The following is a 110,027-nucleotide window of genomic DNA, read 5'->3' on the forward strand; positions in this document are numbered from 1 at the left end:
TGTTACGGATCCGGGTGGTGGAACCTCTGTGCGGCGGTGCAAGGAGGGACCCAGAGGGTTGTGACTAAGTATCAACTCAGCCCGACCCTGGTCGTACGGCAGCTAACGACTCCGTGACCAGGGAGGGACCGAGCAGAGGGACCAGGTGCTACTCTGGGGACGACCTTGAGAGAGAGCAGGTGGCTACCACGGGTCAGAAGACTGGGACTGACCGGTATAGCGGATGGGCACAACAAGCAGGCAGAAGTCTCTGGGTTAGTTGACGGGTGGTCACGGCACGTGACGGCAGAGCAGGCAGAAGTCTCTAGGTTAGTTGACGGGTGGTCACGGCACGTGACGGCAGAGCAGGCAGTAGTCTCTAGGTTAGCAGACGGGTGGTCACGGCATGTGGCGGCAGAGCAGGCAGGAGCCTCCAGGTAGGCTAACAGGTGGTCACAGCAAGTGACGGCCAAGCAGGCTGAAGTCTCTAGGTTAGCAGGTAACAGGCAGGTAACAGGTGAGCGGGCTAGCAGGCACGGCAGGTAGCCGGCAGGTAACTGGCAGGTTCTTCCTGGTAAGCGGGCGGACTTGCCCATAGACAGACTGGCGGGTGAACGGAAGACAGACTGTCGGGCTGGAGAGTAGTCAGGCAGGCGGACTGGAACAGTAGTCAGGCTGGCGACTGGACCTGAGGGCTGAAGCAGAGGTAAGTATACTGTGCAACAACTTTTGCTCGGGCACCTCCATTTTGGAGGAGGTGTCTTATATATGGGAGGTCCTCCGGCTATTGGCCAGGGGACTCCTTAGGACGGCGCGCGGCCCCTATAAGAGAGAGGGAGCGCGCGCACCCTAAGCACAGTGCCCGGGAAGCTGGGCGCGCCAGCAGCAGCAGGAAGAGGAGCGCAGGAGGACGCTGCGTGGGGAGCAGGGAGGTGAGAGGGACGGCATCTCTGCCTGTCAGGGGGCAGACATGCCGATGCTACAGTACCCCCCCCTTTATGCCCCCTCTTTTTTAGGCCAGAAAGAAATTTTTCAAGGAGAAGCGGGGCATGGATGTTCTCCCTGGGTTCCCAAGTTCTCTCCTCTGGGCCAAACCCCTTCCAATCCACCAGAAAAAGGTTTTTCCTCTTACCCTTTTGGTGGCCAGAATATTCTCTACCTCAAAAACCTCCTCAGCGGAAACCGGAGCAGGGGAAGAACCTGGATTGTTGGAAAAAGAATTAAGCACAACTGGTTTGAGGAGAGATACGTGGACGGAGTTGGGAATCCGTAAGGTGGCTGGGAGTTTCAACTTGTAGGCCACTGGATTGATTTGTTTAAGGACTTCTAATGGACCGATGAACCGAGGGCCCAACTTGTAGGAGGGTATTTTGAGCCGAACGTGTTTGGAGGAGAGCCAAACCTTATCTCCCGGACGGAATTGAGGCGGATCCAGACGTCTCTTGTCAGCATGTCTCTTCATCCGCTCGGAGGACTGAAGAAGTGCGGACCTAGTATTCTCCCTAATGGTGGAAAATTCGCTGACCAGAGACTCCGCGGCAGGGTTGTCCACAGAAGCGGAGACGGGAAACGGAATCCGGGGATGTCGACCATAGACTATAAAGAACGGAGACTTGGAAGACGACTCGCTCTCATGGTTGTTGTAGGAGAATTCGGCCCATGGCAGGAGATCCACCCAATCAGAATGGTGAGCGTTAACAAAGTGCCGGAGGTAGCTGGTAAGGATCTGGTTGATCCACTCCACTTGACCATTGGACTGTGGATGGTAAGCGGAGGAGAAATCCAGGGTGACATCCAGCAGCTTACACGTAGCTCTCCAGAAATGTGAGGTGAACTGAACCCCTCGATCCGACACGATGTGGAGGGGTAGGCCATGGAGACGGAAGATGTGAAGGAAGAATTCCTTAGCTAGCTTTGATGCGGACGGGAGACCAGGCAGAGGGATGAAGTGAGCCATTTTAGAGAAGCGGTCGGCGACCACCCAAATGACTGTACAACCGGCAGAGACAGGGAGGTCTGTTATAAAGTCCATAGCAATGAGTTGCCACGGGGCATCAGGTACGGGAAGAGGCAGGAGATGACCGGCTGGTAGATGTCTGGGAACTTTGTTGCGGGCACTGGACAAACTGGCTGAGACGAAGTCTACCACATCCTTGCGCAGGGTAGGCCACCAGTAATGCCAGGTGATGAGCAGGAAGGTCTTCTTTTGGCCAGCATAGCCGGCTAGTTTCGAAGAATGACCCCAGCGAAGAACCTTCTCACGATCTGGTACTGCTACAAACGTCTTACCAGGGGGAAGACGAGTCAGATCCAAGGGAGCCACCTTCAACACCTTGGAGGGGTCGATGATGTGCATAGGCTCCTCCTCTTGATCGGAGGACAGGAAGGATGGGGACAAGGCGTCGGCTTTGACATTCTTGTCCACCGGGCGGAAATGTAGGACGAAGACGAAGCGGGCGAAGAACAAAGACCACCGGGCCTGACGCGGATTGAGTCTTTGGGCATTTTGGAGATATGCCAGATTTTTGTGATCCGTATAGATGATCACCGGGTAAAGAGCCCCTTCAAGCTGGTAGCGCCACTCCTCCAGCGCCAATTTAACGGCTAACAATTCTCGGTCTCCAATGGAGTAGTTGCGCTCAGACGAGGAGAAGAGTTTGGAGAAGAAGCCGCAGGTTACCATTCTCCTGGAAGAAGACTTTTGGGTGAGTACTGCTCCGGCTCTGGAGGAGGAAACATCAACCTCCAGGTAGAATTGTTTGTTGCAGTCCGGACAGTGCAGTACCGGGGCAGAGGAGAAGGCCTCCTCAGCTTTGGACGACCATACCTTTGGATTTGCTCCCTTACGGGTGAGCGCGGATATGAGAGCAGTCCGGGAAGAGCAGTGCGGAATGAAGAGACGATAGTAGTTGGCGAAGCCCAGGAATTGCTGAATCGCCTTCAACCCCTCCGGACGGGGCCATTTTAGGACAGCAGAGAGCTTCTCGGGATCCATTCGTAAGCTTGTCTGGGAGATGACGTAGCCCAGGAATGGAAGAGAGGTCTGCTCGAAGAGGCACTTCTCGTATTTTGCATAGAGGTGGTTCTGCCTGAGCCTAAGCAGGACCTGACGAACATCCCTCCAGTGTGTGGGATGATCCGGAGAGAAGACCAAGATATCGTCCAGGTATACCACCACGCAGGAGTAAAGAAGATCACGGAAGATGTCGTTGACCAATTCTTGGAAGACAGTGGGAGCATTGCAGAGACCGAAGGGCATCACAAGGTATTCATACTGACCGTCCCAGGTATTGAATGCCGCCTTCCACTCGTCTCCTTGACGGATTCGGACCAGGTTATACGCTCCACGTAGATCCAGCTTGGAAAAGATCTTGGCGCCCTTAAGGCGATCAAACAACTCGGAGATGAGCGGCAGGGGATATTTTATCATTACCGTGATCTGATTGAGTCCTCTATAATCAATACAGGGGCGTAGCGAGCCATCCTTCTTCTTGATAAAGAAGAATCCGGCTCCAGCCGGGGAGGTAGATTTCCGGATGAATCCCCTAGCCAGATTCTCCTCAATGTACTCAGAAATGGCCCGGGTTTCGGCCACCGACAACGGGTAAATACGCCCACGGGGTGGAGTGGCGCCAGGTACCAGGTTGATCGGGCAATCATATGGCCTATGAGGTGGCAGTGTCTCTGCTTCCTTTTTACCGAAGACATCCACGTAGGACCAGTAAGGAGCCGGTAGACCGGGTAAATTAGCTGGGGTAGGTGGTGGACGAGTCAGGCGAACCGGAACCAGGCAGGTCCTATGGCAGTCCTGCCCCCACCGGAGTACTTCACCGGATTGCCAGTTCAGCACGGGTTCATGTATCTGGAGCCAGGGTAGACCTAGCAATAGGGAGTGAGAGAGTCCGGACAGCACATGGAAGGAGATTTTCTCAGAGTGCAGCATTCCCACCTGCAGGGTTAGGGGCTCAGTGACGAGCAGGATGGTCACCGGAAGGAGTCTTCCATCCACGGAGGCGACGGACAATGGTTCAGCCAGAGGTTTGGTGGGAATTCGGTATCTCTCTACCAGTGACTGGGAAATGAGGTTTCCAGCAGCTCCAGAATCCAGATGAGCAATTTCAAAGAGACGGTTCTCTCCCCAGGAGATAGAGACAGACAAAGTCAGGGATGGAGAGGGCTTACTTTTGCCTAGGATGACCTCTCCGAGCAGTCCTAGACACTGCAGTTTCCCGGCCTCTCCGGGCAGGAACGGATTTGGTGCTCTTTACTGCCACAATAGAAACAGCTCCCCTCGGCTCGACATGACTCTTGGCGAGATTTGACCATCTTGGTCTGGTCGATCTGCACGGTTTCGGGCGAGTGCGCCCGGGGAGTGACTGGTTGAGAGGCAGGTCTCTGGGAAGTAGGAGCAAAGCGGAGGAGCTTTCTCTCCCGGGTGGTCTCTTTAGTGCGTTCTTGGAACCGGATGTCAATCCGGGCAGCGAGTGACACCAGGTCATCCAGGGTGGTAGGAATGTCCCGACCGGCTAGCTCATCCTTAATCCGACCGGAAAGACCCTCCCAGAAGATGGACACCAGAGCCTCTTTTTCCCAGGCAAGCTCAGAAGCGAGGGTACGGAACCGTATGGCATATTGGCCCACGGTGAGACTCCCTTGGCAGAGACGTAGCAGAGAGGAGGCTGAAGAGGTTTTTCGCCCTGGTTCATCGAAGTCTTTCCGGAAAGCAGCGAGGAAAGATGACAGGTCGGACACCAGGGGATTCCCTCTGTCCCACAGGGGATTTAGCCATGCCAGTGCTTCCCCAGTGAGATGGGACATGATGAATGCTACTTTGGCCCGGTCAGAGATGAACTGATGTGCGAAGAGTTCAAAGTGCAGGGTGCACTGGTTTATGAAACCTCGAGCTAAGGCAGGGTTGCCAGCAAAACGTGGAGGTGCCGAGAGCCGGGGTCCATAGCCGGACGCCATAATAGGACTAGGTTGTGGTGACGCGGAAGCAGGATCTGCCTGACCAGAGATGGACACAGACGGATTGGACAATGCCCCTAGGCGAGAGTTGACAGACCGCAGGAAGGACAGGACCGACTCCTGTTGAGCCCTCTGACGCAAGACCTTCTGGTGCTGGTCGGAGATTGCGGGGGTCTGGGGGCCACCGGGTTCCATGGCCCGAGCAAACTGTTACAGATCCAGGTGGTGGAACCTCTGGGCCGCGGTGCAAGGAGGGACCCAGAGGGTCGTGACTAAGTATCAACTCAGCCCGACCCTGGTCGTACGGCAACTAACGACTCCGTGACCAGGGAGGGACCGAGCAGAGGGACCAGGTGCTACTCTGGGGATGACCTTGAGAGAGAGCAGGTGGCTCCCACGGGTCAGAAGACTGGGACTGATCGGTATAGCAGATGGGCACAACAAGCAGGCAGAAGTCTCTGGGTTAGTTGACGGGTGGTCACGGCATGTGACGGCAGAGCAGGCAGAAGTCTCTAGGTTAGTTGACGGGTGGTCACGGCACGTGACGGCAGAGCAGGCAGTAGTCTCTAGGTTAGCACACGGGTGGTCACAGCACGTGACGGCAGAGCAGGCAGGAGCCTCCAGGTAGGCTAACAGGTGGTCACGGCAAGTGACGGCCAAGCCGGCTGAAGTCTCTAGGTTAGCAGACGGGTGGTCACGGCAAGTGACGGCAGAGCAGGCAGGAGCCTCCAGGTAGGCTAACAGGTGGTCAAGGCAAGTGATGGCCAAGCAGGCTGAAGTCTCTAGGTTAGCAGGTAACAGGCAGGTAACAGGCGAGTGTTCCCAGGTGAGCGGGCTAGCAGGCACAGCAGGTAGCAGGCAGGTAACTGGCAGGTAACTGGCAGGTGCTTCCTGGTAAGCGGGCGGACTTGCCCATAGACAGACTGGCGGGTGAACAGAAGACAGACTGTCGGGCTGGAGAGTAGTCAGGCAAGCGGACTGGAACAGTTGTCAGGCTGGCGACTGGACCTGAGGGCTGAAGCAGAGGTAAGTATACTGTGCAACAACTTTTGCTCGGGCTCCTCCATTTTGGAGGAGGTGCCTTATATATGGGAGGTCCTCCGGCTATTGGCCGGGGACTCCTTAGAACGGCGCGCGGCCCCTATAAGAGAGAGGGAGCGCGCGCGCGTACCCTGAGCACAGTGCCCGGGAAGCTGCGCGTGCCGGCAGCAGCAGGAAGAGGAGCGCAGGAGGACGCCGCGCGGGGAGCGGGGAGGTGAGAGGGACGGCGTCTCTGCCTGTCAGGGGCAGAGATGCCGATGCTACACATACATTTCATTAGTATTTGGTACAGTTGCCCTTAAACTGAATTACTTGGGTCAAACGTTTGAGATATCCTTCCACAAGCTTCTCACAATAATTGGTCGGAATTTGGGCCCATTCCTCCTGACAAAACTGGTGTAATTGATCCAGGTTCGTAGCTTGTCTTGCTCGCACCTGTCTTTTCAGCTTTGCCCATAAATTTTCAGTAGGATTGAGATCAGGGCTTTGTGATGGCCACTCCAAAACGTTGACTTTGTTATACTTATGCCACTTTGTTACCATTTTGGCGGTATGCTTCTGGTCATTGTTCATTTGGAAGACCCATTTCCGCCCAAGCTTTAGCCTCCTGACTGATGTCTTGAGATGTTGCTTCAGTATTGCCACATAATCTTCTCTTCTCATGATGCCGTCTATTTTGTGAAATGCACAAGTCCCTCCTGCAGCAAAACAACCCCATAACAACTGCCACCCCCGTGTTTCACAGTTGGGATGGTGTTCTTAGGCTTCCAAGTTTCTCCCTTTTTCCTCCAAATGTAACGATGGTCATTATGCCCAAAAAGTTCAATTTTAGTTTCATCAGACCACAGGACATGTTTCCAAAAATTAAGGTCTTTGTACCTGTGTACATTTGCAAACATTAATCTGGCTTTTTTATGTTTCATTTGGAGTAATGGCTTCTTCCTGGCATAGTGGCCTTTCAGCCCATGTTCATACAGTACTCGTTTCACTGTGGTTATTGACACAATCTTACCAGCTTTCGCCATCTTCTTCACAAGGTCTTTTGCTTTTATCCTTGGGTTGATATGCACATGTCGGACCAAAACACGTTCACCTCTGGGACACTGAACTTGTCTCTTTCCTGAGCGGTATGATGGCTGGACATTCCCATCTTGTTTGTACTTGCGTATAATTGTACAGATGAGTGAGGCACCTTCAGGTATCTTGAAATTGTACGCAAGGATGAGCCTGACTTGTGTAAGTGCAAAATTCTCTTCCTGATATCTTGGCTGATTTCTTTAGACTTTCCCATGATGCTACACAAAGCAGCAGTGTGTTTCAAGTGTGCATTTAAACACATCCACAGATGTGTCTCTAATTAACTCAGATGTTGCCAAAAAAAATAGAAGCTTGCAAACACATGACATCATCACATGGGCAGTCCAGAATTGTTTAAAGGCATAGTAATCTTAGTGTATGTAAATTTTTGACTTTGCAGTAAGTAATAAAAATGCCTTAAAACATTCTCTCTCTCTCATTATTCTGGCATTTGGCAAATATTAAAAATTATGGTAATCCTAATTGACCTAAAACTGGAAAGGTTTATTCTGATTTCATGTCAGATATTGAGAAAAACATTATGTGTCTTTTTATATAGTGTATTTAAACTTCTGATTTCAACTGTATTTATGTATTTTATAGTGTGTGTATGTATACAGTTTATAGTGAGTATATAGTGTGTGTATTGCACAGTATATACAGTGGGTACAGAAAGTATTCAGACCCCTTTAAATTTTTCACTCTTTGTTTCATTGCAGCCACTTTGTAAATTTTAAAAAGTTCTTTATTTTTTTCTCATTAAAGTACACTCTGCACCCCATCTTGACTGAGAAAAACAGAAATGTATAATTTTTTGTAAATTTATTAAAGAAAAACTGAAATATCACATGGTCATATGTATTCAGACCCTTTGCTCAGTATTGAGTAGAAGCACCCTTTTGAGCTAGTACAGCCATGAGTCTTCTTGGGAATGATGCAACAAGTTTTTCACATGTGGATATGGGGATCCTCTGCCATTCTTTCTTGCAGATCCTCTCCAGTTCCGTCAGGTTGGATGGTGAACATTAGTGGACAGCCATTTTCAGGTCTCTCCAGAGATGCTCAATTGGGTTTAGGTCAGGGCTCTGGCTGGGCCAGTCAAGAATGGTCACAGAGTTGTTCTGAAGCCACTCCTTTGTTATTTTAGCTGTGTGCTTAGGGTCATTGTCTTGTTGGAAGGTGAACCTTCAGCCAAGTCTGAGGTCCAGAGTACTCTGGAAGAGGTTTTTGTTAGAACCCTTCTGTTTGTTTTTTCCATCTTGTGTTTTGCGATCACGTGACCATCTGCCTTTAGATTCCAACTCCGCCCTTTTGGCTGTGCTGGACTTCAGTGTTGTTTGACTGTTTTGCTAGCCAGGTGCTTCTGTGCCTTTCTCTGTAAGCATCTAACTGATCTCACCAGGAAAGGTGCGAATAGGGTCCAGTGGACTACTGAGGCCATTGAAGCGTTTAAGTATCTCAAAGAGAGGTTCAGTTCTGCCCCTATCCTTATACAGCCTGATGAGACCAAGCCTATTTTGGTCGAGGTCGATGCTTCATCGGTGGGGGTCGTAGTAGTTTTGTCTCAGGAGAACAGGGATGGAGTACATCCTTGTGCCTTCTTTTCTAAATTAATTTCGGAAACCGAACTGAATTATGATGTTGGAAATCGGGAGTTGCTAGTCAAGCTAGGTGTGCACTTTTTTTTCTCGGTTTCATTTCTCTGTTACCTATATCCCTGGTACTAAGAATGTTAAAGCCGATGCTTTATCTCGCAGCTTCTCTCCTGTGGTCGGTGCCGAGGAGGAAGAGAGCATTTTACAGAAAGGAGTTGTGGTGGTGGCATTGGACTCCGTTTTGGAGAATGGGATCCTGAAAGCGCAAGATGATGCTCCATCTAACACTCCCCATGGGAGGTTGCTCTTGCCTAGAACCTTTAGGAGAGATTTGTTTGTGGAGTGTCATGAGTCTCAGTTGGCAGGTCATCCAGGAATTTCTGAGGCTAAGAGACTAATCAGTCGCAGTTTTTGGTGGCCTGGATGGCAGTAAGAAGTCATCAAGTGGGTGTACGGTGTGTGCTAGGTCAAAGGCTTCACATACTCCTACTGCGGGGTTGCTTTGCCCTCTGGAGGTTCCTAGTGCGCCTTGGACGCATCTCACAATGGATTTTATTACTGATCTGCCTGTGTCCGAGGGTTTTACTGTCATCTGGGTGGTCGTGGAGCGTTTTAGTAAGATGTGTCATTTGGTTCCATTCATTAAGTTGCCCTGCGCCAAGACATTCGCTAAGGCGTTTGTTAAGGAGATTGTCATGGCTTTCCCACCGATATTGTTTCTGATAGAGGACCTCAATTTGTGGTTCGCTTTTGGCGTGCTTTTTGTGACAGGTTTGGAGTCCATTTGTCATTTTCGTCTGGGTATCATTCTGAGTCTAATGGATAGACTGAAAGAAAGAACCAGGATGTTGAACAGTTTTTGCATTGTTTTGTGGTGGACAATCAAGAGGTGTGGTCTGAGTTTCTGCCTCTCGCAGAATTTGCTCTTAACAATCATACATCCTCCCCTGCTGGGTGTTCTTCTTTTTTTGTTGTACTTGGAGACATCTGTCTTTTCGTTCGTTCTCCAAATTGGGGTCGGCAGTGCCGGAGGAGGAGAGTTTTTCCGGTGATTTGGAGAGAGTTTGGATTAATGTATGTGACGCGCCCCCTGAGCCGTGGGGATACCCGGAGCCGGGCCTTGTAGATGCTGGGGGTTGTAGTCACCGTGGCGGCGACCCCGTCCGTGACCCAGGGCGGTCAAACCAAGGGGGTAGTCTATGTGTACAAATGTTAATGTCCGACTACGCCACCTGTGGAATACGGTTATTGGTAACCGCCGCTGCGGAGCAGTCCGCTGAAGCTGGTGGTAGGTGCAGCAAGGTGATGTGACTCCCCACAGGAGGAGTGTAGCTTCAGGGCAGTGTGACTGGATGATGGTAGTGATTAATCCTGTGTTTCATGTTTCCTTGTTGAAAAAGGCTGATGTATCAGATAGGGAGGCCACTGTCACAGTTCCTCCGGTGGTGGAAGACTGCGAATATGAAATTTCTCGTATCTTGAATTCTAGATGGCATAGAGGGAGATTACAGTATCTCGTCTCCTGGAAGGGTTTCGGTCCCGAAGATAACTCCTGGGTAAGGGCGGATGATGTCTCTGCTCCTAGGCTTGTTAGAGCTTTCCACAAGAGGTTTCCGGATAGACCTGGGCCTGGAGGATCCGGAGGAGCCTCATAAAAAACCCTCCTGTTTGTTTTTTCCATCTTGTGTTTTGCGGTCACGTGACCATCTGCCTTTATATTCCAGCTCCACCCTTTTGGCTGTGCTGGACTTCAGTGTTGTTTGACTGTTTTGCTAGCCAGGTGCTTCTGTGCCTTTCTCTGTCAGTTCGCTTGGTCCTTCTTTGACCTCTAGTACCTTTTTGGCAATTTGTCTTTTTATGTTCAGCAACAACTTCTCTGTTTAGGAAGTGTCCCATTTTTGTTCCAGTCCTTAGTTCTTTTAGGGACCCCTCCACTTATGTTATAGGTCTTCGTTCAGATTAGCCGAGGACTAAGGAGGGTCTGTTCAATAGGAACAGGCAGCCCGCTGCATTGTAGAGATTCAGCTTAGTCTTACTGTAGGGACAGCTTTCCCCTTTCTTTCCTTAGTACATATTGCATGTCATAACAGTTTTCATCCAGGATTTCTCTGTACTTGGCCGCATTCATGTTTTCTTTAATTGCAACCAGTCGTTCTGTCCCTGCAGCTGAAAAACACCCCCATAGCATGATGCTGCCACCACCATGTTTCCCTGTTGGGATTGTATTGGGCAGGTGATGAGCAGTGCCTGGTTTTCTCCACAAATACCTCTTATAATTATCACCAAAAAGTTCTCTCTTCGTCTCATCAGACCAGAGAATCTTATTTCTCATAGTCTGGGAGTCCTTCATGTGTTTTTTTGAGCAAACTCTATGTGGGCTTTCATACGTCTTGCACTGAGGAGAGGCTTCCGTTGGGCCACTCTGCCATAAAGGCCCGACTGGTGGAGGGCTGCAGTGATAGTTGACTTTGTGGAACTTTCTCCCATCTCCCTACTGCATCTCTGGAGCTCAGCCACAGTGATCTTGGGGTTCTTCTTTACCTCTCTCACCAAGGCTCTTCTCCCACGATTTCTGAGTTTGGCTGGATGGCCAGGTCTAGGAAGACTTCTGGTGGTCCCAAACTTCTTCCATTTAAGGATTATGGAGGCCACTGTGCTCTTAGGAACCTTGAGTAATGCAGAAATTCTTTTGTAACCTTGGCCAGATCTGTGCATTGCCACAATTCTGTCTCTGAGCTTCTTGGGCAGTTACTTTGAGCTCATGATTCTCATTTGGTCTGACATGCACTGTGAGCTATGAGATCTTGTATAGACAGGTGTGTGCCTTTCCAAATCAAGTCCTATCAGTTTAATTAAACACAGCTGGACTCCAATGAAGGAGTAGAACTATCTCAAGGAGGATCACAAGGAAATGGACAGCATGTGACTTAAATATGAGAAAAGGGTCTGAATACTTATGACAATGTGATATTTCAGTTTTTCTTTTTTAATAAATTTGCAAAAATTTCTACATTTCTGTTTTTTTTTTCAGTCAAGATGGGGTGCAGAGTGTACTTTAATGAGAAAAAAATTAACTTTTTAGAATTTACGAAATGGCTGCCATGAAACAAAGAGTGAAACATTTAAAGGGGTCTGAATACTTTTCGTACCCACTGTAGTTAAAATCAATCATTCGTGTTATGAAAAGTCTCAGTGAAGCCCTCACCTAAGATATAGGATGATCTCGGTTTCATGTACTATAGGGAGGAGACAGCCAAACAGATAGACGAGGATGAGACCATGAATGATAACATCGTTTTCATGTAAGTTCAGATATTTACTGTTAATATAATAAGATATAGACGTGCTCCTATAAGAGAAATGCCAACATCATTTATTCTCATCCCTTCCATAACCCATACCACTAACATTTGTGGTTTTCCAATATAAAACAATGTGGCCAAAGATGGGAAATAGCAAGCACAAGGACAGTGATTAGCTGCAGCGGTCCCATGGGTTGTCGTTAACTTCATTGATGCAGTACAGGATTTATCATGTGACAATGGATCTTTTTATTTTCTCAATTTTGGTCCAATTATACAAATCCTACTGATAATGTCACTGTCCCACAGTCTTGTGTTTGCTTATGGGGTGGTCAGGTTTGGGCGGTCAGTGATCGCGGTCAGTACTCGGACCGCGCTTCACATCTAAACCAGGCATTAATGTATTCTAATGAATTGTAGACCCTGCTTACCCCGATCTGCATGGCCGCTACTAGGTAACAGTCAGGGTCAGCTAATCAGTGGGGTCTCCATCTGGATCCAGACGTCTGCTTCCCTGGTATTGGGGGCAGATCCTAACAATTGGTCATCAGTATTCTAATCCTGGGAGACCCCTTTATCTTTGTGATGGAGGAATAGAGAAATTTTGCTTAGAAAGTATTTGGGTTGGAGTAAGAAACTGGGGAATTTCCTCTGTCTGTCGCGCTCTTGCGAACAAACCTTTACAGATCCAAATCCCCCGTTACTGCACATTTACATGAGATAATATATGTTTCATGTATTGTAGGGACAAGACCACCAAGGAAGAAGAAGAAGGTGAAGACCATCAGGAGCAGGTAAGAGCAGAGATTACTGAGCAAACCTTCTAGATCATGTAACGGACTGGATGGTGGAACCACTGTGCCGTGATCTGAGGAGAGCCTCGGGGGGGGTGACCAGGTGCCTCACCAAGTCCCACCTCAAATGCACAGGCACGGCCGCTGACGGAACCGAGATCCAAGGAGAAACGAGGGAGGCTGGACCAGGTGCTACACCAGCACTGACATTGGGTAGATGGCAGCTTAGCCCCAAGGGACAGGAGGCAGGAATGGTAGACTTGGCAAAGACTGTCTGGCACAGCTGGTAGACAGGCAGGCAGGTGGACACGGCTGATGGGCAGGCAGGTGGATACGGCTGATAAACAGGCAGGCATGGCTGATAGGCAGGCAGGTGTATACGGCTGATAGGCAGGCAGGTGGATACGGGTTATAGGAAGGCTGGTGGATACAGCTGATAGGCAGGCTGGTGGGCACAGCCCCTAAACTAACCAACCACAACAATGTTAAATATAAGAAAGCTTTATTTGAATCAGGGTTCACATAAGATAAATAGTAATAGAGTAAAAAAGAGCCGCACACTGTGAGGGACAACAAGAAAGGAAAGAGATCAGCTAAAGATGCAGACTCAGTCTCTGTAGGGAATATTACATATAAACACAAATAAAGTGCATAAGCTTATAAATAAGACATTAGCCAACAGTATGTATATGCATGAATACAATACCTCCAGGAGACGGGCACATGTGGAACCTGATGCATATGACGCGCCCCCTGGGCCATGTTCAAGGGGATACCCGGAGCCGGATCTGTATGGGGGTAGTAGTCCTTGTGGCGGTGACCCGGTCCGTGCCCAGGGTGTCAAACTAAGTGGCAGTCTATGGCAGTAGATGTTGTTAAGTGTCGACTACGCCACCCGTTGAGTGCGGCTTTGAAGCCGCCGCTGCAGAGCAGTCCGCTGAGGCCGGTGGTATATGTGCAGCAGTGATGGTATAACCCCCAACGGGAGGGGTATGGCCTCAGGGCAGCAGGTGTGGATGATGGGGGTTGTGATGGTGCAGTAAGAAGACTCAGAGTCGGGAGATGCAGTTCAGGGTTTTTACTTACTGGTGTCCTTTTAGTCACTCTGGCCTTGAGTGACCACCCGAGCCGTGCTGCGTCCACCAGGTCCTGGACTCGGCCAACCCCCAGGCAATTCCGGAGCGTGGTCCTGAGCTCCTTTCTGACTCTCCCTTCTTCTGGCCGTTCCCACCAGGGATCCACTTTTGGCCGGCTCCCTCGGGTCTCTTGGTGGTCAAGCCTCCTCTGGGCTCCCTGACCCTATACTTGGTATGCCTTTCTAGTGGATTTGGTGAGGGTCGTGGCAGATCCTGACCACGACCTCCGGTTCCTGGCTAAGGTTTGTTTTGGCCTCTGCCAGCTTGGGATCCGGTACCCTTGTCCGCCAACCCTTCACCCTTCTGTCCTTATTCTGGGATCTTGGGGTTCTCTTCTTGTTTCCTCTCTGGGTCCTTCTTACTCCTCTCTCTCTGCAGGCCTTGCTCTGGAGCTGGGCCCAGCCGGAGCCACAGCTCCCTGTCAGCCCTCCTGGCTGAGCTCCTCTGCTCTGCTTCTCAGGCTCTCTGACTGACTGACCTAAGATGGTGCCCCCCTTATATACTCCCTCTATGTGTGAGCCCAGGTGACCAGCACCCAATGAGCTCCTAGCTTTACCCAGACTGCTCCCCCTATCTGCCCCTACACTACTGGGATGTTCCACCCCCCTCCCACTCCAGCCAGGGACAGACGCTGTCGTACCTGCACATATACTGGTGGGAGTACCGTAGTTCTGTCCCCCGGAAATGGGATGTATGTAGTGCATGCAGCCTACTAGCTCAGTTCCACACTCCATCCTTACCCGGGAGTGGAATACCACACCTCTGGGTTGAGGTGCAATACCCCTGTAGCAGCCGAATCCTCAGGGTGCTACATTCCCCCCTGGTAAATCACAGCACGTCCTCGGGCTGTAAAAGAATAAAAACATCCACAAACATACAAATTTTCTTTCAAAAACATCATAAACATATAAAACACTATATATATCATCAGCATAAAACTTTTCATATAAAACTTTTCATAGTAAACATTCTTGTTCCTCCGGCCACGGTGCAACTTGTGACCGGGTAAAGTGCAACAGTCTCTTCTGGAAAAAACACAGTTTCCTATAAAACCAGTAGGGGGCGCCTTAAAAAGCGCAACTATATACAAGGGGAGGTATGGCCGCTCTCAGTCCTCGACCAGTGGGATTAAGGAAAGAATGACCGCTCTCAGTCCTCGGTCAGTGGGAAGAAGGAACATACGGGTAATTATGCACAGTTCTTTTTACCGTACTCTAGTAGCGGCGTCCTCCTAATACTTCCTCCGTGTACCCTTCAGACCCGTCCGGGTCCTCTTGCTCCTCCTGACACCTCAGCTCTTTCTCTGTCAGCCGGTGTACATGAAGGGCATAGGGTCCTTTGGCACATTGGTGCCGGGTAAAGGTGACCTCATCACCCAGGTAAAGGTCACGACCTCTGTGTCCCTCCGGTAGGTGGGACTCGACATCTCTTCTGGTCACGAAGACGTCGCCGGGGGTGTGATGGTCTCTGATGAAGCCCCAACCGTGCTGCAACTGGAATTTAATTACAGTCCCGGTGGCACGGGGACCGTGGGCTGCACGGGGGTTCCTTCGGGTCCGGCTCTTTTGTTCTGCACTTTTTATTTGCAGCCGCTGCTCGCGGACCCGCCTCTCTCTTCGTTCTCGGTCAAAGACGTCCAACTGCTGGCGGCAGCACTCCGCACGCTCAGCTGCGGCCGCCCGGGTCTCCTGAGTGAACCCGATGAGGTCTCCTCCTGCGGGGTCCCACTCGAACTGCGCCTCCTCCAACGAGAGTGGGGTGATCTTGGCGGGCGCCGGAGCCGGGTTCAGGGGTTCGCACAGGGGTCTTTCTTTCCGGAGTCGGGGATGGTGGTACTCCGGTGGCCACACAAAGGGCTGCCCATCCGGGCAAGTGTGCTGGGCAAATAGGTCTTCACCCAGGTGTGGCGCTGTGGACGTTGAGGGCGCGGTGGTGGTAGCGGCGCCCAGGTTTACCAGGCCTTGCGACCAGGCTTGGGGTACCCTGAACGTGAAGGGCACCGTGAAGACGGCGGCGCCCGGGTGTTCCTGACTTTGCGACCAGGCCGGTGGCTCGGCAGAGGTAGAGGGCGCTGTTGGTACTGCGGCGCCCTGGGGCACTCGGCCTTGCGTCCAGGCCGGTGGCGTCTCCTGCTTGGCCGCGCTCAGGATTGAGGCGCGTGACGTCACAAGAGGCGTGGCCGCGGCTCCTGCTTGAGGCCTAGTCTGGAGCGGTAGCGGAGCGGCAACGGGCACGATCGGTGGGATTTCGGGCTCTGCGACGGGGAGCGGGGGTAGGCTTACGGTGGCCGGGCTTGGGGTAGTGACGTCCCCTTTACTTGCCTCCGTATCTTCAGCTCCCTCTGTGGCGTCGTCTCCGGCCTCAGTCCCTTCTGCATCCTCTTCAGGGGCAGGCGTGCTCCTCGTTGCGGGTGGTGTGCTTCGCTGGCGGGCTCCAGCCTGCTGGGCCATCTCTCTGCTCCATGCGGCCAGTACGTCTCGCTGCACTCGGGCCATCCTCTGAGCCAAGCCCTCCAGTGCGGTCCGTGCAAGCTCCCGATCTCTGGGGAGCTGCGCCAGGATCTCCACCAGGCCTTCTGGGGTTGTCGCTTGCAACAGGCTCCTGATCACTGGGTCGGTGCTGCCTGACTCTCCCTCCATCTCCGGGTACGGCTCCTCCAGACTCCTCCAAGCTGCTCCCATCTTCACTCTTTTGTTCTTGGTCCGCCCACACTGAGGGTGGTCCCGGGGCAACTTGGTGATTGTCAGTCCCAGGGGCAGTCCCCTCACGCTGATGGACATCTCAAGCATCACAGTCTCTGCTGGTGGGGGCGGTCTTCGTTTTTGGCGCCATTCTTGGTCCTGGCCCACGATGGGAGGTGGCCTCTTGCCACCCTCTGGCACGCCCATAATGGCGTCCGCTCTGCCAGGGCGGGAAATCTTTTCTGATGGCGGGAATCGTCTCCCAGTGGCGGGAAACTCTGCAGATGGCGGGAAAAGGCTGCAGATGACGGGCAAATGGCGGGAACCGATCCTAGATGGCGTCCGATGGCGGGGACCCTCCGGAATCGGCGGGAGACTTCTTTTTGAGGTAAATGCGAACTTCTTCAGGCACGCAGTACCCGGTGGTTGCGGGCACGTAATCCTGCCGACTACGCCAAAAGTTGACGCGCCCCCTGGGCCATGTTCAAGGGGATACCCGGAGCCGGATCTGTATGAGGGTAGTAGTCCTTGTGGCGGTGACCCGGTCCGTGCCCAGGGTGTCAAACTAAGTGGCAGTCTATGGCAGTAGATGTTGTTAAGTGTCGACTACGCCACCCGTTGAGTGCGGCTTTGAAGCCGCCGCTGCAGAGCAGTCCGCTGAGGCCGGTGGTATATGTGCAGCAGTGATGGTATAACCCCCAACGGGAGGGGTATGGCCTCAGGGCAGCAGGTGTGGATGATAGGGGTTGTGATGGTGCAGTAAGAAGACTCAGAGTCGGGAGATGCAGTTCAGGGTTTTTACTTACTGGTGTCCTTTTAGTCACTCTGGCCTTGAGTGACCACCCGAGCCGTGCTGCGTCCACCAGGTCCTGGACTCGGCCAACCCCCAGGCAATTCCGGAGCGTGGTCCTGAGCTCCTTTCTGACTCTCCCTTCTTCTGGCCGTTCCCACCAGGGATCCACTTTTGGCCGGCTCCCTCGGGTCTCTTGGTGGTCAAGCCTCCTCTGGGCTCCCTGACCCTATTCTTGGTATGCCTTTCTAGTGGATTTGGTGAGGGTCGTGGCAGATCCTGACCACGACCTCCGGTTCCTGGCTAAGGTTTGTTTTGGCCTCTGCCAGCTTGGGATCCGGTACCCTTGTCCGCCAACCCTTCACCCTTCTGTCCTTATTCTGGGATCTTGGGGTTCTCTTCTTGTTTCCTCTCTGGGTCCTTCTTACTCCTCTCTCTCTGCAGGCCTTGCTCTGGAGCTGGGCCCAGCCGGAGCCACAGCTCCCTGTCAGCCCTCCTGGCTGAGCTCCTCTGCTCTGCTTCTCAGGCTCTCTGACTGACTGACCTAAGATGGTGCCCACCTTATATACTCCCTCTATGTGTGAGCCCAGGTGACCAGCACCCAATGAGCTCCTAGCTTTACCCAGACTGCTCCCCCTATCTTCCCCTACACTACAGGGATGTTCCACCCCCCTCCCACTCCAGCCAGGGACAGACGCTGTCATACCTGCACATATACTGGTGGGAGTACCGTAGTTCTGTCCGCCGGAAATGGGATGTATGTAGTGCATGCAGCCTACTAGCTCAGTTCCACACTCCATCCTTACCCGGGAGTGGAATACCACACCTCTGGGTTGAGGTGCAATACCCCTGTAGCAGCCGAATCCTCAGGGTGCTACACATACACCCGCTATCAACTTGCGCCGTACAAGTATAATGAATGTCCGTAAAGAGGTAATCGATGGCGGCTTTATTATCTTGAATGGTGCGAGCTGCAGTACCGGGCACTAACATTCATTCAGATGGTGACCAGGACAGAGTATAAGCTATGCTACTTCCTGTGTCAGAAGATCAGGAGATCTGCTCACATTTCATGAGTCTTCTGGACGTGTTTGTAGATTAAGCGACTGCATTCAATATCATGGGATCTCTGAGACTGGAGGATGTAGAGTAAGTGAGTGCACTCAATATCATGGGATCTCTGAGAATGGAGGATGTAGAGTAAGCGAGTCCACTCAATATCATGGGATCTCTGGGATTGGAGGATGTAGACTAAGCGAGTGCACTCAATATCATGGGATCTCTGGAAATGGAGGATGTAGAGTAAGCGAGTGCACTCAATATCATGGGATCTCTGGGAATAGAGGAAGTAGAGTAAGTGAGTGCACTCAATATCATGGGATCTCTGGAAATGAAGGATGCAGAGTAAGCGAGTGCACTCAATATCATGGGATCTCTGGGAATGGAGGATGCAGAGTAAGCGAGTGCACTCAATATCATGGGATCTCTGGGAATGGAGGATGCAGAGTAAGTGAGTGCACTCAATATCATGGGATCTCTGGGAATGGAGGATACAGAGTAAGCGAGTGCACTCAATATCATGGGATCTCTGAGAATGGAGGATGTAGAGTAAGCAAGTCCACTCAATATCATGGGATCTCTGGGAATGGAGGATGTAGACTAAGCGAGTGCACTCAATATCATGGGATCTCTGGGAATGGAGGATGTAGACTAAGCGAGTGCACTCAATATCATGGGATCTCTGGAGATGGAGGATGTAGAGTAAGCGAGTGCACTCAATATCATGGGATCTCTGGGAATAGAGGAAGTAGAGTAAGTGAGTGCACTCAATATCATGGGATCTCTGGGAATGAAGGATGCAGAGTAAGCGAGTGCACTCAATATCATGGGATCTCTGGGAATGGAGGATGTAGAGTAAGTGAGTGCACTCAATATCATGGGATCTCTGGGAATGGAGGATGCAGAGTAAGCGAGTGCACTCAATATCATGGGATCTCTGGGAATTAAGGATGCAGAGTAAGCGAGTGCACTTAATATCATGGGATCTCTGAGAATGGAGGATGTAGAGTAAGTAACTGTACTCAATATCATGGGATCTCTGGGAATGGAGGATGTAGAGTAAGCAACTGCACTCAATATCATGGGATCTCTGGGAATGGAGGATGTAGAGTAAGCGAGTGCACTCAATATCATGGGATCTCTGGGAATGGAGGATGTAGACTAAGCGAGTCCACTCAATATCATGGGATCTCTGGGAATGGAGGATGTAGACTAAGCGAGTGCACTCAATATCATGGGATCTCTGGGAATGGAGGATATAGAGTAAGCGAGTGTACTCAATATCATGGGATCTCTGGGAATGGAGGATGTAGACTAAGCGAGTGCACTCAATATCATGCGATCTCTGGAGATGGAGGATGTAGAGTAAGCGAGTGCACTCAATATCATGGGATCTCTGGGAATGGAGGATGTAGAGTAAGTGAGTGCACTCAATATCATGGGATCTCTGGGAATGGAGGATGCAGAGTAAGCGAGTGCACTCAATATCATGGGATCTCTGGGAATTAAGGATGCAGAGTAAGCGAGTGCACTTAATATCATGGGATCTCTGAGAATGGAGGATGTAGAGTAAGTAACTGTACTCAATATCATGGGATCTCTGGGAATGGAGGATGTAGAGTAAGCAACTGCACTCAATATCATGGGATCTCTGGGAATGGAGGATGTAGAGTAAGCGAGTGCACTCAATATCATGGGATCTCTGGGAATGGAGGATGTAGACTAAGCGAGTGCACTCAATATCATGGGATCTCTGGGAATGGAGGATGTAGACTAAGCGAGTGCACTCAATATCATGAGATCTCTGGGAATGGAGGATGTAGAGTAAGTGAGTGCACTCAATATCATGGGATCTCTGGGAATGGAGGATGTAAAGTAAGTGAGTGCACTCAATATCATGGGATCTCTGGGAATGGAGGATGCTTTTCTTAACACTCATGTTACATTGTTTCTATCTTTCTTTTTGGCTTCGATCCTTCTTCTATTTCTGCTGCAGAATGTAAAGCAGTGAGTATACAAGATCCTTTCTTACATGTCACCCCCAGGTCTCACCGTCATTCTGTAATATGTTGCCTCCAGCTTTAAGATTGACATTTCTAGTACCCTAAACTTTTACTAACTTATAACTAGCTGGTATAATTCATGGTTGTCAATGTGCATCTGAAACAGTTTTCTATGTCTGCTGTTCTTTGTCTGCATTTGGGCTTTAACACATCATTCCCCCAATGACAATGTTTTACACAAAGATCCAGATCTGTATAGTTATTGTTAATATACAGAAAGGCCCAACAGGAGATTTCTTTTTTGCATCTTTTGTGAGTTTTTTTATTCTCCCTCAGTCCCTCCGTGTATCCAGCTTAACAGGGCTGAGCGGACCGTCGTATTCTTCCCACATTTATTTCCCAGCAGCACACGGCTTCTCCTTGGTGCTTCAGGCCAGCTCACCATTTATACTCGGCCAAACAGTCTATGGAGAATTTTAGAGACAGCAGGGCGTATGCTCGACTGACAGCATTGGAGCCATGGGATGGAACATGAGGGGGATTTGCTATGAGGGGGAGATTTTATTATGAGTTGAATTGGCATACACAAATAAATATGGTCTTAATTTTTTTCATACATAATTATGATTTTGGGCCCTTTTAAGTGAACAGTTATTATAACAAACATTTTTACAGTGTATGCAGTTTCCAATGACCACATAATTTTACAGGCATTTACTTAATTTTTTTTCTGCAAAATCGTGACGTCCTTGTAGTTCTAGCAAACTATGTAGTTAATAATTTATTCATTATTAATCAGGATGGTTAAATATTAAGAAACGTAAAAATATTGTTTGTCTGTTACTTAAAGGGGTTGTCCTGTCACATCGCAAGATATTGATTACCTATGCTTAATATATGTCATCAATATCAGATTAGTGGGGGTCCAACACTCGGCACCCCACTGATCAGCTATTATAAGCTCCAGCCTAATATAAACACATTGAATAGAGTTACAATAAGGGGTCCCAGTCAATGTAAAGCGATCATCACCAGACAATGCAGATCAGGTCCTAGAACAGCTTAGAACAGCTGATCTTTGGGGATACAGTATATCACAAAAGTAAGTACACCCCTCACATTTTTGTAAATATTTTATTATATCTTTTCATGGGACAACACTGAAGATGTGACACTTTGATATAATGTAAAGTAGTCAGTGTAGAGCTTGTATAACAGTGTAAATTTGGTGTGCCCTCTAAATATCTCACACAGCCACTAATGTATAAACCGCTGGCATCAAAAGGGAGTACATCCCTAAGTGAGAATGGCCAAATTGTGCCCAAAGTGTCAATATTTTGTGTGGCCACCATTATTTTCAAGCACTTAACTCTCTTGGGCATGGAGGTCACCAGAGCTTCACAGGTGGCCACTGGAATCCCCTTCCACTCCACCATGACGACATCACGGAGCTGGTGGATGATAGAGACCTTGCTCCTCCACCTTCTGTTTCAGCATGCCTCACAGGGTTTAGGTCTGGAGACATTCTTGGCCAGTCCAGCACCTTTACCCTCAGTTTCTTTAGAAAGGTAGCGGTCGTCTTGGAGATGTGTTTGAGGTCATTATGTTGGAATACTGCCCTGCGGTTCGGCTTCCGGAGGGAGGGGATCATGCTCTGTCAATGAACTGTTGCTCCCCACAGCCAGCAGCACTCATGCAGCACCAAACTATGACACTCCCACCACCATGCTTGACTGTAGGCAGGACACACTTGTCTTTATACTTATCACCTGTTAGCCACCACACACGGTTGACAACATCTGAGCCAAATAAGTTTTTCTTGGTCTCACCAGAACACAGGACTTGGTTACAGCAATCCATGTCCTTAGTCTGCTTGTTTTCAGAAAAGTGTTTGCGGGCTTTCTTGTGCATCATCTTTAGAAGAGGCTTCCTTCTGGGACGACAGCCATGCAGAAATCTTTGATGCAGTGTATGATCTGAGCACTGACAGGCTTGACATCTTGTGACTGAAATGCGTTTCAACATTATTGTGTTTTATCTCCACTATATAGGCAGAATACCGCTGCCATTCTCCATCTGGCGGCAGAACACCCCTGCCACTCTCCACCTGGCAGCCGACCACCACCGCCACTCTCCACCTGGCAGACGATCACCACCGCCATTCTCCACCTGGCAACCAACCACCACCGCCACTCTCCACCTGGCAGCCGACCACCACCGCCAATCTCCACCTGGCAGCCGACCACCACCACCACCCTCCACTTGGCAGCCGACCGCCACCCTCCACCTGGCAGCCGACCGCCACTCTCCACCTGGCAGCCGATCGCCACTCTCCACCTGGCAGCCGACCGCCACTCTCCATCTGGCAGCCGACCACCACTATCCACCTGGCAGCCGACTACCACTGCCACTCTCGACCTGGCAGCCGACCACCACCGCCACTCTCCAGCTGACAGCCAACCACCACCGCCACACTCCACCTGGCAGTCGATCACCACCACCACTCTCCACCTGGCAGCCGACCACCACCGTCACTCTCCACCTGGCAGCCGACCACCACTGCCACTCTCCACCTGGCAGCCGAGCACCACTGCCACTCTCCACCTGGCAGCCAACCACCACTCTCCACCTGGAAGCCGACCACCACTGCCACTCTCCACCTGGCAGCCGACCACCACTGCCCATCTCCACCTGCAAGCCAACCATCACCGCCACTCTCCACCTGGCATCCGACCACCACCGCCACTCTCCATCTGGCAGCTGACCACCACCGCCGCTCTCCACCTGGCAGCCGACCACCACTGACGCTCTCCACCTGGCAGCCGACCACTACCGACGCTCTCCACCTGGCAGCCGACCACCACCGACGCTCTCCACCTGGCAGCAGACCACCACCGCCGCTCTCCACCTGGCAGCCGACCACCGCCGACACTCTCCACCTGGCAGCAAACCACCACCGACGCTCTCCACCTGGCAGCCGACCACCACCGACGCTCTCCACCTGGCAGCAGACCACCACCGACGCTCTCCACCTGGCAGCAGACCACCACCGCCGCTCTCCACCTGGCAGCCGACCACCACCGACACTCTCCACCTGACAGCCGACCACCACCACTACTCTCCACCTGGCAGCCAACCACCACCGCCACTCTTCACCTGGCAACCGACCACCACCGCCACTCTCCACCTGGCAACCGACCACCACCGCCACTCTCCACCTGGCAGCCGACCACCACCGCCACACTCACCTGGCAGCAGACCACCACCGCCGCTCTCTACCTGGCAGCCGACCACCACCGACGCTCTCCACCTGACAGCCGACCACCACCGCTACTCTCCACCTAGCAGCCGACCACCACCGCCACTCTCACCTGGCAGCTGACCACCACCGCCACTCTCCACCTGGCAGCCGACAGCCACTCTCCACCAGGCAGCCGACCACCACCGCCACTCTCCACCTGGCAGCCAACCACCACTGCCACTCTCCAACTGGCAGCCAACCACCACTCTCCAACTGGCAGCTGACCACCACCGCCACTCTCTACCTGGCAGCCGACCACCACCGCCAATCTCTACCTGGAAGCCGACTGCCACTCTCCACCTGGCAGCCGACCACCATTGCCACTCTCCACCTGGCAATCGACCACCACCGCCACTCTCCACCTGGCAACCGACCACCACCGCCACTCTCCACCTGGCAACAGACCACCACCGCCACTCTCCACCTGGCAGCCGACAGCCACTCTCTACCTGGCAGCCGACCACCACCGCCACTCTCTACCTGGCAGCCGACCACCACCGCCATTCTCCACCTGGCAGCCGACCACCACCGCCACTTTCCACCTGGCAGCTGAACACCACCGCCACTCTCTACCTGGCAGCCGACCACCACCGCCATTCTCCACCTGGCAGCCGACCACCACCGCCACTCTCCACCTGGCAGCCGACAGCCACTCTCCACCAGGCAGCCGACCACCACCGCCACTCTCCACCTGGCAGCCAACCACCACTGCCACTCTCCAACTGGCAGCCAACCGCCACTCTCCAACTGGCAGCTGACCACCACCGCCACTCTCTACCTGGCAGCCGACCACCACCGCCAATCTCTACCTGGAAGCCGACTGCCACTCTCCACCTGGCAGCCGACCACCATTGCCACTCTCCACCTGGCAATCGACCACCACCGCCACTCTCCACCTGGCAACCGACCACCACCGCCACTCTCCACCTGGCAACAGACCACCACCGCCACTCTCCACCTGGCAGCCGACCACCACCACCACCCTCCACTTGGCAGCCGACCGCCACCCTCCACCTGGCAGCCGACCGCCACTCTCCACCTGGCAGCCGATCGCCACTCTCCACCTGGCAGCCGACCGCCACTCTCCATCTGGCAGCCGACCACCACTATCCACCTGGCAGCCGACTACCACTGGCACTCTCGACCTGGCAGCCGACCACCACCGCCACTCTCCAGCTGACAGCCAACCACCACCGCCACACTCCACCTGGCAGTCGATCACCACCACCACTCTCCACCTGGCAGCCGACCACCACCGTCACTCTCCACCTGGCAGCCGACCACCACTGCCACTCTCCACCTGGCAGCCGAGCACCACTGCCACTCTCCACCTGGCAGCCAACCACCACTCTCCACCTGGAAGCCGACCACCACTGCCACTCTCCACCTGGCAGCCGACCACCACTGCCCATCTCCACCTGCAAGCCAACCATCACCGCCACTCTCCACCTGGCATCCGACCACCACCGCCACTCTCCATCTGGCAGCTGACCACCACCGCCGCTCTCCACCTGGCAGCCGACCACCACTGACGCTCTCCACCTGGCAGCCGACCACTACCGACGCTCTCCACCTGGCAGCCGACCACCACCGACGCTCTCCACCTGGCAGCAGACCACCACCGCCGCTCTCCACCTGGCAGCCGACCACCGCCGACACTCTCCACCTGGCAGCAGACCACCACCGACGCTCTCCACCTGGCAGCCGACCACCACCGACGCTGTCCACCTGGCAGCAGACCACCACCGACGCTCTCCACCTGGCAGCAGACCACCACCGCCGCTCTCCACCTGGCAGCCGACCACCACCGACACTCTCCACCTGACAGCCGACCACCACCACTACTCTCCACCTGGCAGCCAACCACCACCGCCACTCTTCACCTGGCAACCGACCACCACCGCCACTCTCCACCTGGCAACCGACCACCACCGCCACTCTCCACCTGGCAGCCGACCACCACCGCCACACTCACCTGGCAGCAGACCACCACCGCCGCTCTCTACCTGGCAGCCGACCACCACCGACGCTCTCCACCTGACAGCCGACCACCACCGCTACTCTCCACCTAGCAGCCGACCACCACCGCCACTCTCACCTGGCAGCTGACCACCACCGCCACTCTCCACCTGGCAGCCGACAGCCACTCTCCACCAGGCAGCCGACCACCACCGCCACTCTCCACCTGGCAGCCAACCACCACTGCCACTCTCCAACTGGCAGCCAACCACCACTCTCCAACTGGCAGCTGACCACCACCGCCACTCTCTACCTGGCAGCCGACCACCACCGCCAATCTCTACCTGGAAGCCGACTGCCACTCTCCACCTGGCAGCCGACCACCATTGCCACTCTCCACCTGGCAATCGACCACCACCGCCACTCTCCACCTGGCAACCGACCACCACCGCCACTCTCCACCTGGCAACAGACCACCACCGCCACTCTCCACCTGGCAGCCGACAGCCACTCTCTACCTGGCAGCCGACCACCACCGCCACTCTCTACCTGGCAGCCGACCACCACCGCCATTCTCCACCTGGCAGCCGACCACCACCGCCACTTTCCACCTGGCAGCTGAACACCACCGCCACTCTCTACCTGGCAGCCGACCACCACCGCCATTCTCCACCTGGCAGCCGACCACCACCGCCACTCTCCACCTGGCAGCCGACAGCCACTCTCCACCAGGCAGCCGACCACCACCGCCACTCTCCACCTGGCAGCCAACCACCACTGCCACTCTCCAACTGGCAGCCAACCGCCACTCTCCAACTGGCAGCTGACCACCACCGCCACTCTCTACCTGGCAGCCGACCACCACCGCCAATCTCTACCTGGAAGCCGACTGCCACTCTCCACCTGGCAGCCGACCACCATTGCCACTCTCCACCTGGCAATCGACCACCACCGCCACTCTCCACCTGGCAACCGACCACCACCGCCACTCTCCACCTGGCAACAGACCACCACCGCCACTCTCCACCTGGCAGCCGACAGCCACTCTCTACCTGGCAGCCGACCACCACCGCCACTCTCTACCTGGCAGCCGACCACCACCGCCATTCTCCACCTGGCAGCCGACCACCACCGCCACTTTCCACCTGGCAGCTGAACACCACCGCCACTCTCTACCTGGCAGCCGACCACCACCGCCATTCTCCACCTGGCAGCCGACCACCACCGCCACTCTCCACCTGGCAGCCGACAGCCACTCTCCACCAGGCAGCCGACCACCACCGCCACTCTCCACCTGGCAGCCAACCACCACTGCCACTCTCCAACTGGCAGCCAACCGCCACTCTCCAACTGGCAGCTGACCACCACCGCCACTCTCTACCTGGCAGCCGACCACCACCGCCAATCTCTACCTGGAAGCCGACTGCCACTCTCCACCTGGCAGCCGACCACCATTGCCACTCTCCACCTGGCAATCGACCACCACCGCCACTCTCCACCTGGCAACCGACCACCACCGCCACTCTCCACCTGGCAACAGACCACCACCGCCACTCTCCACCTGGCAGCCGACCACCACCACCACCCTCCACTTGGCAGCCGACCGCCACCCTCCACCTGGCAGCCGACCGCCACTCTCCACCTGGCAGCCGATCGCCACTCTCCACCTGGCAGCCGACCGCCACTCTCCATCTGGCAGCCGACCACCACTATCCACCTGGCAGCCGACTACCACTGCCACTCTCGACCTGGCAGCCGACCACCACCGCCACACTCCACCTGGCAGTCGATCACCACCACCACTCTCCACCTGGCAGCCGACCACCACCGTCACTCTCCACCTGGCAGCCGACCACCACTGCCACTCTCCACCTGGCAGCCGAGCACCACTGCCACTCTCCACCTGGCAGCCAACCACCACTCTCCACCTGGAAGCCGACCACCACTGCCACTCTCCACCTGGCAGCCGACCACCACTGCCCATCTCCACCTGCAAGCCAACCATCACCGCCACTCTCCACCTGGCATCCGACCACCACCGCCACTCTCCATCTGGCAGCTGACCACCACCGCCGCTCTCCACCTGGCAGCCGACCACCACTGACGCTCTCCACCTGGCAGCCGACCACTACCGACGCTCTCCACCTGGCAGCCGACCACCACCGACGCTCTCCACCTGGCAGCAGACCACCACCGCCGCTCTCCACCTGGCAGCCGACCACCGCCGACACTCTCCACCTGGCAGCAGACCACCACCGACGCTCTCCACCTGGCAGCCGACCACCACCGACGCTCTCCACCTGGCAGCAGACCACCACCGACGCTCTCCACCTGGCAGCAGACCACCACCGCCGCTCTCCACCTGGCAGCCGACCACCACCGACACTCTCCACCTGGCAGCCGACCACCACCGCCACACTCACCTGGCAGCAGACCACCACCGCCGCTCTCTACCTGGCAGCCGACCACCACCGACGCTCTCCACCTGACAGCCAACCACCACCGCTACTCTCCACCTGGCAGCCGACCACCACCGCCATTCTCCACCTGGCAGCCGACCACCACCGCCACTCTCCACCTGGCAGCCGACAGCCACTCTCCACCAGGCAGCCGACCACCACCGCCACTCTCCACCTGGCAGCCAACCACCACTGCCACTCTCCAACTGGCAGCCAACCGCCACTCTCCAACTGGCAGCTGACCACCACCGCCACTCTCTACCTGGCAGCCGACCACCACCGCCAATCTCTACCTGGAAGCCGACTGCCACTCTCCACCTGGCAGCCGACCACCATTGCCACTCTCCACCTGGCAATCGACCACCACCGCCACTCTCCACCTGGCAACCGACCACCACCGCCACTCTCCACCTGGCAACAGACCACCACCGCCACTCTCCACCTGGCAGCCGACAGCCACTCTCTACCTGGCAGCCGACCACCACCGCCACTCTCTACCTGGCAGCCGACCACCACCGCCATTCTCCACCTGGCAGCCGACCACCACCGCCACTCTCCACCTGGCAGCTGAACACCACTGCCACTCTCCACCTGGTAGCCAACCACCACAGCCACTCTCCACGTGACAGCTGAAAACCACCGCTACTCACCACCTGGCAAATAAAAAATGTTTTGGTCTCTACCTTTCGTTCCTACCTATTTCATTTCATTTCATTTTCTTTACCCTTTTTGTTTATATGCTGCTCTCCAAACTGGGCAACTCCCTGTGCTTTCTTTTCTAAACTCACAACCAGAGCTGGCACTGCCTGGCTCCATTGTGCAGCGCTGCCTTCTGCCCGCCCAATACACAGCATTGGCTGTTAGTAACCTGCCCCAGCACTGACCTCATTCATTCCAGCTTTGGCATTGACTGCGCAGTGATCCAGAAAGGGGCTGGAGATTGTACAAGTTAAGGGAAAGCTCCTCATGACTGGAATTGGCTGGGAGGGATAATTTGGAACAATGCAGAGAAACTGGTGGGAGGAAGGTAGGAGAGTATTTAAGAAAAAAAGTGTTGGAAAAGTGGCCATATTAGACTGCTGGGTGTGGAAAGTTAACATGTGTCCCCCTCCCTCACCATTAACCTACCTCATGGAGAACGTGGAGGCCATGCTACAACAGCTGCGGACAGAGGCAGGACTGAGGTGCGATGCATGGCTGCAGGAGCAGCATTCCACCATGTGTGTCGGAGCCCCAGCCCGTGATGAGAAGGCCAAGAGGCAGGCCAGGAGAGCGAGGTTCCTGGAGAGGCTAATCCTCGAATTCATGCCATGGAGCAGGCGATGGCTGAGGAGTCCCACCAGGGACCCTGAGGGCTATGAATACAAGAGCTTAGCTTCCGCTCGTCGCTCATGGCCCTGCAGGAATCCTCACAGCAGGCCCGCTGAGGCGGGAGTGGGAAGGCCGCAGCCTGTACCGGAGCCACGGCCTTCCACTTCTAGACCCTCAGGACCCGGATCATCAGCAGTGGGCGCACCTAGCGATGCTCCCGATGCCCGAAGGAGCAGCAGACAGCGACGGCAACCAGGGGAAAGTACCTGAGCAGGCGAGTGGCTTGGCTCTACCCAACGCCGAAGGCCTACAGAAGCGGCAGGCACCAGTGTGGATGGGCCTGGCAGGGGGCCTGCAGGTGCCAGCAGAGGCCACCTTCAGGTCCACGTGTGCCAGTGTTTGTTGCCAATCCTTCTGGTGGCATGGAATCCAACCAGGGGGAGCTGATGGAAGAGGAAACGGATCGTCAGGATGCTGAAAGTACGGCTGGTGGGATCATAGCGCCCAGGCAGCCTTGTGAGTATAATTCTCTGTCTTGTCTGTTTCAACATGCTGTTAGGTTTGGTCATGGGGTGTGCGGGAGGGAGTTAAGTCCAGGTGTAGAAAGGAAGGGGGGCTGGATACAGCAGAGGGTCCAGTGGTCAGGGACCTGCTGAACAGAATGCCGCAGATTTTGGAAGGTGGTTCTGGTGGGGGTTGGACTTATCTCCGGAGGGGGCATGGCTATCGTCGCCGACAGTGTCAGGTATCACTGGTGGTGAGATAGGTGGGGCGGTGGCAAGTAGTGGTGGCACGTATGCGAGTGGGTCATTTCACAATCAAACTGAAAAGGAAAAAGCGAATGCTATTAATGTCGATGATAGAGCAAAGGGGGAGGTATAGGTATGCTTCGAGGGGCCATTGGGGTGACACTTAAAGAAGGAGGTAAAAGAGAAAATTTGTAAAGACGAATATGTTAAAAAAAAATTTCACTTTTGCATCTTGAAAAATTTAACCTCAACAATGCCAGAAAGGACGACAGTAAGAAGGAGGAGGAGGAAAAGCGGAGGTGGCGGGTTATACCACAAACTTTTGCTAACTGGTTACAGGCGTTTGCAACCTTAGCTAGTGTCATTGGAGAGAAGGCGCCTGATAACTGCTCGGGTTTGTTTTGTTATATGGACGTGATTGGGGAGGCACATCGAATTTATGGAGGGCAGGCTCGGCTGAGATATGATGAGCAGTTCAGACAAAGAAAAGCGGTGCGGCCGTGCATTAGGAGGGATCAGAAGGACATAGGACTATGGTTAAAAGTAATGGCTCCTTCTAGATACGGACAATCCTTAGTCCTTTCCTGGGAATAACAGCAGTGGGAGCCACGCAGGTTCATCAGGGGTGTCGTGATACGGAGAGCAAGGAGCAAAAGACAAAATGGGAGCGTGCTGGCAGTTTAACCACGGGCAGTGCAAATACGGGACCAACTGCAAGTTTAGGCACGTGTGCTCGCACTGTAGTGGAACGTCACATGGGGCAGTTAAATGTTTTAAGAAAGGAAAGGGCAGGGGTGCGGCTGGGGCTAATCAAGGGGGAGACTCCAGTGAACCATCTCGCGATAGCCCCCTTTCTAAATAGATACCCTTATAGGGAAAAAGCTGAGACGCTTTATAAGGGTTTTTTGGAGGGTTTTAGAATTCCTCCTCCAGAACATCAAGTCCCCTTTTCTTTAAATAATTTGCGCTCGGCTTTAGAATATTTGTGGGTGGTTTCTGAGAAATTGAAGAAGGAAGTGGGGTTAGGTCGCATGGCCGGCCCCTTTAATTGTTTGCCAATTGTTGATGCAGTTGTTTCTCCATTAGGTGCAGTTCCAAAAAACGAACCAAATAAGTTTATACTTATTCAGCATCTGTCTTATCCAAAAGGGCTGTCAGTAAACGATGACATTGCTCCGGAGTTATGTTCAGTGGTTTATGCGCCATTTGATGACGCAGTAAAATGGGTCGCAGGTGTGGGCCGGGGGCTTTAATGGCTAAAACGGACATTGAATCTGTGTTTAGATTGTTGCCAGTGCACTCGGATAGTATCAAGTTGTTTGGTTGTCATTGGGATGGAAAGTTTTATAAATCACTGCAATAAAGAAGTTTTTATTGGTACTATGAAATCCAGAGACTCACAGATATTGTACTTTATTAATCCCATCTAAAATTTAACTTTTAATGTGTATCTTAAAATATTACTCTAATTATTAAACAATAAACCACATTATCAGTGAAGGGGGATGTGCCTTACCGTGTTACGGCACTGCCTGACCCTACCTTGCCGCGAGGTTGGCATCCTATATCCTGCGCAATGGGGCCCTCGCTCACCGACGACTCGCCCTCCTCACCCTATATCACCCTAAAGTGACAAAAAATTCCAAAGTTAGGGTCAAAAAAGTGCAAAGTGCAGAAATTGAGGTAAAGACATAATTTACCAGTAGCATATAGTAGATAAATATATCTGCAGCTCTAATCAGTCAAATTTAGCTCCAGATACAACAGTAAAAAAGAGAAAAGAACAAAAATCTATGTCTAGGGTCTGACAATGGTCTTGTGTCCAATTCAATAGCATAGAAAGTAAAATACACACTACTAACATGATTGTAAAATTCATGATTCTAGTTTATAGTGCATGTCATTTCATGTCCATTATCAATGATAGTCTTATAGGTAACTCAATAGCATAGAGTATTAGATATACAGTACAATACCGACATGATTATAAATGTCATGATTGTAGTAAACATAATATCATATTCAGTCCCATAGACTCAATCATAAGCGTAGCCTAACCAACCCACATAAAACTCGACGCGTTTCTCCTTTAACAAGGTTCATCAGGAGTAGTTAATGAGGCAAAGTTATTGCGGATATCAAAAAGCTACTTATCTGGATCCTTTACTTGTTATGACACAGAACCAGAGAGACCCAGCCTCATGATAGGGCATTTAGGGGGTAATCCGAGGAGAGTCCCCCGCAATCCCTGTGTTCCGATAATGGGAGCCTTTCTCACTGTCAGCCCTTCTTTTATAAGCCCCTTTTAGTACCGGCGTGCGATCCACCAGTAACCCGAATTGTGTTACTCACACAGCCGAAAATACAAGACCGGAACGAAGGTGCGCCCCTCTAACACCGGCGTGCGTTTTATATAGATTCGCTCAGCTTTCCACAAGTAACCGGAAGTAACATCACTCATATTGCTGGAAGCACATGACCGGAACTAAGGTGCGTTCCACCATATGCATTCCAGGCATAGTCCCCTCCTGTATCAGTCCGATGGCCGGAAGTACATGACCATGTGCGTTCCCCCATATGCATTCCAGATGCCACCACGATTTGTAGTATCCTAAGGCTTCCATGCATTTCCCAGTATATTCAGAAATCAGAGCGGGCGATATCTATGTCTCTGGTGTCTAAATGCAATCTATGTCAGTATAATCACAATAATTTAATTCTCAATTTTTATGAATAATAGAAGGGGGTCTTCTTTCTGTATAAAAGCATATTTGATATATTCTACAAAGCATGCAGAATCACACATAGTGCATTGAAAAGTGCTACCGTGTATTATCAGATAAACCAGCCCATGATTAAGGCATCAGAAGCACATCACCCATTAGGGACAATGATGCAGAGCAGATTTTACCGTCATGTCTTACACATAGCAGCATTCAGATATAACAACCAAAATTCATCTGTTTGTTCAACCCATTTGGTGGAAAAGACTTGAACCTGTAGATCCATTTCAGTTCTTTTTGCGGAATATTTTCATCCCGGTTTCCCTTCCTGATTGCAGGTGTTACAATCTCAATAACCAAGAAAGAAAGCACATTTAAATCACCCAGATGCTTCTCCATGACGTGAAGAGATTGACGTGTCCCTGGCATGCTTTATGTCTCCTATGTGATCCCCTATTCTCCTTCTAAGCTCCCTTTTCATCTTACCGATATAATTTACCATCATATATACGTGATACGTCTGATCTGATACAAATATGCATCACAAAGTGCCCATAAGCTGCAAAAACCTAAGGCATAGACTTGAATCAACATCCAAACTCAATAATTACCTTGGGAAATGGAGACCCGATATCGCTGACCACAGGACCCTCTCACCCCGATGCTGTTTCGCCTCGCTTCTTCCGGGGGAGAAACGGCGCTCTGTGATGCATATTTGTAGAAGTTTACTAGCATCTAGTAGCCTTCCTGATAGAAGCTGCATATAAGGGATTATCATAAACTATGTGCATATCACATTGAGAAGCAACTATTGGATATTATGATAAGGATTTAACTCATTATTTTGGCTGTAATTGGAGAAAGCTATATATATATATATACAGTATATAGTCATTTGACTCTGATATGGATAATATTGAATTTACATTGCGTTTTTTGGGGATATATGTGACCACAGTGCCCTCTTGAGGCATCTTTGCTTTTTTATTTGAATACATTGCTTTTATTGAACATTAATAAAGATTCTTGTTTTTACAAATTTATATGGCATACTTCTTTTTCTTGAAGACTTTAAAGAGCCTTTAGGAAGGGTAATTGATTATTGGATTTTAAGTGCCATAGTGATGTTGGAATTTGGACATTCACTTTGGAATATCTAATGCTGTAGAATGACCCTGAATAGAGGCAGAAACCCCCTTTTTATAGATCACAATTGTCCTTGCAGCCATCATTCACAGGTCAATGGTCAGGGATGAAGGTGGAAAGAGCTCATGACTCATTGTTTGAGCATTTATTCAATTTACATAGTTGGTAAAAGCAGAGGGGGACTCTTTAAATAAACTAGCTAGCTTAGTATAATATACAATTAGCATAGTATCAAACCATATTGCTCCATGAACCTATCTTTCAAGATTTGCATACAATAAGTTGCAGTACATCTCAACTCAAGTGTCAGGATTATTCAAACAATAGCCTGTGTTAATCAACCAAACAAGAACACAGTTTAAAAAAGTCAACATAAAAATATAGCTCTTGCCTATCAGAAAGTATGTCTGGCATAATTAAGAAGAAAAGCTGTGTTGTCACAATAATACTCACCCGTCCGACATACTGTCCCACACCGTAATCCATCATTAGAATGTCACTTATAGAACAGCCACGTCGTTAGATGTGACTGCTCTATCCAGCAACTGGTGATACACTGACAGGAGAATAATCGCTCTCGGCAGTGTATCCTTTCTCAAGCAGATACCCTGAGCTCCATCCCATGGATTTCTGGGTCAACAAATTGGACCAAGCTAGAAATGGCCCAGTTTACTATGGGTGTACTGTCGATTCCAGCTACAGTGTAATATCAAAGATAGTGTTCAGCATGGCCCTTGGATTTTTCACACTAAAACGTACCAGGTTATCCGTTTTAAATGTGAAAAAACGAATATTTGTGAAAATGAATCAGGCATGTATCAGTGCAGACTTTCATGCACCGTTGGCTGATGCATCAACTATTCAACTATTCCATCTGTCTGCCGGCCAGTCCGTTGACTGACTTCCAGACCATTCTGCTGCCACCAAGAGAAATGGACCACACACTGCCAGAAATCGCCTCCCTGTCCATCATGTCTTGGCCTTTAACTTCCAAGCATTTTATGGTCTGACATCTTATCTTTCTACCATGCTGCTTCTGCTGCAGCCACTGCACAAATCACTATATTATGGGATTTGTCCTAATTCCTGGAAATAAAAATACATGTAAGTGGCTTCCTGTCCCCTGCTTTTCCCTAGTCTATTTGATATCAGAGTGTCCACCTTTGAAGTACAGATGATGGCAGTGATGGGTCAGCACCTATTTGCTGAACATTGTTCTGGTAAGCACAACACTCAGAGGAGGACAAAAAGTGCTGACCCTCTCACTGCCAGCATCTGTACTCCAAATTTATATTTTTTTACAGCAGTGCAACTGAATGTAGGCAAATAGTCTATGGAAAAGCAGGATTTTGGAAGTCACAAATAAATGCATATGATTTTTTTACAGGAATAAAGACAAATCCCTTAATAAAATGATTTGCAAAGTTTCATAAATTTCCATGCTGGCCAAAATAATTTTTATTTTAAATGAAAGTTAATTACTCCATAAAGGGAATCTGTCTAGAGGTTCTTGCTATGTAATCTGAAAGCAGCATGATTTAGGGGCTGAGATCTTGATTCCAGCGATGTGTCACTCACTGGGTTGTGTATGGCTGTGTGAATAAATTAGTGTTTTATAAGCAGGAGATTATCAGTACAGGACTAGATGTCACGTGAAACCTAGTCAACTGTTCCATGTAACCCCGCCTCCACCACTGTTTAGCTGCTGCCAATATAGGGTGTAAACATAAAGCAGCCAATCAGTGGTGATGGCGGGGTTATTCAGAGCTCAGTATTTGAAGCTATGCTAGATCTGCAGGAGAGAAAACTATGACTCATCGCTGGAATCACAGTCCCAGGTCCTAAATATTGCTACTCTCAGATTCAAGCCATGGCCCCACTATCAGTATTTGTTCAGTATTGGGTCAGTATTTTTTCTCAGAAGTGGGAGCCAAAACCAGGAGTGGGTGATAATGAAGAATTGGTGACTTGTTTCTATTATACCTTTTCTCTGATTGTTCCTCACCTGGTTTTAGCTCCCACTCCTGAGAAAAAATACTGACCAAATACTGATTGTGGGGCTGTGGCCTTAATAGGAAAAACTTTAAAACCATTTAAAATTAAGGAGAGAAAAAATTATGCCATGACCCATGAAATGATGTCACTTTATTACGGTGGTGATGATGGTGTTATACTGTGGCAAAACATGGAGACACTGCAACTTTATATTATGGTTATAAAGAATGACTGACTGTTATGGCTGTGAAACAGGAGGATTGCTCAGAACAATTGACTCAAACTGACGATGTCACTGTCAGAGGTAACATCATCCTACTGTGACTGTGTAATTTCTCATAATCTATAATGTCTATGTTTTCCCCTCACTAATATGCTTCCCAGAGGCAAACTACTGCCCGATTGGCTGGTGCCTACTGTTCTGCTAATGACCTAAGACTAGTGTTGAGCGAGCATGCTCGACACTGCTCGGTACTCGCCCGAGCATCTCACTACTCGGGATGTTCGGCAAACACCGAGCATTTTCGGGTTACTCGGACGGGAGCTCGGGTCTCCGCCCTGCATGTTTGGCGCTCTTTACAGAGCCAATGAACATGGAGGGATTGCCAGCCAGTCACTGTAATGCCACAGCCATGTTGGTTGTGGGCATTACAGTGATTGGCTGGCCGCAAAGCGTCACCTCGAGTATTTAAAACCGGGTGCCGCCACCTTGCACACAGTTGCTCCGGATCAGACAGTTTAGGGAGTGTGCTGCTGAGCTAGGGAGAGATTTATACTGGGAAATAGGTAGTGTAGGGTCTCTAAAGCCTGCCAAATCAAACAAACAGTCCTTCTGAGGACTAATATCCATCCCAGATATCAGGCAGGCAGGCAGGCAGGCTGTATAGGAGACGCAGTGGTTATACCAATAAACACTGCATTACAGTCCTATGTGCTGCTTCTCAAATTGCTAGACCTAGCCCCAGGTCTCAGGGGCCAGGAAAAATCCTTTTTTTTTTCATCTAAATCCTCTTTTTTTTTTTCCTCAGTCAGACTGTACAAATACCCATCTTATTAACCTTTTGGTATCCACCCCCCCCCCCCCCCCAAAAAAAAAAAATTGAGTGTGTCTGTGAGTCTTCAGACACAAATATATCTGTTTAAAAGAGTCTGGCTTCGGCCAGATAGCTAGAACTGTGGTTTTGCAGTCCCACGGTTCAAATCTCTGTATTGTCCACCTTTTTGCCTTTTTTACATAAAAAAAAAAACAGTTTGAGTGTCTCGCTGACTGTTCAGACACAAATATATCAGTTTAAAAGATTCCGTTGTAGGCCAGAGAAATAGAACTGTGGTTTTCCTCTTCCACGGTTCGAATCTCCTTTTTATTACCCTTTTGCTATTGATAGTGCGAGTGTAAGCTATTTTACTTCATTTACAATGGACAAGGCGCGTAGCAAGGAACGTGGAACTGGACGTTCTGGTGATGGTGCGTGCAGAGAATGGGGCCGTGGCCAAGGTGAAAATGTGCCACAACCAACAGCCACATCTTCTCGCTCCCAGTTCTTGACCGAATTCCTTGGGAAGCACACAACACCACTATTGCGAACTGATCAGTGTGAACAGGTTATTAATTGGATAGCAGATAATACTTCCAGTCACCTGGGCACTACAACCAAGTGTTAGTAGCCGTGAGTCTCGACCGCATACTCCTCCTCACCCTGATGCTCCTTCCTCCCACCATGCCGAGTGTCGTCATACAGCAAATGATCCCACAGTTGGACACTCTGAAGAGCTGTTCACTGGTCCATTTCCATATTTGGGCCCCTCGCCTGCTCCGCTTGAAGTGGTGCAAGAGGAGATCCCATGTAGCGATGGCCAAATATTTAAACCGCCTTGGCCACAGGAAAGCAGCGCTGGCAATTTATCACAAGAGGTGAACGATGACGAGACACAATTGCCACGAAGTGAGGAGGAGGACCGTGGTGCGGAAGTGGAAGAGGAGGAGGTGGTGGATGATCTAGTAACTGACCCAACGTGGCAGGAGGACACGCAGAGTGAGGCCAGCAGCACACAGGGGGAGGGAGGCAGAGTACCCCAACAGGCAGGAAGAAGCAGTGTGGTGGCCGCAGACAGAAGGCTGGCAACCGTTCCCCGTAACACCAACACGAGGGACGTTGCCAGTACAACCGGTAGGTCTTCCAGAGTCTGGAATTTTTTTAAAGACTCTGCTGATAACCCCAAAAAGGCCATTTGTACCATCTGCCAGGCCAGCATCAGCAGGGGTGACAAAACTACCAGCCTGACCACCACCAGCATGATCAGGCACATGTCAGCAAAGCACCCGACTTTGTGGGGCGAACCCCAGGGTCCACGACCAGTGTCAGCCGGTGTCACCACTGCTTCTTCCGCTGTTGTGCGTGTAAGAGAACCCCCTGTTGTGCGTGCAAGGCAATCCCCTGTCCATACTGCATGCTAAGATGCCCCCTCCTCTCAGTCTTCACTTCTTATAGCAGTTTCTCAAGAAACAGCATCAACATCCACGTCCCACCGCAGCGTTCAATTGTCCATATCCCAGACCTTTGAACGAAAGCGCAAATTCGCAGCCAACGTCCCACAGGCCACAGTCCTAAATTCGCACATTTCACGACTGCTTGCGTTGGAAATGCTGCCTTTTAGGCTGGTGGAGACCGAATCCTTCTGCAACCTTATGGCGGTGGCCATCCCTCAGTACTCGGTCCCCAGCCGACACTATTTTGCCCGGTGTGTCATCCCCGCACAACACAAGCACGTGTCCCAAAACATCTGCCGTGCCCTCGACAACGCAGTTACTGGGAGAGTCCACCTGACAACTGACACTTGGACAAGTGCTTGTGGCCAGGGATGGTACATCTCCCTGACGGCACACTGGGTAAACATAGTGGAAGCCGGGACCTAGTCGGACCTTGGGACGGAACACATCCTCCCCACACCGAGTATTGCGGGCCCTATGTCAGTCAGAGTTGCCCCCACAGTGTACAGCTCCTGCGCATCATCTCCACCTCCTCATGTTCAGCCTCCATCTCAGATATCACCACATCAGTTACAAGCCGGAAGCACTGCAGTACTGCCTCAGCCAAGCGGCAACAGGCTGTGCTGAAACTCATAAGCTTAGGTGATAAACCTCACACTGCTTGTGAGTTGTGGACAGCTGTGAAAGAGCAGGCAAATCTGTGGCTGAGACCGCTGAACCTACATCCGGGCATGGTCGTGTGTGACAATGGCCGTAACCTGGTGGTGGTTCTGAGGTTAGGCGAGATCACACACGTAACATGCCTGGCTCATGTGCTTAACCTCGTGGTTCAGCGGTTTCTTAAATCGTACCCCGAGTTGCCAGATCTGCTCGTCAAAGTACGCCGCCTGTCAGCTCATTTTCGCAAGTCGGCTACAGCTTCCGCCGCCCTTGCTGTGTTGCAGCAGCGTTTGCAGCTTCCGGCACACCGACTGGTGTGTGATGTCCCCACACGTTGGAACTCTACCCTCCACATGTTGCAAAGGATTTGTGAGCAGAAGAGAGCAGTTGTGGAGTACCAGCTGCAACAAGGCCGTCGAAATTCAGGTCAGACTCCACACACAAGACCTCAGGAGTGGACCTGGATACCTGACACATGTACCATCCTGACAAACTTTGAGGAGTCCACCAAGATGGTGCGTGGCAATGACGCCATCATTAGCGTCAGCATCCCACTTGTCTGTCTTTTGCAACGCTCTCTGCAGAGAATTAAAGAGGAGGCATTGCAGCCAGAGTATGATGAGATGGATCAAGAATCCGTAGTGGGCAATTACACACAGCCCAGCCTCATCTCATCCCAACGTGCATTGGTGGACAATGAGGGAGAGGAGGAGGAGGAGGAAGAACAGGAGCTGGTATCATGCGCTGTAGACGGTAGAACTTGTACAACTGTTATACCGTCGGTTCAGCGTGGGTGGCCAGAGGACAGAGGGGAGGAGGAGAGCATGGTCAGTCGTCATCTTGGTGAGGACACAGAAGTCTTGCCCGTTACCAGTCTGGCACGCATGGCTGACTTTTTGTTACGCTGCCTTAACCGTGACCCTTGCGTTGTCAAAATGTTGGGTGACAGTCATTACTGGTTGGTGACACTTTTAGACCCCCACTACAAGGAGAACTTTCACTCTCTTATTCCTGAGGTGGAGAGGTCTACGAAAACGGGGGTAGTACCAGAAGGCCCTTGCTGCAGAACTGTTAAAAAATTCCCATCTGAACATGCTAGCGGCAGAGGTCACAGTTCGTTGCCCAACCAAGGCGTACAGGCGAGAGAGAAGCAACTCCAATCCAGCAGAGGCAGGGGAACACTGTCAATGTTCTGGGACAGTTTTCTGAGACTCGCCCAGCTTACAGGCCCTGAGGCGTGGGGTACTCTCACAAGGAGTGGAAAGTTTCAAAAGATGGTGAGGGAGTACCTTGCCGACCATGCCAGCGTCCTCCGTGATTCCTCTTGTGCCTTTTAATTATTGGGTATCCAAGCTGGACACTTGGAATGAACTCGCTCTGTACGCCTTGGAGGTCCTGTCCTGCCCTGCTGCTAGCGTGTTATCGGAGCGTGTTTTTAGTGCCGCTGGGGGAATTATAACTGATAAGCACACTTGACTGTCAAATGACAATGCTGACAAGCTGACCCTTATCAAAATGAACAAGGGCTGAATTGGGCCAGACTTCTCATCAACACCAAATGACAGCAGAGTAACATAAAGTCAAATTCACTGTGTTATTTCGGGAGGTGTATTCCCATGCACCGCTTCACACCCACACATGGGTATACGCTTCCTCATTTCGGCTGTTTTTTGCTCTTCTCCTTATCTTCAGCCTCCACCACCACTATACCACCAGGGTGACCGTGGTCCGTGTTGCCAGCATTGCAAGTTCCTCCGTCCTAATTTTTAGCAGCTTTTGCTTGGAAGGCATAGGCAAAGACTATGGGAGACCAACTCCCCAATAATGGGAATAATGTTTTTAATATGCTGTACTGCATGGCTCTTGTAAGGGACATTGCAAGTTCCTTCGTCCTAACTTTTGGCAGCTTTTGCTTGGAAGGCATAGGCAAAGACTATGGGAGACCCACTCCCAATAATGAGAATAATGTTTTTAATATGCTGTACTGCATGGCTCTTGTAAGGGGCATTGCAAGTTCCTCCATCCCAATTTTTGACAGCTTTTTCTTGGAAGGCATAGGCAAAGACTATGGGAGACACACTCCACAATAATGGGAATAATGTTTTTAATCTGCTGTACTGCATGGCTGTTGTAAGGGGCATTGCAAGTTCCTCCGTCCTAATTTTTGGCTGCTTTTGCTTGGAAGGCATAGGCAAAGACTATGGAGAGACCCACTCCCCAATCATGGGAATAATGTTTTTAATATGCTGTACTGCATGGCTCTTGTAAGGGGCATTGCAAGTTCCTCCGTCCTAATTTTTGGCAGCTTTTGCTTTGAAGGCATAGGCAAAGACTGTGGGAGACCCACTCCCCAATAGTGGGAATAATGTTTTTAATCAACATAGAAGAAAAAGTTTTCCAGCGAAGTGGTATCCAATTTCCAAAATTTATTGTGCAAAATGTAAAATCTTCAATCCAAACAGGGGGTTACACAGTGCTTAAGCCAACATGTTTCGACAGATGGTCTTAGTCATGACAATGTCTTAAGCACTGTGTAACCCCCTGTTTGGATTGAAGATTTTATCTTTTGCACAATAAATTTTGGAAATTGGATACCACTTCGCTGGAAAACTTTTTCTTCTATGTTGATTACTGGTCACAGGACAGTGTCCGTGGGAGTGAGTATCTAACGGGACAGATTTATACTACTGGCTGGGGAGCTGCTTCACCTCCTTTTACTATAATGTTTTTAATATGCTGTACTGCATGGCTCTTGTAAGGGACATTAAAATTGTCATGTTAAGCTACTGTGACCTCCATGCCACTTCCAAGGGGCATTAAAACCGTCTTGTCAAACCACTCTGAACTCCACGTCTCTTCCAAGTGGCATTAAAATCGTCTGGTTAAGCTACTGTGACCTCCACGTCTCTTCCAAAGGGCATTAAAACCGTCTTGTTAAACCACTCTGACCTCCACGTCTCTTCCAAGGGGCATTAAAATCGTCTTGTTAAACCACTCTGAACTCCACGTCTCTTCCAAGGGGCATTAAAATAGTCTTGTTAAGCTACTGTGACCTCCACATCCCTTCCAAGGGTCATTGATATTGTCTTTTTATTCCACTGGGACCTCCACCTCTCTTCCAAGGGGCATTTAAACCTTCTTGTTAAACCACTCTTAACTCCACGTCTCTTCCAAGTGGCATTAAAACTGTCTTGTTAAGCTACTGTGACGTCCACGTCTCTTCCAAGGGGCATTAAAATCGTCTTGTTAAACCTCTCTGAACTCCACTTCTCTTCCAAGGGGCATTAAAATCGTCTTGTTAAGCTACTGTGACCTCCACGTTTCTTCCAAGGTTCATTGATATTGTCCTTTTATTCCACTGGGACCTCCACCACTCTTCCAAGGGGCATTGATATTGTCTTTTTATTCCACTGCAACCTCCACCAATCTTCCAAGGGGCATTGATATTGTATTTTTATTCCACTGGGACCTCCATGTCTCTTCCAAGGGGCATTAAAACCGTCTTGTTAAACCACTCTGTACTCATCGTCTCTTCCAAGGGGCATTAAAACCATCTTGTTAAGCTACTGTGACCTCCACGTCTCTTCCAAGGGGCATTAAAACCATCTTGCTAAACCACTCCGAACTCCACAGCTCTTCCAAGGGGCATTCAAATGTTGTTTTTAATTACCTCTACCCTCCATGACTCTTCCAACGGACATTGCATTTCCTCCTAATTTTAGTCAGCTTTTGCTTTTCAATGCATAGGCGAACACTAAAGGAGACCCACTCCCCAATAATTGGTAGAAGTTTTTAGTACGCTGTAATCCACGTCTGTTTCAAGGGGCATTGCAGTACCTCATAATTTTTGGAAAGCCTTCCATTCACTACTTAGACCAACAGTACACAGGAGACCCAGTTGCTATAAATGGAAAAAACGGTTTAGTTAAGGCCCTCTGACCTCCATGTCACTTCCAAGGGGCATTGGAGTTCCTTGAAAATTTTGGTAGGCATTGCACTCACTGTATGCCCTATAACTGTGTAGCCGAACCGCTGCTTTTGGTACAGAAACATATCCTACAAGACATGTGTGGTTGACTGGCCTGATATTGATGTGAATGGTCCCTGTTCCTCCTGCTCTTTCTCCTTTGCCACCACCTCATCCATCATTCATCACCTGAAGCTTTGTTTTAACGGGAGTCATAGAACTGGGATAGTAGCAGGAAAACATCCAGCAATCCTCGGAGGAGGTAGGATATGCGCCAAAACGCTGACCACCTCAAGCCTAGCTGCTACTACATACATGCGCTTGTATTCCAAGGAACAGAAAGCTAAGGAGATGGATGGCCTCATGATCATGAATAATTTACTCGTTGTGTAGGAGGCCGACCACTGTTGCTGTCTATCTTCTGAACTTTGTGTTGAAGCCTGATTGACCCAGAACCTGCAATCCTCTATGTCTGGAGGACGTGTTGCATCCCAGTGTCCAACTGTGTCCCGGCTTCCACAATATTAACCCAGTGTGAAGGCGTCAGTGAGATGGACCATCCCTGGCCACATTCACTTGTCCACGTGTTTGTGGTTAGGCTGTCCTTCCCACTAAATGCACTGGGGAGGGCACAGGTAATGTTTTGGTATGCGCGCTTGTGTATAAGGTGCACCGGGACAAATAGGGGCGGCTGGGGACCGTTTATGGACACCTGACCGCCCCCAGGCGGCTGGGGACCGTGTGTGACCTGGGTGTCAGATGCTTCCAGGGGTCTTCCCCATGCTGTTCCCATGTCTTTTCAGCACTGTATGCATGTGTCACACAGGACATGGCCAGATAAGATTGTAAAATGTTAAAATTACATTTCCCGGTGAATGCATTTGTCACGGTTGAAAGCAATACAAAAGTGCAAAAACGCATAAAAAATGCTACTTGTGAACATAGCCCAAGGTGTGGAGAAGTATTTTTGTTTTTGGTTATTTATTTTACCTTATACACAAGTCTTTACCCTGGAAAGGATGTTCCTTAACATATTTCACAGGAAAACCGTTTCAGTTTAGTTTTTGAACGTTTTATTGTGAGCCCGTAAAAGTGGCTTAATACCTCTGACCACGTTGTTGACAGCAGTGACCTGGGGGTCAGAAATGCTTCCTGTGGCGATCCCCATGCTGTCCCCATGTCATTTGAGCACTGTCACTATGGTTTTGGGCACTTTTTAGACTTTCTACAGACTGCCAGGGGTACCGCCGCAAAAATGCTCGGGTCTCCTATAGACTAACATTGGGCTCGTTGCTCGGGTTGAGCACCCGAATATCACGGTGAGCTCTGCCCGAGCTTAGAGCACCCGATCATTTTAGTGCTCGATCAACACTACCTAAGACTAATCTTTAATAATCCGAACCTCTCACTCCTGTCTCCAAGAATTTTTGAGAGCTGCACCAATTCTCTGGAATGCACTACCCTGGACAATTCGGTTAATTCTCAATGCCCAGTTTAATGCGTGGCCTATCGCCTCACCTCACTTATCTAACTATTCCCATCTTGCCCTTCCAAAATTTTCCTCAGAATTTGGTCCCTGGTAGTATCTGTGTTACCCACCCCCTATGCACTTAATAGCACTTTGGTTCTGTACTTGTACACATACTGTCTGGTGACCGGTTCATTAATACCATACCTCCCAACTTTTGAAGAAGAGAAAGAGGGACAGATAATAAATAAATTTTGGCCACACCCCAATCCACACCCAATTACCATTTCTTTCTATTTTGGCAGGAGGAGTTGTGAGAGGGGCACTGGTAATGAGGGGCATTCAGCAGACAGCCCTCATTCCCAATCTTGGTATGCATGGCACCCCTCATCCCCAATTCTGGTATGCATGGCACCCCTCATCCCCAATCCTGGTATGCATGACCCCCTCATCCCCAATCCTAGTATGCAAGGCCCCCTCATTCCCAATCCTGGTATGCATGGCCCTCTCATCCCCAATCAAGGTATGCATGGCACCCTTCATCCCCAATCCTGGTATGCATGACCCCCTCAGACTCAATCCTGGTATGCATGCCACCCCTCAGACCCAATCCTGGTATGCATGACACCCCTCATCCCCAATCCTGATATACATGGCCCCCCATCACTGCACACGTGAAAAAAATAAACAATTCTACTCAGCTTCCTTCCTCCCCTCTGCTCTGCTCCAATGCTGCGCCTTGTTTGCCAGCAGCTCATGTTAGCATCTGAACAGCGCATGACGTCACTGCCAAGCGCTCTCAGATGCCGAGGTGAGCTGCTGGGATATTTACTCCTCTCCGCGCCGGGACTATGGATGTGGAGAGGAGTGAATAGTCATTCTCCTTAATAGCACACACAGCAGCGGCCGCGCTCCTGCTGCGGCTCTGCTATTCTGTGTGCCCGCTACTAAAGAGAATGAATATTCACTCTTCTCTATGCCCATGGGAGTGGGGAGGAGTGAATATTCATACGCTCTAATAGCGGGCACAGAGGATAACAGAGCTGCAGCAGAAAGCCGGCAGCTGCGATTGACAGTGTGCGCTGTTAAGGAGAATGAATATTCACTCTTCTCCACTCCCACAGTAGTGGAAAAGAGTGAATATTTATTTTCTTTAGCAATGGGCACACATGGTAGCTGTAGTTGCCGGCCACTGCCTGTGCCTGCTGCTCCACCACCGCAACCCCCCACCACTCTCCACAGCCAGGAGAACAGCTAAGCCATGGCGGGACTGAGCCTTCAAAGAGGGACAGTACTGCAGAAACCGGGATGATTGAGAGCTATGGAATACCCTACCTATTATATTGATGACCGGACCATACAGTACAAGCACTTCTTACTATTCACCCTTCGTGTCTCCACCATTTCCTCATAAATTGTGGCTTGCGAGCAGGAACCTCACTCCTCTTGGTATCTGTTGAATTATGTGTTACTCTGTAATATCTTTATTGTCTGTACAAGTCCCCTTTGAAATGTAAAGTGTTGGGGAATATGTTGGTGCTATAGAAATAAAAATTATAATTATTATTATCCATGAAAAGGGTTCACTCATAAGAACATGGCCATGAATAAAGAATGGAATCTCAACATCCTCCAAGAACAACATCCAACTATCCAGGAGCAATTTGGGAAGAACAATGCTTTTTCCAGTATGATTTAGACCATATCAAAAGGTAAAAGTGATAACTAAGTGTCTCAGTGAAGAAAACATTGAAGTTTTCGGTTCATGGCAGGAAACTTCCCAGATCTCAATCCCTTCGCGAAACTGAGGTTAATCCTTATGCGGTGGGTGGTCAAACAAATATACATAAATTGTCATAATCTCCATTTTGATATAGGGAAAATATATATTCTTGTACCGTGTTAGCCAGTAGATAGAAAAATATTAAGATTTGAGAGTCCTCAGTGGTTGATACCTTGATATCTCCAAGCACTGATTAGACAAGAATGGGCAGTCAACAGTCAGAATTTGGCCCAGAAGCTGATATTCATCTGCCAGGCAGAGGGGTAGAAGTCTTAAAAAATAAGGGTCAACACTGTAAATATTGAGTCTTTTCATAAACTTGATGGATTTGTCAATAAAAGTGTAAAAACTTATGAAATGCTGATAATTGCACTTCAGTAACTGTCGAAACATCCAACTAAATCTAAAAACACTGAAGCAGCAAACAGTGAAAACCAAAATTTGTGTCAGTCTCAAAACTTTTAGCCTCGAGTATATGATTTCTACCGAAAATTGATGACTGATGTCAAGGAAGTTTGAAGGGGAAGATGGGCAAAGCAGGTTGAGTCTGGAAGAGAACAGAGGGGTCAGGAGGAAGGATGAAGGGCTCAGAGTGGTCCAAAGGGGGCAACCAGATCTGGGGGAGAGTGAGATGAGCTGGAGGGGTGATAGAGAGGTCTGGAGAGTACAAAGGGCTCAGTATGGAACAGAGGGGTCAGGGTGGAGTGATGTGACACAAGAAAGAGGGGTCTGGGGGAAAGCCAAAGAAGCTGAAGGACATATAGGGTCTGAAAAAGACAGAAGGATCTGGAGGAGAATGATATGATCTGGAGGACTACAGAGAGGATCTGGAGGAGGAGTAGATGGGTCTCATGAGTACAAAAGGCTCAGGACAAAACAAAGAAGTCAGAAAGACAGAGTCGTAAAGATAGACACAAGAGGGTTAAAAGGCGACTGAAGGGCTTTGAGGAGAAAAGAAGTCTCTGAAGATCACGGAGGGGTTCAGCAATAGTTAATTCTCCTCCATCCTAGTAGTAATATATTTACATTCACATCCAGATCTGAATGTTTCTGAAAGAATTGGCTCTTGTGTAATTGCAACATACAACACACACAATAACACAATAAAGTAAATGTAATGGTACCTGAAAATGTGACATGAAGTATCGAAAACATTATAGGTGCAGCTCCAGAAGTGAATGGAGTACGGAGCACAAAGTAATAGAAACACCGCGGCTGCAGCTCTGGATGTGATTGCAGTAGGGGAGTTTTATTCTGGAAGATGTTGGGAGTTGAATCGGTGAAATGTGGGTCACAAGTAGGACACTTGACCATTGGGACAGACAGCTGTTATAGGAGCTGAGAGCTTATATTACTTTTTCCCTTCAGTCGAGTAAGACAAGTCCAGTAAGAGAAGTAACCAACTCAGTGTCCGGCACAATGGCCAAGAATTCTAATAGTGACCCCGAGCTCACAGGTTCACTTTGTATCAAATGAAAATCATTAAAATGCACTAAAAGTGATGAGAGTAAAGAAAAAATGATTAGAAATATATTAGCCAGTGAATTTAAACAGCAATTAGCCCTATATGTTTTCTCCACCTTTGTGAAAGGCTTGCACCTTCTAGTTTGGGGGATGCTGGGGCTTGAGCTGGTGAGATCTGGACTCTGGATCACTAGTAGGACTCTAGACCATTGTACCAGACGCTGAGCTGATTCCATCTTACTGAGCTGAAAGTATTAAAATCTGATGAGAGCGGAAACATTAACACTAAGTAAAGGAAATACTCAGCTCCTCTCACAGCTGAGGGTCTGGCACAATGGTGAAGAGTCCAGCTAGTGACCCAGATCGCCCTTGTTCATCTCTCATCATCATAAAAAGTAAATATGTCAAGTGTTTAAAATATTGAAACTGAGCGTGAGACCTTATTAAAACCTCTTTGGGAGTGTAGTCCTAATTTTAATGATTTTCATCATGATTTATTAAAAAAAAACAGACTGATCATTTTGATTTTCAATGATTTTAGTGATTCCTGGTGATTTTCACTGAATTCATCAGATTTGAATCAATGTGACCAAATTTGGCTGATTTTGTTGATATCATAGGAAAATAGGCAGGATGGGCTTACTTGTGAACAACAATAGTGCAAATAAGTGCAAAGAAGTACAAATCACCCGGATGCACTAATAGTGAAAGCTCAGAATTTCTTTTCCTGTTACAGTTCCCATTCTCAGCAGCTATTAATATGCCCAGCGCAGTATGAGAGGGAACCAGTCAGGAACTGGCACAATGGGTAAGAGTCCCGCTAGTGACCCTGATCTCACTGGTTCAACTCCCCGCAGCCTCAAGCATAAAGATCAAGAATCTTTACACTATTGAAGCAGAACTTATAGGGTTAATTTTGTTGCTTTAAAAGTCAACTTGAAAATGTATTTTAAATACATTTTTCTTGATTTTCACCCCTGTTAGTGCATTTTAAGGATTTTCACCTGAATCAATGTCATGATTTATTCAAAAAGAAAAAAGGGCGCTCACTGTGATTTTCACTGATATTAGTGCTTCTTGTGATTTTCACTGAATTAGTCTGATTCAAATCAACGTGACTGAATTTGGCTGAATTTGCTGATTTCATCGAAAAATAGACAAGATGGGATTACTTGTGAACAATAATAGTGCAAATTAGTGCAAAACACCAGTATAAATGAATATTAGTGCAGATTCCCCCCTTTTTAATGAATCATTTGAATCAGGTGAAAATCATTAAAATTCACTAAAATTGGTATAAATCAGGAAAATAAATTATCTAGTAGATTTTAATAGCAATCGCTAAGTAAGTCAATAGTCTATGCTCCTTTATCAAAAGTTTCTAGCATGTTTATGCTGATGAACACCAGGAGTTGAACCTGTGAACAGTAGGTCACCAGCAGGACACTTAACCATTGTCCTAAACGCTGAGCTGGTTTCTTCTAATAGTTCCCTGTCTTATTACTTTCTTCCTACTAATTGCTAATGAGAAACCAACTGAGTAAAAGCAATTCTCAGCTCTCTTAGCAGCTGAGTTTCTGGCACAATGGTTAAGAGTTGACATAGTAGCCCAGATCTCCCTGTTTTGATACCATATGTCCTCAAGAAAAAAGATGAGTTGTTTTTAAAATAATAAAGCAGAAGACATGAAGTTAATAGTGATTGCTTTAAAAGTCACCTGGAAAATCTATCTCAAATAAGTTTTTTGTTGATTTCCGCCAATTTTAGTGCATTTTAATGATCTTCACCTGATTCAAATAAGGATTAATTGAAAAAAAAGGGGAGGGTTTTGCACGAATATTAGTGAATCCTGGTGATTTGCACTAATTTGCACTATTGTTGTTCCCAAGTATCCCATCTTGCCTATTTTTCTATGAAATCAATAAAATCAGCCAAATTCAGTCACGTTGATTCGAATCTGATGAATTCAGTAGAAATCAGTGAAAATCTGTGAAAATCACCAGGAATCACTAATATCAGTAAAATCACAGTGATCACCCTGCTTTTTTTAAAAAAATAAACTATAACCTGAATCAAGTAAAAATTATTAAAATGCACAAAAATTTGTGAAAATCAAGAACAATATATTTGAAATAAATCTCCCAGTACTTTTCAAAAACATTAATTAACCTTCCATATTCTGCTTTAATATTATAAGTATTCAATGTCTTTATTCTTGAGAATTCAGGGAGATGAACTGGTGAGATCTGAATCACTAGCAGGTCTCCTAACCATTGTGCCAGACAATCAACTGCTTTGGAAGTTTAGAATTTCTTTTACTTATTGTTACAGTTCCCATTTTCATCAAATATTCAAATACCCAGGATATGCGAATATTCGTGCAAATCTCCCATTTTTTTAATAAATCATTTGAATCAGGTAAAAATCATTAAAACCAAGAAACAATTATTCCAGTATATTTTAACAGCAATGAACCCTATACATTATGCTCAATTATTGTAAGCTTGTAACATGTTTTTGCTGATGAATGCCAGGAGCTGAACCGATGAAAGGTAGATCACTAGGAGGAAACTTGACCATTGTCCTAAACACTGAGCTGATTTCTTGAAGTACTGGACTAGATCCCTGACTTTCTGCATTGGTCGTATTAATAGCTAATGAGAAACCAACTGTGTAAAAGAAATTCTCAGCTCTCTCTACAGTTGAGTTTCTGGTGGAGCGGGGTCTCAGGGTAGCGTAGCGAGGGTGTCGAATAGATCGTTGACGGGTGCAGAGTCGCGGAGGAAAGAACAGACAGAGGCAGTAATTGAAGTCATCCAAGTCTTTACTCATGGTGGTGCTTTCTCAGCTCAGAGCTTCTCTCTGCTGTCACACGGCGAGCTGCGGCTCCCAGGGTGGGGTTCAGCACACTCCAGGTAGTTCAGGAGTGCTTGATAGGACCCCCACTCTAGTGTGTTCCTCTCTTGTTGAACTTCTCCCGCCTTGTGTCCCCCACTGAGTCCCGTACGGGTACTGCGATGTCCCTTATGGGTAACGTGTAGCTCCTGGACCGACTGGGTGCCCTTCTTGGTGACTAGTGGTGGGAACGTGGCGTAAGGCCGGGTCCCTCTGGATAAACTCAGATTAGGGCATACAGGTAGCGACTCCGCTCCGTCCGTGTCCCCCTGGGATCCACATAAGCCTCCGGACTTTTCCGACAGAGACGTAAAGTGCAAAGTCATATAATCAGGGACCGGTACCCCCTCTTGCGCCACATTCTCCCCTGGTGAAACAGCATGTCCGCGGGCTGCAATAGAGCAAAGACAGGGTATTTTCAGGCATTCAAAATTTTTAAACAAAGCAATAACAATCTTCCCTTTATGGGAGGCACTTTTCTTAAACGTTGCAGAATATACACTATAAATATAAAGGCATTATATATATAGAAAACAGTAGAAAATATTAGTTAAGTCCAAGTTCAGCCGCATGAGGGACCTGTCCAAAGGAAACCCTCAACGTAGGCCCTGGGGTGGCTGCAGGGCATGGTGATCCCGAGTTGGACCTCCGCTTGTGCCACACCAGACAGGTTTTTGTTCTGAGGTCTGGTGTTGTGCATATAAAACCAATAGGGGGCACCTTAATAGGTGCAAATTATTTACAATCAAGTTGGTTGACTGCTCGCTGTCCGCAGGCACAATGTCCTAATAAAACATAAACAGTAAACTGGAAAATAAGGAAGTTCAGCCTCCGGGGCCGCACTAATGATGGTATCCCCACCGGGGGTACGGCTCGTGTTTGCCCACAGATCCGGACCGGTCTCCAGTGGCAATGCGCAGGGGGGCATCTTCCTTGAACACCTGGTGCACCTCTAGGGCATACCATCCACGGACTCCGTGGTGGCAGGTGTACGAGACCAAGTCTCCCGGGTAGAGATTACAGTCGGGGTGTCCTTGCTCCAAGTGGGGCTCAACGTCCCGCTGATTCACAAAGACGTCATGCTTGAACTGGGGGCTGCGGATGAAGCCCCATCCCACTTCCTGGTGGAACCGGACGATTAGTCCTTCCTCCCGGGGGCTAGGACGGGAGGCCTCCGCCTGTCTGGCTTGGGCCTTGGCGGCTTTTGACCACACCTCCAACTGTTCACAGCGGACCCTCCGCCGTTCCCTCTCTAGCTGGAGGAGCTCACGTTCACAATGCTCTTCCCGCCATCGAGCCTCAGCTTGGGTCTCCCGGGGAAACCCCATTAGATCCCCCCCTGGTTGTCCCATCTAAACTCCTCCCCTCTTTGGCAAGCAACCGGGGGTGCTGGCAACGGCGTTAACGGGGACCGCTGTTGGTCCTCCACCTTTGCGGACCAGTCCAGGTTCGGGTGCGTGTACACCCAGGCGAGGGCAGGTGCTGGCAGTTCCGGGAGCATGAGGGGTAGCAGGCTTCCGGTAGCTGCGGCAAGTTGGGCCTCATGTTCCGGGGCTAGTAACTGCTCCCAAACAGTGGCGCCCGGGGATGGAGGTGACGGTAGGAGGTCCAGTAGCAGGTCGGCACACTCAGCGCCCGGGGCAGGGGTTTCACTCTTACCAGCTGCATGCGGCCTCCTGGTCTTCCTCCTTTTCCGCCTGGGCTGAGGCATCGCTGGTGGGACGCAACGTATCTTGGCATCGGGCTGCAAGCTTCCCCAGCAGGTCCTCTCTCCACTCCGCGACCGCTTTCCGCTGGGCCTCCTCAGCTCGACGGGTCAGGTCCTGCGTCTCGCCGCGGAGGAACTCGGCCTCCCCCGCTGTCAAATGAACGCTGTTCATCATGTTGTGGGGATGTCAATGGGGTAAGAGAGTGAGCCCACTCCCTCTTAATACCTTGTAATCATTATTGATCGCGTCATCTAGAAAATAAGAAAGTTGTGGGGTTGACTTAAATGGGCCAATTAAGTCCAGATGATGTTGCCAGTTCAAGACTGTCTTTAGCACTGGGATCCTGGACCACCCAACGTAAATTTACAACGGCGCTGTGCATTGCTGTCGGTGGTCATGAAGAGCTTAATATGGAGTTGATCCCTCATTTGCAATTTTAATGGCTTCCATTCTTCTACAAAAAAATTTTTGTGTCTATGGGAATTGCTGTGGTTTCTAAAGATTTCCACTTTTCAATTTACATAAGAAAAAAACAGAAACAGACAGCACATCCTTCACTAATAAAATGTCAGTGATTTAATTCATCTTTGCTAAAATCCGGCACAAGTGGTCCGGTGAACCATCCCGACGCGTTTCTGGCAATAAACTGCCCTCAATGATAGTAACACACTTGCATAGAAAACCTTATTTAAGAACAACATCGACAAATCACGTGCCAAAATGTAAAAGCATAATAATTAATAGGAGCAAAATAAGAAAACAATCATTATTTTACACAATAATGACTGAGTGGCAAAATAGTTAACAAATATACATAGTGTCGTCCCCGAAATTCATAACTTTGGGCTGTTTTGTATCCAGAGCTAGAATTCAATGCATTTCTCTGAGGAACCAATTTCAATACTTTAGAACACTAAACCATTTGTATCTTTAATCCACGTTCACACACTCAGTATTTGATCAGTATTTTACATCAGTATTTGTAAGTCAAAACCAGGAGTGGAGCAATCAGAGGAAAAGTATAATAGAAACACGTCACCACTTCTGCATTTATCACCCACTCCTGGTTTTGGCTTACAAATACTGATGTACAATCCTGACCAAATACTGAACGTGTGAACATGGCCTTACTATGTTTATCGACAAAATGTTTGCTGCCCTCAATGTGTTGTTGCCTTTGTTTTGTATAGCTGTTCTCCTTTTCGTTTTACTATTTACCATTCACAGTTGAATGTGAAAAATTTAGGGGAACTTTTATGAATTTGAACGCTGAGTTTTTTTTAGTAAGGCCTCATTCACATGTTCATGATTAAACACGTATGTGAAAGAATGTTACCGGTGTCATCAGTGTTTTGGATCAATGTGTCATCCGTGAATGGTCCGTGTGTCTGTTTTTCCTATTATTGTGTCGTCAGTGTTTTTCTCGGATAGATACATAAATTACAAAGTTCCTCTTCTTGGTAAAGTTAAACAGACAGCACATGGTCGGTACAATGAGGTCATCCGTGCGCTGTACGGATTTTTCACAGACGTGTATTGCCTCTTTTCATCCGTGATACCGGAAACAAATGGACATGTCTGTGAGTTTTGCATGGACACATCGTCTGTGAAAAAACACGGATCTGTGAACTTCCCTATAGATTATAATGGTTACGTGTTGTATCCTTGAAAAAAGGCAGATACAACACGTATGTGCAACACTGACATCTGAATAAGGCCTTAAAGGGGTTTTCCCATGAACAAAGGACATTTTAATCAATATAGTTTGGAATAATAAGTTCCACAATTGGATATGTTTAAATACAATGTTCCTGTGCTGAGATAATCTTATAAATGTGCCCCTGTTTAATTTAGTGTCTGACCGGGTACAGAACATGGTCTGATCATACCACAGCTCCTGGGCAGAGGAGGAGGCAAAAGAGTATACAGACAGGACAGCCCGGGATCGCAGCTGATTCTTCCTGTGAGGTAAAACATTGCTTACAACAGGCAGTGAATTGTTTTACCTCACAAAAAGAATCAGCTGTGATCCCGTGTCCAATCCAATTGTGGAACTTATTATTATTCAAAGAACTATTGATTAAAATGTTGATTAAGATTAATGTTGTTTATGGTAAAACCCGTTTAAGTAAAGGCTGACTGCAATGCTGAGTGCTTCATTGTAGGCCATTGTGGAAGTGGTAGAGATCAATAGGTTTGAACTAGAGGTCAGAAGCCCCCATAAACCAACCAACCACAGCATAATTTATATAAAAAGGCCTTTATTAAACTAATGGCAGATTAGAAGACTACAAACAACAAATACTAAAAACAGAACCTCACACCGTGAGGGACATCAGAATTCATAAACACCAATCAGGTTCCATATACATAGGGAAACAATCTCCATATAGTGTGTTTTGGCCTGACAGTATTACAATTACATACAAGTGTTAAATAGTACACGGCTCCTTCATGAGAGCTCCACCAAAATACATATATTTAGACATATCAGTGGCTGAAATATCATTTTCAACACATAATAAGCTGTATAACATACACAAAGTAGTCACCAAAAGACCATAATGTGGAGATATCTACCGCAGCCAAGGGCTGTACCGCAGGAGCACATGTAATGTTTGATGTCCCTTTACCCCTACGCACGTTTCGTATGCTGTACTTCCTCAGGGGGCGCGGTAAACCGGGGGAATGTCAGTTCTTGATTTACCCAAACCCAGCCAATCAGGGGATATATGCGACGCTTCTTCCTTGCGCTTCATGGACCAGAGACCGGAAGGCATCAGATATGGGAGGTGGTGCTGGGGCAGGATGCGCCGTAGACGACGAGGCAATACAGCGAGCATGGGACATTTCACATGACCTCTAGTTCAAACCTACCCTATTGATCTCTATTGCTAGTATACACAGCATCTAAAAATATTTCAGGAAATATTTTTGATTGTAACCTTGTGAAAGGAGGACTGAATTGAAACCATGAATTCAATAATTATGATGTGTGTCCAGTGGTGTACCGCCAATGGCGGCAGGCCACATGACAGCTATGGGGTCCGTAGGGGGCCCAGAGCCAGTACCATCTCCCACCCCGTTCCTTTCCCAGCATCACACTTTCATCCAGGATACCGATACAGTTGAAAACAATGATGCATCTGATGTGTCAGCGCAGCAGGCACGATGACGTCACTATAACGTGCCCGCTGTGCCGAGCAGTGCAGAGCTGCAGAAGACACGCTGAGGAGACCGGAGCAGCGGGGAATGGGGAGAGGTGAGGATTTAATTTAATTTTTAGTCAAGCACTTATGGAGGCCATTATATTATATGGAGGGCAATATGGGGACCATGATATTTTATGGAGGGCTATGTGGGACCCAGTATATTATATGGAAGACTATGTGGGGCCAATATATTACATGTAAGGATATGTGGGGCCCATTATACAGTTTGGAAGGCTATGTAGGGGAGGGGGCATTCTACGGTTTGGAGGGCTATGTGGAGGGTAGGGGGGCATTACTGTTTGGAAGGCTATGTGGGGGGTGGCATTACTGTTTGGAGGGCTACACAGGGGCCATTATTTTGTTGCAGGGCTATGTGGGGGCCATTATACTATTTGGAGAGCTATGTGAGGTCCATTATACTGTTTGGAGGGCTATATGGCAGCTATTATACTGTTTGAATGGCTACGTGGGAGCTATTATATTGTTGGAGGGCTTTGTGGGGAGTATTAAACTGTTTGGAGAGCTAGTAGGGGCCATTATACAGTGTGGAGGTTTGTTTGGGGTCTGTCATTCTCTGTGGGGGCCATGATATTGTTTGGATTGCTCTGTTGGGGTCACAGTTGGGGCATCATACTGTATTGGGGTCACCATACTTTTCCGGGTGGATACAACAGGGTCATCATACTGTGCATCTGGAGCGTGCTGTGTGGGATTTCGCTGTGTGGGTATCATATTGAGTTTGGGGGTACTTTTATTGGCATCATAATTTAAGGAGGCAATGAAAGGGGAATCTAGAATCTAGGGCTTCAAAAGGAGGAAAATTACTCTGTAAGGGCTGCGGAGTTGTGAGGTATGCTCTTCTGTGCCTCACCAAATTTTTTATTTTTTGGGGGGGATTAGAACTTCTCTTATAGGGCCCCATTATTTCTATGTACGCCCCTGTGTGTGTCCTAATATTTATGTCCATATAGTGTATAACTCTACTGAACATATATATACATTAAACACTATATATGCAGGAATTCCTAACATGTTTTTACTATCCCTGAGATATGATTTAAGAACAGGCAAAATGTAGTTTCTTATGGAAGACTGGGTCTGGTTGTGCATAGTGAAAGCGGATCTGTCAGCAATTGACATTACACTTTTACATTATTAGATATTTTAAGTCTGATACTTACTTTTTAAATCTATTTCAGACTGGCTTAATAATTCTGATGAGTAATTTATGAGTCCAGCTGTAGAATGAAATAGCTAATGAGTACAAGCATATGTGACTCGCCCCCTGGGCCGTGGGGCACCCGGAACCGGGCTTCTGTGCGAAGCTGGGGGTGGTAGTGGCAACCCGATCCCGTGGCTCAGGGTGGTCAAACCACATGCTGTGGCAGTCTATTTATAGAGTTATGAATGTCCATCTACACCACCCGTGGATTGCGGTCAGAGATAACCGCTGCTGCAAGGCAGACCGCTGAGGCTGGTGTTGGTGTGCAGCACAGGGGTAGGATAACTCCCCACAGGAAGAGTGTAGCCTCAGGGCAGCGTATGTGAATGCTGGGGGTGATAGTGCAGGCCGCAATAGTAAGAGTTCAGAGTCCGCTTCAAACAGTCCAGGGTCTTTATTGTAGGTATTATTAATGACCCAACAGGAGTACCGGGTAGGAATGGGCCTGGGTATCTGAGAGCATTCGGGCGAGCCCCACTGGTCAGGGTGAGTGTGTAGGCCTACCGTTCTCTCTATGCTCTTGCTGACTATCCCCCTTTTCGTGGTGTAATAGCCCACGTCCCTGAGCTGGCCGTGTACTCCTCGCCTGTATGGCTTGCGACTTGGGCCTTGGGTACCTTTTACTTCTCCTTGCTGTACTGGTCCCTCTGTGTGGCGGAGACTCCAGGCTGGACCTGAAATCCCTCGCGGGTTGGTTCTCTGCTGCTGGGCTTGCAACCCTGACAGCCTCGGACCCCAATGTCCGGTTGTGTGCTTCTCTCAGCCAGGACCGGCACTCGTCCCTGGCTTGCAGTTTCTCCTCTGCCTCACGGACTCCTCGGCTACAGCTGAACTGTCCCTCCTTCTCTGGGACTAGTCTCAGTCCTGAGCTTGGTCGTCCAGTTCTCTCTAACCCGGCCCCCAGTTCCAGCTTATATAGGGGCAGCCAGCTCCCCCTACTGGCCTGGGACAGGAGGTGCTGTATGCTAATTGTCCCTGACCAGGGAACCTCCCTCCTGCTCTCAGACACAGCCTTGAATATTTGTGGCATCCAGGCCTGGGGTGACACATATGCACACTCCACCCACCCAACCTGACAGACAACTGCAGCTTGTACTTAGCAGTGTGAGATTTCAGCAGCAGCAGATGGACACGGTCAGTCAGGTTCAGTGGGCAGAGAACATATTAAACTTTCATAAAAGATTATGCAGCCGTTCTGGCATACATCATCTTATAACGTATAGGTAATCTATTCAGTAATGTATGCAGTTTTGTATTAGGAAATCTGGTGATGGATCTGCTTGTCAAGTGCTCACTAGGTAAGGTGGATCCTCGAAGACCAAGGTCCGGGTGGTCATACAATGCTGCTCACCATTATTGGCACCCCTTCATTTTTTCATAGACTGTACAATATTTTCAGAAATAAATGGAAATATACCAAAGTTATGTTCTCAGGATTTTTTAATTAGTGGTTCTAAGTAATGCAACAATAAAACATTGTTTTTCAACTTCCATGTTGCAATTTCAAAGAAGAAACTGAATAAACAGCTTTTGCAGCAATAAAAGCATCCCTAATTAATACTTGGTTGCATCCCCTTTGGCATTGCTGACAGCCTCCAAATGTTTCTTGTAGCCATCTATCAGCTTCTTGCACTTCCCAGCTGGAATTTTTTCCCACTCCTCCTTTGCAGTTTGTTCAACTCTTGAATGTTTGCAGGGATCTTTTTCCCAATGGCAGATTTCAGCTCACCACAGATTTTTAATGGGATTGAAGTTGGGACTCATTTCTGGCCATTTTAAAACAATCCATTTTTTCCTTTTCAACCATTCCTGTGTACTTTTGGATGTTTGCTTTGGGTCATTGTCTTGCTGGAGGACCCATGACCAAGTTTTCTTATACTGGGTAGGACATTTCATTCTAAAATGTCTTGATAATTATCTGATTTCATGATTCCTGTGATACAGTCAAGGCCTCCAATACCAGACACAACAAAGCAACCCCACAGCATTATGGATCCTCCACCATGCTAGACTGTTGGTAATGTGTTCTATTCCTTATAAGCTTCCCATTGCTCCATCTGTAAACAAACTGTTGCTTTGCATTGACAAAAAGCTCTATTTTTGTTTCATCTGTCCACAGAACATTTTTCCAGAAGGATTGTGCTTTGTCAAGGTACTCTTTGGCAAAGATCGGTCGTTCCTTTTTATGCCTTTTCTTCAGCTATGGTTTCTTCCTTGCTCTTCGCCCATAAAGCTCTGCTTGGTTTAGTGTGCGGCGTATGTTACTTGTTGAAACCACGACCCCAGACCGTTCCAGGTTGGTCTTCAGGTCTTTGGATGTTTGACATTTTTTTTTTCCACCATTCGCACCAACCTTCAAAGACAGCTCGTCAATTTTCCTTTTTCCCCCACGTCCAGAGAGGTTCTTGACGGTTCCATGCTTGGCAAACTTAATAACATTGTGCACTGTTGAAACTGGGATACCAAGGTCTTTGGAGATGGCCTTATATCCTTTGGAAGTTTTGTGTTTGCTAATAATAGCAGTTCTGATGTCTTCAAACAGCTCCATTGTCTTCACCATTGTGACAAAGGAAAGGACCTACCATTTTTAAAACACTGAAGTCATCATTCATTGGCTAATTCATGTCACATGGGCACCGACAATTAATCACAGGTAAATCTCACTTGTGATTTTCCATAGGCGAGTGTTTCCATACTAAATTAATGTAAAGGGTGCCAATACCAGTGACACAGCAAGCTTTAGGTTTTCCTATTTTCCCTCCCATTGGTTTTTGTTTTAAATTATTGTTTATCATTTGCTCTTTTGTATTAAACACGAGTCTGTATACAAAAATACTGTTTCACTTGATTCATTTTTTTGAGGAGGTATTCCACATTATGTACTTAAACTTCATGGGTGCCAATAACGATGAGCAGGACTGTAGGGGTCACAGGCATCAGTGCAGCAGGCAGTTGAAACACGCAGGAAATGCAGACAGATAGCAGAGGTACTGGAAGCCACAGGCAGAGAGGAGACATCCTGGTGAACGCAGACAGCAGATGCCATAGAAGACTTTGAAAAAGTAACAGAGGTTCTGGAAGCTGCAGGCAGACAGGAGACATCCTGGAGACCAGAGACAGGGAGCTGTGCATAGACAAAGTAAAATTCTTAATACCAAGACACAGGGTGTGTTTATTGGTAGGCCTTATATAGGCCTAGGAAATTCAACACATGGGAGCACATCAGGATACTTGCAAAGCTCAACATGCAGAACAAGAAAGTTTAGCGCACCTGGGGTGTAGGAAGCAGAGTCCAGACCTGGGACAGGTGTGTGACACTGTTTTAAAGAAGCCCTCCAATGAAGGGTTTTTTTTAACTAAATCTGTGTATGTAGTGTAGTTTGTGTGCTAATATACTCACCTAAAGCCACCTTCTCTGGCCTCCAGCGCCGTTCCGCTCCTATTCTCAGTGATGTTACTGCTCGGCAAGCTCTCCGGCTCACATTGAGCTCTGCGTGACACGGAAGTGGCTTTTACAATGTAAGCCTATGGAATGTCAGAATGCTTCCTTTATAAAAGAGAGTTCTGTCTCATACATAGAGATGGAATAAGCCGGAGAGTCTGAAGTATGGTGACGTCACTGAGAAGAGGAGCAGAACGGATCTGTAAGCTGAATACAGCAGAAGGTGGCGATTGGTGACATCACTGAGAAGAGGAGCAGAATGCAACTGGAAGCTGGGGAAGGTGGCGATAGGCGAGTATATTAATACACTCACACTACATTACCTGCGTATATACACACATTTAGTAAAAAAATGAATTGGAGTGCATCTTTAATATACACTGTATATGTAATGTATCAAGTTTCTTGAAAACTCATTCATGCAAATAAATGATTCCTTGTTTTTACAGCCTGTATTGCTCGATAGCACCAGCATTCTACCAGATAGGATACTTCTGATGGACACATTTTTCCAGATCCTTATTTATCATGGTGAGGTAAGTTTGACTCTTGTCATATGCAGTAATGGAATATTTTTGCATCTATCAGTTTTGTGTTTAATTCATATTGTTAATATTTTTGGTTAACTTATTCTCCTTGTCCTGGTTTAATCTAGACTATTGCACAGTGGAGGAAAGCAGGCTATCAAGATATGCCTGAGTATGAGAATTTCCGACATTTGCTTCAGGCCCCTGTTGATGATGGACAGGAGATCCTTTACTCTCGTTTCCCCATGCCTCGTTACGTTGATACAGAACATGGAGGAAGCCAAGTAAGTGCTGATATAAATATAAGGCTTTAACAGGGAGAAATACACTAAAATGAGTTGTCTGGGCACATGATATTAATGATCATAGAAGGTGGGTGGTCCAACTTAAGGCACCCCCACCGATCAGCTCTTTTAAGGTCAGGCCGAAGCCAGATGCAGACATAGAAAGGAGTTGAACATATCAACTACATTCAATGTGTAGAACGTGCTTTGAGGTTCTGAAGATAAATTCCTAGTAGCTGATAACAGCTGATTACTGGGGGTGCTGGAAAGTGGACCCCCATCCTTCTGATATGGAGGACCTATTCATAGATGAGCAATACCATATTCCCAGACATCTCCTTTAAGGACCTACAGTCATCTAAGTTTTCATAACATTGTAAAGGCAGTCACATTGCATGGGCAATTACTCCTCACTCTATACCAGGATCAGGCCCCTACTTTTTCATAGCCTACTTTTGATATCATTTTCATTGCTGAAGTGCAAGGCGAGGGGTGGAGGTGCCATCACTTAATGTGCGTTATGGGTATGTTCACAGAGACTTTGTGTGTGGCAGAAAAATCCAGTATGTTTTTTTTTTTTTTTAGAGAAATCAATATTCCATGTATTTTTTGGATAAGATTTTCAGATCTAACTCAGTTTTTGAAGTGATTTGAAGATAGTTTTAAGCGTTTTTGCAAGGTTCCTACATGTTTTTTTGCATCCTTTTGACTTGACAATGTCAGGTTTGGAGTGGATTTTGACAGCTGTATGAAGCGCATAGTCTGCAGCTATCATTGCGTCCAGGATAAAAGCGGGACTCACCGATAGAGAATAGACCACAATTCCAGCCTCTGTTGCTTCACTCCAGCCTCCAGTCTCCATCTGGACCGTGTTGGTAAAGAGGCCTTCAAGAAACAATGTCACATTGGTCCTACTCCAAGGATTGATGTAAGTTGTGGGGCGGCATAATGTGTCTTCATGCTCCTGCCACACTTCTTTTGGGATTTTGGACATTGTAAATATGCTCCTCTATCCATTTACACAATGACCTTGATGGACCAACATACAGTATATGTTATGACTTCACTGTTTATCAGGTAGACAATGAACTTACTAGCACAATTTTCAAATGAATCTATATGGCATTTGATGCGCCCCCTGGGCCGCGCGTGTGTGGGGATACCCGGAACCGGACCCGTTGCGGATGCTGGGGGTTGTAGTCTTCGTGTGGCGGGGACCCGGTCCCATGGCTCAGGGTGGTCAATTCAAATGGCGGTCTATATACCGAATGTCCGACTACGCCACCCGTGGATTGTGATCAGAATGAACCGCCGCTGCAGGGCAGACCGCTGAGGCTGGTGTTGGGAGGGCAGCGGAGGATAGTATAACTCCCCACGGGAAGAGTATAGCCTCAGGGCAGCAAGTGCAGATGTTGGGGGTGATGGTGCGCGGGAGCAGCAGTAACGACAGAGTCCTGTAATGCAGTCTAGGGTATTTACTCACAGTTCTTTATCCACGTTACTACAGCTGGTCATAACGTCCCTCGTCGCACTGTGCTCACCAAGTGAGGGGCTCGGCCTACTCCCAGATAACTTTGGAGCGTTTCACAGGACCCCCTTTGTGTGTCCTTTCTCTGGCCTGTCATACCCCGCCAGTGACCTCGCTTCTGTCCGGCTGCCTCGGGCCTTCTCTGGTAAACCTTGGCGCCAGTTTCCCTGACCCTATATGGTGCCTTCCTAGCGGGTGTAGCGAGGGGCTGAACCACATGAAATGTCACAGCCTCCGGTTTCTAGCTGAGGGTAGTTTCCCGCCTCCACTAGTTTCGGGGACCGTTTTCCCCCTTTGGCCTGACCCCCCTACGCAGGTAGATTCGGGCATGCGGTGGCGACTCGCCGGTCCACACCCCTGGGGTCCCTTCGTTCCTTGTTCCTGGAGCCTCCTCCTCTTCTCTTCCTTCCTTCTCCTTCCTTCTGCTTCCTCCAGGCTCCGGCCTCTCTCTTAGGCCTGCCTGCGGAGCAGAGCCCATGCAGAGCCTCGGCTCCACCTCCTGCTCTCTCTTCTCCTCTGTCTGAACTGACTCTCTAAACTAAGATGGTGCCCACCTTTTATACCTCCGACTAGGTGCACCCAGGAACAGCCCTCTCCCTCCTATGCACTACAGGGTCCCCCCTTCCTCGGTATTCCCTCCCCCCACTCCAGCCAGGGACAGGGACTGTCGTGCTCTACTTGGAGCATATCGGTCGCCCTGCCCCCTGGAAATGTGGTGTGATGCATGCAGGTGTCAGGGTCCTGATCCACACTCCATCCTTACCTGGAAGTGAGATATCGCACATCTGGATGAGGTGCAATACCTCTGTAGCAACCGAGCCCTCGGGGTGCTACACATTCACATATGAGCAGTACTGTTTTGTGTACTTAAGCCTCAAAATTGTATTTTCTTACACAATTAAAAAAAAGGAACCTGTTGCTTGGAGACACATTATTGCTGATTGTTAAACCTCTTTTGGATACAAATTTACAGCCATTTTCTATATTTGTGTAAGGACAGGATCTGTATGTAAAATCAAGAAATGTTTCCTAATTACATCCACTACCTGATAGTAGTTACAACTATATTGTGTCAGAAAAAAACACTGTTTTATTTCCTTTATAATTCTTAAGACTCCAATCCCTATAACGGTCACAAGTACTGTGTCTTATTTTTGGAATCATGCACCTGTTTTGCTGGAGCAAGGATTTTTTTCAGAATATCCATGTGCTCCCGGCCAGGAATCAATCCCAGCACATTCCGATTCACAAATGTCAGAATTTGTATAAAATACACAAACTTGTATATATTCTCCTACTGGAAGATTGCATAAAACATCATCTACGTGACAACTGGTGCCGGCAAAAAGCCGGGTCCCACTGTCTGTTCTTCTCTGATGGCACTGCTGGACATCTTCAGATTTTGAAGGGATATAAGCAATCATAATGTGTTTTTCACCTGCTACACTAAGTTTTCTAGGCTGACCACTGCGCCTATGGTGACCAAATTCTTGGTGCTTCTTCAAAAGAGCTTGATGCACACATTCTTAAACCTGACTCTTTTGAAATCTTTGCCTGGGAGAGATCTTAAGTACAAAGCAAGGCGTACCCCTCTAAAACAACCGGATCATATTGGATCTCAACTGGGACCTTACCCTTATATCTACTGTTTTACTCTAAATCATATGATCCTAATTTTATACTTTTATCCTTTTATTGTTAACTCTCATTTATATCTAATAAACTAATCTTTTTAATTATATGCATTGACCAACTTAAATTCAGCGCACTTATTTTATCAGTGAGAGATCTTCCCCAATCCCGGTCCTTAGTGCAGCGCAAATTTACCTATTTACATATCTACTTTGGGATCCTTTTGGCTCCATCTGGACAAGTAGTGGCTCTTGTTCTGAATTTGCAGCCAGCCTAATCGACCACCTACCAGCGCCACTGTCTTTTTATATTCTCCTGCATTTACTTTTTAACCACCACAGAGGCAGCACAGTAGGTTTATACTAATCCTTCTTCTCTCCACAAACCCTTGTGTAAAACAATGGCAGACCTCTGGAGCGACAGGAAATCACGCATCCTGAATATCCAAAAATGTTTCTACATACCACATCACCAACAAACTTGTCCACCAGACAATGACAAAATGAATAATATTAAGGAATCTCTTAAAACACTAGAACAACTCCTTTTAAAAGAAATGAGAGACCTATGGGAAATAGCTACGCTGGAACGATATTTAGCACATGATAGCATTCCACGAGGCCTAATTGTCTCAAAACCCCTATCAGGCAATAGAGGTGACCCAGCCACCCTATTGGAATGGGAACATATGTTCAAAATGTTCTCCCAACAAGCAGTAAAATTCATCATCGACAAAAGGAGAAAACAAGTAATGGAAAGTAAAATAAAAATAGCCGAACTCTTTAATGAAATAAAACCGTATCAGGATTTCCCTGAGGTGATTCGCCTATCCACTAACATCAGGAATCGGATTAACAAGAAGGAAAAAGACATCATTGACAAGAAACGCCGTAAATTCGGTAGAGATGCCATTCCAACTAACAAGCGATACTGTGAAAAAGAAAATAATAGATATGAAATCATTGATGAGGTAGGAGCCACCAGCCCTACCTCAGAGGACAGATTCTCCACCTATCCTATTTCAGAAGGGGAATCCGCTCTGACTCACCATTCTAACATCGATACACCCCACCATCAACCTACCCCCACACCTAATACCCCCAATCCTCCAATTAATAACACTATCACTATCCCCACCGACCCCCATTAGCACCCAGAATAGATTTGATCTCCTCAATGATTATGGCGAAACCCCCCCGACTGACTCACATACATGTAACCGCTCTCAAAACCCCACAACACTTTGTGTTGAAACCACTGGTAATCCTCCTCAAGTCAGAAAAAGAACCAGCAGATCAAATTTTTATCAGGTGGCCACAAAAAAAGATCCAAAAGAGGCAACAGGGGGGGAGGGGAAACTCGCCAAAAAGAAAAAACAATCCGAGAAGATAAGTGAACAAAAGACCCTAAACAAAGGTATCTTTAATTTAAGTCAATATTCACTAAAACAGAACGAAATCTCCCTGCTGAACAAAGGCCTTAAATATGCCCCATCCTCCAAATTTCAGAAATTCCAAGCATTTATTGGCATAAAACAGTTTACGCGCAAACTAGCAATTAAAAAACATTTCTTGAAAAAGTATCACCAAGCTAAATACACACAATGGATAAAAAGGTATTTCCCTACAATTTCAGCACAGCTACCGCTAGTCCTATCTGACACAGACTTGTCAGCCAGAGCTTCCTGCTGCACCCCCCTCTGGAATTCTACACCAAGACAGGTACCTAGCCAATACTATACAGCCAGCCAATAGTGACCACTGACCACTCCGTCTATAATAATACAACTACCACCTTAGCTTACTGATGCCGACCCTCTGGCATAGCCTGAGCGTCCTGCTGCAGCCAGAGCCTCGTATTGCATCCACCTAACGGGTACTACTATCAGAAACCCCAACTATCCTGAGACATCCCTGAGACCTCTCTGGACCACCCCTGCAAACCTACCTGGCAGGTAACTCTAGGCACCTAGTGTGCCAACCCTGTTACTACTGTGCTAACCTTGATATTAGTCCCCACTACTGCTACTATTATTAATCTTCCTTCCAGAACCGCTCTGGACAAGCATCCAGATCCTCCTGGTGCATCTACTTAAAATAGGACAAAACCAAATCCGTAACACCTACCACGGAGCCTACCTTCTAACTACTGGACCCTCACAGGTACCCCCTACAGCTTACCTACAGGTAGCCAATTATCCTCCATCGCTCCTACAACTGGGCATTATCCCACTAGTCTCTCCTAGACTAATCTCTGTAAAGAGCCATACAGGACCACTGTCCAAGCAAGACACCGTCTACATCATCCACCACCTGCTGATTGCCACACCAATAGCAGGTAAGTCGCAAACCAATATACAGTTCGGCCAACATCTTAACACCGAACACTCAATCCCACAACCTTAATTACCTTTTCCCGTAGATACCACCAAAGGTGAGCGTCTACCTACTGCAAGGACGACATCACCACTGGACCTACAGCCTGCTGATTGCCTTATCAATAGCAGGTAACTCCATTGGTATATCACTGACCACTGGTCATCCACTCACCCACCCCCAAAAAAAAACCTAACCAGCTTGTCTTCATCCAAGGTACCACTACCTTTAACCTCACTCCGCCTACCACAAGGAGCCATCAATCAAGTATAGCGGATCTACGAACCTCTGTCTCCTAAAATCAACCACTCATATTGAGCACCTTGACAACTTGAAAAGCAAGACACTATCCAACTATCCATTTACTTATTTTTTATTTATTATTTATTAATACCTTTTTATCCATTGTGTGTATTTAGCTTGGTGATACTAAACACCAATATTGAGCTTGGTGATACTTAACACCAATTTTTAAACTATTCCCTTATTTTACACGCAATTTTATATCGCCTGTGTATCTCAATAAAAGTCTAATTCTTTTAACCAAGCATGTCTCCCCTTCTTTCTCCAATCTCACTACCATTAGCGCGAATTTATATCTTTACATTTTTACCTTGACTTAGTTCAAACTCGGACATTCGTGGTTCCCTGTCCACAAATTCGCTGCCATTGCTAGTGACTAGCTTTACAGCGCCTCCTACACCCAATACCATTTCTTGAAAAAGGAACCAATTATAGAAAATTCCGGCACAGGCAAACTAAATGAGGCTTATGTGCACACCGAACTGAAAAATAAATCCAACTTCAACCCCCTAAATGAGTATTCAGAAGCTCTATTGAGTTTTCAAAAAAATATTATCACTGACATACGCCACATAAGTAATAAAAAATGTGCAAAATTTAAGAATAACCTGACAACATCAGAATATAAAGCCATACGACAATTTCAGAACAACAAACAGATTGTCATAAGACCAGCCGACAAAGGTGGTGGCATTGTACTTCTGGACTCGATCCAATACCAAAACGAAGCTTCCAGAATCCTGAACGATACACGCACCTATAAAATTCTACAACATGACCCCACCGTCACATATTCACTTGAGCTAAAGAAACTCACATTAAAGAGACTGCACTCCGGTTATATAAATAAAAAGGAGTTCAAATACATCAATATCCCCCACCCGAAAACTGCCGTCTTTTATTATCTACCCAAGATTCACAAATCACTTTGTAACCCCCCAGGAAGACCTATTATATCAGGCATACAGTGCCTTACTTCCAACTTATCCAGATTTATAGACCACCACCTCCAAGACATTGTTCCGAAACTTCCATCATATCTCAAGGACAGAAAACACGTCCTACAATTCATAAATAAAATAGTATGGAGGGATAATTATATTCTAGGCACCCTAGACATAACCTCACTGTATACTGTTATACAGCACGACAAAGGCTGTGAAGCATCAGCACATTTTTTAGAGACCCTGAGCCAGACCCCACCAGAACAAATCTCGTTCCTAAAGGATTGTATGCATTTCATTCTGACCCACAACTTTTTTCTACATGAGGGGCACTACTACACCCAGCAATGGGGCACTGCTATGGGGACCAGGTTCGCACCTAGCTACGCAAACCTTTACGTGGGCAGATGGGAACAATCGACCATCTGCCCCAGGGGGGCGCTGCATACGAACCTGGTCTTCTGGCAAAGATTTATCGATGACATCCTATTTATTTGGTCAGGAGACCAAATCTCACTTAATCATTTTCTGGCAGATATCAATAATAATGACTTTCACCTTGAATTCACATCCCATACCAGCCCTAACCAAATTAATTTCTTGGACCTAAATATATACAGTGCCTACAAGTAGTATTCAACCCCCTGCAGATTTAGCTGGTTTGATAAGATGCAAATAAGTTAGAGCCTTCAAACTGCAAACGAGAGTAGGTCTTATGAACAGAAGCATAAATCTTACAAACCAAAAAGTTATGTTGCTCAGTTGAATTTTATTAAATTTTAAACATAAAAGTGTGGGTCAATTATTATACAACCCCTATGTTTAATATTTTGTGGAATAACCCTTGTTTGCAATTACAGCTAATAATCGTCTTTTATAAGACCTGATCAGGACAGCACAGGTCTGTGGAGTTATCTTGGCCCACTCCTCCATGCAGATCTTCTCCAAGTTATCTAGGTTCTTTGGGTGTCTCATGTGGACTTTAATCTTGAGCTCCTTCCACAAGTTTTCAATTGGGTTAAGGTCAGGAGACTGACTAGGCCACTCCAACACCTTGACTTTTTCCCTCTTGAACCAGGCCTTGGTTTTCTTGGCTGTGTGCTTTGGGTCGTTGTCTTGTTGGAAGATGAAATTACGACCCATCTTAAGATCCTTGATGGAGGAGCGGAGGTTCTTGGCCAAAATCTCCAGGTAGGCCGTGCTATCCATCTTCCCATGGATGCGGACCAGATGGCCAGGCCCCTTGGCTGAGAAACAGCCCCACAGCATGATGCTGCCACCACCATGCTTGACTGTAGGGATGGTATTCTTGGGGTCGTATGCAGTGCCATCCAGTCTCCAAACGTCACGTGTGTGGTTGGCACCAAAGATCTCGATCTTGGTCTCATCAGACCATAGAACCTTGAACCAGTCTGTCTCAGAGTCCTCCAAGTGATCATGAGCAAACTGTAGACGAGCCTTGACATGACGCTTTGAAAGTAAAGGTACCATACAGGCTCGTCTGGAACGGAGACCATTGTGGTGGAGTATGTTACTTATGGTATTGACTGAAACCAATGTCCCCACTGCCATGAGATCTTCCCGGAGCTCCTTCCTTGTTGTCCTTGGGTTAGCCTTGACTCTTCGGACAAGCCTGGCCTCGGCACGGGAGGACACTTTCAAAGGCTGTCCAGGCCATGGAAGGCTAACAGTAGTTCCATAAGCCTTCCACTTACGGATGATGCTCCCAACAGTGGAGACAGGTAGGCCCAACTCCTTGGAAAGGGTTTTGTACCCCTTGCCAGCCTTGTGACCCTCCACGATCTTGTCTCTGATGGCCTTGGAATGCTCCTTTGTCTTTCCCATGTTGACCATGTTTGAGTGCTGTTCACAAGTTTGGGGAGGGTCTTAAATAGTCAGAAAAGGCTGGCAAAAGAGATCTTTAATCCACACATGTGAAGCTCATTATTCTTGGTGCCTGAACTACTTCTTAATACTTTACGGGGACCAAACAGAATTCTTGTGGTTTGAGGGGTTGAATAATAAATGACACTCTGAATTAACTTTTAACGTTTTTAAAAAAAAAAAAAAAAAAAAACAAAAACAAAATTTGCTGCAGTGCATTTCCCACTTCCAGGCTGATCTACAGTACAAATGTCACAATGCCAAGTTAATTCCGCATGTGTCAACCAGCTAAATCTGCAGGGGGTTGAATACTACTTGTAGGCACTGTATATAGACCAAGGACAAATACAGACCCGTACCTATTCAAGACCCACGGATGCAAACAGCTTCATTCCATTGAACAGCTGCCATTTACCTCAATGGTTATTAAACATACCCCGCAGCCAATATACCAGACTTCACCGCAATTGTTAACATCCTCAGGATTTTGAAATGGAAGCAGATATTCTCACAAATAAATTCTTAGAGAAAGGCTATCAAGCTTCCTTTCTGGAATCAACAAAAACTATAGTCCAGAAAACCCCCAGGAATCAGTTATTAGTGGATAAGAGTACTAACTCCCGCCCTGCACGTAAAGAAACCAATATATGTGGCACCCCAGGGGTCTGGTTGCCACAGTAATAGAAATATTATGTCTGGGAGCAAGTGGGAGGTTTCTCTTGTCAGGAGCCCTAAGCATGCAACACTGCCCGCCCAGACCTGGGAGGGGAGGAATCTGCCCTTATAAACTGGGTCTGGGGCGGGATTAGGTCAGAGAGTCCCAGACAGAGACGCAGTCAGGTCTGGAGGACAGCAGACACAGGGAAAGCAAGAACTAGGAGCTCTGTAGGAGCAGGAGCGAGTGCCAGAGGCTGGAAGCTAGAAAGCTCGCCTTGGCTGAAGACACTAAACCCGGACACGGAGTCCGAGGCTGTGGGGACATCCAGGTCCAGCAGCAGAATCCAACCGGCAGGGGATTCCATGTCCTCTGGCCAGAGAAGCCCGGAGGCACGGTCACAAGCAAGGGACCAGCACCGCCATCGTGAAGCGGAGGCTAACGGAAGGCCCCAAGTCACCGGCCATACGGGTGAGCACCACACGGTATACTCAGGGACGTGGGCTACTTCTACCCACATAGAGCAAGGTAGCCAGGAAAGAGTGCAGATAGTCGGGGAGGCCTACAACTCCACCTGGCCAGGGGAGATCCTACTTGCTTACAGACTGACCAGGCCCCTACTGCTAACCAGTACTCCCGGGAGGGTCTGTGTTATACCATCAGTAAAGACCCTGAACTGCACCACACGTCTCTGTGTTTCATCGCCGCACCAGCACCATCAGTATTGGGATGCTCACACCACCGCTCCCATCATCCACACTAGCTGCCCTGAGGCAATACTTCTCCCGTGGGGAGTTATCCCATACTTGGCTGCGCATACAACATCAGCCTCAGCGGTCTGCAGCGCAGCAGCGGTCCCTACTGACCGCAATCCACGGGTGGCGTAGTCGGACATTTGTTATCACACTCAGACTGCCACTGGTTTGACCGCCCTGGGCACGGACCGGGTCACAGCCACGGAGGACTACAACCCCCAGCGATCCGGCTCCGGGTATCCCCTGCACAGCACAGGCCCAGGGGGCGCGTCAACTTTGGCGTAGTCGGCAGGATTTCGTGCCCGCAACCACCGGGTACTGCGTGCCTGAAAAAAGACTTTTATGCTTACCTGTGGCGAAGTTTCCCGCCGTCCGGAGCCGTTTCCCGCCATCGGACGCCATCTTCGGTCGTTTCCCGCCGTCTTCCCGCCATCCGCAGCTGCTTCCCACCATCGGACGCCATCTACAGGACGCCGCACGGGAAGAAGAGGGGCGTGGACGCCGAAAGCGCGCGAGACCCGACGCCAGGTCCTCTACCCCGACGATTGACTGCGGAGCCGCGGCCTACGGAAGAAGAGCATCGCAAGGTAGGCCACGGTCCACTAGGGGGGAAGGAGGATGTCGGATACCGAGGGGAGCTCCACCGCCACACCGTCCGCCAGCGCAACCGCTGCAGCGGTCATGCCATTCACCATGCCCTATATCCCGGGGGCAACCTGGCTACCCTAGTACTCAGGGGAGTCACATACCCTGAGTGACTTTAGGGAAAAACTGGATAGCCTCTTCCAGGTATACCCCCTCACGGAAGAGCAAAAAGTAAGCATCCTGGTGGCCCAGTAAATCGGGGCAGCCCAAAGGGAGGTAAAGTCCTGGTCACCTGGGAAGAAGAGGACTGTCAGAGAAATACTAGCCCGGCTGAAAGACACATTTGACACCCGAACCTCAGCCGAGATAAAACTAAGATTTTACGGGTGCAAACAACGGGCACATGAAAGTATAAGAGACTATGCTCTAAACCTACAAGAGGCCCTGAGAGCCATTAAGCAGGCAGACCCTGACAGCGTGGGAAATGAAGACAAGCTGTTGACTGAACAATTTATTGAGGGTCTACTGTGCAATGCCCATCGAACCCAGTTGCGGGCAATGGCCTTACAGGACCCTGACTTGGACTTTGCACAGTTCAAGGACAGAGCCATCCGGGTGCTCCGAGAACCGGCACCAGGTGGCGCTCTGACCCACAGGCGCCCTGCTATCACTTATCACCAGGACGCGGCGCCCTTGTCTGCAGGGCCTGTGGGAGCTGATGCGCAGGCTTTGAACAATGACCCGGCTACAGACCTGCACCATCAGGTCCAAAAGCTGACTAAGAGCGTTGCCGCGCTAACCAGAACTGTGCAGTCTTTACAGGTCTCTTCTCCAGGAAAGATCCAGCTGGCATCCGGACCGGAGGACGTCCCGTGGCGCCGACTGAGGAGGACTCCACCGGCCAGAGGAAGACCCAGCGACAGATACAACGAGGACGGATGACACATCTGCCGCCGCTGCAATCAACCCGGACATATGGCAAGGTACTGTCATTTAAACGGGCACAACCTGGGGTAGAGGGCCAACCCCCAGGCATAAGATCATCAGGCCCATCAAACTGGTGTGATAAATACGTAGGGGGACGTCCGGTCTTGCCTGTGGTACTGGACGGCATTCCTATGAGTGCCCTACTGGACACCGGGTCACAGGTCACCACCATCCCGTACGTGCTCTTCAAGCGGTACTGGAATGACTCGGACATAACCCGTTACCCAGATGACGACCTGAGCATTATCGCCAGCAATGGTCAGCGCGTGCCACAGATAGGATTTAAAGAAGTGACCATCAAGGTCGGTAAAGTTGAACTGCAGGCACAAGGACTGATCATTGTGGACATTGACCGTCGCGAGAGTCACCCAAAAATAACCCTAGGTACTAACGTAATCGAAAACTGTCTTGCAGAGGTGATTCTTATTTTGCAACAGGTTGCCAAGAACGCCAGTTCCAGCCAGCAGCGTGTCCTCCAAAAAGAGATCCGGGCACTGATGAAGAGGCAACAGGTGGAATTATCTGGTGGTGAGATAGGTAGCGTGAGAATGTGTGACCCGTTCCCTATTGCCATGCCCCCAAAAAGTGAGATGATGATTTGGTGCCGGGCAGCTATTGGTCTAAGATGTAGAGACTACCAAGCAATGGTAGAACCAGTCTACTCAGACAGTAGGCCCACCATTTTGACAGCACGGGGGGTGGTCGATGTACGCCATGGGAGGGTGCCCGTCCGCATCATAAATATCGGGGAGAGAGAAGTATACCTGCCCCGGTATGCCACGCTAGCCAAATTGTTCACCATCAACCAGAACGCTGTACAGGCCGTGGAACCCTTGCCTCCATCTCAACCAGAGGAAGGTAACGGCTCTAAGAAACCAATGGAGGACTGGTGTCAGCAACTGCATTTGGGTACTGACTCCACTCCCTCACACCAAAAACAGGGAGTCTATCGGGTGGTCCAAGAGTACGAGAGAGTGTTTAGTAAACAGCCGCTGGACTTCGGGTGAGTAAAGGGGGTAGAATATCACATCCCCACGGGAGACCATCCTCCCATAAAGGAGAGATACCGACCCGTACCCCCTGCACACTATCAACACGCCAAGGGGATGTTAAAAGACATGAAGGAGGCTGGGGTAATCAGGGACAGCAGTAGCCCCTGGGCAGCTCCACTAGTCTTAGTGAAAAAGAAAGACAACACCATGAGAATGTGTGTAGACTACAGGAAGGTCAACCGTATCACACACAAAGATGCGTACCCGTTACCAAGGATAGAAGAGTCCTTAGCTGCATTAAAATCTGCTAACTTCTTCTCTACTTTGGATCTCACTAGCGGTACTGGCAGGTTCCTGTAGCAGAGGCGGACCGGGAGAAGACCGCATTCACCACCCCGATGGGACTCAGCGAATTTAACTGTATGCCGTTCGGGCTCTGCAACGCACCAAGAACCTTCCAACGGTTGATGGAATGCTGTCTGGGACACCGGAACTTCGAGACGGTCCTATTATACCTGGACGACGTCATCGTCTATTCCAAGACCTATGAGGACCATCTGGAACACCTGGCAGAAGTGTTTGAAGCCCTGGCAAACTATGGCCTAAAGGTAAAACCCTCAAAGTGTCATCTACTGAAGCTAAAGGTACAGTACCTGGGACACGTGGTGAGTGCTGACGGAGTAGCCCCCGACCCTGACAAGATCACAGTGATTAAGGACTGGCCAAGACCATCCAGCATAAAGGAAGTGCGGCAGTTCCTCGGGTTGGTAGGCTACTACCGAAGATTCATTCCCGGTTTTACCAAGAAGGCAGCTCATATGCAGGACCTCCTGATAGGCCAGTCCAGGAAGGCCAAAAACCAGAAGCCACCCTTCAAATGGGAAAAGCTGGAAGAGGAGTCCTTCCGCCAGCTGAAGATGGCCCTCACAGGGGATGAAATCCTGGCGTACCCTGATTACAGCCAGCCCTTTATCCTCCACACGGACGCAAGCAACATTGGGCTAGGAGCCGTACTGTCCCAGATCCAGCAGGGGAGAGAACGGGTAATTGCTTACGCCAGCCGAAAACTGCGACCCACGGAAAGAAACCCTGAGAATTACAGCTCGTTCAAGCTAGAGTTCCTGGCAGTGGTGTGGGCAGTAACCGAACGTTTCAAGCATTACCTTGCCTCTTCCAGGTTCACCGTGTATACGGACAACAACCCGTTGACACACCTGGACACTGAAAGACTGGGTGCCCTGGAGCAGAGATGGATGGCCCGCCTGTCCAATTTTGAGTTCACAATCAAATACCGGGCAGGACGCTCCAATACCAACGCGGACGCCCTGTCCAGGATGCCAAACCTACCGGACGAAGGGGAGGATCCAGAAGAATTGGAAGAGATCGAACTCCCTGCGTTTCACCGTCATGGGATTACCCAGTATTCCCACCGTGTGAGGGGCCAGCGATCCGCTACGTTCAACCCCTTACCCCACTACAACTGGGCGGAGACGCAAGACAGTGACCCCGCAGTCCGTCTGGTGAAGGAGATGCTGACCCAGACTGACGCCCGCCTGGACCCAGACGCTCCGGAAGAGACCAAGCAACTGTGGACGGAGAAGAGCAGACTGTTCCTCTACAAGGAGAAGTTATGCCGCAGAATGGTCAATTCCCGGACATATGAACTGATCTGGCAGGTTGTGGTACCGAGACGGGACGCAGCTATGGTGCTGGAGGCCTACCACAATGGGGCAGGGCACTTCGGATGGAAGAAGCTGGAGTTCCTGCTGCGTGAACGGTTCTACTGGATAGGCATGAGAGGAGCCATTGAGAGGTGGTGTAGAGACTGTGGCCAGTGCAATCTAAGAAGAAGGGACCGTGCCAGCCAGAGGACTCCCCTGCAGCCCATCATCACCAGGCAGCCGCTGGAACTGGTCGCTCTGGACCATGTAAAACTGGCTCCAAGCAGAAGCGGGTATGTCTACGCCCTAACCATCGTGGATCACTACTCCCGCTTCCTGGTGGTGGTCCCTGTCAAAGACCTGACGGCTCAGACAGCAGCCAGAGCCTTCCAGCTGCACTTCTGCCGCCCACACGGGTACCCAGACCAAGTGCTGACGGACCAAGGACCAGCCTTCGAAGCGGAGGTCTTCCAGGAGTTCTGCAACCTGTATGGCTGCAAGAAGATAAGAACAACGCCCTATCACCCCCAAACCAATGGACTCTGCGAGAAGAAGATGAACCAGGTGGTGATAGATCTGCTAAAAACATTGCCCCTGGAAGAACGCAGTCTGTGGCCTGAGAAACTGCCCGATCTGGTGGACCTGTATAACCACATCCCGGTGGGTTCCACCAACTGTACTCCGGCTTACCTAACACGAGCAAGACCTGGTAAGCTGCCTGTTGACCTGGATATGGGAGTCCTGATACCCGAGGACACCTCGCCAGAGGCAGACTGGGATACAGAACGGCAGCAGCAGTACCGGAAAGTACAGGAGAGCGTCGAGTGAAGTCTCTGTCAATCAAGAGAAAGGCAGGAGAGGACTTATAACCAACATGCTCCCGCTGTTCCCCTGGTACCTGGAGAGCAGGTCTTGAAAAGAAAAAGGCGGCTCCATAAGTTGGACAACCAGTGGGAAAAGGACCCATACACCGTACTGCCCTCAAGCCACAATAATCCAAAGGTGTACGTCATCAGCAAGGATGGAGGAGAGACCACAGCCACTGTCTCCAGAGACCACCTGAAAAAGTGCCCCGAGAAGTTGCAAAGCACGGATGAAGATCAGGAAGACCCTCAACCCGTAGAGGAAAAGGAGGAAATGATCAGCACCGTACTCGGTGACTTTCCCCGGTCCTGGACACAAGTAAACAACGCTATCGTGGTGCCCGTCCTCACCTTTCTCCAGCCAGCCCCTCAGGTGCCTACAGAATACCAGGTAGAGCTGGAAGAGCAGCCGGCCCCGGAGGCAGAAGAGTCCACACCAGCAGCGCAGGAGGATCAACCCTCTGCTAGTAGTGAGCCTGCCGTGCCTCTAGTGAGCCAAAGAGTGCGCAGACAGCTGCCCAGCTTACCCATAACACCTCCTACACCCTGTAGTGCAGGACCAGTTAGTGAGCTCCGTAGGTCCACTAGAGTCTCTAGAGGTCAGATGCCCCCTCGCTGGAAAATCTAAACTAATGCACTGTGAATTTATCTGTTTAAATGTTTATGGTTTTTGTTGTTGCCTGTTATTAATTATGTTTCTCAGTTACCCTGCAGATTTATTTGGACTAACAGGTTATGGACGCTGGATAACCGGAACAGTTTTGTAGATAGTTGCACATTGTGCCTCTTGCAAAGACGGCCGCGGAAGAGAAAACCTGTCTGTCTTGGCCTCCTTGCGGTCCAAAGTAGCTAGCTTCAGCCTTGCAGCCACGCCCAAGGCCAACGCAAGGGGTTTGCTTTGGACAGGTCTCCTACTTCACTTAAAGCTTCACCTTGGGTGACATGGACGCCCTCTTGTTTCACAAACTTCACCTTGGGTGATATGGACACCCGGTTGCGGACACGCCGTGACCTTTAAAGAACTAAAGCTTCTTGTAAATATGTTATTGTATTATTGCTTATACCCTGCATTTATGTTTCTTTAAAAATGTGTTTAGTCCCGGAGTACTAAAATTTACTAGGGGGGAATGTGGCACCCCAGGGGTCTGGTTGCCACAGTAATAGAAATATTATGTCTGGGAGCAAGTGGGAGGTTTCTCTGGTCAGGAGCCCTAAGCATGCAACACCGCCCGCCCAGACCTGGGAGGGGAGGAATCTGCCCTTATAAACTGGGTCTGGGGCGGGATTAGGTCAGAGAGTCCCAGACAGAGACGCAGTCAGGTCTGGAGGACAGCAGACACAGGGAAAGCAAGAACTAGGAGCTCTGTAGGAGCAGGAGCGAGTGCCAGAGGCTGGAAGCTAGAAAGCTCGCCTTGGCTGAAGACACTAAACCCTGACACGGAGTCCGAGGCTGTGGGGACATCCAGGTCCACAAGCAGAATCCAACCGGCAGGGGATTCCATGTCCTCTGGCCATAGAAGCCCGAAGGCACGGTCACAAGCAAGGGACCAGCACCGCCATCGTGAAGCGGAGGCTAACGGAAGGCCCCAATCACCGGCCATACGGGTGAGCACCACACGGTATACTCAGGGACGTGGGCTACTTCTACCCGCATAGAGCAAGGTAGCCAGGAAAGAGTGCAGATAGTCAGGGAGGCCTACAACTCCACCTGGCCAGGGGAGATCCTACTTGCTTACAGACTGACCAGGCCCCTACTGCTAACCAGTACTCCCGGGAGGGTCTGTGTTATACCATCAGTAAAGACCCTGAACTGCACCACACGTCTCTGTGTTTCATCGCCGCACCAGCACCATCAGTATTGGGACGCTCACACCATCACTCCCATCATCCACACTAGCTGCCCTGAGGCAATACTTCTCCCGTGGGGAGTTATCCCATACTTGGCTGCGCATACAACATCAGCCTCAGCGGTCTGCAGCGCAGCGGCGGTCCCCACTGACCGCAATCCACGGGTGGCGTAGTCGGACATTTGTTATCACACTCAGACTGCCACTGGTTTGACCGCCCTGGGCACGGACCGGCTCACAGCCACGGAGGACTACAACCCCCAGCGATCCGGCTCCGGGTATCCCCTGCACACCACAGGCCCAGGGGGCGCGTCATATAGATATCCCGATAATCCTACAATACAATACAATTCCAACATCCATCTAAAATTGTGAGAAAACATTGGGACATGCTTAAAGATGACAAAATCTTGGGCGGCAAACTAGCACCAAATCCGAGATTTGTTTTCAGAAAAGCTCAAAATTTGGGCAATCTAATTGCCCCATCAGTGAGAAATCCATTTAATCTTAACAATACTTCCAACATACTCACAAAAAAACTGAAAGGTTTCTTTCCATGCAAAAAAATGCAAGGCTTGCAAACACTCACTCACCTCTAAACAAAGAATTATTATAACGCCACAAAAAGAATATCCCATTACTGACTTTATTACATGTTCAACACCAGGTGTCATTTATTGTTTAAAATGCCCATGTGGAAAGAGATACATAGGACTCACCAAACGTCCTATGTTCAAACGCATTAATGAACATCTACGGAACATTAAAAATCACCCCCTATCTGTACACTATTCAGAAACACATGGGGGTAATATAGCAGGCACCCAGATAATGGGGATACAAACTGTATCAAAAAACTGGCGAAATGGAGACTATATCAAGAGCATGTCGCGCAAGGAAAGCTTCTGGATCTTTGAAATGGACACATTGAAGCCAAAGGGACTCAATACTGAGATTGAGATCTTTGCCTTTAAAGGCCCCGTCACACTTAGTGACGCTGCAACGATCCCGACAACGATACGACCTGTCAGGGATCGTTGCTGCGTCGCTATGTGGTCGCTGGTGAGCTGTTAAACAGGCAGGCTCACCAACGATCAGGGAGCAGCGACATCGTGGAAAGAATCTTTCCACGATGTCCTGCTCCTGGTTACCAGCCTGCTGAAGCAGGAGCAGGCTGGTAACCATGGTAAACATTGGGTTACTAGGGGCACACGCGCACCTAGTAACCCGTTGTTTATCATGGTTACCACTCGGCTACGGTGAGCGGGAGGTTACCGCTCACTTTAGCAGGCTCGTAACCATGATAAACAACGGGTTACTAGGTGCGCGTGTGCCTCTAGTAACCCGATGTTTATCATGGTTACCAGCCTGATCGCTGCTCCCGCTGGTCACACACAGCGATGTGTGCTGACCAGCGGGATGGCAACGACCAAAAAATGGTCCAGGACACTTTGCAGCGATCAGCGACCTCACAGCAGGGGCCTGATCGCTGCAAAGTGTCACACATAGCGACATCGCTGGTGAGGTCGCTGTTGCGTCACCAAAACCGTGACACAGCAGCGATCTCGCTAGCGATCTCGCTATGTGAGACGGGGTCTTAATGACTAATGAACGCTTACCAATCGATCTCTTAATGAGGATTGACCTATCAATTAAAACTAATGGACATCAACTATATAAAGGACCATAGGCAGAAGTTGCACCATCCTTGATGAAGAAAGCCGCAGCTTTCGAAACGCGTCGGAATTGGTCCTTCTGCCACACCGTATCCATACTAGATCACGTGCTCCACACGTGACCGTGACGTCACGCCAGGTCCTGAAAGGCCCTGCACTACCGCCGCACCAGTACGCGAGGTAACTATGGAGCACGAGTCACCGGCCGGGACTCTGCTCCCACACTCCTCGCCCCCTCTCTCCACCGCTGCAACCTTTTCACCTAGGGGAGACAAGCCAAGCATTACTGAACGGAGGTAAGCCGTACATCTCCGTCACTCAATACAGACGGCACAGCTCTCCACAACGTAACCTCCAGCCTAGCTGAGCCTCATCTCTCATCCATCTGGGTGCCTCACAGTGCCTAGCAGCACAACGCAGTGGTTCATTTATACCTCTATACTACTACAGGTAAATTCCACTGGCCCCCAATAACCACTTATTGAATTAAGCCACACTGACTCATGCTTACTCTATCCTTTAGATCGCAATAGCACCTTCAGAGCTCGTCCCTCTACAGTACAACCTGACTGGTGAATTTACACCTTCAGACATCCTGTACAATAGTTATATACACGTCTACCACAGAACGCATTGGTTGACACAGACGTTCTCCTCAAAAGCAAGTACTTTTCCTGACCTTATTAGTATCCACTTTATCCAGCCACCTTTACATTTACTTACCTATCTACCCAGGTTCAAACTAAGAAACCTCCACCATTGCTGTCCTACCTACTGGTCCTAAAACTCTCAGCACCATACTTCAATAAAGACCACCTCCATTCTACAACTGGTAAATATTCAAAAACAAATATATATTTACTCTCACTGGCTAGTTGGGTTACTTAATTCTGCTTCATTTCTTTAAAAAATTAGCCTCTCCTACAAACATACGTGGACGACCCCGCCACCTGTGTACATTCCTCAGAACCACCAATATCTTCAGGTAATTATCGCCGCTTCCTTAACTCCTCAGTAATTTCAACAGCCATCACTGCGTCCACTCATTCATCTCTTCTTTACTCCCCTCTCTTTAGCAGAAGACCTCGACTACCACATCCTATTGTGTACCCCTCTAAAACAACCGGATCATATTGGATCTCAACTGGGACCTTACCCTTATATCTACTGTTTTACTCTAAATCATATGATCCTAATTTTATGCTTCTATCCTTTTATTGTTAACTCTCATTTATATCTAATAAACTAATCTTTTTAATTATATGTATTGACCAACTTAAATTCAGCGCACTAATTTTATCAGTGAGAGATCTTCCCCAATCCCGGTCCTTAGTGCAGCGCAAATTTACCTATTTACATGCCATCACTTAGTTTGCATTAAATAGGTTGTCCACTACATTAACATTGATGGCCTACCCTTAGGAAAGGTCATCAATGTCTGATCGGCCAAGGTCCGACACCCGGCAACCCTGCCGATCAGTTGTTATCGGTGGCAGCGATGGCCGCCGGCCGGATGTACTCACTTGCCAAGCTTCACCATCTACTTGTAATGGCTGCTGCAGGGTTCTGCATATCCTCCTCCTATTCAAATCAATAGGAGGCAGATGTGCAGTACAAGCACCAGTCATGACAAGTAGATGGAGCAGCTCTGCAAGTGAGAACTTCCACCTGGCGGCCACCAGCGGTATCTTTCCAGAGATATACTGGAGAGAGGAGACACCTTTGCCACCTGTCCTCCGCGTCCCCCTGGACCCCATATACAATTGTGATAAGCATCTGGTGAACCTGGGTTTGGGTTATACATTTTTCTGCGCTCCACTTGGAATATATAGCCTTATTCTAGCCAGTATATCTCTGGAAAGATACCGCACTATGTATATGGACTCTTTGTAGCTGGGGTATGATATGCCCTTGCAGGTGGACTGCGTTTTTCTTCCAGCACATTGCACTTTCTTGTCATGCATTATATTTATATTATGGATATATTAATGGAAGTTAGTTACAGATTGATTAAATAAAACTAACTTTTTATGCCATTTTGTACTCATGGTCTTTTCTGTTCTAAAAACAATATTGTAATTAGTCATGGCAATATTTTAATGAAGCTCAGGGCTCAAAAAATAAGCCCTCACCCAGCCCCATATCCTGAAAAATGAAAACGTTATAGGTCTCGGAAAATGGCCTGTGTCATTTGATTTCCTTCCTCAGGGCAGGGACACACGGGCCGTATAACTCGTGCGATGATGATCGCATCGCACTGAATGGACTGACCTGAGTATGACAGCATGATGGATTTCTATGTAGCTGTCAAGCTTAGGTCAGGAGCGGTGCCGGCCAGTACCAGGTTTACCATGCCATCCTCGGATGTGAAATACGGCAGTGTGTCCCTGCCCTTACTGTGCTACTGGCCCCTATTTAAATGTTTTTTTGTACACAATTGTACTTGGGTGCCATCTAGTGGCTATACCATATTACTACATTCAGATCTTTTGAATGAATTTTTATTTATGGATGACTAACTTTAAGCCATCTATTTAACTAAATCTTCTTTTGCTACCCCATTACCTATGACATTTATGTGTCTTTCACTTTATCACATTTTTTGTGTCCTCACCATGTGACCTACTACTAATTTTTGGTCTGATTATTTATTGTAATGTTGCCTATTAATTCTTTTGACTTTTTCAATAAAATTACATTTTTAATTAAATAGGCTTTTTTTACTATTTCATATATATTTTGAGCTCAACATATTCCATTTTTCGTCTTTTTGTTTCCTAACTGTATTGGGAGTTCTCCATATACTTTTTGGGATTATGGTCCCTGGTATTGTCCATATTTCTGGTATTTTTATATTCAGTACATGTTTGGTATCTATGCACTCGTATTGACCTAGAGAAGTAAATTGCCAGATCAGTTTTACCATATATTGAACATGGTAAATAAAAAAAAACAAAAAACATTGTGGATGTGCTATTTCACTGCACTTGGAATTTTTTTCCCCGTTTTACAGTACACTATGCGGCAGAATGAAAATAAAAAAAAAGTTATGGCTCCTGGAAGAAAGGGAGGATAAAACGAAAACGGAAAATCGCCAGGGGGTGAATGGGTTAAAATAAAATGGTGCTGCTGGCTCTCATCTTTTACAGTGATCATCCCCCTGATTTGCTGCTCTAGACCACATATAGCTCTATATTAGGGGAAAAAACCCTTCCCTGCCTCCACATATGGCACTAGGGGCATTTTTTTAAATTAAATTAAACATTTTTTCCATTTTCAGGAAGCAGAGAATTACAGGATCCGACTATCTATAATAATTCAGGTTTTATCGCCACCACAACTCAGTTTGTAGGTCAGTTTGGGGGATGGGGGATGGTTAATTAAGTTGGGGAAAGAGGTGACAGAACGGCCAGTGATGAGCAATATAATGAATAATATCTTGTGAATGGATAACAATAAACTGTCTATATATGTAAGAATCGTGTAGAACATGAAAGAAGGAAGCAAGGCGAACATCTTCCTCCTGATTGCTAGACATGTATATTATTATCTGACCCACGCTTTGTGTTTTAACTTGACACTTTTTCACAGATAATGATACCCAAGAAAACACATGATTATAAAATACTATATTGGACTTCTAATCTACTTTTGTTTTATTTTCCAGGCACGCTTTCTGCTTTCTCATAAGTGAACCCTTCCCAGACTCATAGCAATATGTATGGCTGGGGACAGGTCAGTATTTATGCAGATCTGTGATTTTTTTTATTCGTCCAGTGAATAATATTTTAGTGTATTAAAGGGAACCTGTGAGCTGATACATGCTGCCCACCGCCCCGGCAGCACGAGTCCCAGACCAGCTACTGCACTACAAACATATGTTTTACTCTAAAAGAATAACATAGTATAAAACATGGCCGAGCACAAGGTGATTAGTCCAAGAGGCATGTCCTCACAGGTTTCTCTGGCTAGATTGACAGGTCTATTCTGCATCACGTCAGTCTTGTAAGGTAGGCGGTTTTGGCAGCATGAATCAGCTGACAAGTTCCCTTTAACAGGTATTTTCACCAGACATTGATGGCAGGTCCACAGGACCTTCAACTATCTCTGTAATGGGAACCCCTCTTCCTGCCTGGCGGGGCAGCTCATAGGCATCACATGAAGGTTAAGAATAAATAAAGAGATGTCTGCACATGTCGAGCATGCTTGTGGATAAGCAATAAGGCTTGGGTAGATGGCGATTTTGCCCACTGCACGGGTCATATGGACAAATTTTGCTTTGTGCGGCTACTAAATTGCAGCGTAATGCGGATGTACCACAACTAACAAATCACAAAAAATCCAACTGGTCCTTACTATTAGCTTGATACAGTAGTCTTGTCGCAGTACAGCCACACTCACCTGCATTATGCTGCAGCGTAGAATATTTGGCCGCTCAATCTGTGTCATGGAAAAAGACTGTCTAGCCACAGCTTTACTGTCTAGAGTGAGAATCTCTCTTTAAATAATGTTACATATAGCAACATTTCTGCAACAATGAGTAAAGTTAAGGGAATGCTATGTTTGTAATTACTTTTGTTATTTTATTTTTTGATATATATAAAGAGTAATAGCTAAACTTTAGTTAAAGAAGCACTCCTCCTCCCTTCAAAGTTTCTGTCCTCTTAATATATTACAATCATCATATTATATAGCACTGTGCACTTTTAATTGCTCATTTTGCCTTTTTACCCAGTTAATTCTACTCTTTTCTCTGCTCTATGACAATAGCAGGAAGTCTCTTGTCCCTGCAGGACTCCTTCCCCTCTTCTGCTCCTGACCCAGCTGATCCCTTCTTTGTCCAGGGACTTTTGCAGTGACTCATGACTTATTCAGGGAAAATTGACCTCCTGTTTCTACATAGACCTTAGAATGATTCAGCTAGCCAGATTTTAATCACATGATGCCATAGACCTAATGGAAAGGAGAAGAATTAACTGGGTAGAAAGGCAAAATGAGCAATTGTAAGTACACAGTGCTTTAAAATATTCTGACTGTAATATATTAAGAGGATAAAAACTTTGAAGGGAGGAGGAGGAGTGCTTCTTAAATAAAGCTTAATATCCAACTGCCATTTCAGTAAAATTTTCGGTGGCATGTCTGTTTTTGATTTCAGCTATTTCTAGCTCGTCCCTCCTCCTTCCCTTTTTTATGGAAAAATAAAATGACGGTTCCCCTTTAAGAAAAGGTTAGATACGTTGAAAAGGTTGTCCGGGACTTTAACATTAGAGACTTGCCCTTAGAATACAGGTCGTCATTGTCTGATTGTTGTGGTGCGGCACCGCTGCCTATTAAAGAAGTTGTCCACTACTTTATATGAACCCCCAATGTATGCCCCCGGGGCACAGAAGTGTTTTTGTAAATACCTTGCAGTGCCTTTTCTGCCTGTGAGTGGCGCTATCGCTGGCCGCTCAGAGGGATCACGTGACCCTTCACTGATATCACGTCAAGTGAGGCGTGACATCAGTGACGTGTTCCCCGCGGTGGACGCTGGGCTGTTGGCGGCAGCATGTCACACCCAGTATCTGACCAGCCCAGGGGATGGGGATGACTCGGTACCCGGGCCTTTGCCTTGGGGAAGTCACGTTGGTCGGCTCCCGGGCCCGTACCCTGGGGTTTCTCTTAAAAGGGGGTTATTGGTTGTTAAGTTTATGAAAGTTCGTGACGCCACCTGTGGCTTCTGGTGAGAATCACCAGCGCTGCGCAGTCCTCTGAGGCCGGTGATAAGGCAGCTCGATGGTATAGCTCCCCACAGGTGGAGCTAGGCCTCAGGGCAGTGTATGAAGGGGGAATGCAGGACAGGCGAGACCCAGCCGGGTCAGAGCAAGAACAGGGACAGACACGATAGTCACTTCAGTACCTTTTACTGATGGAAATTCAGGCACGTCCCGGAGCACTGTAGGGTGAAGGGTGCATGTCAGGATCCTCCCCAATGAGCGGATGTAGGGCCTCCTGTTTCTTGCCTCTGCGTATTAAGTTTCTGACCTGCCTGGAGCTAGGCCTAACTTTGTCTCTGTCCTGCGTTGGCTGACGTAGTGGTTGGGCCTTCTCTTGGAGTGCACGCTCCCAGCTTACGGGGCCTATGTGTCTCCTGGCTGTTACGTATCAGCACTTTAGCGATCCTGGGACTTGTAGTTCTCCAGGGATTCCGGTTATGCCTTACTGGGTCATAGAGATCCCGGTAAGCTTTGGACCCGGTGTCCGGTAACTGCTTTGGGGTGAGCTAGTTAAGCTCCTCTGCCCCCTATGTACTAACTCTCCACTCACCTTCAGCCTACTCGGGCCCTCACTAGGCTACTCACACTAACAGCAGCTTGCCGCTCTTCACCGATCTTATGGCGCCGGCACACCTAAAGCTCCCTATTCTGAGCTACGAGCTCGACTCTGTATTCAGACTTGCACTAACTGTACTCTCCAGAGGAACTGCTGAATCACTGAGCTCCATTGCAGACTGACCTGTTTCTGTGTCTCACTCTGCAGGAACTGAACTGCCTGGCTCCACCTTCCCTATTTATCTCCCTAATGGGCTCCCTCTGTTGGTCTGAGGTGGAAGGTGGAGATGCATGAATGGTTATGGGGGCCTCTTGTGGAGGAATCCATCAAAGCACTCTTCCAGGATCTGTGATACCAAGCGCAGCTGGGCATCACATTCCCCCCTAGTAAAGCTCAGCACTCCTGGGCTGAAGTACATTTTATAACAATAACAATAATAACATGAACAATGCATTAACAATCTTCCCTTTATGGGAGGCACATTTCTTAAACATTGCATAACAATAACAAATACAAAGTGTCCTCAGAGTTCAAGTCTCCTATGGTGAGTTTCCCAAACAGGATGTCCATCTCACAGGGTAGAGTACTTGGTGGTTTTGAGGGCCCTGTCCCAAACCCTCAACGTAAGCCCTGGGGTGGCTGCAGGGCATGAAGATCCTGAGTTGGACCTCCAATAGAGCCACTCCAGACAGGTTTTCCTTCTGAGGTCACCTAGAAGGGCACTCCAGGGAGCACAATTATATACAAAAGCAGTTTTTGGGCTGCACATAGTCCTCAGCCACGAAGTTCTTAGGTAAATAAAGAAGTAAATAAGCAAAACACAAATTAATAAAGACATACATATGTCTGAATATATACAATTATACAGTGCTATAATACAATTTAATACTCCAGGGGTAACTATCTACATTTGTCAGAGTTTAGCTATTTTACTGCTTATATCTGGCAGGGGCTTGGCCCCGCGTGCTACGTGTTGATCTGCGTAGTGCGGTGGTTTGTGTGGTATCAGAGTCTGTACGGTCAGTTACTCTACCAGTTCTACGTGTGACTAAGTTGTAAAACTGCCTTAACCTCTCTCCTGGACTGGCAAGTTCACCATTGGCTGGGCCTTCTTGCTCTGCTCCTACTGGGGATCCTTCGTCCGGGGATACTTCTTGAGCTGGCTCTTCTGCAGCACTTACAGGTTCAACTTGCTGTGGAAGATTTTCTGGCTGTTCGTAGAATTGGAGTGTTGGAATGATTACTGCTCCTTCTATTTGAGGCCAATCTGCCGGGAAATCTCCCAAGTCAGTGTGGATCACTTCTTCTTTAGCCTCCTCCGGGGCAGTAAGAGGTGTTTTGTCTTGAGGTTTCAGTAGATCTGGACCCAACTTTAGGTGGTCCCTGGACACTGTTGTAGACGTTTTTCCTCCATCTCGACTGATTAAGCATGTCTTCTTATTGTCAAATCTCGAATTCAATACAGTGTAGGGTTCTTTTTCCCACTGATCATCAAGTTTGTGGTTACGTCTTTTCCTTTTCAATACTGTTTCACCAGGTGTGAAAGGTTCTGCGGGTGCGTTTTTGTTGTAGTGAGCTTCCTGCTTTTCTCTCACCCGAGTAAGACTGTCCTCGACACAAGCTTGTACCCTCCTGTACTGCTCCTGCCTGGTCTTGTCCCAGTCTTCAGTGGTCATATCAGCTTCAGGTTCAACAACACCAAGCTCCAGATTCATGGGCAGCTTTCCTGGCCTTGCCCGCATGAGATATGCCGGAGTGCAGTTTGTGGAACTTACTGGTATATGATTCTACAGATCTACTAAATCAGGCAGTAGGTCTGGCCACTGGTTTCTCTCCTCAAGTGGTATGGTCTTTAGCAGGTCGATGATGATGTTGTTCATCTTTTCGCAGAGACCGTTGGTTTGTGGGTGGTACGGTGTAGTTCTCATTTTCTTACACCCGTAGAGATGGCAGAACTCCTTGAACAACTCAGCCTCAAAGGCCGGGCCTTGGTCCGTCAGCACCTGCTCAGGATAACCATGGGGTCTACAGAAATACGCTTGGAACGTCTTTGCTGCTGTCTCTGCCGTCAGGTCTTTGACAGGTGCGACGACCAGGAAACGTGAGTAGTGATCTACCATGGTCAGAGCATAAGAGTACCCTGACCTGCTGGGGGACAGCTTGACATGGTCCAGAGCCACGATCTCCAGGGGTCGAGTCGTCTTGATGGGTTGCAGGGGTGCCTTCTGGCTGTTGAAGTCTTTTCTTCTTAGGTCACAGGGTCCACAGTCCCGGCACCACCTCTCAATGGAGCTGCGCATTCCTACCCAGTAGAATCGACACTTCAGCAGGGTCTCTAGCTTTTTCCAGCCAAAGTGCCCCACCTGATCGTGGTAAGCTCCTAATACCATTTGGATGTCTGTCTTCGGGACTACTATCTGCCATACCATCTCATGGGTTTTTGGATTGACGTACCTCCGCACAGTTTCTCATGGTAGATAAACAGCCGGCTTCTCTCGTTCCACAGCTGCTTTGCTTGCAGAGACGCATCCTTCTCCAGGGAGGCACCTTCTTGGATTATCAGCTCCTTGATGCGGCTGACAACCGGGTCACTGTCCTGGGTCTCTTTCCAGCTGTGGTGAGGCAGGGGGTTTAACGTCTTTCCACACTGCCTCCTGGAGGCTCGTTGCTCGTGGATCATCCCATTCCGGTGAAAGGCAGGTAGCTCAATCTCTTCCAGGTCATCCACTTCTTCTTCTGTGTCTGACTGGTGAGGAATCCTAGACAGAGCATTGGCATTGGCGTTCTTGCGGCCCGCCCGGTATTTAATTGTAAATTGGTAATTCGACAGCCGCATCATCCATCGTTGTTCCAGTGCCCCGAACTTAGCTGTTTCAAGATGGGTCAAGGGGTTGTTATCAGTGAAGGCAGTGAACTTACTGGAGGCTAGATAGTGCTTGAACCTTTCAGTGATGGCCCAGACCAGGGCCAGGAACTCCAACTTAAAGCTGCTATAGTTCTCTGGGTTCCTCTCAGTCGGGCGGAGCTTCCTGCTTGCGTATGCGATCGCTTTCTCTTGGCCATTCTGCTTCTGACTTAAGACAGCTCCCAGTCCTTCGTTGCTGGCATCAGTATACAGCAGGAACGGTAGGCTGTAGTCAGGGTAGGCTAGGATCTCATCGCCTGTCAGGATCTCCTTCATCTCCTGAAACGACTCGGCTTGCTCCTTACCCCAGTGGAATGGGGGATTTCTGCCTTTGGGGGACTGCCCTACCAGGAGGTCTTGCAGAGGAGCTGCTTTCTTAGTGTAGTCCTTTACGAACCTCCGGTAGTATCCTACTAGTCCCAAGAACTGACGCACCTCCTTGAGGTTCTTCGGCTCCGGACACTTCTGGATGGCAGTGACTTTCTCCGGATCTGGTGCTACCCCTTCCAGACTGACAATGTGCCCCAGGTACTGTACCTTTCTCTTGAGCAGGTGGCACTTTGAGGGCTTCAACTTCATCCTGTACCGGGACAGTGACTCAAATACCTCTGCTAGGTGTTTCAAGTGGTCCTCGTACGTTCTGGAGTACATTATTACATCGTCCAGGTAAAGTAACACAGTCTCGAAGTTGCGGTGTCCCAGGCAGCACTCCATCAATCTCTGGAATGTTCCGGGGGCATTGCAGAGTCCAAACGGCATACTGTTGAACTCGCAGAGTCCCATCGGGGTAGTGAAGGTCGTCTTCTCCCAATCCTCCTCAGCCACAGCTACTTGCCAGTACCCACTAGTGAGGCCAAGGGTGGAAAAGTAATTTGCAGACTTTAAGGCAGCTAGGGACTCCTCTATGCGTGGTAAAGGGTATGCATCTTTATGTGTAATGCGATTTACTTGACGATAATCTACACACATTCTCATGCTCCCGTCCTTTTTCCTAACTAGCACTAGGGGAGCTGCCCAGAGACTACAACTATCCCTTATTACTCCCGCCTTTCTCATGTCCTGCAACATTTTCTTTGCCTTCTGGTAGTGAGCTGGTGGTATAGGCCTGTAACGTTCTTTGATTGGGGAATGGTCGCCTGTGGGGATATGATGTTGAACCCCCTTAATCCTCCCGAAGTCGTGGATGTTTACTGAACACCTGCGCGTATTCTTGAACCACCCGGTGTACACCCTGTTTCTGATGGCAGGAGTGGTGTCTGTCCCAACATGGAGCTGTTGACACCAATCCTCCACCTGGGTTGCAGGGTCATTATCCTCCACTTCATCTGGTGAGGTTAAGGACTCCGCCTTGTGAATGCAGTTGTTATTTACAGCATGTAATTTGGCAACAGTGGCATAACGTGGCAATCTGACCTCATCTTCCCCACAATTGAGAAGACGGACGGGCACCCTCCCATTGCGTACATCTACCACTCCCCTGGCGGTTAAGAGCGTGGGTCTGTGCTCGAAGCAAAGGGGTTCTACTACCGCCTGGTAGCTCTGTCCTCTAAGACCTATAGCAGCTCGACACCAGATGAGCATTTCACTCATTGGGGGAATGACAATGGGTATGGGGTCCGTTACCCGCACGTTACCTATTTCACCGTCTGTTAACCTTACTTGCTGTTGATACATCAGGACTCGAATCTCCCTCTGCAGTGCCCTCCTCTGTCTTGGTCTGGCAGTGTCGGCTATCTGTTGGAGCAAGCACACAACTTCTCCCAAACAGTTACCAACAATGTTAGTGCCTAGTACCATATACGGGTTGGTGTCATCAGGATTAGTCTCTACTACAATTAGCCCCTGGTCCTTCAGCTCCACTCTCCCCACCTTTACAGTCACATTCTTAACCCCGAGTAGGTTAAGGGGGAGTCCGTTTGAGGCATATACAGAAAGATTTGGAGCTGGCGGACGTAGATCGTCCATGGACCATAACCTCTTGTAGAGGACGTCAGGCATGATGGTTACCTGAGATCCTATGTCCAGCAGAGCGTGCGTCGGGATCCCGTCCAACAAAATGGACAGGAAAGGTCTTCCTCCGACGAACCTGTTGTACCAGTCTGATGGGCCTGCTGAGTTTACTCCTGGGTGTCAGCCCTCGGACCCAGGGTTTTCTCGTTTAAAGGACAATTCTGGGCGATGTGTCCGATCTTGCGGCAGCGGTAGCAGGCAGGGTCCTTCTGTGGACGGCGCTGGTCACTGGTCCTCGGTGAGGGTGGTGTTGGCCTCCTCCTCCTTCTCATCCAGGGGACATCCTCAGGGCTATCGGCTAACAGGATTTTCCCTCCTTCCTCGGGCTCCGTCCGCAGCTGCAGAGCACTCAGCACTGTGGTCAGGGTTTTGCTCAACTGACGCACCTCAGAGCGCAAACTGTCCAGTTCTTTAGGGGACGTTGCTGGAACCCTAGCTTCAGCAGCCACTGGGGAAAAGGTGGGTGTAGCAGGTACTGGGGTAGCCCCACCCTGGTAACATTGGACGGCATTTGTTTTCAGGGGCTGCTGTCCTTTTATAGCCATGTCCTTGAGATTGTCAAAGGTGACATCTCGATGATCCAGGGACCACCAACGCACTGTCCTGCTCTCCTCTGGAGACCTCAGTCCCTGGACAAACTGTTCCTTCAGCATTTTGTTCTCATTCTCAACGCTGGTTGGACTAACCTGGTTCAGAGCCCGCAGGGCCCCTTGTAGACGCCAGGTGTAGTCCTGAACATTGTCCTCCGGCTGTTGGGAACAGGTGTAGAACCTCATCCGGAGGTCCGCCTCAGTAAGATCCTCAAACACAGTCTGTAGTTTTTGAAATATTGTGGACACTGACTCCTGGTCTGCGGCCGACCATGTTTCCACTTCCCGTTCCGCAGCACCGGTCAGTTGTCCCAATACAACAGCGGCTCTTTGTTTGCCTGTTATAGACTACATGTCCAAGATACTACATATCTTACATTTGAATCCAGACAGGGTATCTGGTTTGCCGTTGCACTGGGGGAGCCACTTTGCTCCAGGAATGTACGGTAAAGTTATGGGAATGACAGGGGTTACAGGCGCTGCTGGTGGAGCGGCCGCTTCGGCCTGCTCGTCGTCGGGCGCGGGTTGAACTTCAGGGACGTTGGCCGGCATGTCGGCGTTCTGCTGTTCTTTGGACATCCTGACGCCCCCCTAGTTTACCGTGGCCTACCTTCTAGCTTTTCTTCCGGTAGGCCGCAGCTCCGCAGGTGACGGTTATCTTCAGGATCTTGCGTCGCTTGCGTCCTACATCAGATCGTTCAGCGACGCTCCTTACAGGACCTGGCGCTTCTTGGTTTGATGTCGAAGCGTGGGGCGTGTGCGGGGCTTCGCGCTCTTTTGCAGGTACGCCCCTTAGTTTCCCGCGGTTACGCCCTTCTTCTCGCTCAGCGGCCCAACAATGGCGGCAATCTTCACCACAGTCAAATATACAGTTCACTTCAATAAAGGCGCACAGTACCCGGTGGCAACTGGCATAACACTCCGTCGTTGCAGCGGGCAAGGAATCCTGTTCATGACGCCAGAAAGAAGATGACCAGCCCAGGGGATGGGGATGACTCGGTACCCGGGCCTTTGCCTTGGGGATGTCGCGGTGGTCGGCTCCCAGGCCCGTACCCTGGGGTCTCTCTTAAAAGGGGGTTATTGGTTGTTAAGTTTATGAAAGTTCGTGACGCCACCTGTGGCTTCTGGTGAGAATCATCAGCGCTGCGCAGTCCTCTGAGGCCGGTGATAAGGCAGCTCGATGGTATAGCTCCCCATAGGTGGAGCTAGGCCTCAGGGCAGTGTATGAAGGGGGAATGCAGGACAGGCGAGACCTAGCCGGGTCAGAGCAAGAACAGGGACAGACACGATAGTCACTTCAGTACCTTTTACTGATGGAAATTCAGGCACGTCCTGGAGCACTGTAGGGTGAAGGGTGCATGTCAGGATCCTCCCCAATGAGCGGGTGTAGGGCCTCCTGTTTCTTGCCTCTGCGTAGAATGTTTCTGACCTGCCTGGAGCTAGGCCTAACTTTGTCTCTGCCCTGCGCTGGCTGACGTTGTGGTTGGGCCTTTTCTTGGAGTGCACGCTCCCAGCTTACGGGGCCTATGTGTCTCCTGGCTCTGTTACGTATCAGCACTTTAGCGATCCCGGGACTTGTAGTTCTCCAGGGATTCCGGTTATGTCATAGAGATCCCGGTAAGCTTCGGACCCGGTGTCCGGTAACTGCTTCGGGGTGAGCTAGTTAAGCTCCTCTGCCCCCTATGTACTAACTCTCCACTCGCCTTCGGCTTACTCGGGCCCTCACTAGGCTATACACACTAACAGCAGCTTGCCGTGCTTCTCCGATCTTATGGCGCCGGCACACCTAAAGCTCCCTATTCTGAGCTTCAACTGAGTCTGGACTGTGCTCCACTGCAGACTTACCTCTCTCAGGCTTCTCTACTGCAGGAACTCTCTCAACAGACTTGGCTCTCTGTCGACTCCAGACTGAACTGCCTGGCTCCACCTTCCCTATTTATATCCCTAACGGGCTCCCTCTGCTGGTCTGAGGTGGAAGGTGGAGATGTGTGAATGGTCATGGGGGCCTCTTGTGGAGGAATCCATCAATGCACTCTTCCGGGATCTGTGATACCAAGCGCAGCTGGGCGTCACAGATGCCGGGTGTGACGCGGAGGGGTAACCCCGCCCACAACCCAGCAGCCACCAGTGGAACGCGAAAGAGGGACCTTCGGCTGCAGCCTGGACTTGTCGTGACGTCAGCGGATGTCAGCGCTGGCTGCAGCCGGGGGTCACGTGAAAAGGCACCACAAGGTATTCAGAGAAATACTTTTGGGCCCTGGGGGAATACATTGGGGGATCATATAAAGTAGTGGACAACCCCATTCAAGTGTTTATTCAGGACTTAGTTTTTAAACCCATAGTAAAAAAAAAATAAAACAGGCAGATAGTTGCTCACTACTTGCCTGTTGTAGCATCGGCGTCTCTGCCCCTTGCTAGGCAGAGATGCCGTTCCCCTCACCTCTCTGCTCCGTGCTCGGCGTCCTCCTCCCGCGCTGCTGGCAGCGCGCGCTGCTTCCCAGGCACTGTGCTTAGGGTGCGCTCCCTCTCTCTTAAAGGGGCCGCTCGCGCCATCCTAAGGAGTCCCCGGCCAATTGCCGGAGGATCTCCCATATATAAGGCACCTCCTCCAAAATGGAGGTGCCCGAGCAAAGTTGTTTGCACTGTGTCTTCCTGTGCTTCAGCCCTCAGGTCCCGCTGCTAGCCTGACTTCTCGTCCTGCCTGCCAGCCTGTTATCCACCAGTTACCTGCCTGTTACCTGCCTTGTCTGCCAGACCGCTCACCTGGGAGCGTCCACCAGTTACCTGCCTGTCTCCTGCCTCGTCTGTCAGACCGCTCACCTGGGAGCGTCCGCCAGTTACTTGCCTGTTACCTGCCTTGTCTGCCAGACCACTCACCTGGGAGCGCCCACCAGTTACCTGCCTGTCTCCTGCCTCATCTGTCAGACCGCTCACCTGGGAGCGTCCACCAGTTACCTGCCTGTTACCTGCTGTCTCTGTCAGCCTGCTCACCTGGGAGCGCCCGCCAGTTACCTGTCAGGTATCCGCCTCGCCTGTCTACCCAGAGACTGTCCACGTCACTTGCCGTGACCACCTGCCTGTCTACCCGGAGACTGTCCCCGTCACTTGCCGTGACCACTTGCTGTGGCTACCTGCTTGCCTTCCCTGGGAGTCACCCGCTTCCTTACAAGGACTTCCCCTTTGTATTGCAGCTCAGAGGTTCCACCTCCCGGCCTCGTTACAGTTTGCTCGGGCCATGGAACCCGGTGGCACCCAAGCTCCCTCACTCTCGGACCTATGCCATGAACTATCCCATCAGAGGTCCCAACAGGAGTCCATCCTGAGTCACCTGCGTAGTGTTAACTCCCGCCTGGACACACTGACTGCCTCATTGGGAGCTGCTTCCACTCGCACAACTACTACCCCGGCAGCGTCGCTGCCCTTCAATACCATGGCATCCCTTCCCGGTCCTCGCCTTTCCACCCCGCCTCGTTTTGGTGGAGACCCCGGCCTGGCACGGACTTCATTAACCAGTGCACCCTGCACTTCGAACTCTTGGCACACCAGTTCACCACCGATCGGGCCAAGGTGGCCTTCATCATGTCCCATCTCACAGGGGAGGCACTGTCCTGGCTAAATCCTCTATGGGAGAGAGGAGACCCCCTGGTGTCCAACTTGCCAGCCTTTCTCACGGCTTTCCGGAAAGTCTTCGACGAACCAGGAAGAAAGACCTCTTCTGCCTCCTCTCTGCTTCGCCTCCACCAAGGGAGTCTCACCGTGGGCCAATATGCCATATGGTTCCGTACCCTTGCTTCCAAGCTTGCCTGGGATAACGAGGCCCTGGTGTCCGTCTTCTGGGAGGGCCTATCCGGCCGGATTAAAGGTGAACTTGCCGGTCGGGACATTCCAACCACCCTGGATGACTTGGTGACACTTGCCACCCGGATTGACATCCGGTTCCAGGAGCGTACCAAAGAGGTCACCCATGAGAGGAAGTTTCCCCGCCTTGCTCCTACTTTCCAGAGACCCGTCTCTTCATCTGTAACTTCCCGGGCGCACTCGCCAGAGCCCATCCAGGTCGACCAAACCAAGATGGTCAAAACCCGTCAAGAGTCAAGCCGTGCCGAGGGGAGCTGTTTCTACTGTGGCAGTAAGGAGCACCAGATCCGTGCCTGCCCAGAGAGGTCGGGAAACGCCTGTGTCTAGGATCGCTCAGAGAGGTCGCCCTAGACAAGAGTAAACCCTCTCCATCTCTGATGCTGTCGGTCTCTATCATCTGCGGGGAGAACCGTTACTTTGAACTAGCTCAACTTGATTCTGGAGCTGCCGGAAATCTCATTTCTCAGTCCCTGGTAGAGAAATACCGCATTCGCACTAAACCTCTGGCTGAACCCTTATCTGTCACCTCCGTGGATGGGGGTCTCTAACCGCAACCCATCCAACTCATCACCGAACCGATAACGCTGCAGGTGGGAATGCTGCACTCTGAGAGCATCTTCTTCCATGTTCTACCGGGACTCTCTCACGCCCTTTTGTTAGGCCTACCTTGGCTCCAGAGACATGCACCCGTGCTGAATTGGCAGACCGGAGAAGTCCTACGCTGGGGGCAGGACTGCCATAAGACTTGTTTAGTTCCTGTTCATCCTGCTCGTCCCTCTCCTTCTCCAGCCAATCTACCCGGCCTACCGGTCCCTTATTGGTCTTATGCTGATGTTTTCAACAAGAAAGAAGCAGAGACATTACCCCCTCATAGACCATACGATTGCCCAATAGACCTGGTACCCCGCGCTACTCCACCCCGTGGGCGTATTTACCCGTTGTCCGCTGCCGAGACCCGGGCCATGTCTGAATATATCGAGGAAAATTTGGCCCGGGGATTTATCCGGAAATCTACCTCCTCGGCGGGAGCAGGCTTCTTCTTCGTTAAAAAAAAGGATGGTTCACTCCGTCCCTGTATTGACTATAGAGGTCTTAACCGGATCACGGTGAAGAATAAATACCCCCTTCCGCTCATTCCTGAATTATTTGACCGTCTGAGGGGTGCCAGAATCTTCACCAAGCTGGATCTCCATGGGGCGTATAACCTGGTCCGTATCCGTCGGGGGGATGAATGGAAGACGGCATTCAACACCCGGGACGGCCACTATGAATACCTCGTAATGCCCTTCGGCCTCTGTAATGCTCCCGCCGTCTTTCAAGAGTTGGTCAATGACATCTTCCGTGACTTTCTCTACTCCTGCGTGGTGGTGTACCTGGACGACATCTTGATCTTCTCTCCGGATCTTCCCGCACACCGGAGGGACGTTCGTCAAGTCCTGCTCAGGCTCAGGCAAAACCACCTCTACGCAAAATTTGAGAAGTGCCTCTTTGAGCAGACCTTGCTTCCATTTCTGGGCTACGTCATCTCCGAGACCGGCCTACAAATGGATCCTGAGAAACTTTCTGCCATCCTGAAGTGGCCCCTACCGGAGGGGTTCAAGGCTATTCAGCTGTTCCTGGGCTTCGCCAGCTACTTCCGCCTCTTCATTCCGCACTTCTCTTCCAGGACTGCCCCTATCTCTGCTCTCACCTGTAAGGGCGCTAGTCCCAAAGAATGGCCGCCCGAGGCAGAGGAGGCCTTCCTTTCTTTGAAACAAGCTTTCGCCTCCGCTTCTGTGCTGCACCGTCCGGACTGCAACAAACAATTCTTCTTAGAAGTAGATGCTTCCTCCTCCGGAGCCGGAGCGGTACTCACCCAAAAGTCGCCATCCGGGAGAATGGTAACCTGCGGCTCCTTCTCCAAACTCTTCTCCTCGTCTGAGCGCAATTATTCTATGGGAGACCGAGAATTGTTAGCCGTTAAGTTGGCACTGGAGGAGTGGCGTTACTTGCTCGAGGGGGCTCTTCATCCGGTAATAATTTATACGGACCACAAAAACTTGGCTTACCTCCAGAGTGCCCAAAGACTTAACCCGCACCAGGCCCGGTGGTCCTTGTTCTTCGCCCACTTTGATTTCATTCTTCATTTCCGCCCGGCTGACAAAAATATCAAAGCCGATGCCTTGTCCCGATCCTTTCTGTCCTCCGATCTTGAGGAGGAGCCTAAGCACATCATCGACCCCGCCAAGGTAATGCAGGTGGCCCCCGTGGATCTGAATCGTCTTCCACCCGGTAAGACGTTCGTGACAGTACCTGATCATGAGAAGGTTCTGAACTGGGGACATTCGTCTAAACTAGCCGGCCATGCTGGCCGAAAGAAGACCCTCCAGCTTATTACCCGGCATTACTGGTGGCCTACCCTGCGCAAGGAGGTAATAGACTTTGTCTCGGCCTGTGCGTCCTGCGCTCGCAACAAGGTTCCTAGACATCTGCCAGCCGGCCGCCTTCTGCCTCTTCCCGTACCTGCTGCCCCGTGGCAGCATATAGCCATGGACTTTATAACGGATCTCCCTGTCTCTGCTGGTTGTACGGTCATTTGGGTGGTCGCTGACCGCTTCTCTATTTTCCCTCTCCATGGTCTTCCTCTCCACATCGTGTCCGATCGAGGGGTCCAGTTCACCTCTCGCTTCTGGAGAGCCACGTGTAAACTGCTGGGGGTCACCTTGGACTTCTCTTCTGCTTATCACCCACAGTCCAATGGTCAAGTAGAGCGGATCAACCAAATTTTAACCAGTTACCTCCGGCACTTTGTTAATGCCCACCATTCCGACTGGGTGGATCTTTTACCGTGGGCCGAATTCTCCTATAATAATCACGAGAGTGAATCCTCTTCCAAATCCCCGTTTTTTACAGTCTACGGTCAAAATCCCCGGATCCTGTTTCCCGTCTCCACCTCCGTGGACAACCCAGCCGCGGAGTCTCTTGTTAGCAAATTCTCCTCCATTTGGGAGAGTACCAGATCCGCACTTCTTCAGTCCTCCGAGCGGATGAAGAGACAGGCTGACAAGAGACGTCTGGATCTGCCCCAATTCCGTCCTGGAGATAAAGTCTGGCTCTCGTCCAAATATGTCCGGCTCAAGGTTCCTTCCTACAAGTTAGGGACCCGGTTCATCGGCCCACTGGAAGTTATCAAGCAAATCAACCCGGTGGCCTATAAATTGAAACTCCCGGCCAACTTGCGGATCCCCAACTCCTTCCATGTATCTCTCCTCAAACCCGTGGTACTTAACTCTTTTTCCAAGTCTACAGGTACGCCTCCTGCTCCGGTCTCCGCTGAAGACGAGTTTGAGGTAGAGAGCATTCTGGCCATCAAGAGGGTAAGAGGAAGGACCTTTTTTCTAGTGGATTGGAAGGGGTTTGGTCCTGAAGAGAGAACATGGGAGCCCCGGGAGAACATCCATGCCCCGCTCATCCTTGATAAATTTCTCTCTGGCCTAAGAAAGGGGGGGGCCTAAAGGGGGGGGTACTGTAGCATCGGCGTCTCTGCCCCTTGCTAGGCAGAGACGCCGTTCCCCTCACCTCACTGCTTCGTGCTCGGCGTCCTCCTCCCGCGCTGCTGGCAGCGCGCGCTGCTTCCCAGGCACTGTGCTTAGAGCGCGCGCGCTCCCTCTCTCTTAAAGGGGCCGTGCGTTCCGTCCTAAGGAGTCCCCAGCCAATTGCCGGAGGATCTCCCATATATAAGGCACCTCCTCCAAAATGGAGGTGCCCGAGCAAAGTTGTTTGCACTGTGTCTTCCTGTGCTTCAGCCCTCAGGTCCCGCTGCTAGCCTGACTTCTCGTCCTGCCTGCCAGCCTGTTATCCACCAGTTACCTGCCTGTTACCTGCCTTGTCTGCCAGACCGCTCACCTGGGAGCGTCCACCAGTTACCTGCCTGTCTCCTGCTTCGTCTGTCAGACCGCTCACCTGGGAGCGCCCACCAGTTACCTGCCTGTTACCTGCCTTGTCTGCCAGACCGCTCACCTGGGAGCATCCACCAGTTACCTGCCTGTCTCCTGCCTCATCTGTCAGACCGCTCACCTGGGAGCGTCCACCAGTTACCTGCCTGTTACCTGCTGTCTCCGTCAGCCCGCTCACCTGGAAGCACCCACCAGTTACCTGTCAGGTATCCGCCTCGCCTGTCTACCCAGAGACTGTCCCCGTCACTTGCCGTGACCACCTGCCTGTCTACCCAGAGACTGTCCCCGTCACTTGCCGTGACCACCTGCCTGTCTACCCAGAGACTGTCCCCGTCACTTGCCGTGACCACCTGCCTGTCTACCCAGAGACTGTCCCCATCACTTGCTGTGACCACCTGCCTGTCTACCCAGAGACTGTCCCCGTCACTTGCTGTGGCTACCTGCTTGCCTTCCCTGGGAGTCACCCGCTTCCTTACAAGGACTTCCCCTTTGTATTGCAGCTCAGAGGTTCCACCTCCCGGCCCCGTTACACCTGTTCTACCCGGCATTGGCACAGAGCGATCACTGACTGCTCCTGGTGGAAATTCAGTTCCTCAACTTCAAAAGCATAATTTTTCCTCTTCCGCACTGTTGACAGGGCGTGACTGTTGACGTCATACTGATCGATAGCTGGCTCCCTGCAATTAGGCAGAGGGGAGCCGGATGTCAATCAGCATGATGTTGGCAGTCACGTTCTGTCAACAGAACAGAGTGAAAAAGAAGCCGCTGCTCTGTCAACGTGACATCAGGGGAAGCTGCTGAATAACCGGTAGGAGCGGTGTGTGACTGCTCTGTTCTGGCAGAGATAAGCACCGGGCACAAGAGGCAGCTAGGTAGCTCCTACCTGCCTGTTAATTTTTAGGCCCATAGCTAAAAAAAAAAATAGTCTTGGATAAACCCTTTAACTGTCCCCATTAATTGGGGCGGATGTGCAGTACCTGACTGAGGCCATTATTCCATTGACAGAGCTGAGCAGTACCGGCCGCTGCCAATGTTGAGAACAGCTGATTGGCGTGGGTGCCAGGTAATAAATGACCTATTCTAAGGATAGGCCATTAATGTTAAAGTCCCGGACACCCCCTCTAAGGTTAAAGCCAATTTCTAAGCATATGAGAAATTGAGAGAGATTTCTTGAATCGTAACAGTGTTCAATGTGCATTTACTGTTACGGATCCAGGTGGTGGAACCTCTGTGCTGCGGTGCAAGGAGGGGCCAGAGGGGCGTGACTAAGTATCAACTCGGTCCGACCAAGGTCGCACTGCGGCTCAGTTGACTCCGTGAACCAGGGAGGAACAGAGCAGAGGAAACAGGTGCACTCTGGGACCGACCTTGAATGAGAGCAGGTGACTCCCACAGGTGAGAAGGCAGGAACTGACCGGTACAGCGGATGAGCTTCGGCTGGCAGGCTGACGGGTGGTTCGGGTAGACAAGCAGGCTGATTAGGCAGATAGATAGTCAGGCGAGTGTTTTGGGTAGGCAAGCTGGCGGCACAACTGATAGCTGGCTGGTGCTTCCAGGTAAGCGGGCTGGCAGACACGGCAGGTAACAGGCAGGTGCTTCCAGATAAGCAGGCGGGCAGAGCCCATAGACAGACTGGCGGACTGGACTGTAGACAGACTGTCGGGCTGAAGAGAAGACAGGCTAGCGGACTGAGCAGAAGAACAGACTGGTGAACAGGCCTGATTTGCAGAGGACCTGGGGGCTGAAGCAAAGTAAGAATCACAAAGTAACAACCTTGCACGGGCACCTCCATATTGGTGGAGGTGCCTCTTTTAGGGAAAGCCCTCCGGTGATTGGCCGGGGACTTTTTAGGACGGCGCGCGTGACCTCTTTAAGAGGGAGTGAGCGCGCACGCCCTAAGCACAGAGCCATGGAAGCTGTGTGCACCAGCAGCAGCTGCAGCGAGGCCGGAAGACGCTGGAGCAGGACCGCAGCGGTAAGGGGGACGGCGTCTGTGCCTGGCAGGGGGCAGAGACGCCGATGCTACATTTACAATGCCAATAGTCATACATTTGTTCTATTGAGAGAAACAGATGAGAATCTAAATCAGCTTGTGGCTGCAAGTGTGCGATTTTTGTGATCAACCATTTGTATTGGCTTTCTGCAATGTGCAGTCACACAGTGACTGCAGAAATTTCTCTTGAGCCTGGAAAATGCCATTAAGCTTCAGTTCAGTTCAGTAAAAATTATTTTTAAAATGTACTATACATGCTACATGTAATTATTTCTGTCTATACATTATATTAATGCTTTTTACAAAATGATGTATTCTTAAATAAATTTCATTGCAGGAAACTGGGGCCCCTATTCTCACAGATGATGTCAGTTTACAAGTTTTTATGGATCACCTGAAGAAATTAGCGGTTTCCAGTGCAGCCTAGATGTTTAAAAGGACATTATGGAGCAATCTTTGTTGATACACTCCTGCATTACATTGGATAATGATATGTTTTAAAAAATCTATATAGGCGATATACCTTTAGATATCTTTTTTTTATTGCACGATTCAACCTTTAAATCAGAAAACTGTCTTTCCCACAGTATGATCTTGTAAAGCGACTCATTAACAACCGTAACGAATACTTTTGCAATGCCAAAAAAGGAGTCAAATATATTATACTATAGAGGATACAAAGACCAATTGTTTTTATAACAAAACAAGATCAACATAATTAGACTTGGGTTTATTACCCCGAAATGAACTGTCTTTCTTTTATCTTCTTTGCAACAGCCCTGTTTGTTGTAGTTTCACTTTAACCATTTGTTTTATTCTGATTGGTTTTCTGCTAAATGTCTGATTTGGATTAGTTCTGTAGTGACCACCTATCATCCCGCTTTATTATTCCTTTTTCCTATAAGAATCAACACTTGCCACAATGGGACATTTCTGTTCTACTAATGATCAGAGCTCTTATTGCCATAATGAGCTTTCTTTAAAATTATAGAAAGATGTTGCGGCATCCTTGGGAGATTGAAAAGTTATTCAGATTTTTCAAAGGTTTTATGGACTGATGAAATGAGAGTGACTCTTGATGGGCCAGATGGATGGGCCAGAGGCTGGATCAGTAAAGGGCAGAGAGCTCCACTCCGACTCAGACGCCAGCAAGGTGGAGGTGGGGTACTGGTATGGTCTGGTATCATCAAAGATGAACTTGTGGGACCTTTTCGGGTTGAGGATGGAGTGAAGCTCAACTCCCAGACCTACTGCCAGTTTCTGGAAGACAACTTCTTCAAGCAGTGGTACAGGAAAAAGTCGGTATCATTCAAGAAAAACATGATTTTCATGCAGGACAATGCTCCATCACATGCATCCAACTACTCTACAGCATGGCTGGCCAGTAAAGGTCTAAAAGAAGAAAAAATAATGACATGGCCCTCTTGTTCACCTGATCTGAACCCCACAGAGAACCTGTGGTCCATCATAAAATATGAGATCTACAGGGAGGGAAAACAGTACACCTCTCGGAACAGTGTCTGGGAGGCTGTGGTGGCTGCTGCACGCAATGTTGATGGAAAACAGATCAAGCGACTGACAGAATCTATGGATAGAAGGCTGTTGAGTGTCATCATAAAGAAAGGTGGCTATATTGATCACTAATTTTTTTGGTTTTGGTTTTTGCATGTCAGAAATGTTTATTTCTAAATTTTGTGCACTGATATTGGTTTACCTGGTGAAAATAAACAAGTGAGATGGGATTATATTTGTTTTTTATTAAGTTGCCTAATAATTCGGCACAGTAATAGTTACCTGCACAAACAGATATCCTCCTAAGATAGCCAAATCTAAAAAAAACCCACTCCAACTTCCAAAAATATTAAGCTTGGATATTTATGAGTCTTTTGGGTAGATTGAGAACATAGTTTTTGATCAATAATAAAAATAATCCTTTAAAATACAACTTGCCTAATAATTCGGCACACAATAGTAAAATGTAATAAAATTACATTACATACACAAATGTAATAAAATACAATAAGATCGATGGAACCGGTGCTCCGTGCTGGAAAAAGTCTCCCTCAGAGTCGTGGCATCATGTGCAAAGCACATCAGGATTACCATTCCAATGGCTGGCAGACCGATTACCAAGCATTTTCGCTGCATTTCAGCTCGGAAAAACCGCCGTGAAAACACATCAAAAACGCTACGTGTGCACTTAACTATAAAGTGATTCTCAACCTTTGAACGAACCTAAGTGATCCGTTCAGAAGAGGAGTAATTTCTTCTCTTTACTCACTTTCAATTCTCCACCAGGAAATTGTACGGCTAAATTCATCGGACAGTGAGAGGACGATCTCATGCTTACAATGTCACTAGAAAAATGGCAGCACTGTTGTGATCCATTATATAAAGGAAGTAATCAGACATCCTTGTCAGAAACTTCTCTTAAAGTCTTACACAGAGCTTATTTCATACCAGCTAAACTTAATAAAATATACCCTAACGTATCAGACAAATACTTTAGAGGGTGCAATATATTGGGAGACATGAAACGTATCTGGTGGATGCAGGTTAAGGCTCTAGTCTCGAGGGTCTCGGGAAAGTCCATTAAATGTAGCCCTACTGTCATGTTACTCGGAGACAAGTGTAAGGCGGCGGTGTTCACACCGTGCAGTAACTGAGGCAGTGACCCAAGCAAGTCCAACATAAACAGCTTTTATTTCAGCAACTCACGGGTTAACAGAAAGTCCTCCGGTTCGCAGCCGGGTTAACATGTGTCCATAAACAACGGTTGCCGTGGGCAATGGCCGTGCCGGCCGCTCAGAGCCTGACAGGTGCAGAGGGTTCCCAGGCAGGGGTTCAGCCACCCTCAATCCTGCTGAGCTTCCCTGCTCTGCTCCTAGCAGGCTCCAACATAGAACAACACTAATCCTTAGTGCAGGGATTTTAAAGGACCTGTGGCAAAAGCCACTGGAAAACCCGGGTCGGAGGGAGGAGGCCGCCCCACTGCCTCCTGTGACCTCCTCCAAGAAATGAAGGCCTTGCCGGGTTTTACTAATCTGCCTTAGCCAGGTAGTCTGACCAGGTCATTGCTCACCTTCATTCCTACATTGCAGCCGCAGCTGTGTCTGTGACTGCAATGCACTCCAATGGACTTAATAGGTCTCTGTACACATTCTGGGGGATATATACCGCCCCTCGTATACGATCCCGGTCACTGCCTCACACAAGCCAGTGGGAATTTCCAATAAAACTTTTCGTCTAATACATTTTATTACCATGGCAGCCAGAATTCATATAGCATCACAATGGAAATCTACAGCTTTGTCAATAAATATGGTTAAAGATAGAATAAATACAATAATGCTATATGAAAGAATTGATGCTACCAAAACGGACTCTCTAGAAACTTTTTTGAATACATGGACTCCATGGATGGACTCACAACATGATCAGAAAGTAAGTCAGGCTATAATTATATCTCCATGACAATGCTAACTTTAGCGATTGATCTTTCCTATATACTTACCAATTTATTTTGATTAAGGAATAATTGATTGGTAATGCTATATTTATCCTCTATTCTTGTCTCCCTTTCTTTTTTTCGATCCCTCCCCTTAGAATGTGTTAATCTTCTGTTTTATAATGAACCTCACAAAAAATATTCATATTTTATGTACAAGAATATATCTTGACCCCCTGCACGGGGATTATGTTTTGCTCATTGGCAACTATGTTTGTTAAAGTTAAAATTAATAAAACACTTTTGTAACTAAAAAATATATATATATTTATTTAAAAGGAATCCAAAATGAATTCATTCTGAAGAGTTAGCCTGCGCATCCTGCCTTTGGTAATATAAGCCACATTCATAGCCATAGAGATGGTTTAGCACCATCTATAGAGCATGTTGATGTTGCACTATGCAGGGGCATTATGGCATCAAGGCCATTTTAATTGTCCCAGTAGGACGGCTCTAGATATTCTAAATGTTCTTCAGTACTCCAGCAATCACAATGGCTGATGAGTTCTGCTGCTTTGTGTCCCGGAACATTGTTGTTATTGATGTCCATCTCTTCCATGATGGATCACTCATTTCTTTACTCTTCGGTACCTGCTTTGCTCCTAACTTCTTCTCATTTCTAGTTCTGTCCATCTTCCAGAAGAAGTGCATCTGCAGGGCCATTCTGGTACCATGAGTGGTATTCAACAATTGACTTTGTAATTTCCCATCACATTACAAAATTGATGGTAATTTTGATCCGTGCAGATAACCACAGTGACCTACATGTAAATGGCCAGCTTCTGTGGAATCACCCGCTCCTTGTCCTGCTGCAGGTCTTAGGGGTCAGGTCTTCATTTCCCTTTATCCGACTTGCAGGAAGATGTTATGATCCAGCACAGATGGTTTGAGTTGTCTTTATGTCGTTCCAGCCATAGTTCTTACCCTTTGGACTTTATACGGGCATTTTGAAGGCCTGGTTCTTTTCCCTTAGACAGATGGTGACACCTTCTCGGGAGATCTTTAAAGACAAACTCTAAGGAAAAGAAGAAAATACATTTATTATTAGAAATCATTGAACTGTGGCATCTCTGTCATCATCTATTTTATATAAGCAATTGAATTTTTCAATGTAACAAATCTTTAACTGAAACAGTTTTGGTGCTTATAAGACCTTCACACGTCATTTACTCACCTGGAAATCGGTATAATTTGTAAGTTGGTGCATTACCAGGCCGACTAATCCTGTCCACTCAGCTATCATGCCGGTCATATAGAAGATCTGCAGAAGATAGAGAACGTTATTACCTGACTATACTCACCAATGCATCTGTCTGGCATGGAATGAGATGGAAGGATGACTTGTACACCGAGAGTTTATCATTTACTTTTACACAGGACACTAGTGAGTTATGCAAAATGGTGAAACGTGAAATAAACTTACCGCCATACAGAGGCCATTGCATAGCTGGAAGAAGTCGGCGCACATATCTGCAGCAACTGGAAGGACGTGTTAAGAAAAGTACCAGAATGTTGTTGTTATAGTGTTTCCTATAATCATGACTGACCAATGAAATAATGGTCACAATGGAGCACACCTTACACACCTAAACACACTGAATTATTTAGAAAAGGATACATATAAGCAATAACAGAATTGTCATCAAAGTTTCTGCCAGTCTAAAGTGGCAGATGCACCGGCTGCTGAAGGATCTCTTGTACAGGTACACAGATTGACATAAGTTGTACATGGCAAGAAGAAAAAAAGCCATTCCTGCACCGATCCTGTGGGCTGTAGGGTTGGTTTTCACCTGCGAAAAGAAATATGAGTGTCATTAATAAGGTCATCTTGGAGATGTGAGAATACATAAGAGCAAGGTCCGCCCCACTGTAATATACTGGACTCCAGGTAGTCACCATAGTATGTGTTATACTGAGCCTGAGGTCCTGAGTATTACTGGAGACTTTATATAAAACCTAATAACTAACCGAATATACAGCATTAACCGCGGTCCCAATGCACACGATCCATCCAACGATGAGAAGGATTTTCTGGCAGATGATATACCGCTTCTCCGATGGCTCAGACTGAATAATCATGAACCTATACTGGATGTAAGCGATGCCAGCTCCTGAAATACACAGAGCAAGTTATCAACCAGATATTTCTATACCACTGCTGTAGAAAACCTGATCTTAAGAATGCACCAATGATTGTTAGAGGTTTAAAAATATTTAGATTTGAGAGTCCGCAGTGGTTGATACCTTTTAATGGCTAACTGAAAAGATGGTAACAGATTGCAAGCTTTCCAGACTACTCAGGTTTCTTCATCAGGCAGAATCTGAAGAGTCACATATTTATACACGAAAAAAGAATAGATCTACCTGTGGCCAAACATTTTTGTATCCCTGATCACAGCATCAAGGACATGAAATTACTGGTATTAAAAGGTAATTTAAAATTTCAGAGAGACAGAAAACTTTGGGAATATAAACTCATGACAACCTTTGACACCTTCAGAGCAGGAATGAATGTGTTGCATGGATTTATGGCATTCTACATCAACTAAGGAATGTGGTCCTCAGACCTATGGGGTCATCACAACCCTGGACCAGACCTCAATCACAGGATAATAAAACTTTCACACTCCTTATCTATGAACTATTCCAATATTTATGGCCACAACTGTGTTTATCTCTCTCCAATAGTAATAACTCTGCTTTATGTCACTTGTCTCATCTATTACATTATTTCTGTGTCCTGCTGTGTATAAATATGTGACTCTTCAGACTTTGTGTTATACTATGCCTGATGACGAAACCTGAGTAGTCTGGAAAGCTTGCAATTTGTTACCATCTTTTCAGTTAGCCATTAAAAGGTATCAACCACTGAGGACTCTCAAATCTAAATATTTTTCTATCTACTGGCTAACACGGTACAAAAATATATTTTTCCTGTTAGAGGTTTAGAGATTTAAAGGAGTTATCTGGGACTTTAATAGACTATCCTTATATCAAATTGATGGATTATAAAAGTGTGAGAGAAAAGAATCCATCTTGTTTGTCTGTGGTATCCATTTTGTCTTCACTCTTATGTAATGGTCATCAGGTAACACTGAGGGGCAGTGAGGTTTCACGTTACTGTTCACTCCCCTATGGTTACTATTGGTTCATAGGTCAGAGGGAACTATTCCTTTGTCTCTGACCCTATTTAAAGTGTCACATGTGTTAATAAAGCAGAAGTCTTTTTCTAGTACACCATTCCTGGCTGTGCTGTACTGATTTCCCGAGCGCTCGTAAAACAAATCTTATTAATTTGAAGTTCGGAAGGCATAGAGGAGAGCGTATTTCGCTCACAAAAGTTAATAATTATTTAAGGGAGTCCCCAGAGCTTTCATGGCTGATCGGGCACAGATCCTTAGTTTTGATGGGGGTTGTGCCTGGTATTACAGCTGTGTCTAATATACTTTACTGGGACTGAGCTGCCAAAACAGTCAGTACCAGTAATTACCACTGGCAAAAGAACAAAAAGACCCCTTAAATCAGGTAAACAGTGGAGTATCAGACCCAGAAGCCCACCTATCTGATATTAATGGGCTATCAATCTTCTAGTCCCAGAGTACCCCTTTAATGTCACCTCTGAGCACAGAATTGTGGAGGTTTTCATGATGATTTATTCCTACAGGATGCAGCATTTACTTACCAAGAATGGAATTAACCATGAAAATGACTGTGTAGATCACAGATTCTGGGTATTGTTTTCCCGTGTGACTGCAAAAGATAAGGAAAATATTAAGAATAATTAGAACACAAGTGGAGTAATTGTCATGTATAATTGTCCTAAATTATATGTTTTGACCAAACACAAATTGAAGCCAAGGGTACATGAGAGGAAAGGTATCAGACTGAATGCAGTAAAAACATCAGATGATCAAGTCTCCTGGAGGAGACTGAAGTTTTAAAAAATATAAAAATGTAAAAAAAAAACATAAAAATTAAAATTATTTCCATTTTCCCTTATTAAAAAAATTATTAAGAAAATAAACATATTTTGTATTGTGCGTCCGTAAAAGTCAAATCTTTCAAAATATGAAATTAATTAAACTGATCGGTAAATACCAGAAAAAAAAAAAAAAATTGAAACACCAGAAATAGATCAAAAATATCAATTTAAGGCCTCAAAAATATGATTCATCCGGCTATAAACAATCCCTCATATGGCGGTTTGTTACATAAAAACGTTATGGCGCTTGGAAGAAGGGAAGGGAAAAATGGAAATGTAAAAAGAAAATGGTCCTCAGCGGGAAGGGGTTAATAATGTACTAATTATAATGCAATAAGAACATTCCAGGAAATAATAATAATATAATTAGAACATTCCATGACTTAATACCAAAATAATATAAAATGATACTACAGAACTATTTCCCAGTACCCTCTTACCTGATGTAAGGATATTTATTGTGCCCTGAGATTATAGTCAGGGCAGCTAGGACACAGAGGCCCAATAGCGTCCATAAGATCCACAAGATGGGCAATAATGCCAAACCCCGGATCTCCATGATGGAAGATGATTAGCCAAGCGAAAACTTCTACTCTCTCTCTCTCTATCTCTCTCTCTATCTCTCTCCGTCTGTTTCTCTCCGTATTCACAGATAAGAAGGCTGAGGTAGTATCAGCCAGAGATTTAATAGGCTTAGAACTTGATGATGTCACAAGGCTTCTGTGATGTCATGGGTGATCACCTCATTGTTGCATCATCACTCAGGCAGCCTGGATCTGATTGCTGCTTGGTATTGTAGATTTTTTCACAATTTACATATTCTATGAGTATATCCAGCACATTGTAGTGTAATAACTCCTATTATTCTATTAATTTACAAGATTCCATACTACCACCAGATATGTATTGAGAGGATGTTACAAGTTTCCCAACAAGAGTGCAGCTCCAGTATCCGGCGCCTTCACAGACACTTTCTGCTCTTTAAAACCCTCGTTTAAATCTACTCGGCCCCAATTCATCATTTGCGGTTTTTCACTTTCCTTTTATGTTCTGGGATA

The 110,027-nt window shown here is 48.5% G+C and overlaps 1 protein-coding gene and 1 pseudogene across 1 annotated transcript; one reads left to right on the plus strand and one right to left on the minus strand.

Moving 5' to 3' along the window:
• The first annotated feature begins 11,891 nt into the window (after positions 1-11,891).
• LOC141155369 (protein transport protein Sec23A-like) lies at positions 11,892-101,906 on the plus strand (annotated as a pseudogene).
• Positions 101,907-105,921: 4,015 nt separating this feature from the next.
• LOC141155370 (DNA damage-regulated autophagy modulator protein 1-like) lies at positions 105,922-109,528 on the minus strand. The gene is made up of 7 exons (XM_073642244.1): positions 109,410-109,528; positions 108,670-108,737; positions 106,956-107,098; positions 106,606-106,777; positions 106,411-106,466; positions 106,162-106,248; positions 105,922-106,002 (listed from the first exon to the last, which is right to left on the minus strand). The coding sequence occupies exons 1-7, from the start codon at positions 109,526-109,528 to the stop codon at positions 105,922-105,924; spliced, it is 726 nt and encodes a 241-aa protein (XP_073498345.1).
• Between the last annotated feature and the right edge of the window lie 499 nt (positions 109,529-110,027).

The sequence above is a fragment of the Phyllobates terribilis genome, unplaced genomic scaffold (assembly GCF_046119375.1).
Source record: "Phyllobates terribilis strain yellow unplaced genomic scaffold, ASM4611937v1 Scaffold_7__3_contigs__length_470593459, whole genome shotgun sequence".
Lineage (NCBI taxonomy): Eukaryota > Metazoa > Chordata > Amphibia > Anura > Dendrobatidae > Phyllobates > Phyllobates terribilis.

Bases quoted from the DNA above. Each gene is read 5' to 3' on its own strand.
- LOC141155370 (XM_073642244.1), bottom strand. From the start codon at position 109,528: ATGGAGATCCGGGGTTTGGCATTATTGCCCATCTTGTGGATCTTATGG. The intron at 106,778-106,955 runs GTTAGTTATTAG...TTCTTTTCGCAG, and splicing joins CGGTTAATGCTGTATATTCG to GTGAAAACCAACCCTACAGC. The intron at 106,249-106,410 runs GTAAGTTTATTT...TATCTTCTGCAG, and splicing joins GCAATGGCCTCTGTATGGCG to ATCTTCTATATGACCGGCAT.